The sequence below is a fragment of the Stigmatopora nigra genome, chromosome 6, assembly GCF_051989575.1.
Source record: "Stigmatopora nigra isolate UIUO_SnigA chromosome 6, RoL_Snig_1.1, whole genome shotgun sequence".
Taxonomy (NCBI): domain Eukaryota; kingdom Metazoa; phylum Chordata; class Actinopteri; order Syngnathiformes; family Syngnathidae; genus Stigmatopora; species Stigmatopora nigra.
This window is the reverse complement of record NC_135513.1, coordinates 13,350,912-13,472,807: the sequence shown is the minus strand read 5'-3', so window position 1 is coordinate 13,472,807 and position 121,896 is coordinate 13,350,912. Positions and strand designations below refer to the sequence as shown.

Here is a 121,896-nt window from a genome sequence, read left to right as displayed (position 1 = left end):
ATCAAACCCTGCGAGGCAAACATCCAAACCACTAGCGCAATGTGCCGCCCTCCTGCAACAACACAAAAATAGATGTGACATTCAAAAGGGTGGATGTCTTATGATGGAACGGGCGGTGGAATAACCAGTGCCATCTTGGGTCAGAGTACGTCTTTATAAAAGTGTGAATTCCTCCTCTAAAATATTCTCAACACGTTAAATTATCAGCATATATTTAAATAAAAGCGTAATAACATGATTATGTTTTTTTAATGTAATTAAATATGCCGAAAAATGAAGATATAACAAGTACCAGATAAATTCTATCCTTTTAAATTCGTCATATCTTTTGAGTTGACTGACAAGACAACGAGCCAATAGAAGCACAGAGGTCACCAATAGGCGGAGCTTCCGCCGTCCTTCTACTTCTTGTTTAAAATGTCTCCCTAACAACCGAGCGTGAGACTTAAACAGTGGAACTTTTCCAGCCGTCCAAACGCCTCCCGAGTAAGTCGTCGAACATTTTTCACTCCCCGTAATGTCCTCTAACTCGCTGACGAGCGTCCGATAAAAGACAATGTTTTAAATATTAATTCTGGGCTACAAAGCTACGAGCTAAGCTAAATGGGTAGCTCGCTAACACAGCTGCTCTAATTAGTTTATCAGGCCGTTTTGTCTTCCCACGTGTGTTCATTTGTTCTTTTGTTTAAAGAAATGAAATGTACAATTTTTAAGGTTAATTTGTTTTATTTTTTTAATTTATAGGAGACGGAATGGCAGGAACTGGCGAGGGAAAGAAAGAGGAGGCCGACTACAAGAGACTACACAGCTTTCCTCTAATTAGGGTAGGAATGGTGTTCCATTAATTAATAGGTTTCGTCACCGTACAATCCAATACAAACAAATAATAATACACTCGGTATTTAAGTGTGTAAACGTGTAACATATAGAAATATATGCTGTAAGGAACTGTCAAAATGATGTAAAGGTTTGACTTTGACTTCCAAAGTCACTTGGGAGATGACCCTAAATAGTATTGTAAAAAATTGATGAGTCATACGAGAGTGCTATCCGTTAGCCACATTCTGCTAGCTTAAAAGATGTAATTAATTTTGGTGGGAAAGTGGGAAAAAGATAATAGTATATGTATTTGTCCTCAGCACACGGACATGCCTGAGGAAATGAGGGTGGAGACGATGGAGTTGTGTGTTACTGCTTGTGAAAAATTTGCCACTAATAATGAGGTAAAGTGGGATATTAATGTGTTGTAATGACTCCATTTTAAGTCGTTACAGTGTGTAAAATATATCTTTATGCATGAAAAATATTTTGTTCACTGGACAGGACACTTAAGTTAGAGTTCAATCTTTTAAGAGTTTCAGAAAATGTATATTTATATGGATATATAAAGTTTTTTTTTTTTTTTTTTACAAATGGATTCATGTTATTATATATGTATAAATGTGTCGAATAAATCGCTAATGTTTAAGCAAAGTCACCTTCACCAGTGCTCTTGTAAGTATTTTCCCTTTAAGAATATTTTTTCTTAATTCTGAGATTAATATGTCTTATTACCTTATTTTTTTATTTGTAAGGACACAAAAAAAATCTCATTTGTGTAAAATGTACTTGTTTTATTCCCTTTCATATTCTGAATGACCATTTACTTTTGTTATTGTTTATCAGAGCGCCGCCAAGATGATCAAGGAATCCATGGACAAGAAATTCGGCAGCTCGTGGCACGTTGTGATCGGCGAGGGCTTCGGTTTCGAGGTCACGCACGAAGTCAAGAACTTGCTTTACATGTTTTTTGGTGGTAGTCTTGCCGTATGCGTGTGGAAATGCTCCTAGCATTCTCACGTACACACAATTTTTGGTGCAAAAAAAACAGCTGCCAATTGGCAACTGAAGCCACTTCAGGCAAAGGACTACTTGGACTTGTTTGGAACTCACTGAAACCTGAACTGAATGTCCTGCCTTATCTTACATTTCTTTTTTTTCAAGCAGTTTTCACAGTGTCGCGCTCAATTTGAGAACATTTCACAACCGGACAGGGTATCCTAACACCTTTGTCCTTTTTCCTCTGCAGGGAGCGTCTGGTGTGCGTTTGTTTGTGTGTGCTGGACACACCAAACAGGCACAATTTTATTTTTAATTTTTTTTAACTTACCCTAACAACACTATAATGTCCTTCCCATCAATCAAATTTTCTTACAATTTAACGCACTTGTCTTTACAATACAATGTTTTTATATTTTTGGAACGTGTATATAGTTTGATGCAACTTTGAACAAGTGTCATCTTCTTACAAATGACTTAATCTACCTTTTTTTCCCCTGCTCGGAGAGTTTTTTTTATAATAACTTGGCATGTTTTATCGCCTTAGTTCCATCAAAACGGCGCCGACGGAATATGTCGGCGAAGTGGACCCGGCAGGTTTCCGGCTCGGGCCATAAAAGAGGCGGAACTTGCCCATGTGAACAGTCAAGGAGAAAGAATTTAAAGAGTTAAGTGATATTAATACACAATGGTGAGAATAGTAATGTGTAATACACAATGAAGAGAATAAATAGAAATGTGAAACAGCAGATTTTTTTTAAATTTTGTTTGAACATAGTAAACATATCACTGGCATTAACAGCCAGTCCTTAAAATTTATATATGTTTGATACTTGGTATTACCTGATACTTTTATTTTTCAGGAAATTTTGGGAATGTAGACCTCATTGTCCCCCAAATTTAATCACGTTTACTTTCATATTACAAACATATTCTGCAAATTTGATAATACAGTGTTCCCTCGCTACTTTGCGGTTCAGCTACCGCGGACTCAGAGCTTTGTGGATTTTTTTTGGAGAAAAAAATACAAATATTACATTGAAATAACATATTTTACAGTTTTTTTTGTTATAACTTGAATTTCACTCTCTCTACGCGTATTCTATATGGTGTACTGTATACAGGAGGGTAAAAATAAATACATAAAAAAATAAAAAATAAATAAAAGTAAAAAAACAAAATTAAATTTTTTTTTTTTTAGGAATTAAATTCAAATTAAGCATTTTTGAAGGGGAATCAGTCCTCCCAAATTAATAAGCTTTTCTGTTTCTCTTATGACCCTTGCGACGATTAGCATGGAAAATGCATAAAAGATTAGTCACAAAAAAGTATAGTCCAATTAAGACTTAGCCTCGACATGTTTGGCCATCACATTTTGTGTATAAAATTTTATTTCTATCTGAAGTACACAATGTTTTAATATATAACCAAAAATAGACATTTTCCTTCCCTATTAAAAATTAAACACGACACCAAACATACTTTGAATCTTTTGTTGTCGTTGGATTTAAAACTGTTAAAAGCAAGCGCATGTACCACCAAGGAATACCGAGCTACGGCTAAAAGTATTAAAAAAAAAAAGATGAGTCCTTAAATACGGAGGAGGAAACTCAAAAAGATATCTCTGGAACTAAGTCAACAAAGTTGAAAAAGACCAGCACGTTGGCTTTTTTTAATCAGCAACTGGAGACAAACTTTGTTCTCACAGTTAGATTTGTGGCAACTGAAAAAGTCAGTAAAATACACAATAACAACATCAGTAATAAGCGCTATAAAAGTTTTTTGTTCTGTAGTTGAATGTTTCAGCATAACTTGTTTTTGTTTTATTAATCCTAACGTTCATTTGCCAACATTGACATTTGACCCAGTTGTACTCCAATGGAGAAATGACTATTAGCTCCCTATTAATGGTTCTAAAATATGATAATTCCAGTTTCCATGCTCGTCATTGAAATCTTTGCAGATATTTACTGAAAGAAACATTTTTCTCCAGGCTTATTTTTCTCTAGGATCCCATTATCCGCGACATAACGTCAAAAGGAAGGGCACTGTGACCCCACTGATGTTGACAGAGTGGGAAGAATGAACCCAAACACTTAGTCAGGTCATTTTGAACTAGGCAACGTGTACACTCACCTGGCAAATAAATAATAGTGTTCCAACATAAAAAAAGCTTATTATCTACCCTCCAACTATAAGATAGTTAAAATTTTGTATGTAAATAGAATTAACGTGGGAAATTGGTACTTTCAAACCACTCTCACAGTTCATAAAATGGTGAACTTACTCCCATTGTTGCTTGTCAACAAGTCTTTGAATATTTTTTGAATCAATCATGATCCAAATGCAGCTTAACTGTATCGTAGTATTCCTAATTATTGTGTTCACAATCTTAAGCATCTGTCAATATAGTTTCCGACATTAGACAAAAATATAGCAGCTAGCATCCTTGCTATAATTCCAGATAATTAGCGCTAGGCATATTAAAAACATTACTGACTGAATCCGATACTACAAAAATGGCCATTGTGGGACATCACTACTAAGAACTTTTGCCAATTACTCAGAAAACATAAAAATAATTAACAGTGCAATCCTACAACTACACAATCTTAAAGCTCAGGATTTCAAAAAACAAACGCAATGTAAAATCTGTGTCCCACCCATTTAAATATTGTCTTTTTCCCCAATAGCTGCATCAAAGTCTCCATCCCCAAAAACCTAAACACAATGTTTGGACTATATAAACACTTATGATTCCATTGGGTCCAGTCAAAAAAGTTTACCCCTCCTAACCCACTGCCAGTTTGACGCATATCATTTATTATTCATACCTGCCTCCTCTTTAAATATCTCCTCCCACCTCCTTTATCGCGTGGCTGTTAAATATTCATACTCTGAGTCACACACCCGGCGTACTGAAAGGTTCTCATCTCTGCCCTAAAGCTTACAGCTAAGGACACTTGCACTAGCGGTGTTAAATGTTATGCACACTCACACGTTAGCACATGGAAATGTTAATCTATTCCTACAGGGTGGCCCTGAAGATCTGAATTTGATTGTAACGTGTCAAAATGTTGGATTTTCCGACTGTTCAATGGATCGGTAGTTTTATTTATTGGTTTTGAAGATTCTCAATTGCTCAGAAATGGACATTGGACTCTGAAAATAACCTGTAGCATTGGTTTTGATTGCATTTCTGTTTGTATCCATTCAGTCATGCCACCTACTGTGTCCTCATTTCATGTTTCTTAAAAGTTTAAAAGCAGAGCACCGTATCTTAGCAACCTTTTCAGCACCTGAGAAAAGGTTGCTGCAGCTTCTGACAGTTCATGCGAGTGTGCGCGTCACAAGTGAAAAGACAGGTGGATCAAAAGAAAAATTCTAGCACACGATAGAAATGGAATTGCAGTTGAAATAAGCGGAAAGTTAGAAGATATGTACTTTTTTATTAGTTAGCTTCTTGTGATATGGAAAATCGAATTCAATGTTAAGCTAAAATTGTGCTTACAGGATTTTTTTTAAATCTAAACATCGCTAGTTAGCTTCTCTTGTCATGATATGGAAAACCTAATTCAATGTTAAGCTTAAAGTTGTATTTACAGGAAATTGTTCTGTTTACAACTTCCATTCTGTCCAATAGAAACCAAGATTTTTCATTGTAAAAATAAAATAACGACTAGCTACTCTCGCTAATATACACCATCAAGGCTTTAACTAGCTTGTTTACAATACACTAGCAAGTTGCTCCACAAAAAGACAGAAATAAACATAAGAAGCAGGGAATAAAGTGAGAGGGAAAACAAATCATTAATCATCAACATACTTCCCGCTACAATTCTCAAGACTGGGAAGCAAGACGCCATCTGAGTCAAATGTGACAACTAACACATGAAAGCCAGAATTAGGCCAAGTGGATCTTGACGATAGCTTGTAGGGTTCTTCATGTAAATGGGATTTTTAATTGGAGATCCAACATGGAGGCTCATGAAATAAGAATGCTTAGTTTACTACGATTCAATGGTAATTAGATAAGCATCTTGTGTTCAGAAATATGATTTAAAATGTTATACTAGGTTTCTAATGTGTGCTAAGTTCAATGTATAGGGTAGTGATTAAAATGTTATTACCGTATTTTCACGACTATAAGGCGCACCCTCAATTAATGACATTTTTCAATAAATAAGGTGCACTGTATTATAAGGCGCACAGTCTATTTTGGAGAAAATGTAAGACTTTTAAGTGCGCCTTATAGTGGTGAAAATACGGTAATTGCTATTGACTTCCAGGTATGAAGCACTCACTACTTTACAGTCACCTCTAGAGCCAGCCATTGTTGATGTTTTGGATTTTTTTGTATAAAATCTTGCAGTGGGGGAGGAGCTATATGATGGAAGATTTTGTAAACTAAGATGACATCTGCATATTTAACAGTATTGTTTCAGTTCAGGCGTTTGTGTTTTTTTAATATCCGACAGTGGTGGTTTTTGGTTTTCTGTTTTTTTTCCATATATAAGGCGCACTGTCTATTTTGGAGAAAATTTAAAACTTTTAAGTGCGCCTTATAGTCGTGAAAATACGGTAATAGGCTTCTAACTGCTAAATTTGAGTAACAGTTCAATGTCAGCTCCTGCCAAATCCGACAGTTCAAACCATTGAATGGTACAACGATCACTTTAACCTGGCAGTGCTATCCATTCTGGCACAGTGCAAACAACTGGGTAAAGAGCAACTTGCAGTTGAAAGAGGATTTCCATTCGACTGCAGCAGACTATAACAGTTCTTCTGAAAGAGTAAGTTCCCCTTTTCTTCATTAAATTGGAATATTTTCTCATTTATCACCGCCATTTCTGTTCAGGAGGATGTTGTGGCGAATGCGTCGTCGATCCAGGATAAATTGTCTGTCCTTGGCAATTGGCTCTATTTTCCTGCACCTTCTCCTGGCTTTTGTCTTTTTTTCGTTGTATGAGGAACCATGTGACCCGCCATTGGTCACCGGGACAATCTCTCCAAAACATCTGAACAGAAATTTCACTGGTTCAACCTTGGCGTCCATTGATATTTCACAAAGACAGTCTTTTGGTTTCCAGGGTCATGTCGGAGTACCGACAAAAACGTCTCAAGGTGGAAGGATTGGACCGGTGACCGAGCCTCTTGCGTCCAGTTTGGCGAAACTCAAGGCACTCTTTGACCATCCCCTTTACTCTGTGGCCACATCGACTGTTCACAAAGAGGATCGGTTGCTGAAGGTTAAACCAAAGTTGAAGTCTGAGAGGAGCTCCCAGATGTGGTCAGTAGCCTGGAGCTTGATTTACTTTGCAAGTTTTGCAAGGCCAGACATTTTTTTTCCTGTAATTTAAATTTAAAGCAGGTAAATTGGTGTAAAATAGACAACCATTGCATTTTATTCCAGAAGCCTGGTGCTCGTTGGTGTAGTATTTCTATTTGGTTAGTTTATGGAGGATTTGTGTTGACATCTGAGGACAATCAAATTGTATCTACTTTAGAATTGAATTCTAATTCTTTGTAGGTTTTTTTTAATTTTTTTTTTATATTCACCACTTTGGTGCTGGAGTTTAAGAAAAAATCTGATTTCAATATCTAGAATATCAACCACAAATACCCGTCTTTAGACCGTATCTTTACATTCCTGGTTTAGCCTCGGTCTTGTAACGTCAATGTTAGTCTCCAACTGGTCAGTCAAACTCTGGTGTCTTTTTCTCCTGATATTTATTCCAACTATGTTGCCAAAAGTAAAAACAAAACTACTTCAATCCCACAAAATTCTGATTCTTCTCTTCATTCTCCTAATATTATGCCTACTTTTGCATCCATAGGGTAAGCGAGAACCAGGAAGGCTACGACAGCATCCACTGGAACAGCAGTGGCGACAGCCACCCCCCTTGGCTACGCTTCCACCTCGCCATCTCTCGCTGGCAACTCTACCCCCAGCCAGACCCCAACATGGAGCCCGTGATGGAACAGCTCGCTTCTCACCGCATCGTTAGTGCAGGTATGACAAGAGGGCTTGATGTGGCGAATGCTAAAGGCGAGGACTCTTAAGTAAGGGAGGGTAATGTCTGTTTGAAGAGAGTTAGTTCCTCAAAGCTTTGATGAAACGCAGTGTTTGAGCCACCAACCGATGGGGAAGTCAAAGGGTGACAGGATAGATTGGAAGGAAGGCTTGTGTAGAATCGCTAACAGGTTCCTATGATTAAAGCACAAAGACTTTTAGAGGAAGAGGGACTCATTAATTTTACATTATGGGTCAAACTGACAGATCTGGCCCATCATTTTGTGTGGCCAGCGAAAATTATAAGTTGACTTAATGGCTTATGATACATTTCAAATGAAGATGATAGCTTTATAGAGTATATTTAGTTTTTTCCTTAAAAAAAAAAAGAAAAATTAATCCCCGCCAATGTCATATTTTGTAGGTTTTTTTTGGTCAAAAAGGCATTTTTATCACTAAAAATAAAAGTAGAATATTTCCTGTAGTCTACACTTATTCTTTCGCTAAAATAAACAATTGGATATCTCTTAAAATATATTTAGCCTTTTTTTCTTAATGGAAAAACTAATTATTAAAATATTTTACAATAGGAAAGTCCCCCTTTGTTTTAGTTTAGTAGTATAAATTTTTAGCACAGTTATAATGACATTTTAAACAGGGTTTGGAAAAAAAACAATTATTTGGTTTAGCAAAAACAATTTTGAGTTAGATGTGTTACTTGTACTGTAAGAATGAATAATAAGAGCACCTTGATCTTTGTTTTTCTAGTTCAAAAAAGTGGTGGAACACAACTAAAGCTGGTGATGTCATTCCCAAACTATGGTCAAGCCATGTTCAAGCCAATGAAGTAAGATGACAATGCTTTTGATACTACCAAAGAAAATTCATGATTTCTCAAACTCACCACTGCATACAATCTGGGAAGTGCAGTATTAAATGAACAGCATTTTGTTTTGTTTTTCTTTCTTGCAGGCGGGAGAGAGATGATGAAACAGACTACAATCTCTACTATTTCTCAGATTTTGAGCGACACAATGCAGAAATTGGGGCATTCCATCTTGACAGGTATGTAAATTTGGATACACACCAATAAAAACATCACACTTGATGCTTTTTCTCTCAGATGTGACATGCTCAAGAAGCCAGTTATTTTTTCATACATTATATTGATACAATAGTTGGAAGGATATTGGACAATTGGTCCCTTACTGAATTTGATCATTCAACCTGCTGATTGGTATCTGCATATCTTGCACCAGAAAATGACAAACATACAGTTGCACATCCGAGTTTAAATGTTACCGAATACCTCAACCTAATTTCATCACATATCGCTTTTCCATGCAGGATTCTGGGATACAGAAGGGTTCCCCCAGTGGTTGGGAGGCTCATCGATGTCATCAAAGAAATCAAAGACATCACAACAGATCAGAAGCTGGCCCGGACATTTTTTAACTCCCCAGGTAGTCCTCGCTTTTTTACTTTTTAACACAACATACTTTATTTCTATTTCATCTCTGCCCTCTATGTTCTTGTGGCTCCCTCCAGTGGGCAATGTGTGCTTCTACGGTCGGTGTTCCTACTACTGTAGTACAGAACATGCCGTATGTGGCCGGCCTAGGAACCTGGAGGCTTCTTTGGCCCTCATGTTGCCTGACATCTCCCTGGCTAACCGAAGGAGCTGGCGCTCACCGTGGAGACGTTCCTACAGCCGCAGCAAGCTGGCACAGTGAGCAGTATAGTTGGTATTCAGGGAGGTGTTTCCGATCAAAGGCTTGTCAGGTCAGTGCGAGTCAAGTGGGTTTTTTTGTTTTTTTTTCCAGGTGGGAGACTGAACCGGGCTACTGCACAACCATCAAAAAGACTGCACCCTATGACAAAGGCACAAGGCTGGTGGACTTCATTGACCTGGTCATACTGGACTTCCTAATGAGTAGGTTCATATTTATGATTAATGAATAATTCATTTGGTTATAATTGGTACTTTTGCAAAAAGAGGTTGGGTTAGATTTTGAGTGGAAAATATTTATTTGGCTTTTTTCCCGTCTTTGAAAAAACAAACAAAAAACTACTATGTCTCATGAGAATTAATGCAAGAATAACAGAATAGTAGAACTTAAAAATTAGTGTCCACAAGAACAACAACAACAACAACCGAAAAACAGGTAAGGTTGGGTTTACGAATAGGCGTTGATGAATTGTCATTGGGTAAGTACTAAATTCAAATGGTACATCTTTTCTGATGTGTTTTCTGTGTTGTTGACCTTGATGATTATCTTTAATTTATATTATATGACTATCTATTTACCACAAAACAGCATATTTAAAATATGTTGTCATCATTAATGGAATTGTCTTTTTTAAGTGTTTTTTTTAGTAGGATATAGTTCAATATTTAGAATGACTTACTTGCAGTTTTGCTTTGCAGATGGTTTTTATGAAGTATTATTTCCCTGTTTTTCATCGTGGTAAACAAATAGTAGTATATGAACAAAACGCATAACGCCTTGACGATATGGTGACGTTCAAGGTCAGGTGAAATGGTCCGGAACTCTGAGTTTCGCGTGTTGTCCTAGCAACTCTTATGCAGGTTAGGTTAAGAACTCGTCTTAAACTCCTTGCTCTTCGGACGACTTTCATGACGAGGAAAAGTGCACAAGCCACGAAATTATTCCATTCGACGTCCTGTTTGACAGCTTATGGCATGAAAGAACAGCTGTTACATGAAAGAGTTCACCAAAATGTAAGTTTCGCTTTTTACTGTACTCACTTGTGTTCTCAGATAATGACGCCATATATGTTCGTTAGCTTTCACGAGCTAGCAAACGAATCTTGGCTAGTTTTTATTAATGACATTTTTTATAGTTGAAAGCAAAGTTTTATTGTATTTTGAAATTAATTGCATTGTTTTTTTTTTTCACTCAGAGCACAGTATTCACAAATCACCGCTTCAATCAATAACAGTTTGAATCTGACTAAATTAAAATTGTTAATAAGTGCGTTGTACAGTTAAAACTACAGCAATGATAATTAAGCAGTTTAGTACAACTGCAAAAGTATCCAATACCATACAATATATTGTGACTATTCACTTTTCAAGTAGAAAGGATAGTTTGCCTCTGAATTATTGCCAACAATTGTTCCTATATATTATATTTACATTGATGCAAATGGGATTTGCACTTAACATTTTTCTGTTTCATTTAGGATCCAGGAAAATGCATAAAATTCGTCTTTGAGCTCTTCTGGTACAGCATGTTCGCTGTCCATTTGCAGGAAAAGGCCCCAAAATGCAATCCCTAAGGCAATCAACAAGCTGCGGAAAATCAAAGGCTAAGCCGAAGAAAGAAGAGCCCATTGCGGATAGCGGTGGTCAAGCTACTTTGCCACCACTGTGGCCTAAACCTTTCTCTAACTCCTCATCCTCGCTGCGCAAAAGTCTATTTAATCCGTCCTCCGTCACTCTTGGCACTCAAGCCGAACCAGTACGAGTCCTCACGGAGTCAAAATTGACGAAAAAACCTGGGAAAAAATTCACATCAAAAAGGTACTAATGCACATGTAGAAAAATTCATTCATATATATTTACATGTATATGTTCTTTTCAGTTTGATAGCTAAACATGAAGCCAGAGTCTTTATTAGGGAGCTATTCAGTCTTCCTGTCATCATCCCTGAGGGTCAAGACTCGAGTCTTCAAGAGTTATCACTAGATTCAAATGCGACATGCGCTGACATCACTGATAAGATTGTTGATGAAACGCCATACAGGTATGAATGTGGTAAATGTGTATTTTAATCCTTTAATTTCTACTACAATGACTGGAAAGTCATCAGTAATTGCTTTTCCTCAGTAAAAACTGAGAAACATTATTTACTTCTGTCATTTTTACAGTTTGTTGGAGAAAGGGGCACCAAGAATCATAAGAAGGGACTTATACAACTTTCCTGCCATCGTTCCCAATTTAACCCCTGGAACATCTCGTTTGGCATCACTCCAGAAAACTACAGCAGAGATTGGACGCAGAGAATGGACAGAAAAACTTCGACGGAAGGGACTTGTGTTATCCACTGACGTTGGGGCTTCCGTGACTGATGATGTGGCAGTAAAGAGGTACTTTACACTTACTTTGTTATTATTCACACTCAATGAGACTACGAACATTTTTTTCAGTTTCACAGACGAGTCAATAACAACAAGGAAAGTAATCCGGCCGAACCAAGTTGAAAAGGTTCCTATTACTGGCATGGACATAGTTCAGTTTTTCCTAAAGAATAACGATGTGGGAGATACAAAGGTTTTTTACTTGAAGGAACAACATGAACAAGAATACAGGTATTCCACAAAAACTGGTAGCAAACAAATATGGAGCATCAACTAAGTCTTTTTTTGTCTTTTCCACTTGAGACCCTACGACCTGCGAGTGGTCCCAGCCAGTGAGGCTGGTTCTGAGCACTATGTCTTCACCTCCGCTACGGTACTACATGTCACTCAGAAAGGTTATGGAGACCTGGTGTCTTTGGGAAATTGGTTCAAGGAGTCGGTGCTATGGAGAGCTTTGCAGGACATTCCCTTTTTTGGGAAATTCATTCTACGAAATGCCACCATTTTGTAAGTTTGTGAGTTTTCTTAAGCCTGAAATTAGAACTAAGAAATCTTCATATTTTCTCCTAGGTGGTATAAAAATACACGTGAGATTGTTTACCAAAGAAGGTTTAACCAGGTTCAGGAACACTTGCTTGCAAATATCCCCCAGTACAGAAATGGCCTTCTTCTATTATCCAAGTCAGTTTTTGTCTTTGTTTCAATGGCTCTCAAAATCAATATTAATTCGAATCTAACGGATTAAATTTCCACAGAGGGATTAAAGAACTAAAAGGAACACGCTTGCTACCTCTGGATGTGTCAAAAACATACACATTGATGGAATTTCAGAATACACTGGCAACCAGTATGCAAACCGCCTTGAACAGTCTGAGGCAATTCTCTCGATTTCGCACCCGGATCCTTCACAAGGTAGTTTCAGTTTATTCAAACAATATTTTTCTAAGGGGAATTTTAAGGCTCAAACTTAGGTGGATAAAAAAAGTAATGGAGTCTTTGTAAATCTTTCTTCTAGGCCAAAGAGGAGGGTTATACGGTCCATAAGGAGCTTCAGGAGCACCTCTCCTATGCCGAATTGCCACATCACTGTTGCAAGCCCATGCATCTCCACCAAGCCCACCTGGATGAGCTACAGGGTGACGTGGCACGTGCCAAAATAACTCTGCAGAAGCTTGGAAACTTTGCCACTCTTGTCAATTACATCATCATGCAGAATCTTGTCACTGTGGTCCAGAAAAGTGTCACCTTCTTCCTTAATGACTTTCTCAAGGTAGAGGTTTTTTTTCTATGGAATCGCAGTTCTAAATGCGAGACCTGTCCTTAACCCTGTTTTTGTTTGTTAGAGAGAAAGTTCTCTTGGACGATGTCTGTTCCAAACTCATCTGAGTTTTGGTGCTGGTCATTTGTGTCTCAACCCACCGTTTCGTCTTTTCCAAGAAACATTCACTCAGGCGATTCTGACTGCTGGTGACTCAATAAGTCAGGTGGGTTCCTTTTGGTTTCTAGCAATTACAAGCTTTATCAACTACAAGTTCATAATCATCTTTGTGTTGTCTACCTGGTAGATGTGTGAAACTTGTGGATATTTCTTGGAGGTCAGTAACACCCTTGATTGTCAGGGTGAAAAATTCAACCTCAACTGTGGACCACTTACTCTTGTTGTAGACTCTCGAGGTATTTTTTTTAAAGTTGCACTATCACCTCATGGGGGTATTTTACTGTATTTAAAGAGTTTTCAACAATGACCAGGGAACAGACACAACATTCGAATTTTGTAATACCGTCTTCATCACCAGTTTCCACTATGCAGAGGCAAACATGATTTACATTTTGTTGTACAATTTCAACAGTTATGGATTTATGTGAGTGTTGATAATTTGGGTTTTCAATTTTTTTTTGACAAAATGCTATCATTTCATTTGTGGGTAATAACTAAATATATAAATATTTCAGAAGCACATTTTTTTGTCAATTTACGGTTTTGGCAGGTGATTGTAAGGACAACGATGTAATTCCTCGTCTGGCAAACTATAGCTGTTGTCGTTGGATTAGAGAACAACGCCCCAGTTGGAAGTTAATGATGACTACACAGGGCCACACAATACCAATCTCATCATATCCTCTTTCCAAAGAACAGCTTTTGTGGTACATTACAATTAATGATGTTACAATAGCTATTAACAAAGAGCAGACGGAGCTGATGCAGGTGAGCCTTCTGCTTTGCTACAAATGCCAGTATGATAAAATATGCTTTTTAAAAAATCTATTTTGTTTGGATAGGAAACTGAGTCTGAGATCCAACAGTTGTTGGCGGAATACGCATGGGTGCTAGATATCCAAGTTTACATCAGCCAATGGAGTCCAGCTTATTTAGAAATCTTGCAAGGTGAACCCGCTTTACTGTATGAGGAATTGATTAAGAAGCTGCGCCAGTGGATTGAGCGAATACACGCTGCCCCCTCGTCCATGTCGACCTCCAACCAGCTGTTCATCATACACTGCACCAACGTGAAGGAGTATCTAGGTATGCAAATTGACAAGGATTCAGTTCAGTGCAGTTCATTTTCTCGGATATGGCGATTTGAACTACTATGTATAGTAAAAAAGAATAATTCTTAGGTGTTTACTTGCTCATATCACCCACTTTTAATTTCGTAATGCGACCCGTCTCATGATAAAGACAACAAGTATCTACTCCTGTTTTCCTTTGAGTCATATGCCAATCCTTGTCTTTGAGAGTCATTGGTTTCAACCATGCAGATGATTCCTAATTGCTGTCTGTCATTTTTTTGTCTCTTTTCCAGAGCAGCAGTTGAATTTGATAGAAAATGAAGTACAGGATGAGTTAGTCAAGCAAATGAAAATACTATCAGAGAGCTTCTTGCATGATTTGGAGGAAACCCTTACGACTCTCATGACCCAACCTAAAGACATGCATGACTTGCCAAAATATATTGATGTGGTATGGGAACAACATTTTTCCAAAACAGTTCCTAAAAGTGTTTGGTGATCATTTTTTTTTACAGGTATGGAATTCTGTGAACATATTGTCAAGAATGCAACAGCGTTTGGATTACATTCAAACCCTTCAGGACAGTATTTGCATTTATTTTAGAGAAATGACCATCCAGGAGCTGTGTTTGAGAAAACAGGTCCTTAAAGATACCACAATTGTTCATCATTTTTTCATTTAATTATTGTCTAAACACTATATGTGGTTAATTGTATGTATGTTGTCATATATTTAGATGCTGGACATGTGGGGTTGCTTTTATTCCCATTTGAGGGAAGCAGCTAGCTCCTTGCGTTCCCGTCTTCCCACAGCGGCTATTGCACTCTACACAATGCTCCCATGGATGTCCTGTGATTTAAGAAGCATACTAGAGAATGCTATATCTGGGCCATTCTTAGATCCAAAGCAAAATGCTGAACAGATAGCTTCCAAACTGAAATATATGCATCTTCGTGTGGAAACTGCTTCATCCAATCTGGAACAACTATCTAAGATTGGTCAAATTTTACCAGGTTAGATAATTCACATCTATTTAAATTCTTAAGTATCCAAAATTGTGCTAAAAATCTCACTTTTCATTAGAAAATCCAGTGGATTTAACCAATCTGGATGGTGTTCCAATGCTAACTGCCCGAAAGGAACTTTGGGAACTTATAGCTCATTACAGACGATGTTTCAATGAATGGAACTGCTCCCTGTTTATTGAGGTACATTTTTTGGAACCAATTCTCATTTTCTAGGAATCTGTAGTTCACTCTGAGTGAAAATATTCTCCATCTGGTAGCTTCCTCTGTTAGAAGCTCAAGAACAAATCAAACTCTGGCAGCAGAAAGTAGCAAACCTTTCCAGCATCATACCCACTCAAGATGCAGTGTTGCAGGAGATTTCAGAATCCATCAATGATGTAAGCTATCGGGTTCAACTCTTATCCAGGTTTCAGACCCGCATAATCAAACCCAAACACCGGAGCACTTTTTTCAGAGGTTAGTATCAAAAGTTTGTTGTTCAAATGCTCCATCATGAAAATTCTATGTACAAATGCTATCTATATCTTCTTCATTTGATAGGTCTTGGTTTATGGTATTCCTCTGATAAGAATGCAACTCTAGCCCAAATTATTTTTCATCCCTTTGACTTACACCAGGAACTCATTGACAAGGTAAGGGGATAATGTTGTTTTTTTCAAGATAAAGTATTTAAAGTGCCATGTAAATAGAAACCAAATATTCAATCAAAAAAGGTCAATAACAACATTTTTCAGGTATGTGAAGATGCACAAAAAGAAAATGTAATGGAACAGCGTTTTCAAATAATTCAACAAGCATGGCAGAACCGCATTTTCCAATTGTGTGTCTACACCTTTCCTGATGCTTCATGGGATGCAGAAATTATCACTGGTGAGTCTACAAAATGAATGATAAATCTTGGCCATTGACAAATGTTCTTACCACTAATTGAATGAAGAAAAGCACAAACAATGACTTCCCAAAGTACTGACAATTTCTTCCAAAATACTACACACACGCTTACACTTGTTTATCTTTTTATTTCTTATCGTCAGGCTTAGAATTCATCTTTTCTGACATAGAAAAAGATTTGAGGACTATGATTTATATGCATAGATCACGACACAGTGTCGACTTTAGGATGCAAGTCGAAGAGTGGATACACTTGCTACAAGAGCTTGGTAAATATTTAATAATATTAATGCATAATAAGACACATAAGAAACATCTTTAAAAAAAATGCCATTCTGTTCATACAGGTAGGTTGCTACATTTCTTTGAAATTTATCAGCAAAATTGGATCTTCCTGACCAATTTATTTCAAGAAGACACCTTGGGTGTTCAAAGATGGGACTTGGTATGAGCAACATGATTATGAGATCAAACTTAATTTCTTAGTTTCTCTCTGAACTTCAATCTTTTCATTTTTTTTTTTATAGCTGGCTCACTTTCGTACAATCGATGAACGTTTCAAGACCATAATGCATTGTAACTCAACTGACTCCAACGTGTTGAATCTTGCTCGTCCCAACAATGGGAACGTCAGTGTTGACGGCACAAACCTTTTCCAAATGATCCTTGACGATATATCCACGATGAATAGTATTTTCAACCAGATGGCAAATCGTCTTCATTCCTATGGCAAATCGTTTCCAAGACTCTACTTCTTAAGTAATAGGGAAATAGTGGAACTACTGTCTTTGCAACCGACACCAACCTCTTTGTTACCCTTTGTACGAAGGTTCTTTAAAGGTGTAAAATGGCTGCAAGTGGAAGAACTTCATTTAGAATCTGCAACACAGAAGAGAGTTCTTGGGATCTTTGGCAACTTCAAGGAAAACCTTAAATTTCTTTCTCCAGTGGAACAGAATCCCAATCCCTTGATCTGGCTCAGTTTATTCCAGGAACAACTCAATTCAACAATCAAACATCTAACAAGTCGTTGTGCTGATGAACGAAAACAACTCGAACCAACAAATCAAGAATTTATGCCTAACCCCGCCTGTGGAGATGTCTTAAATATGATATCCAAGTATCCTCTTCAATGTCTTCTTGTCGCAGAGGAGACAATGTTTTACAGCGTGCTACATGAAGCTTTCCAAGAATCAAGCACAGTTAAAATGAGTAGTCTCGAGGTTCTGATCAACGAACAACTAAAAAGGCTTTGCCAGTCCTTAGGGGTTGCCATTTCAAGGACTAAAGACGATAAACAACTCTCAAGATACACAGAGACATGTTTGCGTACGTTAGCTCTGCTTAGAATCAAACATGCACAGCAAATAACGCAACTCTCGCAGGTGCAATGTCAACCAATGTCATCTTTTGAGTGGCTGAGTTCTCTCAAGTACTACATCACCCCAGAAAGTCAAATTCTAGAAGAAACTAACAATCCAGAATGTTACGTGGACATTTTAGGCCATAGACTCCCATATGGTTACGAGTATTTTGGTCCAGAAAATTGGGGAATGGTAGATACTCCTTGCACAGATCGAGTAAAAATGGGAATCGTCCTTGCCCTGACCAGCTATAGAGCTGGAATTTTGAATGGACCTTGCTCTTCGGGAAAGACAAATACTGTGGTCCATTTAGGGAAAGCATTGGGTAGACATGTTGTGGTGCTTAACTGCTGCTCAACCATGACGGCGGATATTTTTCAGAAGATGCTACTGGGTGCACTGTTGACAGGTTCTTGGTTTGTACTGGACTCTGTAGACTTGCTCCCTCATAGAGTGCAAGCATCACTGGGGCAACAGCTTGAGGACATTTATCAGTTTTTCTCTGGGTTGTCAAGGAAGCCAGTAGGTCAGGGACTCACTCCTTCAGGTTGTGGAAGCACATTTGAGCCAGGAAAATTCATGCTATTTTCAGGGATTAAAATGATTCCGAACCTCAACTATGGCTGTGTTCTGATTTCCTCAAATAGGCGTGCCTCTGAGATTTCACAAAGTCTACGATTTTCAATCAGACCTGTGGCGTTAATCCGTCCCGATGAAAAAATCATTGTGGAGATAATGCTAACGCTCTTTGGTTTTAAAAAGGCAAACTCTTTAAGTCACCGTCTGGTATCCCTCATGAGCCTGAGTAAGAATTCTCTCAGTCTTCCTGTTTTTGTCACACAAAAGAATGATTGTCATCTTATCATCTTGCAAAACATTCTATCCGCCTCCAAAAAACTCTTAAAGCAAATGACTCGAGATGAAAGATTCTCCGGCAAGGCCAGACAGTCTTTTGTCATACGAGCTATTCTCAAACCTCCAGAAAACGAAAATATAGAAGATTTAAACGAACGTCAAGAACAGGCAATCTTCCCAGATTTATTGGAGGAAATCGCAGTTGTCAAAGCAATTCATGCAGTCTTATTCCCATTTCTTTACGCCTCAAAAAACCTTTCCCTCTTCAACTCCATTTTTAAAGAAATGTTTCCTATAGCAGGCCAGCTTCCCTTTATTCAACAATATACCCAAGATGAAGATAATAGCACACTTAAGGAAGCCCTGTCAGAAGAATTAGATCAGCTTCTGTTGCATTCTAACACAGAGACTATTTGCCAAGCTCTCAAGCTTTACAAGACCTTAATTTTCTCACATGCAGTTATACTTCTTGGACCCCCCGGGAGTGGAAAAACAACCTGTTACAATGTTCTGGCAGGCAGCCTCAACCGACTCGCAAAAACAACCGAGGAAACATTATTTCAAGAGAATACTACACAGATTTCCGCTTCTAAATGGAGCTCCGTCAACACTATGGTTCTATTCCCTAATGCCATGACTCACGAGGAATTATTTGGTGGGTTCTGTGACAAAATTGGTTGGAAAGACGGAGCCGTGGGCAAAGCCTTGAGGGATTCAGAAAGAGCAAATTTAGTAAGGCGCGAAATGGAGAATTCTCGATATAAGACTAAAGCAGTGAAGTGGCTGGTAATGGATGGAGAACCATTGGGAAAACCAACTTGGCTTGATCACTTGAGCACATTGAGCGATCTGGAGAAGCCATTTTTGTGCATGCCATCTGGTGAAACCCTCGTTTCTTCCAAATCACGTTTCAAGTTACTAGTGGAAACGACCGATTTAAACGAGGCAAGTCCCTCCGTTGTGACTCATTGTAGTCTTATTTATTTTGATGGCGTTGATGTTTGGAACGCTGTTTGGAAGAGCGAAATGGATTCTCTCCAGCTCGAGTTTATTGACCAACAAGAAATGCTGGAAATGTGGACTCATCTATCAGAAGATCTTTTCTCTCCTACTTTTGCTTTGCTGAAGAAAAATGACATTGCTAACAAAGGTCAATCGGCAATGTACGGTCTGACCGAAATCACGTCATTTGTTCGAATCCTGAGAGCACTCTTACAACATTTTGCCAAACAACTGAAAAACAAAGAAGCCACAGGACAAACTGATACAAAAGGTATAAGTATACTCACAATCTTCAAATATGTATAATTGTACGTTGAAAATATGTTGTTAATGATTTTCTCAACAGATATCCTTGGTAACGATTCCAATATAAGAAAAGATCTTTTTCTGTTGGCTTATATTTGGGGATTTGGTGGTCATCTCCATCCTCGGTAAATAAGAATTTTATATTCTGTGTTTCTCTACATTTAAAAAAACATAAAAATACAAGTATACATGTTTCTCCTCTCTTATTTCAACAGACTTTGGCCACAGTTCGACATCATTGCCCGCCAAGTACTGACTGATAGTCGAGCTCAAATTATTCTTCCACAAGAAGGAACTGTTTTTGAGTTCTTCTTTGATATCGACAACAAGATATATTCAGAAAACACCATGTTGACGAAATCCATCACTCCCAAGGTTTTTTCCTCATTTTTCCTTAGTTCTCAAACTGAATATTTTCCTAAAAAAACAAACCTGTATTTACACAGTATTGGAAATATACCTGCATACTCAAAGTCATGTTGGGAGCAATCCAGCCAGTATTGCTTGCAGGAGAGCCAGGTTCAGGAAAATCTACTGTATGTAACGCCCTACTATGTTTCGACAAGCCTCACATTAAAGTACCAGCCAGTTCAATCCGAGGACCAGCAGACCTACGCCATTTACTATGTGGAATTAGCTGCCATTTAAGCTCTCCAAAAACCAAAGATGTCCTAAAGAAACCACAAGGTCTATTACTCTTTGTAGATGACTTGCATGAAACACCATGCGGTAAGAAACACAACATTGCCATACAGTTTTTGCTTATTTTAACCTTTCTGTTCTACTTTGGGTTTGATAGATGTGACTGGAAAGACTTCCAAAATCTTAGAGACTCTCCGACAAAGTATTTCAAAAGAAAGGATTCTTGCAATTGATTCAGATCACTTCAAAATGCTCCGGTGTGGAACCATCGCATACTTGGCCACGTGTTGTGTTTTCGAACTGGACAATCCACGTGTCAGCATCATATCTCCCAGGCTATTGCGACTATTCTCAGTCTTTGCACTCCCAAACTTAACCGCAGATTTAATATTTTCCATGTATTCGCCTCAGCTTAAACTCTGGCTTAGGGATATTCCATTTATCCCAGAAGTGGCGGACACAGTACGCAATATCACCAACGCAACACGGGATTTATACGAACATGTTTGCCACCATTTCCAGCCCACCAGACAAAGCCCTTGTTTTCTCTTCTCTCATCATGACCTGAAGAAAGTATTTCAGGGCATGTGTCTTTGGCATCCAGTCTTTCCCAAAAAATGGTTGTTAGAGCCCAAATCCAAATCCAAAAGCTCCCTTTTACCTCCAAAATATTTAATCATAGAGCTCAAAATTGTCCATCTCTGGATACACGAGTGCCTGCGTGCTTTTGGCGATCGGATGAGCTCATTCGCCGAAACCGCTAAACTACAGTCGCTCATTACAACCACAGCTAAAGCACACTTTAGCCAGAAGTTAACAAACGAATCCAACATTGACACCATCATTGAAAATTTAAGCTTAATCAGGACCCGTGAAAGTAAAAGTTCAGCCCATAAATCCAGACCGTCTTCATCCACTGAAGCAAATTTCTTAAAACAGCAAGAAAAATTTCTTCAGCATCTCCAAGAAGTTGTAACTAAGCTCACTTTTGGGCCTGAGATTGCTGGGAATGACTTTCCCAGATTCAAAAACAGTTCTTATCAGCTTCAGGATATCAACGTACTCTTACAACATCTACTTACGCACAACGATGCCAAAGACAACGAACAACAAAATGTCAATACCCACTTTGGTTTTAAATACACCATTCATAGACAAAGAATGGGTCAACTACTACGTATTTTCCGGACTCTTCTGATCCCGGGAGGCCACGGACTCCTCATGTCCTCAGCTCCCGGCACAGGACGTAAAACCAACGTACGTATGGCCGCCTATCTCTCAGGCTTCCACCTAATAGAAGTCCACGCTGGTAACGAAAATCAACTACATACCATTCTAAAAAAAGCTGGGAATCAAACACGAGTTTATAAAGTCAATACCATCATACTAGTCCATGAGAATATCAGTTCCTCTGTCAGAGAAGACCTATTGGCTGCCCTCATGTCCTACCCGGGACTCTACACGGATCAGGAAGTGGCTAAACTGGTTTACCGGGCATCTGCTTTTGATAAAACAAGAAGATTCCTATTGGACAGCTGGATTTTTGACAAGTAAGACTACTTCTATTCTTAGATAAAGGAAAACTTACAACGGATCTTTGCTTTTTATAAACAGGTACTTATGCCAAAACCTCAGAGACGTGCACGTCTTTGTCCTGATGCCTACCGTTGCTTCTATCAAAATCGGAAATGACGAATGCAAGGTTCGTCTGCACTTGTTGTTAACTCATCCAATGACCTAGCATGGTTTTATTGACATATTTCTGCCACCTAGGCACAAATAACCAAGGCTCTAGGCCTCTGCTGTGTGGAAACATACCAGCCTTGGTTCGATCAGTCTTTGGTAGAAGTGGCTGCTTACCACCTGAAAAATATTTATCAAAACTGTAAGTGAAATCCCTCAAAAATTGGCTTTAAGTAGCTTGACCGAAAAATAGTAACAGCTTTTCTTGCTTAATTCAGTGAAAATTCAAGACTCACCAGTCGGTCTGGCTGCAGCAATGGCAGGAGTTCATCGGACTGCCATTCACTATGCATCTGTCTTTCTAACGAATCAGCCTTTCAGTCCTCATACATTTATGGTTTTCATTTTCCATTTTGGTCACATCTGCAAAATAATGTTCGAGGAGTTGGAGAGCCGTGCAAACAGGTACTGTTTTTTCTTTTTTTGAATATTGTGTTTGTTTTGAGGAAACAAGATCCAATAATGAGCCGATAATGCATAATTTGGATGCTGATCTGTTATGAATAATTTATTTGTATAGATTGAACGCTTGTCTTTCTCATTTGGATGCTCTGGATAACCTAGCAATGGAGGACAAAAAGGAATTGATTACAACGCAGACTATAGTTGCTGAGAAAAAGACGGTAAATTAAACGGTAAAGCCAACGGCAACTGGTTTCAAAGTTTTTAAGAGGATTTTTTTGTTGTCAGCGTGTGGATACGTTCAACGGAGCCATACATGAACAGAAAAGGTTGCTTGAAAAAGCTGAAAAGAAACTTGCTAGGCAGAAACTAAAGATACAAATAATAGGAGACCGCCTGGCTGAATCAGAAAATGAGGTGACCCATTTAATTATAGGTTTATAAATCCCAATTGTTACTATACTGATCATTTTCACTCTTCTCAGTTGAGACCTTATTTCAAAGAAGCCAATGACGTAATTCATATTCTGGATCCGCTAGACCTGGCCGAGGTAGGCCACTACAGAGATCCACCTGCTGGCGTGGTGCTCGTCATGGATGCTGTCCTTCTGCTTTTTGACCGTCCCTTTGGCTGGGAAAATGCAAAACAACTGTTCTTACAGTGTAACTTGTATAAGGTATCATTTTAATCTATTTCACTTTAAACTGACCATGGTGGTTACCATATTTTCTCGCGTATAAGCCGCACCCTTAAAATTGCCTTGAAATTGCCTTAAAATTACCTTGAAATTGCCTTAAAATTACCTTGAAATTGCCTTAAAATTGCCTTGAAATTGCCTTAAAATCATTGAAATATACAATTTTATCATAGACAAAGACCCCTGGTTAACAAATGTTCACCTACATATTCTCCATTTTGAAATAAATGACCATATTGGACGGATTGTCCTGCATTTTGGCGTTTTGTCGTTGTCACTATGCAGTTTTGTGTATGTCAAGTCTAATTTATGCACATATAAGCCGCACCCTCGATTCAATCATCATTGTTAATATTATTTTGCAACAAATACGACTCATATGTGAGAAAATATGGTATACTAACACAGCTAAAGCAAGACACAGTTTGAAGTTACCAATATGGTAGCAAATTGTGACCTTCTAATCTCCTTAATTCTTTATTTTTTTCACTCAGTGCCTGGAAAACTTTGACTTCTACTGCCTCCCGGACAGAAATTTGCTGGGACTTGCCGAGATCATTAAAAACCCAATTCTGGCGCCTGAGTTAATTCGCGACGTCAGCAAAGCCTGCGAGACTCTATGCCGGTGGTTAATGTCTATCCACAAATGCGGCAGTGTGTGCTATCATCTAGTGATCAAGACTCAGCTGGACTTGATGCTCAAGAGGATGAAAGCCGAACTTGAGGCCATCAAAAAGTATATCAGGGATATACACCGGCGCCTGGAAGAGCTCGATGCTGAGGTGAAGCCTGTGCAGGAATTTCTGGAAGAGCAAGTGGTGCTGCTACAAGAAGACGAATGCCATGAGAGAAAGGCTGCTAATGCTGCGGATATGTTGTTGAAACATGCAAAAGTATGGAGGGCTGATGCTCAGGTAATGTGGGATATACGCTAGTAACATTTTCTGTGGGTAGATCTGGCTTGGGAAATATCGGCAAGTGCAATGATGCTAAGTTCTAAAATTGTTTTTGAGTGAATTGTTTCAGTCTTAGGTCAAAAAGACGGTGCTTGGACGTTTGGTCGCCGGTCAAATGGTGACAGAATTTAAAGTTGAAACCAGCTCTCAAAATTATATTCATGAGAAAGAGTTTAATATGTAAGAGAGAGAGTTTAATATCTAAGTACTGTTTACTATCTAATTACATTTGACTGGCGACCAAAACGGACCAAACGTCCGGGCGACCAAACGTCCGGGCGACCAAACGTCCGGGCGACCAAACGTCCGGCGACCAAACGTCCGGTCACGAAAAAGACTCAACATTTTTTTTTGTGGCTCTGAAGCAATTCCTTTTGGGTTAGTTTTTGTCTTTTTGCTCAATAACAAATGCATTGGATTGATTTTCCATTTTCTTCAGGAGGCACAGTTACAAAGACAATGCCTACTAGCAGACGCCATGGTCCTGGCTGGTTTTATCACATATTTAGGTCCATTTGGAGATGACGTACGCGACGAATTGCTGAGCAAGTGGAGGCTGTTGTGTCAAACGGGACATATCGACATTAACCTGAAAGACCACAGAAGCTCTCTGTTGGCCTTCCCAGAATCTCCTCGGCCGACCTCAGGTTTTCCAATGGCCGTATCTGATACGCTGCAGCCTCTTTTGCGTCGAGTGTTGGACGTGAAAGACTGGCCCAGCTACGAGCCGGCGACCGCTCGATTAGTAGCCAAGTTGCTGATGTGGGGCTGCAATAGGAGTTGGGTCAAAAATTGGACTCTACTCGCTGATACCCAACATCATTCGGAGATCAACTTGAACAATGGGATCATAACAGGTTGGTTTTGTTGGTCCATTTTGAAATGCTACTGATAAAATATGGCATTTCTTTTTGACAGGCGAAATGGGGGACGATGACACTCTGGGGAAAGAATTTGAGTGTGATTTAGTGGTTTGTGCTGATGATCCAAAGCTAATGAGCCAGTTGGAACTGGCTACTGAGAAAGGTACAGTAAATGGAATCCTCCTCCTTTTTAATAACATTTTAATATTTCTTAATACATTCCTTTTTACTTGACTTTGTACTTTATACTTTTTACTTTAATGTTGAGTGATGAGTATGTTAATACTTTAGTCCTTTTTTCTGTTTTAGTTTCATATGTACTGTTAACGGATGCACTTTTTTATATGTATCGTATCTTGTGCTGACCCCGCCCATCCGTCAATTTTTTAAAGTCAATGTGGCCTTCGGGCCCAAAATTTTGCCCACCCCTGATCAAAATGCATTTAGTATGTTTGATACTATCATTTTTTTATTGACTTATCTGCACATTCTGTTCTTCCAGGCTTCAAAATCCTGATAACACATGTAGAACGAGCACCAGTCACTCCACAGTTTCTTGCTTCTTTGGTTCGACCCGTTGCAAATTGCCCCCTAGGGTCCACACAGACCACCCACCAGACCCACCCTGAGTTTTTCCTCTTGCTCAGTACTCACTGTCCCGTCCGACTCCTCAATAACGGTAGGAAACGGTCAGAATTTGACTCCACGTGTCTTTTCAAGCCATGCCTAATCGGGCTTTCTTCCTGCTCAGCCATCCATCCGTCCGTGCTGGCTCAGGTGGATGTGGTTGACCTCTCGCCAAGCTCGGCTCAGATCCAGGAACTTATGCTGACGCAGCTGCTGCAGTCAGAGTGTAAAGTGTTGCTGATTCAACACCTGCGGATGGAAAATGACAAGTTGGTGATGCACAGGAAGCTGCTCACGGAGGAGGTGAGGCAGTCATTTAGTGGGAAAACATATTCTCCTTCCAACTATAAATCATTTTCAACTCGATTAAAGGTCATCGTGACTTACATTTTCCGCTTCAGCAACAGCTGCTGCCATTTGGCACCTTATAGTTGAATCCATTTTTCTAAAATGATGTATTGGACAATCACAGGCTGATTTTCAAAGACGCTGCAGGTGGGCCAAAGTGTAAAAATACCCATGTTTAGTTCAAGGAGGCATTTAAGACTGATATATGTTGTATATGTCGCAAGAGAATGATGACTGAATCGAGGGTACAGCTTATATGCGCATAAATTAGACTTGACATGCATGAAACTACATGATGACAAAGACAAAATGCCATAAGGCAAGATAATTTGGCCATTTATTTCAAAATATAGAAAAGATAAACAGATAAAACGCTAAACAACATTAATTTTGACGTCTATGAATGGAATTCCAGAAAAAAATAATTATATCTTCCATAATTGTTGAATCAATGCTGAGGAAATCCTTGCACATTTCAATCTTTTCTTAGGACACTGTGCTGGACTTAGTTCTTCAGTCCGACATCGATCAAATCCAATCTCCCGAGTTCCTGGCCAAAGTATCCGATATCCAAGATTCCATGACTTTCACTCAGACTCAGCTGAGGCTGGTGGATGAGACTCAACAGTACAACGGACCCCTTCTGGCTGCCCCCGAGCAACTGACAAAATTGGCTGGTTTCTTCTACCAGGCTTTGCAAGAGTTGTCCCGACTTTCCCCCACCTATCACTTCCCATTATCTCACTTCATGGCAATCATGCAGGAGGTGTTTGCCGACAAGGCCGGCAAACTCATATCATACGGCACCGGGGCCATCATGGGTGGTGTAATACCAGAAATAAGAAACAAGATGGTGTCAAAGTTGATGATGTACTACAGACCCTTACTCTTTCGAGGCCACTACGCCATTTTGAGACAATTGGTGACTCTTGCCGTGATGCAGACCAATCAACTCTGTTCCCCGCCAGAGAGGAGTGCCTTCCTCATGGGATTGAAGGACATTCTGGCTCCAAATCAGGTGGACTCTGACCCCTGTTTGGATTTGGATTTGATTTCTGTTTTTAGAGGGATACAGCAATCTCTGAGCTCTTCACACAAGGAGTGGCAAGACTACCTTAGCTTGCCTACTTCCGTCACGGCAGGGCCGGTTCCCTCGGAATCTCACTCCCACTTGTCTTTGATTCAGAGGGCTCTCCTCTCGAAGACCCTGCGCCCGCATTCTTCGCAGGAGCTGGCCGAGGCTATGGCGGCCTGCCAGTTCCGCCAAGGCAGCCACTCTTCAGTGCCTCATTGCGGGAACCCTGGGGCTCTTTACCCATTTCTCCAGGAACACGAGGGACCGATCATCTTGACTTGGCCTCGTCCCTCCAAAGAGAAATGGATAAGCATTCAGCCTCTTCACCTAATCAAACTATTGGCGTTCAAGGCGGTAAAGCCGGTAAGTAGAGTCGTGACAGGACCAGTCTTTTGGTCCCTTTTGGTCGCCGGTCAAATGTACTTAGCTATTAAACAGTACTTAGATATTAAATCAGACTTGGATATTAAACAGTCCTTAGATATTAAATCGTACTTAGATATTAAACAGTCCTTAGATATTAAACAGTACTCGGATATTAAACAGTACTTAGATATTAAAATCGTACTTGGATATTAAACAGTACTTGGATATTAAACAGTACTTAGATATTAAACCGTACTTAGATATTAAACAGTACTTAGATAGTATACAGTACTTGGATATTAAACAGTACTTGGATATTAAACAGTACTTGGATATTAAACAGTACTTGGATATTAAACAGTACTTGGATATTAAAAAGTACTTGGATATTAACCAGTACTTGGATATTAAACAGTACTTGGATATTAAACAGTACTTGGATATAAAACAGTACTTAGATAATAGTAAACTCTCAGTCACCATTTGACTGGCGACCAAAAGGGACCAAAAGACCGGCGACCAAACGTCCAAGCACCAGTATAGTGGATGGTGGTGTATTTATGAGCATTCTCAGCTTTATTTTACATTTTTTTAAAGCTTTAAAAAAAAATAGTATTTATTTTTCATTTGTTTGATCCGTTTATCTCTAAATGTGTATTTGCTGTACAGGTGAATGTGATTTCCGTCGGCGGACTTAGCGACATGGATTCCATCATGGTTGCTTTGGAAAAAGCAGTCAAAGAGGGTCACTGGTTGGTATTTAATAACTGTCACCTACTAGAGGAATGGGATGGTAAACTAGTGGCACGTTTCAATCAGCTCTTTTCCCCTTTTGGAGGTAAGAATGTCTTGTTCGGCGTTGTGATGGGATTTAGATACAAATTTGCCATTGTTGTTGCATTGCTAAATGCATTACAATAATTAATTATATTTCCTAACTGTCCCACAGCAAAAACGCACCTGAATACTCCTCATTCAGACTTCCGACTATGGTTGCTAACGGAAGAAACGACTCGATCCTTCTTTCCAGGTGAGTTCTATAGAACATAGATAAAAATGAGTTTGACGCTGGTGTCAAATGTATCTTATTTAAAATTTTATCATAATAATGGTCCCCATGATGTCATTTATTCCAGCTATACTACGAATGCATGCACTACCTCTCATTTGTGACTCATCCTGGAACATAAAGGAAGAGCTTAGTTCCTCCCTGCAGTATTTGTCATTCCTCGCTAAGCGTCACCCACAAAACCTGTCCGACATCACGGAGCTCCTTTTCCGCTGTGCGACCTTTCACTCCATCTTGTTACAAAGAGAGGCTTACAAAGCCAAGGGCCAGTCCAGAATGTCAAGTTGGTGAGAATTGAAAACATGGTTTGATCATTAAATGACAATGTAAATGTTGTTTTTTTGCTTTTTCCTTTGCAAATTTCTACAGGAGCCAATCAGATCTCCTCGCTTTGGTGGACGCGGTCATTTCTTCCGTTCGTCTGTGCCACGATAAAACCAAAGCGCTACATTATATAGCAGGTAATAATATAACATGAGAAACCAGGTTCATGAATTTTTTTTGAGCTTGCTCTTGTGTTTTTCTTCAATTTGAAGTCAACCTCGTTCATGGGAGTCACATGACTGAGTGGTCAGATCTTGAAATCGTCCAGAACGCCGCAGAAATCTGCTTCTGCGCAGTACCACCCGAGGCCACTGGGCCACACGTCCTGACCAATATCATCAGCAGAACTGAGCATCGCGGTAAGCCGACACCACTCGCGAATTATCCACATTGGGGAATGAAATAATGTACTTAGTTACGATTTTCTATGTTTTTAGACCTCACCAAACTCCCACGATTATTAGCTCAACAGCTAATATGGTCCATCGAAATCAGCGAACCTCTTCTGCTCGGCTTCGGCTCCGACGTTGAAGCCGAAATACTCAAAATGAACAGTCACAATTTCAACAAGATGCTCAAGGCTTCCCAGATTCCTCCTCGGCGAGCACTACGTTACGCCAACGCGTCGGCGACCATGCCGGAACTCGGCCAAGCTCGAGAACGGCTCCTCTCCCTACAGCAATACCTCATGCACCAAAACGAAAGCAGATCCAGAAACGCAGGCCCTGTTTTCCAGAGTCCCCTTTATGATTTTCTCCTAACCGAGTGGCAAGAACTGAATGACTCTGTGTCTTCACTCCTTAGCCTTCTCCGACAGCCACTTCAATACCTGGCAGATACCTTCCCATCCCTCCCCACGCTTACCGCTTTGTGGCGTATGCGGAGGCGAGCGGAACTACTCAGCGCTTACCTGTGGCGAGACAACGAATCGGCGACTCGCGCCACCTACAGATTGTCTGCTTTCGCTAATGCCAAAGGCCTTCTTGTGGCTCTTATGAGAAAGGCAGCTCAGGCGAATCAAACATGCCTCGGAGAGATCGCTCTACATCTTGGGGTAACACTTCAGCTCATTTTCTGTTTACATCACCAAAAGTGGAAGGTTGCCAACCCTGAACAACTTAAAAATAAGCCACACCCAGGATTTAAACCATGTCATTTTACAACTACACTAGACTCTCCTATCATTATGCTAGGAATTGTGTTGTTTTGATACTTTACCAAAACTATCAGACCTTGAAACCCCAAAATATCAATTTTATGTAACATAGAAATCAGCAATAAGATTCTCCTACGATTACAATTAGAAATATTACAATGGATGACTTCATTCTCGTGATATACCGACTTTAATCTAAAATTTGGACAATTCTTCCAATTGACATTGACTTTGAAGGGAAATCAATTGCGTGATCCAAAAAAAAACATGACCAGTCTGATTGCACTGTATTATTATTATTGCCAAAGGCAGGAAACTAAAGTGGCACCATATTTTCATCACTTGAGAGAATAACCTTTGTTTTTATCCTTCCAGGTTCGTGACGATCCATTATTTACTCCACTTCCCAAGGAGGCAGTGTACTTGTGTGACCTGGATCTAAAAGGAGCCTCATGGAATGCGAAGAGAACAGCTTTAGAAAGCACTCTCTCACCTCAACCCTCCGCCATGCCTCTCATTTGCATCAGGGCACACGTAAAAGACGCAAAGTCACCACGTTCTCGAGTCCCCGATCAAGTTTACAATTGTCCGATTTATCTGGAGGACTTAAACACCGGCGAGGAGAACATAAACGACTTGAGTTTGGTCACCACTGTTCCACTGGCTAGCGACTTAGAGCCTTCTTTGTGTAGTTTACGAAAGGTTCGACTCGTTAGTCGGCTTTTTGGCCCATCTGAGCAGTCCATGTGTGATGGGAGTTTGGGTTTTAATTATGGCGGCAGTTTGAAAGGATGAGCGACATAGCCCATAAAAGTGAATGTACTATTTTTGCACTGTGTTTTTTCCTTTGAATTGGTAGGAAACCTGTTAAATGTTGTATAAAAGTAAGAAAGGAAAATCTTAAATATTTTTTCTATACTCCCTATTTGTGCTGTCAGCCCCCAAATATAATATATATATTTAAACACAATATACTGCATGTGTTGTTGTTTTTTCTTTCCTCAACTCATTATTTTACAGGCGATAGACCAAGCCAAGGGGCCTTGGCAGCGACCATTCGCTGAGAGGCCTCCCAGTTTGAATGCATTGAATGTCAATTGCCTTCAGTGGTGCTGATAAATGTCAATGAATGAGTCAAGTATTTATATTTTTTATTTTTTTTCAACCTTTAGGCAACATGGACAGACACCACTACGAGACTTTCGAGGAGTTCGGCAACAACACTTTCCTGCTTCACCTTGACAACGGACGAGCGTAAGTACGACCTCTCAATCACATCCCATCGAATTCTCTTGTAACAGTGTGTCCCACTCAGATTCGGACGTCACTCCAAAGACGAGCCTTCCATCCTGGTTCCATTGGAGCAGTGTTGCAGGTACAAATATGCATTTTTTATATTTTTTAGCCCTAATTCTTACCCTTATTATCATCTTCCAGAATCCGTCGTTCCACCTGGCTCCGCCTACGCCTCCTCTCCCAACCGCACTATCGCCTCAGCGACGTCATGCGGGCCTCACTTTCCCGGGACCCCCTCCACAGCGTGGCCCCGTTATTGACGGAACCCCACCTCGCCGCCCTCGATCGACGTTTAAAAACGTTGCTTGAGGCCGTGAGTCGTTGCGTGGAGAAGCACAGCCTGGAAGAAGTTGTGTATGACGATATTGGCCATTTACAGGACCTGTAAAGAAAATCCAGTGTCCACCTAACATGCTTTAATCATCTGATACTGGAAGTAATTATTGATTGAAAAACATATTTACCATTTTATAATCTTGCATTCTGTTTTTTCCCCCCCAAAAATGTTTTTTCCCCCAAAAAATCATTTTCCCCAAAAATGTATTCCCCAAAAAATGTATTCCCCCAAAAATGTTTTCCCCCAAAAATGTTTTCCCCCAAAAATGTTTTTCCCCCAAAAATGCCCCCCCCCAAAAAAAATGTTTTTCCCCCAAAAATGTTTTTCCCCAAAAATCCCCCCCCCCCCAAAAAAAAATGCCCCCCCCCCAATGTTCTCCCCCCCAAAAATGTTTTTTTCCCTAAAAAAATGTTTTTTTTCCACAAAAATGTTTTTTCCCCAAAAATGTTTTTTCACCCAACATTTTTTCCCCCAAAAAATGTTTTTTCCCCCAAAAATGTTTTTTATTTTTATTTTTAGCATGCTACCCAAAGAACTCCCACTCAATAAATAAACAGCCTTTTTTTACCCAAAAAGTAACATTTCAAAATACATTTACAACTATTAGTCAAATGATTGGTTATCTACAAGTAATTAACTTATGTAAATTTACATAGAAACCATGTAAAAAGCTACACAATTGGACATGTAACCCCGTCCTTTTTTACGCCCGCCTTTCCTTTCAGGCCAACTAATCAATAATTCACCTAGCAGCTCATATCGATGGCGCCCGCTCCCTTTTTCCTCTCTCGCCCTCCACCACTTGCCCTCTCTCTCTAATCCACAGGCTGAGCTGAATTTTCATTGCAGGAGGATTTTGCCAAGGGCAGCCAAAGGATTAAAAGAAATAAATAAAAAAAGTTGAGTGTGTCAGGCAGGTGTTTTTATTTTTTTTGCATAGTTCACAGGAAAATCAAATCTTAAAAAAGTTGACTTCGGATCAGTGATACCCTAAGTTTTCTCCACTCGGATATAATTTGAATTTCATATTTACTCTCCTGTTGCGCACCATGTCAGGAACCAGCAGTGACCAGCTGCACAAATCCACTTTATCTGTCTATTCTGTGAGTACCAAGCGTCTTATTCTGTCTTCAATTTTAGGGCAAAACTCATATTTGTTAACCTTTTTTTTTTTGCTTTTCTGCAGAATTTGATGGAACATTTCAACCCAGGCCTTCAGAAACTAGTTGCCTTAGGTAACAGTTATGTCAAAGCTTTCCAAGGTAACTATAATTCTATACTATTTTGTAGTTCTCAGTCAAGTTGTTTAAGTAAAAAACTAAATTATGTTTTGTTTTTTTGCAGAATTAGCTGTTTGCAGTGAATCTTATTTCAGTGCTGTGGCCAAAATGGGTGACCAGGCCATTCACACACTATCTTCTCGCTCTCTTGGTAAGTTGTGAATAACCCCATTTTTTTTTAACCCAAGTATTGAAATGATAAATGAAAAAAAAAAATGCTTTAACTCCATATATTTATTTAGTCATAAATCTCAGCTTATGTTTTTCATATGTTTTTAAGATCATTTCAAATTGTGTACGCCATATAACAACTTTTCACTATATAAATATAGCGCGTCAGCAAGCAATGTACCCAGACAGTCAAGCTGTCAGCGTCATACAGTGACATCTACAGGATCTTGAATTTAGTGCATACACAAGGCGCACTGAATGATTGGGCGCCCTGTCCATTTTGGAGAAAATTTATGACTTAAGTACACCCTATGTGAGTAAATATGTTCCATTTGTAAATATTTTTATTGCTTAATAAGGGGAATTACAATGATTAATAAAGGAAGCAATTGGTTGACAGGCTGAATAGGCATCTGTTAACAGTTTTTCAGATAATTATCGCCCCAAAAAAACCTACCAGGCAGTCAATGCATGAGTGCTTCAAATATTTTCCACTAGTGTCACTTTCACTTTGACCACCACGGCGACCCCTCGTTGTTCAGTCCCACACGGTCGGTTCCCTTCATTAGCGTCCACGTGCTTCTGGTGCTTTAGATAACTTGAGAAGGTCAGCCCAGCGTAGCATGACGATTGGTCCCATTGAGTGATGGCCGCTGAATAATTGATGGGAATAACCTTGCGTGCTCATTCGCTTTGTCATGATCTACTTGTTTCCTCACCTGGACAACACATGACCACCACTGTAGTTTTCCTACTATAAGCCGCACCAAATTATACACAAATTCAGACCTACAAGGCAACATATTAGTGTCTTACCGTATTTTCACGACTATAAGGCGCACTTAAAAGTCTTAAATTTTCTCCAAAATAGACAGTGCGCCTTATAATCCAGTGCGCCTTATGTATGGAAAAAACAGAAAACCAAAAACGAAAAACCATCACTGTGGGATATTAAAAAAAACGCAAATGCCTGAACTGAATACTCAATACTGTTAAATATGCAGATGCCATCTTAGTTTACAAAATCTTCCAACATATAGCTCCTCCCCCACTGCAAGATTTTATACACAAAAATCAAAACATCAACAATGGCAGGCTCTAGAGGTGACTGTGAAGTAGTGAGTGCTTCATACCTGGAAGTCAATAGCAATTACCATCTTTTCACCACTATAAGGCGCACTTAAAAGTCTTCAATTTTCTCCAAAATAGACAGTGCGCCTTATAATCCGGTGTGCCTTATGTATGGAAAAAGTTTTAAAATTTGTCATTCATTCAGGGTGCGCCTTATAATGCGGTGCGCCTTATAGTCGTGAAAATACGGTAATCTAAAAAAAGAAGAAAAACAATGAAGCTAGTGAGACCTTGAGCCCTCCCTCTGGGCAGTCTGAAATCTCACCATAGGATTTTTTGTTTGTTTTTGTTACATGGAACCACTATATGAACCTGTTTGCTTAAAAAAATATATATCTTAATTATATAACTGTTTTTTTAGGGGATGTCCTGATCCAGATATCTGAAACACAACGTAGACTCACTGCTGAGATGGAGGGAGTGGTCAGTACTTATAATAGTACATCTTCTTAAATACACAATGGTGACAACAAGAAACTATTTTACTGCAATTATGGTTGTCCTCGCCACAGTTCCGATGGTTCCAAGTGGAGGTGTTGCAAGCCATGGAGAAGAACGTCAAATTGGACGAGGAGTACATCGACGTGAGGGTGTTGGTGGATAGAGGCTTCTTTTTCAAAAATGTCTGGGTGTGAATTAGTTTTTTGTTGTTGTTGCAGGGTAGTCGGCGAGTATACGAAATGGAAGTGAGGAACCAGGCAGGAGCTTTGGAGAAGCAGCTAAGACGAGGAGCCTTCAGAGATTCTTTGGTAAATCTCATTTGTGTACTAATTAGTACAAATAAGACATTTAATCATGCATTCTTTTTTAGTATTTTGGATTTCTGGTCCCTTTTTTTTTTCAAAAATAGAATTTTTAGACATATTTTTAAATCTAAAAAGTACAAAAATCAATTAAACTGAGAATCTTTCCTCTTTTCCACTTACTATTTTTATATGTAAATACAACAAGTAGTTGAATAATTACACGTTTTCCTTTTTAATTAAAACAAATACAAGGTAAAAAGGAAAAATGTCATCTTTTTCCACTTTTTTTTCAACCAAAAAATCAATCAGGAAAGTTCCAGAAGCTAAAAAGTACAAGTAAAGTAGACCACATAGAAAAAAAAAAGTGTGTTTGTGTTAATAGGAAAGCAGCGACTACATGCACTACTTGAAACAAAGCCAGCAGGAGATCCTAAAAGAAGAGGAAAGACGCTATCGTTTCTTAGCCGAAAAACACTGCGGTCTGACCCAGTCACTTCTCTTCCTGGTTAACAAGGTAAACAAAAAAAAAAACACACACCACCCACGGGCTGCAACTTGGAAATGAGTTTGTAATCTTCTTACCTGTGATGGAGAGCTCATCTAATACACCCTGAGAAACTATTTGTCAAAGTCACAAACAAGCCAAGGCCAAAGCATGAATAAGCAACTCGGCTTTATTTTTTCTTATTGTTTTTATTGTTGTTTAATCAAGCCAGGATTTAATGAGGTGTTCACCTTTCTCATCTTTATTCAGACTGGCATGTCACTCCAGCAAAAAGCAGAGGGATGGAAGGAGAAAGTCAACGAAAGCAGAAGTTCTGGGTCACGAACGCCCACAAATTTGGACCAAGAAGCACAGGTAAGAATGATTTAGGGCAGGGGTGTCAAACATACGGCCCGCGGGCCGGATCCAGCCCATCCAGTGGTTTGGTACAGCTCGGGGAAGAAAGCTGCATTGTATAAAAAAAAAAGAATTTTCTTTAAAATGTGTAGTTCTTGTATTATCCGCTAGGGGCGCAGTGTTTTAGTACGTGCAGACAACATGAATTGACATTTATTTATGTTCTTATGTTGTTCTTTTGTTCATAATATATTGTTCATAATGTAAAAGGAAAATTCTTTTAATAAATATTTTGATAATTTACTCATTCTTTGCACTAATTATTAGTATTAGTGACTAATACAAAGGAAAAAAGAGGGCTTATTGTTAGTTCTATGTCATTTAGGACATTATTTGCTTAAAAAATCAATTCCTAAACTGATTTAGATGTGAGTGGGAGGGTGATGTTTTTTTGCTAATTGTCAGTTTGTACAATTTTGTCATATTTTTCATATCTGTGCAGCTACGAGGCTCCGTAAGCTCTCTACTACAAACAGTAGCCAGAGATGACGATGACATGTCGTGGGCTAGGAGGGAACAACTGGCTCTGGGCAAGGTTCCCTCACGAGGTGGGTGACCAATTTTTATTGTTTTGCCAGTAACACAAATGCTTAAATTGTGTTTAGTTATATTGGAATATATTACTTATGTTGGGGGGCACAGTGACCTCATCTTAGTCATCGCGGTTAATGGGGACCGGGACCACCCGCAATAAGTGAATTTCCGCGAAGTAGGGATTCCCCTTCAAAAATGCTTAATTTGAATTTAATTAAAAAAAATGTTTTTTAATTTTTAAATATATATTTTTTTATTTTCATTTTTTTACCCCCCTGTATACAGTACACCATATAGAATACGGGTAGAGAGAGTGAAATTCATGTTATAACAAAAGCAAAACTGTAAAATATGTTGTTTCAATGTAATATTTGTATTTTTTTCCCCCAAAAAAATCCGCTAAGCTCTGAGTCCGTGATAGCTGAACCGCAAAATAGCGAGGGAACACTGTACTTCAATTATTGCAGACACACAAAGTGTTTTGCTGCCTCCTGCTGGTCGGAGGTGGATGAAAACCTTACTTAAATCGTTCATGTTATTGTTGGTGATGTGAGCTGGCTTACCTGTAGTTGTCATGGCAACAGATGACTAGTCTCTTTGTTTTCTCCCTAAAATTCAGCCCCATCACCCCTGCCGAGTCGCTCTCGCTCCAGCTCGGTCGGAGAATCCTTAGGTCTGGGTGGAGGCCGTCCCATGAAGGCCTTGGTTTCCCATCCCGCTTCATCCAACCCGAAGCTACTGCCTTTCAACCGAGGGGAGACGCTTGTCGTGTTAGTGCAGGAACCGCGAAACGGCTGGTTATACGGGCGCACCGACAGTGGGTTAAGGTACGATACCTGTCCAGGAAAGGTCCATTTTGCGTTTATTTATCTATTTATTCGACCCTTTCCAGGCAGGGCTGGTTCCCCGCCGCTTATGTGGGCCCGATTGAAGATTTCGACAGGTTTGACAACAATTGTTCACTTTTATCGTTCTACATTCTAGACATTTAATATTCTTCCTACTTCTCAGCAGTGATTCTGTCCAAAGTAGCGGTACAAACAACTCGCTAGACCCCGGCGGCTTCCAAATCGACCAATCAGAGACCGGGAACTATGGCGACGTCGCTCCACCGGCTACGCCTAACCGCAGAGCATCCGCAGACTTGCGGGCAATATCGCCAGTCCCTGAAAAGAAAGCGGAACCTGTTCAAACAAAAACTTTACCAGAGGTACCGCCTCCACCCAAAAGTCTGAATCTCCAACCCGGATCTGTGGACCCGCGATCGCTTTCACCTGTTCCTGATGCGCAGGTACTCAATCGATCATTATTAGCATGAAAATAATAATCAAAAGTATTTTTCATTAAAAGGTGATTCATTTTTTTGGGTCTTTTTCAGAGTTTATCACCCAACGGCCCACCTGACAACCCCCTTTTCCCGAGGTAAATTTTGATATTGCATGAAAATGAGTGGGTTTGAATCCTTTGTAAGAAATGGCTTATTTTTAATGATCTTTTCCAAGTAGCTTATTAGTACATTGTATTTATTTTTAAATTTTTACTAGTATTTTGACAAATTTATATAGTATTTCTTTATTTCCCAAAGTTTGAGACCCCTACACTAATACAAAACACTTTAATTTTTCATTTTTAAATCATCTTAATCCTAGTATTTTGTGACCTTTGCCATCATCCTCTCATTTTAGAGGCACAAACCCATTTGCCACTGTGAAGCTCCGCCCCACCAAGACTGATGACAGATCCGCCCCTCGAATTCTATGATTGGCCAAGGGCAGTTTCAGCAACCGTTTTTCAGGGAGCAAACCATGACTTTAACTATTTCACTTAAATATTTATGCTTATTTTGAAGTAGACTCTTCACATGTTACTCATCTAACTGAATTCCTAACAAATAAAATGACATTGCTTTCACACTGAAACAATGAGTTCAAATATTGTTACCTTTTGGCCTCTAAATACTCAATTATGTCAAATCTATTTTGACTGGTAAGTTTAAATACATTTTTCCATTGTAGTTTAGCTTAGAATATTATCTAATTGGATATTTTAACTGTAATAAGCTAAGCCTTTTCTGTTATTCTGTGTTGCTAAATGCTAACATGATGCTATCTTTCTAGAGTTTATCTTCCCTACGTCACTTTGCTACAAAAGCACAGGTAAGTTGCACAATATTGTCATATTTAAATCATATTTTCTAAAAATGTGAAATTTAAATACTTTTATAGACTTTTATATTGTTTTTTTTAAGTATCCGCCAACTGTTGTAAAAATATGAATGTCTTTTTTAGACTTTCCCATTTCTCCACCAAAACAATGTTACACAAATATAATAAACACCCAATACTCAATCTTCTTTTATTATCTCACTTCATCATTGTCATTTTTTTTAGGTGGAATGCGTGGTAAAGAGGATTCTTACCGGCATGTGAACAAACCGTAAAATTAAAAGACATTAAAGGGGGTACTCTTTGAATTCAACAGCACTAGCACCAAGGTTTGTTTCTTTATGAACTTTTTAAGGACCAAAAAAAACAACCAAAAAAAACATTAAACCCAAATCTGGTGACAGATCCCGCAGGGTGCCGCCGCCTGTCGACCGGTTCGACTCCCGTGGGCGGTGAGTGGTGTCGGAATGGCGGCAGGTACGAAATATGAATGTGGGGAGATGGAGAAGGACTTGCCGATGCCTCCTACTCATGCACCATGGCTTCAAACTCTGGTGAGGAAGGAAATTGGAATGAGAGGATTTTTGGGATTTAAAAAAAAAAAAAAATTGGTGAAACCCAGCTCACCGTCAATGCCGATCTTGCCGTCGCCATCTTTGTCGGCGGCTTTGAGGAAAACTCTTGTTTCGTCGTCTGTCAAGTCTCTGCCGTCCTGGGAGAAGCCCTTCAGGACAAACCTGAAAAAAATGATTTTTTAATGTAAAAAAAGATTTTATGTAAAGAATGATTTTTTTGTGTGTAAAAAATGATTTTTTTGTGTAACATTTTTTTTTAAATGTAAAAAATGATATTTTATGTAGAAAAAGATTTTTTTTGTCTAAATAATGATTTTTTGTGTATTTTTTTTTTATGTAAAAAATGTTTTTTTTAATGTAGAAAATGTTTTTTTAATGTAGAAAATGTTTTTTTAATGTAGAAAATGTTTTTTTAATGTAGAAAATGTTTTTTAATGTAGAAAATGATTGTTTATTGTAGAAAATGATTTTTTGTGTAAAAAATGATTTTTTTGTGTAAAAAATGAATTTTTTGTGTAATTTTTTTTAAATGTGAAAAATGTTTTTTTAATGTAGAAAATGTTTTTTTAATGTAGAAAATGATTGTTTTATGTAGAAAATGATTTTGTGTGTAAAAATTATTTTTTTTGTGTAAAAATTGATTTTTTAATGTAAAAATATTTTTTTTATGTAAAAATGTCAAATTAATGTGGATTTTTAACTTACTTGAGTTCCTCTTCTTCTATGAAACCACTTCCATCCACATCCAAAACCCGGAAGACCTGTTTGACGCTCTCAGCCGACATGGCCGTCATTCCCACCAAGTCGAAGAACTTTTTGGGGTCAAATGTCTCTGCTGTTCGGCAAAACAAAAACCAGTAAGTGTAACCCCGCCTACCCCTTCCCAAAAACCAAATCCAATCCAACCTGCAAAGGCATCAAGAGCTTTCTTGATCTCCTCTGCTTTCAACAGGTCCGTCATCACCATCCTGTCAGCTAGAAGAAAAAGAAAAAAACAGAACACAAAAAAAAAACACCCTGAGAAAACACATCAGTTGCCATAAAAGCCTCCATCGCCATGGCGACAAGGAACAAGGTTAACTCAAGCTTATGTTCTGATCACTGTTTGTTGCTCGGCGAATTCGTGACTAAACGCCATCCATTCAACTTTTCTGAGTTTTGACCCTATTCAGTCAAGAGAAAGAAGAAAAAAAAAACACGCATTGACTTTGAGTCAGCTTGAGTGGGAGACGTCAGGCCCCCACCGTGTGCCAACGTCGGTATATTTAGCCAACCACGCTAAGGCTTTTTTGCATGTGAGGGCGGCCGTGGGTGCCTTTTTCAAAGGAATCCACCCAGTAGTTACTTGCTTGGCCTGTTATGTAGCCAAATTCTTATTATGTAATGACTCAGCAAGTCGTTTCATTTGGTAAGAAGCAACTAAATCACGAAAAATAGCGAAAAAGCGGTTTCAGTCGCAGATAATCAAGTTGGTCCGTAACAGTCCCTTTAGAATCCTGTTATTGTTTTAGGGTATTTTATGAATTGGGAAGGATTGATGTGCGACAATGATAAATACAATTAAAAATATATATATATTTTTAACGATAAATGTAAAAAAAATTTAACAAAAAAAATTTAAAAAATTGTTTTTCAATAAAAAATGTATTTTTTTATGTCAATTTAAAATTTTTACTCACTATTTTGGTTATAACCTTTTACTTAATAGGCTTCTTCTTATGAAAGTATACTTTTTAAAAAAGGATGAGTAAAAATATACCATTTTAATTCACATTCTCCATTTGCATGCTAGTTATGTTAGGTTATACCCAAATTCTGGTTGTCATAATTTGGAGGAATTGAATTATTAACAATTAGTAAAATGTGGCTCTCATTGACCGTGATAGGCGTCCAATCACTTTATTAATAATTTTCAGTATTAAAGGGTGTAGTTTTAGTTTATAACTGGCATATTAAAAATCACATTTATATATGTTTTGAATGACTTGTTGGTTGCCATTTGCCAGCTGCTCTCGGTTCCCTCCCTACTTGTTGTACATTGGAGATTTCAAAAGGGAACTCTCACTTCCTGATGCTTCTTTTTACCCTTCGCAGACTTTTGAAATCATTCTGTGTGCTTCTTAACTCGTCGGAGACTTTTGGCCATGTCGCTCCCACAGCAGCTACGCGGCAAAAGGTAAAATTTTGATTTTAGCTTTTTTTTAAATTATATTTTTCGATTTTACAAAAAGATTTTTGACCTAAAAACACAGAAAAATGGATTAAAAACTTACAATTATTGATTGAAAAGGGGGAAATCGGGAAATGTAATATACATCTATACTCTTCATTTTAATTTGATCCTAAAACAGAAAGTCAGCACTCATCATTTACTTTCCCGGGCCACACAAAATGATACGGTGGACCAGATTTGGCCCCCGGGCCACCACTTTGACACATATGCTCTAATGGATTAGTTATTATTGCATCTTTTTGTATTATTATTAACTTATTTGACCTTTTTAGACCCACCAGGTTTATAAAATACTACAAATAAACCCTGTCTTTGCTAATATTGCATTTTTCCTTCTAGTGATTTTGACCAACTTCCCGATAACATCCCCATCTCTGCCACCATTGCGGATATCGAAGAAAAAAAAGGTTTCATCGACTATTTTGTAAGTTGACATCTTTTGTAAAAAAAAAAAAAAAGTAATTACAAGGTGAGCGTTTCCAAGCTGAAAGAAAAAAATGTTTGTCCTTCATTCATTGTGCCAGAGATTTGTCATTGAGGTGAAAACCAAAGGTGGGAGCAAATATCTCATCTACAGGCGCTATCGAGAGTTTTTCAACCTGCACCAGATCTTGGAGTCTAGATACTCTCCAGAGGATCCAGATAGACCAGGTCCCAACACCTGTGCTCTGCCTACCCTGCCAGGTAGGGTTTTTTTTTTTTTTTTTTTACCGAAAATAGCTTTTCAAAGCGTTTATCTTTTGATTGCTCCACCTGCCTACGTTTGATTGCGCCACAGGAGGCCGTTTAAACGCTTTGTAACCAGTGTGGAGGCTCCATGGGGGGAAAAAGGCCTTTTAGAATGGTGGCAAGTGGTAGAATAATGGCGTGGGGGAGATTTAGATGTTGTCTTACATCAGTGGTTGTGGTTACGGAAGACAATAACTGCTGTGTTTTGCAATAACTGACTTTTGCTTTGCTCATAACATGAGTTTTAGGTAGTCTTGTGGTTTATTGGATCAGAGTGACACAATCTGGATTTGACACAATCTGGAATTGACACAATCTGGATTTGACACAATCTGGATTTGACACAATCTGGTATTGACACAATCTGGAATTGTCCCAATCTGGATTTGACACAATTATAGAATTGACACAAATATGGAATTGACACAAATAAGGAATTGACACAATCTGGAATTGACACAATCTGGATTTGACACAAATAAGGAATTGACACAATCTGGAATTGACACAATCTGGATTTGACACAATTATAGAATTGACACAAATAAGGAATTGACACAATCTGGAATTGACACAATCTGGAATTGACACAATCTGGAATTGACACAATAGGGATTTGACACAATATGGATTTGACACAATCTGGATTTGACACCATCTGGATTTGACACAATCTGGAATTGACACAATCTGGAATTGACACAATCTGGATTTGGCACAATCTGGTTTTGACACAATTATGAAAATTGACACAATCTGGAATTGACACAATGTGGATTTGATATATGAATTTATAAATGTACTGTCTTTTTCAACAGTGAAGATTTGAAATGAACAGAACTCATCTGTCATTTTATCCCACTTTTGGATGAATGATTTTGCACTCAGCATTTGATTGCTTTTCTTTTTTTTCTTTGAATGTAAGCCGGCCTATCACCATTTTATTTTTGAAGAAAACGGAATAGATGATGATTTCAATCAGTTTCAATCACTGAATAGCAGGAGGGGGGGAGGTTCAGCTTTTTACGCAAACTTTAGCGTCAGCCACCGAGGAGAGCTGATGGCTTTAATTGCAGAGCTCATCAAGATTGGAAAAGGGAAACCGAGGGAAAGACGTCAGAGGGCGGGACGGCAAGCGTCAAGGGGGGGTTTTGATCAAGTGAAATTTAATAACGCCATTAAATTGCCCGGGGAGTCATCAAGTTGACTGACAACTCATCTTTAATCAACTGGCCTCCACTTTTAGTCTTTTAATATCGCCCACATTTGCAGTTGAGCATTCTAAAACATTTCTATCCATGTGTCCTCAGGTAAAGTGTTCATCGGCAATTCCCGAGCTGAACACGTATATGAAGGTAACGCCGTCGTCGTCGGAGCGCTAGCAAAACTCTCAATGCGCCTTCAGGTGGGGCGAGCGCTCCCTCCCGTAGGTGGACCCCGCTGACGTTTATCCGAGCGTCGGTTTGCTCAACGTAGGCGTCTTCTTTGGCTTTTGCCCCGTGCCCACACCATGCCTGACTGACAGCAGTTGTGGGACTTTTGACACTTTGCGTGCAGCCAAAAAAACTAAACAAAAAACACAAGCTAGCAAGTTGTCTTCTCCCACTCGCTCGCCTCGCTTGTTTGGCCGCAACCTACGTGTTTTTTCTCTCTCCAGCTTCGTTAAACTCAAGGTTCCCTTCCCATACTATCTGTAAGATTCCATCTTTTTCGTACAGAGGCTTTTGAGTCTGCCAACATGGCTCCTGCTGGACGACGATCTCAGGATGTTTTTCTACCAAACCGAGCAGGACAGTCAACAACTGCCTCGAGCGCTAAGGCGTCTACGACCACCAACCCGAAAAGTGTAAGATCGTCACCCCCAAAGTATCCCCCAAACATAGTGCCCCCCCACCTCAATTTTACACACATTAATGCACGATAACTAACTAATGTCTAAACTAATAAGGCCACACCAAAAAAAATTCAGTTGGCAGACAATAAAACGGATTTTCTCACATATAAGTCGCACCTGCGTATAAGCCGCACCCTAAAAATTGCCTTTAAATCGTTGATTTTTACAATTTCTCTCGTATAAGCCGCACCCTGATTCAGATTTTTCACCTCCATATTCATGGATATAATAAGGGAGTACAAATTTGCTACTTTGAAGGCAAAATCTTTAAAAAAAATCATCATACATGGTATTTCTGAGAATCTGTTATAAATCAATTGCTGGATTGGACATTTCTAAAGGGTTTTATAGGGAAAAAAAAATCAAAAAAATAAGTCACTTGAGCAGTGAAAAATCTATTTAGTTTAGCGTTTTATCAGTTTATTTTTTCTCTTTTGAAATAACTGCATTGTTTTGCATTATGGCGTTTCGCCTTTGTCACCTAAGTCTAATTTGTGCGCATATAAGCTCTACCCTCGATTTAGTCATTTTACGACAAATACGGCGTAAAGGCAAAAAAATACAGTAGTGTCTACAAAAAAATCTCATTGAAGAATACTTAATACTATGAATAAATAACATCTGATAAAATAATAACAATTTTAGCCATTTATTAAGAAGCCCAAGAGTCATTCTTTTCCTTATTTGCAATAATCATTAGCGCATGACACATTTCACCAAGAAAACATGTCAAGGGGAACTCTCTCAAGAGGAAATGATGCAAAATTTCACTCATGACTTCCCCTTTTATCACACAGGTGCTTTTTTCCCAACCCCTTTTTTTGGCATTTTCTTCTTTATCACACCAAATTGTTCCTCTTTTTCAAACTGCTAATATATTTTTTTGTATCTTCTAGGAAGACGGTCAAAACCACAAATGACCTTTTCTCTTCTCCAAGAGCCGAGGTAAGTCTCTGTTTTATTTTTAAATTGTATTTATTTATTATTATTGCTATAACGACCACGCTGCTAACTCCCTTGCGCAAAACTTTGTTATAGCCAACGTTCGCCAGGGTTGACCATGCGGGGGTGTTGGAGCACAAACGCGCTTGCAGTAGAAATCAATACATGCTAATATGAGTTTGTTAAATAATTGGTTTGTTATGGTTGGATTGAACCAGTTTATTGTACATCTAAATGGGGAACCAATCCGATAATTTAGGCCCGATAGTCCTTTTTAAACCTTTGAAAATGTATTTTTGTTTATTATATTCGATTTAGGGCTAAAATATGTGGGCAAACTTTTCAGCCCGGGGGCTACATTGACTTTAAAAATGTGACAGATGGGCGGGGTCAACACAAGATATGATAACATATAAAAAAGTGCATCCGTTAACAGTACATATGAAACATAAACAGAAAAAAAGGAGTAAAGTATTAACATACTCATCACTCATCATTAAGGTAAAAAGTATAAAGTACTAAGTCAAGTAAAAATGTATTAAGAAATATTAAAATGTCATTTAAAAAAAGATAGAGGGGCTGTAAAACACAAAAAAAACAATGGACAGAGCTACTGCCACTGGCTTCCGCCTGACGGCGCCATCTTGGGAGGAAAAAAATAAAATAAAACATTATTTGGACAATGTCGGCGCCCGGATTAAAAAACCTGACGGGCCATATGTGGCCCGCGGGCCGTAGTTAGCCTATAAATGGGCTAAAATGACATCATCTCAGTCTTAAGAAATGAGTTGCCGATGCTGCTCAATATCTATTCTTGGTCTACCCGAGTTTTCCGAGTGTGGAAATGTGTGGCACACATGGCACAAAGTGATTTCACGTGTTGTTGCAGCTCTTGTTCGATTCGCACCTCCTGCCCTTTGCAGAACACTTAACTTAGCTGAAACTGCTCCCACACCGAAATGAGTTTTTTTTTAATACAAAAAAAAACCTCAGCAATACACACTATTGCCGCACTCTTATATATTATATTATATATTATTACTTGCTTCTCCCTCGATCTCTGTCTCCCACATACATATCCATGGCACGGGGTGTAATCTACCCACAGCTCTGCCAACCTACTCAACATTTTATTTTAACATGCTCTCGCTCAGAGGACCGAGTGCTTCTCAGCGCTCTTACCACGTCGTGTTTTCTGGATTCTAGAAAATATTTGCTGCTAAGATGACCATTTGTGTATCAATTTAACAATACTACATTTGGTCCCTCTGCCAAAAAACAAATCTGCATGACGCAATTGCGCACTATTCTCGTCTTCTCTGCGCAGCAGCAATCATATGGCGCGCAGTAAATAAAATCCAAACTTTGTGTTTTTAACTTTTTCCCCATGATGGCGCCGTTTACGCGGCAGCCAGTGGCAGTAGTTATTTCCACTCTTGTGTTTTATGTGTTTTAAAGCATGTTTTACATGAAAAATTAGATGGAACATTGACATGCACCTGCTTATGGAGGTTGTCTTTTTGCCTAGACAAATGAAAAATTAGAGGGAACATTATGAGCCGTTTAATCTTTCATAAAACTGAACAATGTCCCATTTGAATACTGGCGTCGTGGGATGTTCGATACTTGAATTACCGTATTTTCACAACTATAAGGCGCACTTAAAAGTCTTAAATTTCCTCCAAAATAGACGGTGCGCCTTATAATCCAGTGCGCCTTATATATGGAAAAATGTCATTCATTGAGGGTGCGCCTTATAATGCGGTGCACCTTATAGTCGTGAAAATACAGTATCTGCTCTTTTAATAAGTATTTTTAGGCTCACCAACTTTATCAACGACAACTACTAAAGATGCATAACATACGAGTATGTGACAGCTACTCATCAAGTGATTCATTGATCTTGGACAGACAAACACTTCAATCCAGCTAGTTTTGTGTCCATACAGATCTTCAGGTGTCAAAATAAAACCTCAAACCCCCTAACAGACCTTATAAACAAGGCATTCTTGAATTTGAGGGACCACAGATAGGCCAAGAACTTCATAAAATGACCCAAAAAGTCACGGACAGCATCTTATTCATAGCCATGTTATTTCTTATAGTATTCTCTGGAAACTTTCCGCCTGCTCATCCCTCGCCTCCCTTTCACCGTGCCAGAAACGACGGCAAGGATTCTCAGCTGTAACCATGGAAACATGGCTGGCTGGATGTTGCGTATTGGCCTGCAGGTAGTTGGGCTTGGCAATCCAGCAAGTCCAATCTGCCTCCAGTGCAGAGCAACTGGATGGTTTTTTTTCCTAAAGTATTCTTCTCATGGCTTTCTTCTTCTTCTTGTTACTACTAATAATGTCACCAAGGATTTTTATAAGCTTGTTAAGGTGGATGGGCGCACGTCTAATTGCGCAGGTTGATTACTCCTGCGTCGGCATCGACCCAGGCGTCATTTGCGCTCGTCCCCCAGCGTCACACAACGACACTAAGTTCCTAGTTACGTTGGAGCGTCATATTAATAGTCCTCGGCTCGGCTATTTTCTCACACAACCGTGAATGAGATGTGAGGGGATTAGAGAAATCCTAGCATAGATTTGCTATCTTTTGTAATGGTTACATCACTCTTTTGTGTTGGTTCAAATGGAAAAAAAAACGAAGGACATTTTTATTATCCAGTATTAGTGTTTTCATGCAAAATATATTTTTTTAAATCCATAAAAAATATTTAATTTTTTAAAAGTTTTTTGTGCATGGTGCATTAAAATAATGACCTGTTTTTTAAAAATAGTTATATATTTAAATTGTGTTATTATTTAGGGTTGACACTAAAAAAAAAAAAAATTAAGTATGTTTTCTATTGTAAAATACGGCAAAAAAATTGTGCACTTTTTTGGAGAATCATTTTTGGAGTAGTATGCACATTTTTTTGAAAATATAATGCTTTACACAAATAAATTATACAAAAAAAAATTAAAAAAAGGTAAGTTTGCTAAAGTAAAATATGGCTAAAAAATGTGCAGTTTTTGGAGAATAATTTTTGGAGTAGTAAGCACTTTTTTTATAATACAAGGCTATACACCAATAAATTACACAAAAAGATAAAAATAAGTTTGTTTGCTATAGTAAAACAAGGCTAAAATTGTGCACTTTTTGGCGTAATAACCAAATTTAAAATTACTTTACAAAAATATTTTTAAATAAAAAAATGACAAAATAACTTATTAAAACATCTACCCTTTTTAACAAACCAAATCCAAATTTTTTAAAAGAAACCTTAAATTCACCCCCATCCATAAACTCTCCATTCACAGAATCAAGATCTTAATCTTATTTCTCATGCAAGCGTGTCGGTGTCAGTAAGTAATCTGGCAACAGATCTCTAATCCAGATTCCCCTATTCTCCCTCCACGTGGATTAAAACCACACACTTCTCCTAAAACAACATTCAATGACAACTGAAAGACCCAAAAAACATCGAATACCCCATATAACTCCCAATAATGCATTAAACTGAATATAAAAACAACTTTCCCAACCAACCAATCCCCTTCCCCCAACACCAATTTCCCAACTTAATAGGCCCTATATCATCATCTTTCTATGGCATCTCCACCCCAACCAACCCAATTCTCACCTGTTGAACATAATTTCCCATTTCCAATGCACCCTTTGAATAATCAACTCACTTATTGACAACAACATACAAATACACACATTAGCAACAACACACAGACATAGAAATGGGATGCCATAATGTCCTCTCACCACACATGGTCCCGTGAAGTTGATCCCGATCTTTCTTTCTCGCTCGCTGCGAGCCAAGCGGACAGCAGAGGCAGCAAGTGATGTGTCAGCTGCTGCGCACCTCTGTTTAAATTTCACTATTCCAACCTCCTCCTCCTCCTCATCATCCTCCTCCTCATACTCCTCCTACTCCTCCTCTTCTTCTTCACCTCCCTCCTACTGCTCCACATTCTTTTTTTTTTTGGATGCCATTTCTCCTCATCTGGCCAGTTGTGGCTAGTGTTCTTGTCCAGTGGCTAAAAAGTTGTCCAGATGGAGCACTTTTTGGGAAACTTTACTTTATATGGCAAAATCTGTTGTATAGGATATGGAATTTAGACTTGAAATATTGGAGTTCTTTTGTTCTGAGGGATTGTGAGTTTGAAGTATATTTTATTTGGTGTTAATTAAAGGAAAATTATGGATATGAGAGTCATGTGATAGAAAAATATATTATGTCCATTTATAGGATGTTTATACTATGGAATTAAAAGAAATAGAGTTTAGAGCAAGGGTGTCAGACTCGGGTTGGTTCGCGGGCCGCTTTAATGTCAACTTGATTTCATGGGGCCATTTTAGATATAATATTTAGATTTTTTTTTAGTAAATAGACTAAAAGAACTAGATTAAAAGCCTTGAATATTCAGTTTTTTATTGATCTAAAACTGTTTATTTTAGATTTTTTTAAATATATTTTTAGATTTTGCAAAAGGATTTTTGAACTAAAAACACAGAAAAAATTGATTAAAAAATGACAAAATATTTAGATTTTTAAAAAATAAATAGATTAAAAGAACTGAATATTCAGTTTTTTTTATAGATGTTTATTTTTAGATTTTTTATATATTTTTAGATTTTATCAAAAGTGATTTCTTGTCTACTTTCAGGCCATTTCTGACTTTTGTGGCAGCAGCAAAGCAGAATTGAACCTTAAAGCAGGAGACTTGATCTTCCTACTTCATCGAGTCAACGGTGACTGGTTGGAGGTAAAAAAAAATGAGGATAAGAACCAGAAAAATGAATTTTAAAGTTCTTTTGGTGCAATTTGATGTCAGTATACCTCACTTAATAATAAACACACTTAATTTGTATATTACATTAGTTTTTTTGAAGACTTTACTTCCTTTTTCATTGATTCCGATGGGACAAAAACACTTGATGATAGCTTAATTTGCTTTTATTTCATTATTTAACACTACTTTGTTGTGATTTCCGAGTCAATTCACACAAAAACAAAGACATTAACGTCCTCATTGGTGTAAATTGGCTGCCAGCTAACACGTCTCCGGGTGTGAAGTTCTCACACTTATGCTTTTGCCATCATTTTTTTTTTTAAAGGGCACGGTCAACGATCAGACGGGGATTTTCCCAGAATCCTTTGTGAAAATCATCAAGCCCCTTCCGGAGAGTGAATCGGAAGACGAAGGAGAAGGCCCCAACTGCAGTTGCCTGCGATGCTACATGCTAACCCCCTCGGGAGTCCAAACCAGGTCTTGCATTTACACATTTGGGATTTTTATACATAACGTATTTTCTGGCATATAAGCCGCATCCGCGTATAAGTCGTACCCTTTTAAAATGGCCTTAAAATGGTTCAATTTGACCATTTTTCTTGTATAAGACGCCCTTTGATTCACAATTATCATCTCCATTTTAGATATAATATTTAGATATATTTTTTTATAAATGGATTAAAAGAACTGGATTAAAAGCCTTGAATATTCCATTTTTTTATTGATAAAACAATGTTTTAGCTTTTTATATATATTTTTAGAATTTACTAAATGATTTTTGAACAAAAAAAACAGAAAAAAATGATTTAAAAATGACAATTATTGATTTAAAAGGGGGAAAATCATGAAATGTAATATACATCTATATTTATTATTTTGATTTGATCCTAAAACAGAAAGTCAGCACTCATCATTTACTTTCCCGGGCCACACAAAATGATGCAGCAGGCCAAATTTGGCCCGCGGGCCGCCACTTTGAAACATGTGCTCTACATGATTAGCTGTTATTGGTATTTATTGGTATTTTTGAATGTGCTTTCAGAGACGTTTGCGTTCAAGAGGACCTGAACATCCGTCCAACGCACAAAGAACTGCTGTCTCGTATGAGGTGATTGTTTTTAAAAAAGACTAAAAGTCCACTACTTATCTCATCTTTGATAAAAAATCAGAAAATTGTGATAATTGACCAAAAAAATAATAATAATGGCCTTACTTAATGAGTGTCAAAAGGTCACCATTCCATCCTTGCTATACGTAATTCCATTCCGTGATGCATTCAATGACCGTGGGAATTTAGAAACTTTTGCCTGGCCATATTACCAATAGCTTTTCTTTTTGCCATGATTACTTAATTTACATTTATCAAATATACATCAAAAAGCATTGGTAGAAATAAATACATGGGAAAATAGATAGAAGAGAATATAGAAGAAAAAGTAGTGAGCTCACCTTGAGCTGGTAAACGGTGGCCCGCCAATCACAGGGTTCATCAAATGAGCCCCCGAGGGAGCTTCCTCGGCCCCCCAAGCGTGCTCTCATCATCTCACGCCCGCACGCAATATGCTTATTACAGCAGCGTATGCGCTCGTTAGCTATTCTGCCTCGCTAACGTGATTAGCTCGTAATCATTTCTACTTTCCTGCCGAGATTTGCATCGGATTATTTGGAGTTATTGGCAAATATATTGTTTGTCACACAAAAGAACTCAAGTGAAGGGGCTATTAGAATGTTAATTTTTATTTTTTATGGCATTATTTGCATATTAAAATAACATTTAATAAGGAAAAAAACTATAACATTCCAGAAAAATGCTCTTAAATATTATTTTTACAGGTTTAATGTAAAACTATCATTTTTCAACACTATTTATCAGTAATAAATGGCAATAATAATAATAAGTTATTTTATGTAATAAAAAATATTTCATCAAAGTAGTAATTATTCTTATTATACCATTTTTGTTAGGCTTATTTAAGTAAATAAACTATTATAATAATTTCTAAATATTAATATTGTTAACACCAAAGTACTACCGTAAGAACTAATTTAATAGTTGTTTTTTAAAATATTTTAATGTAATAAAAAATAAAAAATATGATTAACACTGATTATTTTCACGACGTCAATATTTAAATCATTTGAATAATAAATTTAGATTTTTTTTGTCATTAAAAACAAAAATATTGCTTCACATACTCATTTAATACTACTTTAATATCATTTAAAAAAAACTGCCTCGTGTACTTTTTACGTCAATAAGTCAAAAGTAACTGAATAATAAATGATAAGACTTGATTCATCAACTGTCTCATTGTTCATAAATAGTGGGTTATAGTCAAAAGATGGAAAAAATCTTCTTCATAAAAAATGTATTTCCAGACTAAAAATAAAAAGATCTGGCAACGAGCATCATTAATCCACTTGCTTATTTTTGGTCTCCATGGCAACCATCACATTCAAACATGTCTGTCTATCTTGTCAGGGACATTTTCAGCGTGGACGACATCGCGCTCAACTACCGCGACCACCAAGGCGATCTCATCCGCGTTCTGGACGACGAAGACGTCTTGTTGATGATCGACGCCGGGCGAGCTCGAGTGGCGGCGACCATTCCCAGGCCCGTCAATCAGTTTCCGTGGGAACTACACGTGACCCTGGCCTCCGACTTCTCTGTTTACAACACCGACGCCTAACAGGTTTTTACTCCTTAGCCATCGGCCGCCATTGACGGCGATCCCCGTCCAATTCAAACCGATTGGTCGCCGTCAGTGGCAGCCAAAGAGCTGCACTCGGAACATTTCATACATTTATTTGATAGTCAAATTGTCCTTTACGTTCATGTACCAATCGCTATGCATTTTCTACATCGTCACTCTTAAAGGGATTGTTAGGGGTGTTTGTGATTGGCTGCGAATGTTTCAAATAATTGGCACTAATTGGCTAATAAACTATTTTTCGATTTATTTTCTTGTTATTTTTTAGTTCTTTGTGGCTTTTATGATTTATTTTAAATATAATTTTCAACTTTAGGAGGAATTTTAACATTTTTTTATGCGTTTATGTAAGAATAATTGTTTTTTCTCATTGATATTAGCCAAAAAACGGTAGAGGCTGACGCGCGGAGGTGTAAATGGATGCTTTATCTCTATGTGTTAATGGTTTTCATCTCGGCGGCCGTGATGACGCCACTTGCGTTGGCCGCCAAAAGAAGCGTGAACACATTGGCAAAACGCGCGTTAATCAAAACAAGTCGGCGCTTCATTTTCACAAGAAAATGGGAAAGCACATGTACGACTGACTGGATATTTGTCATTGGTTAGCGTAGAAGAAATTTGGGGCCAATACATTAATTAATTTTACATTTATTGATAGGAGTAGGATTTTATTGACATTTTAGCAAAATGCGTTTCTTACAAAAATATCATTAAAAATTGCCATACAAGATAAAACCCTCAAAAGTCATTCACTATTACATACATAGTAATAAATTACTAACAACCCCCACACTAAGTAAAGTAAATTATTGTAAAATTAAATGTTACAAAAAATAAAAAAATAATATTGTCCTTAGTAATTATATTTCTATTAATATATTCCTATACCAGACAGTTGTGCTCATTTTAATAATGTAAAATTTAATAGGAAAAATATTATTATAATATTTTTTTTTGAATAGTTGATACACAAAAAAGACCAAATTTTATGTTTTTAGGAACGTTATATTTGAATGGAACTAAAAAAAATCAACTAAATATTCATAGTAAAGCCTGATTTTTAAATCTAATACTGATTTTTAACCGCATTATTTCACTATAAATCACCCCTACTTTATGCTTACTTTGTACTTATACCAAATGACCACAGTGCGTCGCTGTTGAACCACTTTTCAAATTCTTAATATCGAATATAGTATAATGTAATTTAGTCCTATTAGATATTATCTATACTACTTACCTCCACAAGGGTTGTTGGGGGTGCTGGAGCCTATCCCAGCCAACTATGGGCAGTAGGCGGAAGACATTATTGATATGATATTATTTGCTTCATTTTATTATCAGGAAAATTCCACCCAAAAAGTTTGCATTGCACACTTAGAGCAATTTTAACTTATTTAAATCCTAATTGGGGCTTCCCATTCAAATGACAAAAATATATGTCAAAAAGACAAAAAAAGTCCATCAAAAAACAGCTATATCAATCAATTCCAATGATTGGTGAATCCATCAATTCCAAAAAATGAAAAAAAATATGCGTCAATTCTAATGACGTACCTATTATTCATTTTGATGTATTGGACTAGATTATAGTTGATGTCATTTTTTTTGGAGCGATGTCTTCTCACCCCCAGAAAGACAAAGTACAGGTCTATTTTGCTCGCATAAACCACAAAAACCAATGGGCTTCTAACTCAGATGTGAAAAACACACACAAAAACGTAAAAAAAAAAGGCGGTTAGTTCAGAAAATGTGGAGGAGGCGCAAACCGCCGGCAGTCTGTCGTCTCCATCTTGGACTGGGACGACCGTGTTAGGGTTTGATTCCTTGAAATAAAGCACTCAGTTTGTAAGGGATTACTTCAAAGTGGACAAATATCGTGCTTAGATTAAGGCGAGCGACGGACTTTGTGATGTTTCGGTGACATTGAGGATTTAGGATGGGAAAAGAGTTTAGAGATAAAAAAAAAACAAAGTGATTGCATGCAGTTGTTTTTTTTTATGCCAAGTGTAGCAGATGAATTTTAAAGGTCAGCAAATTTGGGCTTCATTGTTTTTTTCTGAGCCGTTGTGACACTATTTTTCAACAGGGGCTGGCTCTAGAGGTGGCTGTGTAGTTCCCTTCAAAAAGGAGTGTCAAAGTGGTGGCCCAGGGGCCAAATGTGGCCCGCTGCATCATTTTGTATGGCCCGGGAAAGTAAATGATGAGTTCTGACTTTCTGTTTTAGGATGAAATTAAAATGAAGAGTATAGATGTATATTACATTTTCTGATTTCCCCCCTTTTAAATCAATAATTGTCATTTTTTAATCATTTTTTTCTGTGTTTTTAGTTCAAAAATCATTTAGTAAAATCTAAAAAAATATTTAAAAATAAACTTTGTTTTAGATCTATAAAAAAATGAATTTTCAGGGCTTTTAATCCAGTTCTTTTAATCCATTTATTTAAAAAAAAATCTACCCGAGTCTGAGAAAAAGGATAAAAAATGGGACAAAATGCAAGAACATTCCTTATTAATATTTATCTGGCAGCAAAAAGGAGAAATGTAGAAAAATATGGTAATTTGTAGTCATCTCTCTGTACATAAATTGGCATTTAGAGGAATTAAATGAAAGGATAAACTCTTGAAAATCTGATGATAGATTCAACAAGGTAAGGTTGAGCCATATTGGCATTATTATTACATATTAATGCTTCTGTTTTTTAATAATGTGAATCTAATGATAGATTAACTGTGGATTCCATCCAAATTGAGTATTTTATTTGTTGGTTTTAATGTTATTTGGCTGTGTACTATGATTTTGTTTGTTTTTTTTGTACCCCTTGACTCATTAAAGTTCAAGCAAGGCTGCGGTGGTCCGACATAGGCGTGGTCCTTGGTGTGTTGGAGCAAAGAATAGACCATTGTTATCCAGAGGTGAGACAGAAGAAAGGAAAACCATTTGGGAAAAGTCCCTCTAAAGGTCCAAAAACACACACAAATACACGTTAAGTATTGATAAAGTGTCCAAAAGAAGAAAATATAGAAATAATCTTCATGCGATTGTTCCCATCTGCCAAGCGGCGTCTGGGGTCTCCGCCCTTGACCTCCAGCACGCGCACGCCAGCCGTCATTTTTTGCTTATCGGGCTTCCATTTTTTTTTTTTTTCCATCTTTGTCTGTCTTTGTCAGCCGCCCGACATTCTTTTGCGCCCAACGCCGTTCGTCAATGTTATCTAGCGCGACGCTTCCTTCTGCTGCGTTGGCATCGGGGCGTCTTTGAGGGTGCCGGATCAGGGGATTTGAATGCTGGCGTAGAGGATTTTTTTTGGGGTCAAATTTCAAGTGTGAATTAGTCATTTTATCTATTTTTTTAACTTTTTATTGGCTTAAACAATGTTTAATATCATAATTAACAGTCATAATCTAATGATTATTTGATAAAACTAAGCATTCTATTTGTTTGGCTTTTAAAAAAAAATACTTTTAATTTTTTAAGTAAATGCTTTTATTTCAATTTCAACTAAGACGTGGAAGACCACTTCAATCCTTTTATTTTGGTGATAAATTTAGTACTTTTTCTCCAAAAAAGGCAAAATCCGGAAATAATTTTCTTTATTTTTACTCTTATTGATGATTTTTTTAGCTGAGTATCTATTTTAATTTTTAAAAGTCAACATTTCATCAATTTTCAATCTTAAATATATAAAGAAAACCACAAATTATGTGCGCAATTTCTACTTAAAATGCATATTTTGTAAAATTGAGTGCCGTATTTTCACAGCTACAAGGCGCACCACATTTAAAGGCGCACCCTCAATGAATGACACATTTTAATTTGTTTCCCATATATAAAGCACACTGAATTATAAGGCGCCCTGTCTATTTTGCAGAAAACTTAAAACTTTTAAGTGCGCCTTATAGTCCTGAAAATACAGTAAGTATATTTTAGATAGCTGGTCATCAAGGTTGTTTTTGGCAAATTTCCTCATATCATAATGACATTTACTAGCAAAAAAACTCATGTGAAATTGACTTTCATGTTGACATCCGGCAGCTAAACTGGATTTCTGTATGCCTTTACTTGAGTGATGTTTGGATCGAGTCCAGAAAATGACGTTTTCAAGTACGCCGCAGCTGTCGTAACGGTAAAAGAAGCCAGTTCGTTTGAATCGGCATGGACCGGCCACCATTCAAACGTTTGCTTCTCACTTTCTAAAAGGCAGCTGCGCCCGCATCACGTCTTCCTCTGCCAGGCGGCGACAAGTCGTGATGCTGGCGACCGCTTCGGTGTCATCGCCAAAGATGGCTTTCGCTTTCAAAACATCCTGCCGAGGGAAATTGATACACTTGTGCCGTTACACGTAGAAGGGTGGGTGAAGTTAGCCTTGGTTGGCTGTATCCACCCGTCAACACTTTGGCAGAAAAATGACGGATGACTTGGAGGCTTTGAAAGATAATCGAGGGACACTGTAGCGGAATTTTAATGCGTTTCAGTTGCAGCCATTTGAAATAACTTGGGGATTATTTTCATTCACTGCTAATAACTGTATTAACTTCATTTTTTCTGTTCTATTTTTATATTATTTAGTTTTAACCCTATAGTACTTTAGAATTTTGTTGTGAATGTATAAAATACTTGATTTGAAGGGCTTTTTGGGGAGGAAAAATGACATTGAGGTCATTTTGTCAATGTTTGTAACATTAGCATGACTTGTGTTATAGTATTATGCCAAAAAATACCCAATTTATGCTTTCCTTAGAGAAAAATCAATATATTGTGCTTTTTTAAAACCAATTTAGGAGTTAATAAGCTTTAATGTGAATGAAAAATAGTCAAGAATTTGAATTTAAGGCCTTTATTTGTCACAAAAGGTCACGACACAGCACAGGGGTCAAATTCTGTTTATTTTTGTGGCTAGTTATAATAATTTCTTGCTAAAATTAAATGTTTTTAGCCCATAATCAAATATGGAGAACACCAGAAAATAATTAATGGTATTTACCAACCTCCTCAATACTTGAAATGATTTAATAACCAATAACATTGACAATATTTACTATTGTTTGTATTGTTTTAACAACTGAGGTTAACAGGGTGAACAGAACAATGTCAAATGAATAATGCTGTCAAATTTAAAGCTGACTTGAGCTTTAAAGCTTCAACATTAAATAGCTTTAACTTTAACCCGATTCGGATCAGGATTAAAACTTCACGAGAATTTTTGGTCATTTGCCAATTACTTTCCTAACCTGTGCATTCATTTTCATATTTGTTAATAATTGTCTATTCATACTTTATTTTTATACTCTACAAACACAGTGGAATCTTACATAATATTGTAGAAATAATAATAATTTATGGGATAGAATAGTCTCAAACTGTCATTAAACATAGACTACACACCTGTTGGTAACAGCTGCTCTAATTTGTTTTAATTCCTTTTTGAATGATGGCCGTGAATTACGAACGCTGCTGTGGAAGAAAGCACTAACGTAAGACCTTTAAATATCTATAATTACTTAAATATTTATTTTGTAAGATGAAAAATAATCGTCAAATCGGCTCATTAAGTTGTCATAGTTCCGATGTTGGCGTTTATATGTACTTTAAATGGCGTAATAATGTCAAACGGTAATACCAGCTAAAGTCGATCTTTTTATGAACACTGACATTAACATGATTATGTATAAAGATGTTTATTTGGTTAAAAATTGTATATGATGTGCAGAGGTAGGCTAGCGAACTCATGTAACCTCTTAGCTAAGCTAACGCACTAATAGCATTGATGTCATTCATAAAACGGGCGAAAATAGGCTTGTGACGTCGTGTAGCCTACTAGCTAAAGTTAAAATAAGCTAACGTTCCATTAGAATTGATGTACCACTCATAATAAAGTGCTAAAGTAGGCTAGCGAACTCCCATAGCCTCCTAGTCAAAGTTAAGCTAGCTATGCAGCAGCTGCACATTTATTTCTCCTCACTTCACATTTTCTCCCCTATTTTGTTACAATTTGTTAATTCAGGGAGAATTTCATGAGTGGTGTTCTTCACTTTAACATGTTATCATGGCATTTTGTCCATTTTCATGCATAAGGTTGAGGGGGAACAGGGTTGGTGGTCACAATTGGTATGCTTGAATATATATAGTTAAATTCATCCAATGAGCAAAATACTATGATAAAATAGTGTGGTGTGATGTGTTTATTTGGTCATAACTGTAGTGTATTTCCTAATTTTGTTCATTTTCAATTTTGCTTATACTCATGATAGTTTTGGGGGTGCTGGAGCATAACTGCCGACAATTTAATTGAGTCAAATTGGATTGGACGTGACCATTCATAGCCCGTTTTGACCGTTTAAATGATTTTTATTATTATCTATACAGTTAAATGCTACTTAACCAGTGCATGTTTACGTTTTATTTTCAATATACTGATTTTGTGCAATACTGACCTCCTGTGGTCGAGTTCAGAGGAGCATAACAACCAACCCTGGTGACAATTAACTCCGTTTTCCCTTTTTAGTATGCGAGTTTGGAACATTCCAAAGCCCATGATCTTTCCCTCGCCAACTTCCTCAGGGCAGGCATTCATAATCAAGATCATTTTTTTTTTTTTTTTTTAGAGAAAAGCACTGTCTGTTCAGTTTTTGGGGGGTGGGGTGGGGGTGCTAGAGGGGGGGTTAGTGGAGGCAATTCTTTCATCTGTGTGTCCTTCATCCTTACAGCTGCAATGCGGGGTGATGCAATGCGACGGCCACCTGCGTAACCCCCGTGGGTTAGAAATCCTCTTAAAGAATTCCCGGCTGGGATGGTCCAAATCACATGACTTTTGGACATCAATGATGACCATGAAGATGACAAGTCTATTGCAAGTTAGTTTCACTCAAATGTGGATTCTTGTTTTTTTGATGAAAAGGTGAATGATGAAGTTTTTGTGGTGGTGAAAATGGATGATAAAAATGAATGGCATTTGTAATGCAATTAATCGCATTACAGTTTAAAAAAAGGGCTGCCAAAAAACATTGTTTTAATAGTCGACTAATCGCGGATTATTTTTTGGTGGTTACTTGACTAATCTCGGATGGAAATCATGTTAATTAATCTTATATTTTACAGTTGAGCTTTTAGGGATGTTATTTAAGTCGGATATGGTATGGCGAAGTAAATCAGATTAGGACAATAAAATAAAATGTATTAAAAAAATTGAAAATACTTTTCATTTTTGTTTTATAATTGAAAATACCTATATGACAAAAATACCTTTACAAAAAGTACAGTAAACCATGAACAAAATCCAACAAAACCAAAAAAATATTAGCAGTTTTTCTCTTTTTTAACTCATAAAAATGATTTAAAAAACTAAAAAATGTGTTTTATTCCACAAAAATGTCAAATAAATATTTTAAAATGAATACACAACATAAAAAATATAAATAAAACAGGGACTAAATTCTATTAACTCATTCACTGCCAATTTAGCACACATGTACTTGTGGTTGTTAGCAAAAAAAAGGAAATTAATCTTTAAAAAATGGAATGGACGTCATTTGCAAAAAAAGCAAAAAATTGACAACTATCAGATATTCAAGCCCCTCCTCCTTTTTTTTTAGCTCTACCGTATCTCTTCACAAATTTATTCGACAAATCCTCCACCCATTCTTCCCCTCACGTCCCGACGTAAAACTCGAGATAAAACTCACCGATCCCAAAAGTCTGCTTAATGGACTGCGCCATCTCTTCCGCCAGGGACTCGACACCCCCGCGCGCCCATTAATATTCTCCAACGACGATGGGATGGACAGATAATGGGAAGATAATGCCCACATGTATCTTGCTGTCAGACAGGGAACGGAACAGAGGACGCGGGTTTCTTTAATGGCCTACAAAATGGGGGAGGAGGGCATTATTAACATGGTCATAAATGTGGTTAGAATTTATTCTGTGGGTTTTTGTGTGGAAATTGTAAAGGAAGAAGTGAGGCAGGAGAGATAGATGCTTGTTTGTGTGTGTGCGTGCTCCCATTGTTCCCATTCTGGGGCTCTCGCTACGTCACTGGTGTAAAAGTTGGAATTTCAGGCATGTCCTGTGTTTTGCTCACTTTGCTAAGGTAGTGCTTCCTGTCTAAGAAGCTGGAAAATGCACTGGAAAAATAAAAAAGATTAGCTGAACTAGTCAGAGGCGACCTGGAGGAAAATGTCAGTTCAATTCAGTTACATTTTAATAAATTGGAGTGATTTTTTTAAGTATGTGGATGAAACTTAAGACATATTTGAAGTTGTTTTTTTTATCTAGCATCATGTAGCACAAGGGCCGCTTTAAGGTCAACTCGATTTTATGTGTCAGGACCATTTTAGATATAATATTTAGATTTTTTTTAATATAAATGGATTAAAAGAACTGGATTAAAAGCCTGTAATATTCAGTTTTTTATAGATCTAAAACAATGTTTATTTTAGCTTTTTTTATAGATACTTCTAGATTTTACAAAATGATTTTTGAACTAAAAACTGTCAATTATTGATTTAAAATGGGTAAAATCAGGAAATTTCATATACATCTATACTCTTCATTTTAATTTGATCCTAAAACAGAAAGTCGGCACTCATGATTTAATTTTTCGGGCCACACAAAATGATGGGCCGTTCTTTTTCTGCAAGTTCCAGCCTCTTCTGTCATAAAACAAGCGTACACCTGGCTCCTTACATAAGGTCACGCCCCCCCAAGGCCTCGACACACCTCCGCTGTCAAACTTTCCACTGGAGTGACCTCACTTTCTCGATATGCCGGCACACAGTCACACACACACACAGGTATGCCTGACATTCCGCAAGAATACTGAAAACGTTTGGTAGAATATCCAATTGTGGCTCATTAGCCGCATTCGGCCCATGGTCCGCTGGGATAAGCTAATTATATCAATAATATTTTAATTCTCCACTTATTGTTGCAAGGCTAGTTTGGAAAAGTAACTACAATCGTACTTAAACTCACAAAATTAATTGACTTATTTTGTATTTTGAAAATTTCGTAAGTAGAGGTGTACTTTATATGTAAATTCTCTATTGAAATTTTCGTAAGTAGAGGTGTACTTTATATGTAAATTCTTTATTGAAAATGTTGTAAGTGGAGGTGTACTTTATATGTAAATTCTCTATTTAATTCTACAATCCAATTAAAACCCTTAACCCAATTTTGTATGAAATGTCAGAAAACACACAAAAATGAGAGAAAATTATCAGTAAATAATTTCTTAATGTCTTAAAATAAATAAAGCATATGAAAATGTGCCCTATGCCTCTGAAATATCTCCCTCACTTGCCATTATAGATGTAATACCCATGTTTGTCCGCCAGATGGTGGGTGGCAAGAGCCTATTCTACCAGGGCTGAAAGCCGTCCATTTTGTAGTACATTTTAGACTTTTACGTCTGCCCTATATGTGTGTGCCACATTCCATTTGTAGTTTTTAATCGCTTAATAAGGGGAATTCAAATTAAAATAAGGAAATGCATTTACTTTTTGAGGCATTTCGTGACTTTTTTGTATCTCGAGTCACTCATTTGCATTTAAAAAATGTCCAAAAAAAGCCAAATTTCACTCCCACTTTTGTAAAAATTGTAAAATTTCTCAATCGTCTTCCACTTAATCTGAATTTGCGGCTTCAGTCCTCCTTTTAATCGACAACCCGCACTTGCTAATCCATAGGGGGCGCACACACACATAAAAACACACACAAATACACACACTCGTCGAGAAGTATTCGACTTGAGCGCAACGAGGATTAGAGAGTGACAGATCAGGGTCATTGCAGAGTGATGAGCTCACAGCACATGACATTTTTGACTGATTCCCATGTTCACAAAGCGCAACACGTTAAGAAACCATCAAATCGTGTCCTAATAAATAACAAAAAAGTGCATTTTGAAGAAGCGAGGGCAGGCCAGGCGTGTTTCGACACCACATTACGCCACTTTGAAAGAGACCAGTGTAGAGATTTTGGGGAAACTAAAAGACAGCGGCTTCCCTTTTCGGTCTAGCTCGGCGACGGAAAGAATGCGGGAAGGTCGGCAGGGACCCTTGCACTCATTTTCATTAATAGTGGAGGAAAAGAAAAGGACGCACTTCTTCTTTCGCTTCCGTAAATAACGACATGGAAACTAGCATGGGTTCGGTTAGCGTAGTAGACGCTAATAAAACCGGGTTTCGGAATATTTTTGGTTTAGAAGTTTGGGAGAACTTAATGACCATTTTTTTGGACTTTTACTATGTAACTCATTTATTTTGTTATTTTATTTTAGAGCAGGTGTCAAAGTGGCGGCTTGGGGGCCAAATGTGGCCCGCCGCATCATTTTGTGCGGCCCGGTAAAGTAAATGATGATTATTTTTTCAGGATCAAATTAAAATGAAGAGTATAGATGTATATTAAATTTCCTGATTTTCCCCCTTTTAAATCAATAATTGTCAATTTTTAATCCATTTTTTTCTGTGTTTTTAGTTCAAAAAACATTTGGTAAAATCAAAATATATATATAAAAATAAACATTGTTTTTGAATCTATAAAAAACTATATTCAGGCCCTTTAATCCAGTTCAGTTAATCCATTTATATAAACAAGAAGAAAGAAAAGATGATTTTTGAGCAATACTTTGCATTTTTTTAATTCATCTGATTAATATTAATCCAGATCAAACTCTCCAAACTGGCATAACTCAAACCTATATATTTACCAGCCCTTACTTATAATAATAATCCAAAAATTATGACTTCATCCTTCTTGCAAAATAATGAGAGGAAATTGTGTAGCACCATTTGCAGGAAGACCTACGGACAAACTATTGTTACAAAAAATGGAGCTTGAGCTAAAAAAAAAAACAAAAAAAAATCCTACACTATTGTTTTTAGTGTCTTTTGTGTGAACTTTAAGCAATTCCTGACCAGGGCAACAGAATCACAATCACAGCATTGACAGAAGAAGAAAAAAACCCTCTCTTTTTTTAGTACACTTTGAAACCGCGACTCGCCCACGGGTTGGGACGGCGTCCAGTCGGGTTGGCAACTTTGTGGGACTGGAGACGGAAGGTGGGCAAAGGACAAAGCCTATGGGGGGGGGGTTGGTCAAACTGTATTTGGAGACACAACTCCCACTCTGTAAATAACATGCAGACCAAACTACTGAGACAGGACTGGACAAACTATGTTAAGATGGACGCAGTTTATCATCTGTGAGGAGATAAAAATGTCCAACTAAAGTAGACGACTCCGTTTTTTTGATGGAGTATTCAATCCCTGGTAGGTTATGACTTTCCTATGTGGAGAGTAGACGTTCCCCTCTGTGACTGTGTGGGTATTCCCTGGGTGCTTCTCTCTAAATTTTACGTGTCAAAGTGGCGGTCCGGGGGCCGAATCTGGCCCGGCGCATTATTTTGTGCGGCCCGGGATAGTAAATGATGAGTGCTGACTTTCTGTTTTAGGATCAAATTAAAATGAAGGTTATAGATGTGTATTAGATTTCCTGATTTTCCACTTTTAAATCAATAATTGCCATTTTTTATCATTTTTTCTGTTTCTAGTTCAAAAATAATTTTGTAAAATCTAAAAAATATATTTAAAAAGCTAAAATAAACATTGTTTTAGATCTATAAAAAACTGAATATTCAGATCTAAAACAATGTATATTTTACCTTTTTTTAAATATATTTTTTGATTTTACAGAATGATTTTTGAACTTAAAACAGAAAAAATGATTAAAAAATGACAATCATTGATTTAAAAAGGGGGAAAATCAGGAATTTTAATATCCATCTATATCTTTTAATTTGATCCTAAAACAAAAAGTCGTACTTTCCAGGGCCACACAAAATGATGCAGCGGGCCAGATTTGGCCCCCGGGCCGCCACTTTCACACACTCTACTCTAAAAATCATGGGTATCCAATCCACAGCTCACTCCCCCGTTTTTTTTTAACTAAAAACCAAACAACTACATCCTAACTACCATAGGCTAAGAAGGTTTTACAGACTGTACGTCCATCGTCGTCTTTTGGGACACCCGACCATTAGACATGACCCCGGGCGAGAAGTTCACGCGGGTTCATGGAAGTCCCATCACGCACGCATTCGAGTGTTTCTTGTCAGTAGCGTGTCACACGTAGGTGGGCGCAGCGTGGCGTTTACACGGAGGCCGCAGACGCGCTCTCCCATTTGTTTCACAACACGCGGACATTCGCACACTCCCGCGCCGGGACGCACATAAAACACGCGGTGGTGCCGTGAACTCTCCTTCACCCGCAGCTCTTTACCGGTTCGCACCCGGGTGTCGTTTGGCCCAAGTAGCGGTGGCGGGTGATGACCTTCCACTGAGAAGGGGACGTAGAGGACGACTGAAAGTGAACTTTAGGACTGAAGAAGAAGTAAATAGACGCTGGCTTGCATTTTTATGGCTTTTTTTGATGACGGGGCTTTTGCTCTGATTTGCTGCGGGATGCAAAATTGACAGCCAGGCACGACGTCTGGGAAATTTGCTTGTGTTATGTCCCAGTAAGAGTTCTTTGGACGTTTAGTGGCGGGCATTGAATTCGTAGAAAAAGGGCTAAAAAAATTATTATTATTATTTTTTTAAAAGTATCCCAGTTTTTTCCAGAACAACCATTTATTCATCATTTTTAAACCGCTTATACTCAGAACAATTGTAAAGGGTGCTGGAGCCTATCCCAGCCAATTACAGGGCACAAGGAGACAAATAACCAATCACCCATAGCTACATTGCTAATTTCTTACAGTACTATTAGCCTAGCATGCTTATTTTTGAGATATGGGAGAAGTACCCAGAAAAAAATCGAAGCCCAGGGAGAATATGCAAATTCCATACAATAAGGTCCAAACCTGGAATCAAACCCTCGATCTCAGATCTGCGAAGCCATCATTTTAAACCACTTTAGCACCGAGCCATCCCGAAAATAGTTTAAAAAAAAAACCAATAATATTGCCTTAATGTTTTATTTACTTGTTTATAATCAAGGAACAAAATGAACAACCCGAATGTTGACTTAAATTTTATTTTTTTCAAATCCAGGGTCACATTTAAATGATATCCTCTTCCCATATTTCCTATTTCTGTCTTACTGTAGTCCAAAAAATATCATGTTATAGAATGTAATTTTTAAAGCAATTACTCTACTAATGGACAGATTGATTATATGGATAAAAACGATTATATCGTGTTTTCAAAGTAGTTGCCGAGTGACTGAAGCAGAATCTGCTGAGCCAGCGGCCTGACCGACTCTCGCCATAATTGCTCACGGTGTATTTTAGGGCCATTTATCTCTCATTTGATGCTTCATCACATAGCTGCACCCTCCTCTTCTTCATTCATCATCTGTCTTTCTCTCTTTTATGCATACGCACACACATTAATACTCCTCCGTCCGTCCCTGCCCTGGTCTCCCTTTCACCATCTGATATTCCTCTGTTGACATGTCCGCCGACCCGTCGCTACGGCAACCAGACATTTGCGCCGACCCCCACGCGGACTTGCGTGACAGCCCAGTGCAAAAAGTACACCGAGAGTACACAAGTCACCGACCAGTGGCGCATAGACTCGAATATTTTAATGACTTTTATAGTCTTTTTGTCCAAAATATCTTTGCACTTTCTACTCCAAATAAGTGTAATGATCTTGAGGTTCTTAAAATTGAACAAAATGCAATTTATCAAAGTTTTAAAATGGAGTTATGGTTCAAAAGATATCAAATCAGGCAATTTTTTAAAGCAAAATTGACAGAAATGCTCACATTTATTTGCATTTTTTTTTTGCTTTATGGCAAATGTTACCGTGGCTACTTCCGTTATTAATATATTAATTATGAATAGTATTTGTATTTTTGTACAGACGTGGAAACATAGTTTACTCAACTAATTTTCCATATTTTATTTCATTTTTTAAAGATTTTTTTTCATTATTGAAAATTTCCTTCAATCTGGCCCGCACAATAAGCTACATTTTCATCCTACAAATGCTCTCAATTCTCATTTCTAACACTAGGGGGAGCTAGTAGTTTTAACAATCCCTCTCTGACATCTCAGGGCTAAAAACTGCAACATTTTTTTCATCCAAATTGTATTAGAATTAAGTTTTTTCTTTTCTTTACCCCAAAAACTACATTTCTGGTCACGCCCCCCGACACAAAAATCCCGGGTTCGATTTCCCGAACTAGTTCAAGCCATAAAATCCATTTGAGCACCCATAGCATCACACACGTATCCGTTGAGCTTTATTATTTTCTAAGAAAAATAACATTCATGACAGTTACAGTGTGTACAACCAACCGACAGTTCCTTGGACCTGAAAATGGCAATAATATTAACAATAATAATAATCTTTTCTCCTCACTCATCCTCATAATTACACTTGAGAACCAAAGGACTTGATAATCCTCCTTTTTTGTTTTGAAATAAGTTAAGAAATCAAAGCCTTTTTTACATATTTGACATTGTTGTTGTTGTTCCACACGACCTTTCCACAACAAGCTTCGTCTTTAAGACTGTTTTTTTTAAACAAATGACGTCTTTTTGTCCACGTGAGGCTAGTTCAACGCCGGCGGGGTAGGCGGGGCTTCCTCCTCCACGAGTCCATCCAGTGTTTAGTGTGACTCACTTTTTTTAAGATTGCACTTTTTTTTTTAATGTCATTTTGGTCCACCCGCGTCCAGTGTTTATCCAGTGTTTTTGGGGTCCCCTTTGTCCGTTTTTGGGGGTCTCGCAGCCTTTGGTTTGCCTCCAAAAATCCCTTTGTGGAGGACAACAGAAATGTTGGTTAGAAAATGTACTGATTTTTGCTAACAATCATAACAAAAACTCATTCAAAGTGGTTTTTAGTCATGTTTTTTTAACCAATAATTTGATTGAAATGAAAGTGAATTGACTGTTTTTAACTCATTTGCTGGTATTGATAGGATAGACGTCCAATTAATTTCGCCTGGGAGAGCCGAGTAAATGTTGGTCAGTGACGTATAAAAAGTTAAATTTATTTTCCCAATTAATTTTTTAAAATTATATAGAATTTTTAAAGTACATGTAGAGATAATACTTTACCCTTACTTATTTTTAAAAATATTTAAACAAAAAATGTAAATGTGAATAATTATTAGAATATTTTAATATTTCATTTTTGTTTAATCAATTAATTTAATAAATATTATGCAAAACCTTTAAGAGTTAATAAATTGGGCATTCATCAATGACAGTCAGCAAGTATATAAAAAATGAGTAATAATAACAAAGGAATAATCTTTCATTCACCTTGTATTTTTTATTACCACTTTATCAATATATAATTGATTTTTTTTCATTAAAATCTAACATTTTAGAAAATCCAATAATAATTAATTCTAGTTAAGCCACCCTTGTCAAACCTTAATATTTCGACATGACATAATCCAAAATGGAATGATGATCTTTATAATCTTTTTACTAATATACTTTTTTAAAGCCATTTGCCTTGTAAACAACTTAAAAACTTAAAAGCAAGAGCCAATCAAATGATAATACAGTAATCCCTCAATTATCACATCTTCACTTATCACAAATCAACTACTTTTTTTCCACTATTAATTACTTTAAATTCCATAAAAATATGAAAATCCATGCTGAAACTCATTAGCAGAAACCACTCTTACTACAAGAACTCAGCCCTGAAGAAAAAATATATACGTAATAGAGGTGACCCTACTACATTAACCGCGATATTCGAGGGATTACTGTTAACATACACACACACACACACAACTAGAAAATACATACCTGCAACTCCACTACATGATCATGGCCCTCATCGCCTCCTTGCTGATTCGCTTTCGGTGTTTCCGCCGGCGTCGTGGCGATGCCGGCCTGAAGGGGGTCTGGCCTTTTGTGGGCGGGGCCAACGTCGCCGCCACTATCGAGACAAAACAAATTTTGTACATTTTAGCCAGTTGCAAATTGAAAATCTCCAAAAATAAGGCCACTAAAATCCCCAAATCCAAACTCTCAGTCAAAGGTTGTCTTAGCATTTCGCTGCCAAACGTTTACTATCTTAGCCACAATACAAAAGATACAAAGTAATACACAAATGTACTAGCCAGGACGTGCGTTTGTAGTCTCAACATTTGTTTAGAAACTTCCTGCCAAGGACGAATAGGGTGACTATGAAACTCTCCCAGAACTTGACTAGTCTCAAGGTTGCGTAATGACCTTGCATTTTAAAAAAAAAAACTACTTGGAAATGCTTGGGGGGGGGGGGGGGGGGGGTGCAAGAAGAATAGCAGGACACATTGTTGCAATGCTTCCTGTTCCTTGTTATCCGCAATGTGTGATGTCAATGTAGACCCGCCAGGCTTAACGGCAGTTCTCGCTGTAACTTGTTGTTCTCCAATAAGGACCAAATTCACCAGGAAGCCAATCCAGTTCAATTAAAAATGCCATTTAAACAGTCCTATTCATATTTTGGGCCAATCCAGTTCAATTAAAAATGCCATTTAAACAATCCTGATCATATTTTGGGCCAAGAAGACACCGAAGAACTATTCAGTTTTTTCCCATAGACATCAGGAATCAGAACTTGCGTTAGCATGTGGAATAACAATGTGGAATATTTTAGATTGTGTAGTATTTTGGGATTTACCTTGCCAGGTTGTGCCTTTTTATGTTTTTATATTACTTATTTTTGTATTTTTTACTTGGAAAACACACTTTGTGGAGTAGCACCACTAATTTTGTTATATGCAACTGTGTATGATGTCAATAAAGGCTTTAGTTTTGATTTTATTTGATTTAACTCATTCACTGCCATTGAAAATGGTTGAGGTCCGATTCAATGGAACTAGAAGGGAGTAAAGATGTCCAGAAATCAAGGTTCAAACTTTTGGGGAGTCAAGACCAAGACCAAGACCATCACTTGTACAAAACCCACAATAACAAGTACGCATCCCTACTTTACATTATAAAGTTCCATTCATTTCTGTTGTCCTGCATCTCAAACCGACTTAAAAGCCACCAAATCTCAACAACATCAAACTATTTTCAAGAGTTCCTTCTGCCTAGCAACAGAAACCAAATCTCAGTCATAGGCCAAAACCAAAAAAATCCTCTTTACCTGATTTGGCTCTTTGCTGAGGATGAAGAAGAGTAGGCCGACCCAGTTCTTTCTCAACCACCTCCAGAACCTTCTGCCTTCTCTCATCTTCCGTGAGTCGACCCACCCCATTGGCCAGTGTCGAGTCCACGGCTTTGTCCCGTTCGGACGAGTCCAGGTCCCGCCCACTTTGACGTTCCGAACCCTGCGTCGGCATGGCTTCCACATTCAGTCGCTTGCTTGCTAAGTCTTTGCCGACTATGGAAATGTCCAAAACTGGGGTGGATTCCAGATGGGGTGACTGAGTCGGACCGGGGGGGGAGGCGCCATCCGACTGAGGGGCGTGGAGGCCATATTGCGACCCGAGAGTTCGATCCCGGGAATCTTCCGCGTCGGATAAACGCCGAAACGGCGACTCTCGACGGGGAATTCCGTCCTCTCGGGCGCCATCGGTTCCACTTCCCTGGCTGAGCAGAGTAGCGGTTTCTCCTTGCCGGACTCCTTGCGCCGGATGCGTTCTAGATGGCGTCCAGCGCACCAGTTGCGTGTAGCCTCCCTGCGGCCACTGCCTGGACGCCGATTCCTGTTCCTCGCTGTTTTCCAGTCGCTGGTCGTCCAGGCGGCGAAGGTCGGGCCTGGGCGGGGCGGGGTCAGCTGACCGTGGAGGCTGGAATGGCGAGTCTGGTGAAGTAGATATGCATCTGCACGCCAGGTGGTCCTGAACCGAGATCACGGCTTTGTCGATGTGGGCCTTCATGTTGATGTACTGGATCTTGGTCACCTGACAACAAAAGGCGAGCGCGGTGAGAATGTGTTGCGCAAGTCGGCTCGCATCCACACGAAGACGTTTCCCGACAAGCTAATAAACTTGCGGGAAATGCCGTGGCTCCCGGCCAGGGATGATTCTTCCGAGACCGCTTTTATGCGGGTTTTTAAACGGGTGGCGTGCGCTAGGACGTGTCCGCTAAACGGCGACCCAGCTATCGTGGCGGGTTTAGCGCGAGTGGACTGGTGGTGGATTCGAGCCTGCGTATGCGCTAATGTGGAGCGAGGTGGCGGAAAAAGTTCCCGCCCGGAGGTTAGCAAATATTCCCGTAGCATCTGTTGGCATGCCCTATCTTGTTTGCATAATGGGAAGAAAAATGAGAGTCTAAAAATGTCAAGAAGTTGAATTCACCTGTTTGCCTTTCCAACCGGCCAACATTTTTTGACAAAATATTGCTTAGTCATAAGCACCAGCTGTGGATTTTATTTATGTTAGCAACGGACAAAGTCTAAGCTCAAAAAACGACATTAAACCAGAATTTTATGTGCTTTGACTACTTATCTATGTTGACTATTTATCTATGTTGACTACTTCTTTATTTCTTACATATTTATTGATTATTTAATTGTTGTTTGATCTTTTGTTTGTGCACTTTTCTACTTATTTATGTTGTTGACTACTTATTTATTTATCACGTTTTTTATTGATGATTTATTTATTATTCTTATTTATTGATGATTTATTTATTATTCTTATATTTTCATGATTTATTTATTATTCTTATTTATTAAGGATTTATTTGTTGCTCATGCATTTATTGATTATTTAATAGTTTTTGTGCACTTCTCTACTTATGTTTTTGACTTATTTATTCATCACATATTATTGATTATTTATTAATTATTCTTATTTATTGATAATTTGTTTCTTTTCTACTTAATATTAGTTTCTCAAGTATTTATTGAATTTTTACTTGTTTGTTGTTTTTATTTATGCACTTTTCTACTTATTAATGTTTTTTTCCTAATTTAATTATCACACTTTTATTGACAATTTATTTATGATTCTTATTTATTGATTATTTTTTGCTCACGCACATATTGATTAGTTAATTTTTTGTTTATTATTTTTATTTATGCATTTCTCTACTTATTAATGTTTTTTCCTAATTTATTTATCACGTTTTTATTGACAATTTATTATTCTTATTTATTGATTTGTTGCTCACACACATTGATTAGTTAATTTTATCTATTTATTTTATTTGTGCACTTCCCTACTTATCTATGTTATTGATAACTTATTTATTATTGATTTTTTTAATGATTTATTTGGATTTAGTTTGTTTGTTGTTATTTGTGCACTTAATAGTGAAGCTTTAAATCTCATTATAGTGGTAAAATGACATAAACATTCAATTCCATTCAATTCAATAGAAATAATTGTTTGTTAATTGCTGTTTCACCTGCAGGTATCTACTGGCGGTGACTGTGGGTACACACTGCATGAATCTGGTGTTACAGCACCCCGAACATCGTTGCACCTCCACACAGGGCGGCAACAACATGAAGTTGGCGTTGCGGCGGTCCAGCATGGAGCGGCTCACCTCCGCCACTTCGGTTCGAACCCTGCACACTGCCTGCTGGGCGATTTCCACCTCCACTAAGAGTCAAGAGAGAAACAGTCATGTGACCTTTTTGTCAAGGTGAGCCAGAGAATGGAATTGAGAATGTCAAAGGGGGCGGGACTTACCGATGCTTCTGATTCGTCGTCCGTGGGTTTGGTTGCTTAGAGGGACGGGATCGTCTTCTTTTTCTAAGGAAAAAGAGGAACATTATTTCATAATTTTGGATGGAAATGCTTTAAATCGGAATGGGATTTAACAAGAAAGTGAATTCAAAACTATAAAAAAAGGAAATACATCAAAAAAGACTTAAATAGAAGAAAAAATTGTGAATTATATCATTTATATCAGTAAAAAACATTCTAAATTTGATTTAAATGTGCAGATTAGTGAGTGTAAATGTTCCAAAAGCTACAATTTAATAAAAATCTAAGCAAAAAATATGTGCAAAGCAAAATGAATAAATTATAATAAAAATGAATAAAAAAATGAAGCAAAAAATACGTGCAAAGCTAAATAAATAAATTCAAATAGAAATTATTTAAAAAACAAGGCAAAAATATATGCAAAGCAAAATAAATAAATTCAAAGAAAAATGAATAAAAAAATGAAGCAAAAAATACGTGCAAAGCAAAATGAATAAATTCAAATAAAAATGTATAAGCAAAACAAATAAATTCAAGTAAAAAGATAATAAAAAACAAGGCAAAAATATGTGCAAAGCAAATTTGAATAAATTAAAATTAAAATAAATATGTGAAACACGAATAAATTCATATTGAAATAAATGAATGTAATAATGATGAATGAATAGCAATTTCAATGTTAAAAATCTGAAATAAATTTGAATAAATGTCCAAATTTATTTGTTCAAAATAAAACCAAATATAGAGTCCAATTCATCTGAATTAACAAGAAAAAAAATTGATTGGGGCAATTATTAATCAACCCAACTTTACTAGTAGGATTTTTTTAATAGCATTCTTCATTGGCTGCACAAAGTAAGCCATTTTTTTTCCTCTTCCTAAACCAATTTGAACAATTCAGCTATTTTCTGCTACCGTTAGTCCGCCAGACGTCAAGAAACTATTAAAGGGGAAATATGAGCTGTTAAATATAGCCCACATATGTCACCGTTTCATATATTTTTTGCCGGGGGCTTTAATTAGAAGCCCCGCTAAGCGAGGTTATCTCAGGATCTTTTTAAAAGGGGCGCTTAATGAACAACCTGATGCGTCCCCCCCCCCCCCCCCCCCCCCCCCCCAAAAAATGAAAGCACCTTCCCATTAATGTTTGTATCTTTGTCTGTGTTTTGCATGACTGATTCTTTTCTCCTTCTTTTCATTGCATTTGCTTAATTGCGTTAAAGTCGGCGCTTTTTTCGGCACCCTCGCACGCACGCAATCACGAGTTTGAATGCTCGTCACGCTTTAACACTTTAGATCGTCTGGTCTTTTTATCTTTGCTGTCATTTGGGAGGAAAGCGCATCCGGATAATTCTATGCCAGTGGAGTTTTAATGGGGATTCATAAAATGGAATATTTAAACACTCAAAAATCCAGTCGCTTGGGTGACTAATTTTTTGGGACAATTTTTAGGTGGCGTATTTTTTTGCAAATTTTTTTTGTGACTAATTTTTTGGGGACATTTTTATGTCACGTTTTCTTGCAAATTATTATTTTTTAACTATTTTTTGTGACTTTTTTTGCAATTTTTTTGCAAATGATTTTTTGTAACTAACTTTTTGGGGCAATTTCTAGGTCACATTTTCTTGCAAATTATTATTTTTGACTATTCTTTGTGGCATTTTTTTTTTGCAATTTTTATGTCATGTATTGTCTTGCAAATGATTATTTTTTGACTATTTTTTATTTTTTTTTAGCAATTTAATCTTGGCCTACTAATGTTTTTTTTTGCTGTGAATTTTAATGCTGAACAAATTCAGTGTTAGCATTTTGATGCTAAGAAAAACAAATGCTAATTCCATAAAAGCAGATATCATTTTTTGGCGTTTTCAAGGTTAAGATAGCTCAGATGCTAAATAACTTTCAAAGGGCAAAATATTGACCATAATCCGAATATAGATCACACATAGTCACGATTTTTTTTTACCGATTGCGTTGGCTTGGCGCTGCAAGAGTAGCTTCAGGTCGTCCACCGAGGAAACGGGAGAATTCCTCACCAAATCCACCAGTGACGCAGGGAGTGGATCGCCCTGCAAAAAACGACCAAAAAAAATACGACAACATTACATTTTTTTCATTTAAAATTCGAGCAGGACGAGATTGGATGATTATCTTTGCCACAGGCACTGAAACAGTAAATAAATATAGTCTTAAATTCAACATGGTTAACAACCATTGACAGCTAATGAGTCCTTATTTTTAATTGATTTGTTAGAATGGTTTAATTAAGAAAAGCAAAAATAACAGTACATGTCACTTTTAAAAGTATTATTAAGTCCAAATTGATTAGAAATCAACTTTTGGATTAATATAAAAAATATTTTAAAAATTTGGTGGAGTAGTGGTTTTGTTGCCCGACATAAAGGTCATGGGTTCGATTCCTCTCATTGACAGCAATAGACTTTAACTGTATTTGAACTTGGACAGCTAGGAAAGAACGGTACCATAAACGTCCAATCAGATTGGACTGCCAACCCTCACCGTCAAATCGGATTGGCCTTCTATAATGCCAGCCAAAGTACCAAAAAAAATCAGTTAAAAACCCCCAAAAACTCGCTCTTATTCTTGGTAAGAGCACCATTTTCATTTCAATGCTGTTTTTCGGCCTTGAAGGGAAATTTAGAACCAAAGCGAATGGCAAGCAACCCCGTTCTCCCCAACTCAGCCTTAAGCAAACCGATTGAATGGAAGCATTCTTTCTGGCAACGCAATTGGCACAGAGAGCGGACGACATTTTTTTGGATGAAAGGCCTCCTCCCGTCATGACGTAACCTGCCCGCCGCCGCCGCCGCTGCCGCGTTCGCGCCAATGTTGACACAGCTGCCGGGCTAGGAATTCTCCAATTCCAAATTGATAAGTAGCTTGTTTGTCGCGCTTTTGTGGAAATGTGATAAGACCAATCGCTATTTCCAACCAACGGTCACTTTTCCACGTCCAATCCAATTTCCGATAGATGTCGCAACTTCAAAAACATGTAAAATTTTTGACAGTAATCCCTCGATTATCGCAGTTTCATTTATCACAATTTCACTACTTTTCGATCTTTTTCAACTATTAATTTTTTCCTTTTTAAAGTTCATAAAATGTAAAAATACACTCAAACTCGTAAATGGAAGCCATTTTTTGCTTCTAGCACAAAAAAACAACCAAAAACTGAATTATAATGACCTTAAATTGCGATTTTTAAATATGATTGCGTCCGTTTCTGGTCTACATTAACCACAATATTCGAGGGATTACTGTAATTCTCCAGTAGAGGGCGTATTCATGACGTAAATCAAATGTAAGCCTTTGACCACACCCTCTTTTTATTGGGTAATCCAATGAGAAGCGGGCTTTCGTGGTGGTCCGATTGCTTTTGCGACAACGCAAAACAAATGTCCACATTGTGCTAGGCCAGCCCTTTTCGTACCACTGCCGCGTCTTGGAAGGAAGTGGCGGACGTCGGGCCGACTGGTCGCCCCGTCTCCGACGCCTTGGCGTTAGCGGACACAAGCCTCCATTGTTTGCCAAGAACGCTGTCCGTACGGACATCCATCCGTTTTCGATGCGCCTCTTTCCTGTTTCAGGAGGACTCGCTGTAATGCGGAAAAATTAACTGGGTTTCACTTCTTGTTGATCCAGTTTGTTTACATATCTTCATTAATGTGAATATAAATATATTCATTAATGTGGGCGGTTTCTTATGTTAAATAAATCAAACTAAATCACAGTTTGCTAGTTAGCAGCACTTAAAAAAATGGAATGTCTCTTAGTTTTATATAGACATTGCATTCACTATGGTGAAATAATTTAAAGAGAATTTTAATTTTATTTAATTTATAGAATTTTTCTATTTCATTTCTTTTCTTCAACTGATTTTCTGAATATTTTTTTAAATTAATTTGTTACAGAATAACAGAAAAATACTTTTTGTAAACAGTTTTTCCGATTATTTTTTCCCCTTATTTTTCAAAAATACTATTTTATGCTATTCTGAGTACTTCAATGTCCACCCACATAAAATCACAACAAAAACACCCATGCTAGGGTAAAAGTATGACTAAAGTGTCTCTTTGTGCCTTGTGATTGGCTGGCCACTCATTCAGGGTCCCCCTCGTTGGTTGGATTTGTCTCCAGCACCCCCGCAACCATGTAAAAGATCAAAATTCTTTGGAATAACTCAATCCAGAAATATAGGAAAAAAATACTTAAAAATTTGCAAACTAACCAAAGACCTAACCACTCTGTTTTGTCTTTTTTTGTCCCTTTTTTGTGTTTTTAGGGGAGGACAACCCACTTAACTTTGACAAGCCAATGGCGGACCCGTTTAAGCAATGTCACTCGCCAACGGCAACACGCTTTCGAGCAGACGTGATGTCGACCCGAATCCCAAATGAAGGTGAGTAGCCATAAAGCTAAAAATACACACCAATGAGCTTGTTTGGATGCTGTGGTTAAATTTGTGGTTCTCCTTTAAATCAGATACCAACACAGAAAATGGGCGGTCCACTTCAAGAAGCCCGCAAGGCAAAGGCAAAGGTCTTATGGAATGTTGCTGGAGAAAGGTAACACACACACACACACATACACACACCAATGCTATGAATGTTAGTCCTAATGTGATGCAAAAAATTGGAAATATTCAACGTAAATAAATACAATAAAATCTTAACCAAAAGAAATAAAATGACTATCATAACAGAAATAAATTTAGAAAAATAAAACATGCAAACTTGAAATGATAACATGAAAACTAAAATAAGTGTAAAATGTAAAAAAAATTAAAAAATGACACAAAAAATGAATAAAATGGAGTAAAAAAAGGCTAAAATTGACCCTAATCAAAGAAAAAAATAAAATAAAATCAATAAATGTGGACAGACATAAATTAATGTTTGAATAATGTAATGGGAAAACAATAAATAAAAATGTAATGCAAAATAAATGCAAAATTCTAAATGTATTAATTGACTCCTCCATTCTACATTCATCATCCAATTGGAATGCCAATAGGACGCCAATGGACATCAGCGATTGGCCAAAGCCGAATGAAAAGCCATCCCAGGCCCCCCTGTTTTGCATCCCCGCACCAAAGTGGGCTTAAAAATCAAATACTCTTAGCGGCCTTTGCGCTTTTTCCGACCCGCCCGCACGCAACGCACGCAGCGGCGACTGGGCGCGCAGCTGGACACGGCCGCCGATGCACCCGCGTGCAAATCCCCGGCAGATTAGTTGTTGTTCTTATGTAAAATGGATCAGCGACCGCCAATCACCCCATCTCAACCTAGGGGGGGGGGGGGTGTAAAAGCACCCTGGGAGAACCTGCAAACACTATATAGGGAAGGTTTGAACTTGAAATTGAACCCTCGATCCCAGGACTGCGAGGCAGATGCGCAAACCACTCAACCACTGAATTATTTTTTTATTTTTTTTCATTCTTCTCATCCTAATTATTCATTATTTATTTAATTTTATTAATTGAATCACACAGGCGGCTCGGTGGAAAAGTGGTTGATGCGTTCGCCTCGCAGTTCTTGGGTCGAGGGTTCAATCCCGGGTCGGTCCTCTTTGCATGCTAGGCTAGCTAATTTGCCCCTAGCTATGATTGGTTGTCCTTTTTTTGTCCTTGAGCCCTGTGATTGGCTGCCCACTGATTCAGTTTGTCCTTTGCCTGGTGAGCATAGTTGGCTGGGTTTTGCTCCAGCACCCCATGCACTCTTGGTCTGCAGGGTAGGTGCAAAATATGACATAAGCTCAGATTTGGATAGAGAAGAAAGACCTAAGATTTTCGGCACCTTTTGTAGTATACAGGGAAGTTAAGAGTTTTTTCATGGTGTTCCCAAGATCAAAGTTTAACGGGCCAGCCACGCCCACCTCTCTTAAGATTTATCGCTACCGCTAACAAAGCTTCTTCAGCCCTCCCTCAAAACACGTTACGCCAAATTTCAAGCTCCTGGGGTCAAATCGTTGGGAAATATTTCATCAAACACAACACCTGTGAAAATGGTGTTGTTTCTGTCGCCAGTTGAGGGCGCTGTGACCCATTTTCACACAATATAGTATATATGGATGTCTTCACACTTGGACCATAGGTTTTAAATCTGACCTGCATCTGGGAAAATTAAGTTAATACAAAAATATAATGCATAGAATGTCAAACAGGGCCGCAAAATACTGTCTCAAGGGCCACAATTGGCCCACGAACTGCTTGTTGGAGACCACTCTCCTACACGAATAGAAAAAAGAAGACCTCCGTCCTACAAAACCATTATATCACATTGAATGTCAAACAGGGCCGCAAAATACTGTCTCAAGGGCCACAATTGGCCCCCGAACCTCTTGTTGGAGACCACTCTCCTACACAAATATAAAAAAGGAGACTCCCGTCCTACAAAACAATTGACAAAACCATTATATCACATTGAATGTCAAACAGGGCCGCAAAATACTGTCTCAAGGGCCACAATTGGCCCCCGAACCTCTTGTTGGAGACCACTCTCCTACACGAATATAAAAAAGGAGACTCCCGTCCTACAAAACAATTGACAAAACCATTATATCACATTGAATGTCAAACAGGGCCGCAAAATATTTTCTCGGGGGCCACAATTGGCCCCCGAACCGCTTGTTGGAGACCACTCTCCTACACAAATGTAAAAAATGAGTATCCCATCCAAAAAAACTTTTAAATAGCATTAAAGTCTTTACATTCAAAAAAAAAAGACAAGCTGCAAATGTTGATTTTTTTGATGATGAAATGATGATGACAATATTAATGAGTGAAAAGAACGAAATAATCATGAAATATAATGTTTGTATTTCTTTTACCTCAGCGTTGGCGAGGCTGAGGCGCGCGGCCAGCAGCACCAGCGACACCAGTGACACCAGTGACAACACCAGTGACCTCCCCATCCGCGACCTCATGTTGCCGCCCAGCCCGGCCGGGCGGGCATCGAACACCCGGGTGTCCACGCTCCTTCACCTCGCCGCGTGTAATCCAACCACGCCGCGATGATGATGATGATGATGACTCACACTCAAGCCAGACGCACCACGATGACTCCCACCATGCTCCCTCCCGCCAGGTAAGTGCGCGGGGGTGCCGTCAAATAATGGATGAGGGGATAGTCAGGTGAAGAATTCCAAAAATGGAAAAAAATGTCAATCCAAATGATTAAGAGTCCTGTTAAAATAAAGTCCAGTCGGGGTCCGTCCGTGCGTAAAAGCGCTGCGTAAATGTCCCGTGTCCCTTTTTGGCGAAGAAGACCCCCTCGCTAGTGTGATTTCTCCCCCTTGCGCGTCTTCCCCCGACTGACTGCGTCCTGAAAAGCTCCGTGCGTCTTTTAACTCGCTCGCTCAAGTTCACAGCGTCAAGATGGGCAAGATTAAACAGGAAGTAGATTGACTAGGTTTCAAAATAAACTACAAATGAATGAAGCGGAGAAAGCCCCTTTTTTTTAGGACAAACTTATGATTTGATTTATTTTGAAAGGGGATTCCCTCCTGGCTTGGATTTTTTTGAGGTGGGGGTCATTATTATATTTAACAGTCATGTATGATTACATAGTGGTCAGAATTAACTACATGTGGAAATTAGACTATGAATAGAAGAAGAAGAAAAAAATGAGGTCATTTGGTCCTATAAGGAAATAAAATGGAGGAAAAAAAGTATTGATTTTTGTACATAAAGTGTAACTTTGTGTCCTTATACATTAGTCATTTAAGACTTGGATTATTGGTTTAGTCATGTTTGACTCTCTGCCATTGAAAATGAAGATTATACTATTACTATTTCAACTACTCTTATTTTGATAGTACTTAGGTTTAATTGTAAATTGCTGTTAATTGTCATTTGACTTTGGTAGGCAGAATTGAGCAATAAAATAGGTTTAAAGTTAGAGAAATAATACGTTGAAGTGGAAATTTTTAGGAGTGAATTGTCATATTTTAAGTTGTAAAAGTAGAAATTTTGAGTAGAATTGGTTATTTTTTATATTAGAGTAAATTTTTAAAAGTCGTGTATACTTACTGTATAAATACAACAATACTGTATACCATATTTTCACGACTATAAGGCGCACCGCATTATAAGGCGCACCCTCAATGAATGACATTTTTTCCATATATAAGGCGCACTGGATTATAAGGCGCACTGTCTATTTTGGAGAAAATTTCAGACTTTTAAGTGCGCCTTATAGTCGTGAAAATACGGTGCTAGTAAAATGGGAAAAGTCATGTGTATTAGGAATATAAAGTAAAAAGGTTGACTTTTACAAACCAAAAAACCCCCCAAAAATATCATTATTTCTTTTAAGATTGAGGCTCCATTCCTTTCAGTACGTGTGTTTTTTAGTGCCAAGTGAGACAACAAGTTCTCCACTTTCCCACATTATCCCGAGTGTTTTCCAGGAAACTGACTGTCTCATTTTGGGGGTCAGACAGTCCAGGTTAACCTAAAGGTCAAGGTTCATGAGGGATTCTTCCTCCTCTTCAGGAAGCAGGCCTCCATCTGTGCCTATTCCTGGATATGACACAAACTTGAAACCCTCAAGAAAATGGCAATTATTTTTTGCCTTTTATATATTTTCAGACACATTTTGCACAATTGCTGTCTGTGTTCTGGTTCTCACGAGACTGGCGTTTGTCAGCTTGTGACCCGGTGAGCAAAGTTTGTCTGGACAGTTAATTGTGAAGTCGTAAACTGGTCTCAGACGAGTCTCATTTCAATTACTAAGGCTTATATTGAGTTTTCTTATCACGATGCGTCAGTTCCGCCACCACGCTATTCCTAGCGTCTCATATCCCGCCCGAAATCACATTTTTTAGTCCCTACCTTTGCGACAAGCCCATCTAATTAACAATTATAGCACAAGTTCTTGTCTTCATCTTATCTGACAGTCCCGGCGGGGTTCAAACCGGAGTCACGGACTTATCATGCCGTCGTCGCTATATCGGGAAACTGCGCTCAGCACTTTTTCCAAGGAGTGCAGGTACATTTTTCAAAGTGAATATTCCCGGGAAAAGTTTTTAATGGAAGGACAAGATTCTTTTAATGTAATAGGGACAAATCCAATGTCTTTGTAAAGCCAAACTTTGGAAGGAATTCATTTTGTTTTCATGTATTTATGTATGTGTTATCCCATGGTAAGACAAAGGGAAATAGGGGAAGATCTGAATCATCATCACTGTGTATTGTTGTGGGTTTTCCCAACATTAAGATCAGAGGAAGTGGAACGCTGTGGATAAATGGTGTAGTATACAAAGGTCATGTTAAGGTTGCAACTGAAATGCAGCTTGTAAGTCAAGACAAGTCAAATCTTCTCAAAAGGAGAATATTTGGGTCATAGTTGGGTTGTAGGGATCCCTCCAGCAAAATATAGTGGTGGGACCTGATATAGGTGGTTAGGGGGTACCCAGAGTTGAATTGGGGACCTCTTGAGCTGCAGTCAAATGCTCTGCCACTGAGCTACACCCCCCCTTTGATAAGGTAGATTCTTGTGGGAATTGGACCTACATAATGGGGAAAAATTGCATTCCCAATTTTAGGACCCTGCTCCAAAAGACACCGTTGCGGATAACAGGGAAGGGGGCACCCAGAGTTGAAACTGGGGGACCTCTTGATCTGCAGTCAAATGCTCTACCACGGAGCTATACCCCCCTTGTCTTTGCCACTAATATTTGTGGGTATTGGACACAAATGTTTGGGAAATCTGGTTTAGCCCAATTTTAGGACCCTCCTCCAAAAGAGATGGCACTGTAGAGAACTGGGAAGGGGGCACCCAGAGTTGAACTGGGGACCTCTTGATCTGCAGTCAAATGCTCTACCACTGAGCTATACCTCCCTTGTACTAGCTATGAATCTTTGTGGGTATTGGACAGAAATATTTGGGAAATCCGGGTAAGCCCAATTTTAGGACCCTCCTGCAAAAGAGAAGTCCACAGATAACTGGGAAGGGGGCACCCAGAGTTGAACTGAGGACCTCTTGATCTGCAGTCAAATGCTCTACCGCTGAGCTACACCCCCCTTGTCATTACTAAATATCTTTGTGGATATTGGAAATAAATATTTGGGAAATCCATGTATTCCCAATTTTAGGACCCTCTGCAAAACATATGGCAATGCTTGAAAACTGGTAAGTGGGCACCCAGAGTTGAAATGGGGACATCTCAACCTGTGCTACCCCTCCTTCTCAATACCCAAATTCTGAATACACTTGACACACACTCTTACAGAACCAGACGTCAAGCCAATGCAAATAGACAGGAAAATACTTCATCTGGGGAATTTTGTGCTCTTTTTTGTATGTCTATATGCGAAGTCAGTCTCGGAAAAGTCCATATTAAGCAGTCAACAACCAAAGTCCGTCAGGAAGGAAATGCTTAACGTGAGCGAATCATCTATTCATTTACAAACACGGTATGTTTTTCCGACATCAAATTAAATCGTTGTCATATCCGCCATCCTCCTCATACCTTCCTGTTTACCCGAGACGACTTCCTCTCAAAACACACTGCGTTTTCTCACACTTCATCAACTCAGTTCGTAAACAATAACACGCATTTGCTAGATGAAACACTATAAATCTCTTAAGTAAGTGATCAAGGAAGTCGGAAGCTTAAATTCGTGCAACTCAGGTGTCTACGTTTTCTTTTCGTCTTTCGTCAATGTTTTTTTTTTTTAAGTAAACACAAACCGGTTCTTCTCAGTTCTCTAATATCCCGTCACACAGGTGTGTGTTAATCTTCTAAATCCCATAATAGTGCTTTTATCTTCAATAGAACAGCTGTATGTATAATACTACTGTCTCAAAGACATGTTTTGGAGTGTTCCTTTGTGAGACTTTGTATGGCAAAAAAACTCAATTTTTGGTAAAAAGGCCATGAAATTACAAATTTCGGAGTTTATGTTTTGATTCAAAAGCGTTAAAGAAAGTTTGTGTCTTAATTACAACACCACGGGTGTCAAAGTGGTGGCCCGGGGGCCAAATCTGGCACACCGCATCATTTTGTGTGGCCCGGAAAAGTAAATGATGATTTGTTTTAGAATTAATTAAACAAATTAAAATTAAGAGTATATATATATATTACATTTCCTGATTTTACCCCTTTTGAATAATTAATTGTAATTTTTTAATCCATTTTTTGTGTTTTTAGTTCAAAAATCATTTTGTAAAATCTAAAAATATATTTAAAAAAAGCTAAAATAAACATTGTTTTAAATCTTTAAAAAAACTGAATATTCAGACCATTTAATCCATTTAGAAAAAAAACTAAATATTATATCAAATGAAGAGTATGGGTGTATATTAAATGCCCTGATTTCCCCCCTTTTAAATCAATAATTGTAATTTTTTAATCCATTTTTTCTGTGTTTTTAGTTTAAAAATCATTTAGTAAAACCTAAAAATATATTTAAAAAAAAAGCTAAAATAAAAATTGTTTTAGATCTATAAAAAAACTGAATATTCAAGCCTTTTAATCCATTTATAAAAAAAAAAAAACAATCTAAATATTATATTTAAAATGATCCAGCCCACATGAAATCAAGGTAAAGCGACACATGCTAACGCTAACCATCAAGCGAATAGGAGAGTACATTGACATATGACAACAAGTCATCTGAAGCATCAGAACTGGTGACTAATTGCAGCGTCTGTTCCCCGTAACGCTGAGATTACGCAATCTCTATGAGGATAATCTCCTTGACTGTGTGTATTATATTTCTTTTGGCAGAATATTGACACGTCTAGATTACTTTCCCGTCTGTAAAGGCTTGACTGGCCTAATCCTTGACCTCTACTTTCTCCTTCTCCACTTTTTTTTCCCCTGTGCTCTTTAAGTACTGAATCCAAATCATAATCTGACACTTCTTGGAAAATTCCCATTTGGGTTTGTCATTTTTAAGCAGTTTTCCCTAAAAAAAATTAATCTGACCGGACTATTTATGCTATCTAGCCATGACAGAAGAGCTTTGGATAGGTTAAATCTGATTTTCAAATTAAAATGAAGAGTATAGATGTATAATAAATTTCCTGATTTTCCCCCTCTTTTAAATCAATACATTGTTTTAATTATATTATCTTATAAAGACGGATTGCTGCAGAGTATGTGGAAGGGAAGATTGGATGTTTTCCTGGGTGTCACTCAACAGTCAAATTCACTTGCGACCATTGTTTTGATGTGTCATTGAACGTGTGTTGTAATTCGAGGACTTGCCAAACAAAGCGTAACAAGTGAAAATCAAAACAAGAGCAGCTGGCCGTTCTTTAATGGATGTGTGTTAGGACCTACCATATGCATCTATGTACATCTATGTATATATGTGCTTATATGTATATGTATGTGTATATGTATGTGAATGTATATGTATGTGTATATGTATGTGTATGTATATGTGTATGTATGTATATATGTATGTATATGTATGTATATGTATGTGTATATGTATGTGTATGTATATGTGTATGTATATGTATGTGTATGTATGTATATATGTATGTATATGTATGTGTATGTATGTGTATGTATGTGTATGTATATGTACGTGTATCTGTATGTGTATGTGTATTTGTCTGTGTGTATGTGTATGTGTAAGTGTATGTATAGTATGTATATGTAAATGTATGTGTATGTATTTAAATGTATGTATATGTATGTGTATATGTATGTATATGTATGTGTATATGTATGTGCATATGTATGTATATATATATATATATATATATATATATATATATATATATATATATATATATATATATATATATATATATATATATATATATATATATATATATATATATATATATATATATATATATATATATATATATATATATATATATATATATATATAATTCATGTATTTATTTATTAACTTACTTATTACCTATCTATTTATGTCTACAATGTCTTTTTCTGTGTCTATATTCTCACCCTTTTGCTACTGTGACAACAAGTTGTCAATGAATATTGAAAGTTATCCAATCCAATTCAAACCAATTTTATGAATCATAAATCCTTGTGTTTTTTGTGTTTTTAATCAAAAAATTTACCAATCACTTGTCAAGATCAACTTAGAATATTTTAGAATAACCTTGCCCGGATGTGACTTTTTAAAATATTTAATTTTTTTTTTTTTTTTTTACTGGGTAAAATATCTTGTGGAGTAGCAAAATGACAATACAGGCTTTTGATTTGATTTTAATTTTGATTGGCAGCAATTATTCGGCCAGTAAAATTGACAAAGCACTTCTTTCCTACTAAAGTAGCAAGTTGAATTCTTTTCATTGTAAAGTAGTCAAAATGCCACTTAATGACGGCCGACTTGGCAAACAACCCAATGTTGATATATTATGAATCAGTCTTCCAGGCATTCATAACACGTCTAGTGTAGCGCCCTAATCATTTTATTGCTTTATTTCCAGACAGGACGTGCAACTAGCAAAACAGACGTGAGCTCATCTAAAGACGACCTGGCTTCTTCGACGACCTGAAAAATGTCAGGTGAGTGCAATTCACTCAAAAAAATCAAACCAACACAACACATTTATTTCCACACTGATAGGAACACATTGTTTTGTTTGTTATGGATGTGGGCGTGGCTACTGTCCCGTTATGTCACATGACTCATGTGGCTGAAAACACAGACAAAACAAAGGCGGAAAAAAACGCTAAGGTGGAAAATCCCATCATTTTTTGGGCGTTTTTCGGGGTATTTTGGTTATTATGTGATTTTACAAATGGATACTTTTAAATTGTTATGGTTGTAGTCAAGGGTGCTGGAATGTTAAGACTGATTGGCATGGGATTAGTAGTTCTTGCGGATTTTTGGTGATTTGGATTCATAAATCTTAGGGAAATTTGTCACGGAAAAATTTGGCTGTAAATTCATTTTATTTTTATTTTTTCCCAAGTATGTTTTTTTGTAAAACCCATTTTGGCCCAATTCGGATGCTAGAAGACAAAAAACGTCATTGTCAACTGCTAATATTGTCATACTTTAAATAGCATGATATATACAGGCTCATCTCTATATAAATATAGCATGTCAGCAAGCAATGCACCCAAACAGTCTTGAATTTAGTGCACTGACTGATTGGGCAGGGAAAAAATGCCTTTTAAGGGCTCATGTTTTTTTATCCGAAACTTACGAGTGTTTTTCGTACCTGTGATGTCACCGACAAAGAATTCCCCCATTGGAAGTTCGAGTTAATTATTGACAAAATGCGACAGAGAATTTGTCAGGGCAACGTTGACCGTGTCTGGATTGACTTTGCTGCCCATTATTTGCTCGCTACGCTTTGTTGTTATCGCCCGCCGTTTGAACTCTCGATTTAAAAAGGTTTGTCGCTGTGTGTTGTACAGCAAACTCAAAAAAAATATTCCAAATTGATAATATTTAGGGTTTTTTGGTAAAACAAGCAATTTCTTCAAAAAAAAAATAGAACTAAACGAACAAAGGAAAGTGTGTTTTGGTTCTTTTCACTTTTATTTTTAATTCAAATATTAAGGAAAATATATTTTTTCTAATGAAAAACAGGATTTAAACAATAAAAGAGCAATATTTAATATTTTCACATATTAGAGATAGGTTGAAATTAAAATAAAATCTTAAATCAGTGAATATTTAGGGATTTTTCTCACTTTTTTGTGCCAAAATATTTTTAAAAGTTTAAAATTTTAAAAAAATCTTTTTTTGGCCTATTTTGTATAAATAGGAGTCAAACAAAATGTACAAAAATAAAATTATCCAAAATTACAAGAGGATATTAAAGGATTAAAGCAGATTTGGACAAATATAATGAGATTTAAGCCAATTAATAAATTGATTAATTGGAGTATCCCAGTTAAAATAAAACAATAACCCCAACAAAAATTATTATATTCCTATACAATAATTAGTCAAGAGCTTGGAATGCTCATGAGCAAGTGCACGTACATCCCTTAGCATCAGACTTAGCATCCCCGCCTTAGCATCAAGCCCCGCCCCTCCCTTGTATATCCCTCCATTGCGAAGACTGTGACTCAGTGGGATGACATCATGGCAGTGAGCTCACAGTCTGGCGAGATGGAGACGGGATTAAATGGGCCACTGCCGCTGCCGCCGCTGTCACATGGGTCACCCGAGAGTTTAGGATTGACCACGAGGGGCTCAACAGATTAAGACGCGGGTCATGCTGTTGCTGCCACTCGCCTCCATTCCGCCGCTCGTGACCCAGATTGCGCGCCACTCCAAAAAAAAGAAAAAGGCATACATTCATTATTATGCTGGAAAATCTTGCAACATGCTTTAGGCCACTGGTGTCAAAGTGGCGGCCCGGGGGCCAAATCTGGCCCGACGAGTCGTTTTGTGCGGTCCGAGAAAGTAAATCGTGAAAGCCGACTTTTTGTTTTAGGATGAAAGGAAAATTATAGATGTATATTAATTATAGTTCCTGATTTTTCATCTTTTAAATCAATAATTGTAATTTTTAAGACATTTTTTTAGTTCAAAAAGCATTTTGTAAAATATAGAAATAAATATATACAAATATTTTCTAGTTTTACACTTTGTTATTGAACATAATTTTAAAAAATGGGTAAAAGATGTTCTCCATTACTAAAAAAAAGCTAAAATAAATTGTTTTAAATCTATTAAAAAATTGAGAATATTTAGGGCAGTTCTTTTAATATAATAAAAAAAATATAAATATTATAAAAGAAAACAAAAATGTTCTGGATATGTTAATTATGCATCTGATTAAAAGATTTAATTTTAATATTCATTTTTTTATGAAATATATAATGACAGTGAGATATAACTAAAATTTAAACTAAAGTAAAATCCCTCAAAAAAGTGAATTTTCAAAATAAGAGTAAAAATTATATCATTCAAATGCCAAAAATCAATCATAAAATAACTTTATTTCAGTTCTTAATATCTTTTGTGATAACATATCCAATAATACAATATAATCAATCAAATCCATTCAAAATAAACATGATTTAAACACAATGTGACAATACATCCAATAATACAATATAATCATTCAAATCTATTCAAAATAAACACGACTTAAACACAAAATATATCTTTCCTGCCAATTTTCTAATCAAAAAACCCCCAAAAAGTCCACATTTGTCCAAAGTTGCACACTATCTCTCCTTATTGTCTTTGTTTTGGTTAAGTTTTGTTCAATTTTGGCAGGCGTCCTGAAAGGATCCTGTTTATGCACATTCCACAACCTTAATATAGAGGTCATACTTAGTCATCTTCCGCCAAAACAAAAAAAAACGAAGAAAAAAACCACTCAAGGCTAGAAAAAGGCTTCATTTATTTCTCTATTTTTGAAGTGGCTGTACTTTCATCTGCGACCATAGCAACCATATCAACAGTTGCTAGGGAGTATCCGCCATTGGAGGAAAGCCCCATGACACTTAGTCACAACACCTCATTTACAATTTTAATCAAGTCTTTTCCAAAATTCTTTTATTCAAACATTTTATGTCGTTTTCCGCATGGCCGCGCCGTAAATTCCCAGGTCATGGTTGTACACGCGTCATCACACATTGCAAGATTTTTTGATTCATATTTGAAGAGTCTCAGCGGACAAAACGTCATAAAATATTCAGTTAATGTGACCTAGAAGAAAGAGTGGAACAAAGAAAGTGCAGATGGGGGATTTATGCAGAAATGTTGTTATTTGTTTGAGGCATTTTGAGGGAAAATGAGGATTTTTTTTGGGGGTGCTCGGACGTTTGGTCGCTGGTCTTTTGGTCCCTTTTTTGAGAGTTTACTGTTGAAACCAGCTCTCAAAATTATGTTCATAAGAGAGAGTTTAATATCTAAGTACTGTTTATTATCTAAATATATTTGACTGGCGACCAAACGTCCGGTGACCAAACGTCCGGTCACATTTTTTGAGGGGCTTTAAAAAAAATTTTTTTTTTAAAGCAGCTGTTGCATTATGGGTCATGAATGTCAATTTAGGGGACAATAAATGGCTTGAGATGAGAGACCAGGAAGTATTTAGTCATGGAGTTTGGGTATTTTGTAGTGGGTTTGTTATAAAAATTAATATTAATAATAATAATAACAGACAATACGGTGGATGAGTGGTTTGTGTATTGGTCTTGCAGTTTTGGGGTTCTGGGTTTGAATCCAGTTTGGTCTACCTGTGTGGAGTTTGCATGTTATTTTGTGTGGGTTTTTTTCAGGGTACACCAGTTTCATCCCACATTCTGAAAGTGTGCTTGATTGGCTGATTGGACACTCTAAAATTGCCCAGCTGGGATAGGCTCCAGCACCCCCAACGCAGTTCCCTTTTTCATTTTTTTTGCCTTTTAATGCTCGGCTCTGAGTTAAATTTGTTTTTTGCTTCTTAATAATACAAGCTAGATGCTATTTCACGTGTGTCTAAGTGGCGGCCCGGGGGCCAAATGTGGCCCGCTGCATCATTTTGTGCGGCCCGGGAAAGTAAATCATGAGTGCCGACTTTCTGTTTTAGGATCAAATTAAAATGATGAGTATAGATGTTTATTACATTTCCTTATTTCCCCCTTTTTAAATCAATAATTGTCATTTTTAATCCATTTTTCTGTGTTTTTAGTTCAAAAATAATTTTGGAAAATCTAAAAAATCTATTAAAAAAGCTAAAATAAACATTGTTTTAGATCTATAAAAAAAATGAATATTCAGGGCTATTAATCCAGTTCTTTTAATCCATTTATAACAAAAAAAATTAAATATTATATCTAAAATGATCCGGCCCACATGAAATCAAGTTGACGTTAAAGCGGCCCGCGAACCAACCCGAGTCTGACACCCTTGGTCTACGTGAAAGTCTATTTGCTTATGGGCGCTAGTGTCTGGGCCGCAGATAAGCAGGGGAGGACCAAGGAGTTGCCGCAAATGGCAAACATGAAAGAGAGCGTAAAAGTGATGAGCTTGTCGGGAGACCGCCCGCCACGTCGTCGACTGGCTCGGGTTCGCTTTTAGCGGAAACTGCTGCCAGACGATAACAAGGCGGAAGACAATGGCGTGGACGCGCGACAGCTCAGGGGTCGACTTGCCCGTAGTCGCCTGCCTGACCTTTTGGCTATTTTTTATTTCAAATACGAGACTTTCCGGAAATACCAGACGCATTTCATAGTGTTTTTTTTCCCTTATTTGGAAAAAGAGGAAATTTGGTCTATTTATGGAATTTGGGGACATATTGCGCAAGGTTGTTTTGGTTAGCTTGTTGCTAAAGGGTATCGGTTGCTAACCAAAAAAAAAAAAAATGAATACAAATAATTTTTTTGATTAAGTGTTTCATGCTAAAATTCAAATAAAATAAAAGGTATGTAGAGAATATTTATTTATATAAAAAACATATTTTTAACTTAAAAAAATTAAAAAGCACTTTTTTGTCTGGTTAAAACAAGCTTTTTTTTTAAAAAAAAATATGATAATACCTGAATAAGTAATGCAAAAAATATTTCCTCTTATAATGTTTATTTTTAGTTTAAATAATAAGTAAAATATATATATTTGTTCAAATGAAAAACATGATTAAATGCATTCAGATTTTAGAGGAAAATTTAAATTAAAATAAAATCTAACTATTTAGGTTTTATTGGACATCATTTTTGTACTCTTTGAATTCATATTTAATCTTCACAATATACAAGTTCAACATTTTTTCTCCTGACGTCACTTGAGGACTTCAATGTAATTGACGAGGGGCTAGCGCCCTCTTGTGTGTAATAATTGAACTACATTTGATCAGCAACGTTCTGTTTTGTTATGATGGCAGAAAGAGTGCGTCGAGTTCCATCTTAACTGTCACACACCGAAAATAGTGTCAAGCGCTTATGACGTTTTACACGTCGAGCGGGTTGTTCGACTGTATTAAACGACACCGTTGCTACAAACATTTGGCCTTGGATAAAATGAGCTACCATACGTCGGAGTTAACTACAAAAACTGACATTTAGCTTCCGTTTAGCTTTATTCTGAAGCACTTTACCGGAAGCAGTTGCCACGGCTATCTTTGCTGATCTTAACTCGGGTGCTGTCAAAATATTAATCTTATCCACAACTTGCATAAAACCACCACGCTTGTTGTAAGGTAATTTTTCGACAACGTTTACGTTTTATTAATTTTCCCCTAAATATTGGTGATATTTATTTTTCTTGTCACTTCCTTCTGTTGATTTCTTTCCCCCTTCTTTTTATTTTTGTTTTGTCTTATAGCAAGCGGACTACGGAGCTCGTTTTGTCTTAAGTATTAATCGATTTATTGAGACATGATATTTTTTGTTATTTAAAAAAAACTAAATTGAAGATAGAATTCCATTCCACTAATGTGCATTAAATAATAAAACGTTTTTATTTATTATTTTTAAATATATCTAGTAGTTGTTGACAACAAGGCGAGTGACGTCACAGCGTCAACAAGCTGGTTTACTCAAACTTTTTTTTAATTGTAGTAGATTCAAAATTACATTTATAATTTTAAGGGAATAAAATGTTGTCAGAGTTTAATATTACAAGAGTAAATGTATATATTTTTTAAAACTAATACTTTTTTGTGTCATAAGACATGTATTCCTGGTGCTAGTGTTTGTTTACTACTGCCTTATTGCATTGTCATTAATATCTTTTTTTGTGCAACATCTTTAAAATTATTTTTATATTTTGGATTTGAGTGCATTGGGCTGACCCCTTCTCTGTGCACTTGAAATGTGTTCAAGTGAGTTAATTATAGATAAATATATAAAGTGGGACACTTTAAATGCAAATGTAGAGGTGGGCTTTTTAGCTTCCATCATTTTGTGAAATGCAATATCTTTCATCTGTCAAATCGGTCTCTTACACACTTCCTGTCCCCGTTTGTGGGTGAAAATAGTACCGCAAACTTCCTTTCCTTATGTCTTCTTCTGCTACATTTTGTCAGTTTTTCTCAAGACATTAACCAGTCATTGTCTGTTGATTATCAGAATTATCGAGATTAGCAGTCAGTCTTCCATCCAAAGCGTTTAAAAAGCCATTTACGCGATTGTTTGGTTTCCTTATGTCGTTAAATAATTGAAATGTTGTTATTCTCAGTTATGACTCGTAGGAGCTGCCGCCTGGCGTCCACAGGCTACTACAACTCCGATGATGAATCCGACTCGAGTACCGTCACCAGCATTTCTTACCGTGAGCATCCCGTCAAGTGAGTAATATTTCTTTTATATATAGATATTTCATAACTGTTTCCATTTAATAATAATCATAATAGTCGGACATAGGCTTTGTTGTCATCATCCACAACAAAAGTCTAATTGTCATCACACCCAGAAACTGCGTATGACGAAATAACTTCACCCCAAAGTTATTACACAGAAGGGATGGTGTGTCGTGCTACTGAAAGTTTAGAGTCCTAATGGATGTGGGGAAAAAAACTGCCGACAATCTTCTGGGCAGTGTTAATCACTTTCTGCATGGTCTTGTTATCTCCTCCCCAGAGTTTTCAAGAAGAAAGCGGGGACCCGCAAAGCTAGTGCTCGTAGCACCAGAGCTAATAACAGCGTGGCTAGCTCCAGCAGTTTACAGTCTCCTTCCAGCACAGCAGGTGGGTGCATAAGGTCTCCCGTATGTGGCAAAAATAGGATTTTTTTGGGGCAAAAATAATTGTCAAAGAATTGTTTAAACTACAGGCGTCAAAGCGGCGGCCCGGGGGCCGAATCTGGCCCGTTGTGTATTTTTGTGTGGCCCAGGAAAGTAAATCATGAGTGCCAAATTTCTATTTTAGGATCAAATTCAAATTAAGATAATAGAAGTATTTTATATTTCCTGATTTTCCCCTTTTTAAATCAATAATTGTATTTTTTATCTATTTTTTTGGGTCAAAAATCATTTCATAAAATCTACAAATAAATAGATACAAATATGTTTGGTTTCCCACTTTATTATTGAACATATTTTAAAAAATAGTTTCCATTTGAGATAAACAAAATTATACTTAGCTGTTACTAAGAAAAAAAGTTCAAATAAAGTTTTATATCTATAAAAAAAACCTGAATATTTAAGGCTTTTGATCCAGTTCGTATAATCCAATAAAAAAAATCTAAATATTATATCTAAAATGGTCCGGCCCACATAAAATCGATGATTAATTTACCCCCCCCCCCCCCCCCCCCACCCCCGAACAAACCCAAGTATGACACCCTTATTTTAGAACTTAATACGCATTAATTCAACCAAAACTGACTTTTAGACTCCTGCCTTAAACCCAAACTCTTTCCAATCTCTTCCCCAAAGCACGCCGACCCTGCTTGAGCACCCAGACGGATGTGACCCTGGGGAGCATGACCTACGCTACCCCCAGGGTAACAGCGAGACCCTCCCTGACTGCAGCATCTTCTACCACCAGCCAAACCGCCGCCAGCCGCTGCCCACTACCGCCCCCTCCGGACAGGTTCCGCAGCAGCGGCCAGGCGGTGGTCTACCTTCGGCCGGACCACCAAAAGGGGCACGAGAAGAACAACATAGACAGTTCGGGGTACTCCTCCTCTGAGGGTATCAACCTTAAACCCCCAACTCCGACCACAACTAGCAAGGCCATGACGACGAGCAGTAGCATGAGTGTCGGGAAAGTGAAAAGTAGCGTCCCGGCTCCACGGATTGAATACACGCAGCGGATTAGAGGGACTCTCTGTGGTGTGAAGGGTAAGTGCCATTTTTGTATTGATAGTCTATTAATTGATGGTTATTTTTAATAATAGGATTTGGATGATTACAGGGGTGTCAGACTCGGGTTGGTTCAGGGGCCGCTTTGACGTCAAGTTGATTTTACATGGGCTGGACCATTTTAGATATAATATTTAGATTTTTTTTTTATAAATGGATTAAATGAACTTGATTAAAAGCCCTGAATATTCAGTTTTTTATAGATCTAAAACAATGTTTATTTGAGCTTTTTATATATATATTTTCTAGATTTGACAATTTTTTTTGAACTAAAACACAAAAAATGGATTAAAAAATGACAATTATTGATTTAAAAGGAGGAGAATCAGGAAATTTAATATATATCTACACTCTTCATTTTAATTTGTTGAAAATAAAAGATTTGTTACTGTTTTCCCCACTGCAAAAAATAACATTGTATTTTTTTGCCCCCTATAAAGGTTATTTCAATTTTAAAACTAAATAAAAATAGGAGAAAATACATTTCTCCCAGAAAAAAACAATCTTAAAAACAATAAAAAGAACACTTAAAAATATAAACATTAAGTAAAAATACTTACTATTGATAAAAAAATCTCAACAAATGGACTATCCAAATAATTGTCCTCTAATTTGATAATCCAATTGACAATTGAACCTTGGATTCCCTGAAATACTATTTCTTTAACTCATTTTTTGTGTATTTTCCCAGGGTCATTATCAACTTTGACTGAAAAGACCAAGCAGCTGACTGCTTTAGGTAGGACGTGTGTTTGATTCCCAGAAATGATGGCTCATCTTTCACACCATCAATTTGTCTTGTCTGACAGCCAACAGATCTTTAATCAGCGCTCAAACCAGAAAAACTTGCATCGTCATCCTCCTTCTCTCTCTTGTGGCCGCCTGTAAGTTGTTTTTGACAGAAAACGTCAGTAAAAGTGGCCGCCATTGACTAAAACTTTGCTCCTTTTGTTCTTCAGGTGTCAAGTTCCTCCCTCCCCTGTTGCCCCCCATGCTGACCCTTTCCGATTTCATGAAGGTCCATATTGTTCGTTTTTTGATTTGGCGAGCCGACATGGACCAAAAGACGCAATCCATGTGTGGGGGAAACATTGATGCAGATGGAAGTTGCTCCAAATTCAAGGTTTTTTTTAATATTTTTTGACAACAAAACCATCTTAGCTATGCTAATAAGGCTACCATATTTTATCGTATATAAGTCGCACCCATTAAATGGCCTTAAAATGGTTGATTTTTTTACAATTTCTCTCGTATTTGAAGGAAAAATACCATATTTTCACGACTATACGACGCATGGTATTTTTAGCCGCAGTGTCAATAACGAGTGCTATTTCTGTATTTTACATCATCACATTTATTTTATTGTGATAACAATTTTAGTATTGGTTTGTATATAAAGCGCACTGGATTATAAAGAGCCTTGTCTATTTTGAAGAAAATGTAAGACTTTTATGTGCGCCTTATAGTCGTGAAAATACGGTAATAAGAAAAATGTTTAAATTCATGGCTAAAAACGCAATTTTCTGATTTTCAGGACTCGGGCGCAACACTTTCTGATATGGATGCAAAAATGCAACATCTTTTAGTAAGTTATTGTTTTAAAAAACTAGGGCTGGACAATTCATCTTGAATCATGTTAACATAGAATGCGATACATTGAAATTTCCAATTAAGACTTTATGCTCTTTTTACAGGAAGATCTACAACAGAAGCAAGAGCTTCTCGAAAAGGTAAACTTGAAATTTTTATGTACTTTTCCTCCAATGAATGTGCGCTATTGTTTTTTTAGATCAAGGAACAATTCGAGGTGGACATGCAGACCATCAGAGATGACGTGAAGGAAGTACAGTCCAATAGTGGACAGCATCTGGACCATGAGGTCACTGTTATGGACAAGAAAATGGACGACCACAAACAAGATTTTCAAAAATCTTTCTCGGGTCTTGGCGGAAGAATGAAAACTATAGAGGCCCAAATTGCTGAGGTAACAGCAGAAATCAATTTTTATAGATTTAAAACAATGTTTATTTTAGCTTTTTAAATATTTTGAGATTCTACAAAATGATTTTTTCACTAAAAACATATAAAAATGATTAAAAAATGACAATTATTGATTTAAAAGGGGGGAAATCAGGAAATTTAATATACATCTATACTCATTTTAATTTGGGGTTGTATGCCATGCACTGGAATATTTTCATCCTGGTTGCAGTACCCCTTTTCGGCCACAATTTTAGGTATTTCTTTGCTAACGTACACCGGTTTTATATTTGCAGTTGTCCAAGGAGTTGTTGTCCATCCAGTCTCACCATAACCCAATGCCTTGTCCGGACATTTTGGCTCAAAAGCATCTGACGCCAGAACTCCAGCAGGCCATGGAGAAGTGGCTCAGTGACCGCATTCGGGTAAGTGTTAGGCTGACATCAAAATTGCGAGACCATCTGATATGACGCCCTCTTGTGGCGCATGGACAGAACACAGTCAACCAACGAAACAAGGAAGCGTCTTCTGCGTGTGCGCAGCCCATTGCTAACAAAATGGCCGATTTTGCACTAGAAACTCAAGGTAAAGACACATAAATTTTATTCATATAAAAGAGTATGTTTAGTAGTTTATACAGACCTTTTTATACGACATTTAGGTGCCAGTGTAGTCAGCACCCGCTGTTCTGAAACGTATCGCACCCGTTCGGCATGCCTGAGCTTGTTTGGATTTGCCTTGTGGTACCCGACGGAAAGCCCCCGCACCGTCATACGGGTAATCGTCTTTCCCCTATTCTTACTCTTGGAGAAGACCGCGGGAATATGAGAAGTTAGCATGTTTGTGCTAACTTCGTTTGCCGTCGAGTGAAGGTTTCTGAGGTGAGAGTTTATTCATAGGATTTGTCTTTCTTTCCCCCAAAGGGCGATTCAACTCTGCTTCCAGGCAAATGTTGGGCTTTTCACGGTGCCCACGGCACCCTCGTCATCGCGTTGTCGCACCCTATTAAGATGACCCACGTGACGCTGGACCATGTCCCGCGTCAGAATACCCCAACGGGCCGTATCGACTCTGCACCCAAGGACTTTGAGGTCTATGTAAGTCAACCGCTATTGGCTGAAAGTAGTCAAGTGATGATGTTTTTTTAGGTTTTAATTCCACTGCAACGTTGGTTCATTGTGAAACTTAACACAAAACATTTATCGTATTTTCACGACTATATGGCACATCGTATTTTTAGCCGCAGTGTCAGTAACAATTGCTATTTCTGTAATTTACACAATTTAGTTGCTAGCGTCCATGCTTTGTAAAGCTGTATTGATGCCAATCTCCAGGCCACAATTTATTGGGTGTATTGACAAAATGACTTAGTGTGCCAAAAAAAACAACAACAAAAACGTTAGCTTAAATGTAATAAAACGGAAGATGCCATTGACTAGTTTACAAAAAAATTAGCATTGCGTCACATAGTATGTATCTAAGTAATTATTAGCATTCTAAGCTAATTTTAACACAATTCCCCTAATACTTGACCTGATACCTTTAATATTCCTCAACAGTATTTTTAAGTGTGCACGCTAAAATTCCAGGCATGCTAATTGAATATTTTTGTGGTTTTGACCCAAATATCATTTATTTTTTTGCTTAGGGAATGAAGGACGAAGTAGAAGATGGAACTTTGTTGGGATCGTTCATGTACAACGAAGAAGGCGAGCCGACGCAGACATTTGAGCTACCCGTGAGTAGAAATGTATATTTATAATTTCATAAGTAATAGGTCATCTTAAATTTCATTGGTTGAAGCATTGTGGTGTCCAGAGTTGTCAAAATAGATGCTAATATTTTGAAATGCAATTTAGATGAAGTGAACATTTCTGAGGTAAGTTTTTTTGAAGTTATTTTTGAATTTTTGGGCGTTTTTTTTGTAGCCAAGTGAGGAGATCTACCGTGCGGTAGAGCTTCGTGTCTTAAGCAACTGGGGTCAAATGGAGTACACCTGCCTCTACCGTTTCAGAGTACATGGCACCATGGCAACGGAGACATGATTAATTGGTGAGTCCCACCATTTCAAGCCATGCTTTATGCTTCTTTAAAAATAATGAAAACAACAAAAAAACTATGACTATCCATTGAAAAAGCATGACATTTTTTTGTAAGAAAACCTCTACCTTAGCAACAATGATTCTTGGCAAATTATGTAAATAGTTAAAAATTATCCCTGGTACAAAGTCTGGAGAATAGCGTATTTATGTGAGAATATATTTTATTAAAGTGTTATCATGATGTTTTAAAGACAACTAGTAGCATTGTTTTGGACAAATTTTAACGATCTCAACAATATAAAATGAGTGAAAATGACTTTATTGTCAGCAAATACTATGTTTTTTACGATAAAATAGAAAGTTTAGTCTATTCAAGGTACGTTTTTTTTCTCTTAGAATTTTATTGTAGTTTGTAAAATATTTAGATTTTGCAAAGTAAATACTTTTCTCATTATGGTATGTATTTTTTTTCTTTAAAATATGCAGTAAGGCATGTTTATCTCGTTTGGATGACATTTTTTATAGCCCAGAAAGTGTTTTTTTCTGACAAAACACAGTTTAATCCTGCTGAGAAAACATTGTGTTGCAGCCATATAACGTTAAGACATTTTTTTTGCTCATTTTCATGCAGTTTGAAAAAAAAGTATCATATTTATAACATTTGATACAAAAAATTGAGTTTTCTTATGTGGAGTTAATGTATCTTGTGTGATAAACTGTTTGTAACAATGCTCTGAATATTGTTTTTAAACTATTTAATAAAAAAGATGCTCTTGCCCCAGAATTAGTAGAATATTTTAATGCCAAAATATATAGTACATACATTTTTGCATTTAAAAAAATGGGCCAAAAAATATATCTTCTCCTAAAGTCACTTTTTAAAAGAAATTGAACAAGATGAAGTTTTATAAGGCAATTTATTAAAGTGCTTTTCTGAAGTTATCCAACTTGGTCATTCAAAAAATGGAAAAAAATAGACAAATATCTGTTTTAAAACAAACATATCCATAAGAATGTAGGCCTATTTTCTTAAACAGTGAAATTTTAAGATTTTAAGCGACTTTTGGGAAAAAAATGCAGATTTTGTGACTTGTAAATTATTTGCTGATTTTAGCATGCATTTCCTCTAAACTTTCTCTGGACACTTCTGGTCCATCCTCCGAGGACACAAAACCAGGGTACGAGAAGAAGTATGCCGACCCTTGTGATGTCCCAAGATGGCCGTCCCCCGAAGACAACGCCCTCCGCAATGGAATCAACTTAGCATGGGCGTAATCGATCTCAAACCCTTCAAAGATAAGTCCCACTCCCCACGCCCCCAAACTCTTCTTCAGCAGATGAGAGACTTTCCTGGCGGCCATTACCAAACCCTCATAGTCGCTGTCCCCCAGCTTGAATATGTCGGAAGGCAAAGGACGCCGTGGCACTAGCACGGTGAACCCTGGCGAGTTTGGGAAGGGAGTCAGGAAAGAAACGTGGTTGTCATCCTCCCACAGCCGCCATTGTGACTCATCGCCACGGATGATGCGTGGGAAAAGACCAGGGTCGGATGGGTCGTCGCCTAGATAGGTCAAGTTGGGTGACGCGTCCGGCTCGGGGAGCTGTGCGCGGATCTTGGCCTTGATTTCGTTGAGGTGGGTGTCGCTCCACCGTGGCGCCGTCTTGGAGGTGCAGTACCCCGGATCGTGGCTGTGGTGTTCTTCATCTCCTGCGAGGTGAGGACGCCATTCTGCATCCAGGCCGTGTAGCGGGAGGATACGGATCTGCACAAAGCATTTTTTCTGTATGACGCGAGTTGTGGGTGCTCGGACGTTTGGTCGCCGGTCAAATGGTGACAGTTTACTTTTGAAACCAGCTCTCATAATTATATTCATGAGAGTTTAATATCTAAGTACTGTTTAATATCCAAGTACTGTCTAATATGCAAATACTGTCTAATATGCACATACTGTCTAATATCCAAGTACTGTTTAATATCCAAGTACTGTTTAATATCCAAGTACTGTTTAACATCCAAGTACGGTTTAATATCCAAGTACTGTTTAATATGCAAGTACTGTTCAATATCCAAGTACTGTTTAATATCCAAGTACTGTTTAATGTCTAAGTACATTTGACCGGCAACCAAAAGACAGGCGACCAAACGTCCGGTCACCAAGTTGTGTGTTCGAATGTTGAATGATGGGTGCACCTGAGCCGGTTTGTCCACATGGGGTCTGGCGATAAGGGCGCACCGTTGCACCTTGAGTCTGTCGCACAGGAGTTGTGCCACGGCCTTGGCCCCCAGCATCCAGGATAAATATTCTGCTTCTTCCAGGTGGAAGATGCTCTCAGCCACAGTTCCAGGAACACGGCGTTCCAGGATCACCGAACCGGGCGTCCAAGGCCGTGGGTGAAGGTGGGCAACCAGGTGCTTGGATTCCCAGATGACAAGGCGGGGTAGAGAAGCAGACATTCTGTGGGATGGACATGGAATTTTAATGGGAGGTTGGTTCAGTTGACTTCATTTTACTGTTAGGTTGCAGTTTTTCCTTCATGATTCACCAGTGCATTTTAGAGTTGTAATAATGCAGTTAAATGAATAGTTCTGTTTATTGTTAATGTTTATTGCTTTAGGGGGCATCCAATTGCACGTTTCGTTCCATAAATAACGTTTATAAACATGTTATTCAGACAAACTACCCACAGGAAACGTATTTTATTCTTGGAAAGTATTGTATTTAGAAATGGGAAGAAAACATTGGCGCATGACGATGACGTCAAGAATCTGTTTTTAGGAAAAATAGTGTAAACAAGCCTGGTTGACAGTTCGATTTAGTAAATCAGATGACCTAAACAATTTCATATTTTGATTTTACAAAAGAAAACCTACCTCTTAATAAGAAATCTTGCTAAAACCATGAACAATGTAGAGAAGATAAAGTAAAACCGACCTGCCTGATGTTACTTCAGAGTCGTGTCGGAGTATCACGTGAAATGCGCACAACGCAAAAAACACGTGACAACAAAGCAGTTTAGCCACTTTCGTCACATATCATAACAATTGGGAATTGAAACTGTTCATCCAAACAGTAAAATTGTGTTTCGATATTAACACTCCTAGACACCACCCTACTTTGTGGTTTGTACATGTAGCGCCCTCTTAAGGCATGCAGACCAGAAAAGCGCAAGATACGTTCTGCAATGATGTATTTTGTAACAAATATTCCAATTATATATTCACGGTATTTTTGATAATTTTTCGTCACTTAATTATGATATCATAATCATTCATTTAATTCCAAACCTCGTTTGTCATACTCCTTTGCAGCAGGTGTCGCTGTTAATTGCTTACAACAATCGACCCAACTTCCGGTTTCTTCTTCATTCCAAGAAAACGACTTGACGTCCTCCATGGTGTCATTGTAGCGCCGCTGAGGTTGACAACAGCGGGCAAACTCCACCAAAATGTCGGGCTACACCCCTGACGAAAAGCTCCGCAAGGAGCAGATTATCAAACTCCGAAGGCAGTGGCTGAAGGACCAGGAACTCAGTCCGAGGGAACCCGTCATTCAGGCCAAACCACTCGGCACCGTCGCCAAGTTCTGGGAAGGTTTTCTGCAGCCCAAGAGCCTGTGGAGGCTATATGTGAGTTATGCTAACATCAAAATTGCGAAAATTTAAGTAGTTTTCTTTCAAAATTTCAATATGGAGGAGAAAAATTCACGTACAGAACCACGCATTATCCCCCAGGACTGTTGTTTGTCTTTTACAGTGTTATCTATCAGATATACTACCTGTACTAACATATTTCTTCTTATAGACATACAAAGCCTACAGAGGGAGTGTTTTTACATTAAAACGGCTGTTGATACCTGCCTGGATCGTCCACTACTACGTCAAATACCACCTTGATGTAAGTTTAAAAATACCAGATTTTTTGTATTTTTTTTATAGAGATGTATGAATTAGGTCAGTGATATTTCTCGTTTAATTTTTGTCTTACAGAAAAGGCCATATGGCATTGTGGAGTTGAAACCCAAGCTTTTCCCAGTAAGTCTCAACTATTGATTCTCAGTTGATAAAAACATAACAAAATCCCTTTTAAGGCAACAATATTTTTAATGTATTTATTGAATAATCCTAATGCCAATGAACACTGCCAACCTTATCAGCCAACTGTTAAATGCTTTAAATGAGTACATTGAGCAGGCTATCAAGAGTTTTGGAAGAAATATAAGTGATTGCAATATTTACATATTTTTACAGTATATTTTTTGTAACTTGCACACATTTTGACGGAGTTAACTTGTTGTTTTTATAGGGTGACACTGTTCTTGAGACAGGGGAAGTTGTTCCAGACCTCCCTGAGAGCCACAGCCATCATTAATTGACCTATCCTGTTTCATAAGTGTCTGTGTATAAACTGTGAATACAATAAACATTTGAATCATGCTGTTTTTTAATGTCATGTTAAATAATGCAGTATAATTAGTTTTTCTTAATTGCTAAATGTTTGTTCAAATATTCTTAATTTATGTATTGACTGGTTTATTTTGCTGCATTACAAAAAACCATGTACTTTCTGCTTTCTAGCCCTATGTGCTTTTATTTTCCTATAACGGAAGTCATGCATTTTTATTGTGAAAACTGGAAGTTCAACATGGATTACGAAAGACAACAATGTACCGTTGAACATCTGACGTCATTCAAGCACATTTGGCGTTTTGGAAGAGTAGTGGAATTTCTCCAATGTAGCAACAAGTTCGATTCTAGAGGACATAGGAAGGCGAATTGGTGGTCAGACTACCCGTCTTGCTGCAAACTGGAGGTGAGTAGCTCTTATTTTACGTTGAACTCAACTACTCGCTGGCATTTAGCCTACCTAGCTTGTTAGCATTAGCACTAGCCTAGCCCTCGTTCTCAGCAAGTACACTGTGTATTTTCAGACCAACAGACACTTGCTTGTTTCATTTATGTGCTAGTAAATTTATTAAATATCCACTGTGAACTAACGTTATGTTTAACATTTTATTGCCATTTATATTCGACTAGGAAAGTACATAAGCTTTCGGTAGGTTAACCGGTTCCGCCTTCAAATGTCAGCTACGGAATAAAAATGTTGAATACGCATTCATTTTTAAAAATATTTTTTAACCCTCGGTACTAATTGAATTTTTTTTTCGACCCAAGGTACTAGTTTGGGAAAAAACACAAATTTGTCACCAAAAAGCGACGTTTTATGTTTCTATGTCGTTCTAACTTTGACTGTAACCCCCACAGCTGATTTGACCTCCTCCAAATCATGTCTGCAATCAAGCTGGCTTTGCAGCAGAACCAAAAAAGAGACCGAAGGAAAACCCCGGAAGCTGACGCGTCCCCTGACTCCAAATGTCCCATCTGCTTAGACGTCTTCAACAACATCGCTTACCTGGACATCTGCCTCCATAAATTCTGCTTCCGTTGCATCCACGAGTGGTCAAAAAACAAAGCCGAATGCCCACTCTGCAAGCAGCCATTTAACTCCATCTACCACAGCATCAAATCAGAACAAGACTTCAAACAATACGACCTAAAACCGGTAAGCAATGGCTCTTTCGGAACATTTGGCGGAGTACGATTTCGCTACCGCACCACGCTCACGGGAGTACAACGACAACAACAACAACAGCGTCTTCAGCGACAGTTTTGGGGGCGGACCTCTCCTCCTCCGGATAATGGCGTCCTATTCGAAGCCACGTCCGACCCCCCTCCCCGGCAACGTCAAACTCGTTATGTCCGCCGCATGATGACGAGAATGGAGGCCAAGAGGAGGGCGGCTACCGAAGGGCGGATCCCGCAAAACATCACGGAGCTGGAGATGGTTAACTTCCGGCGAGAGTTATACCGGCAGGGATTGCGAGTCCGCAACGTCCGAGATGGCGGCCGTTGTCGGGATTCCTCGGCTGAATTCTACCGCAAAAACCCGGCGTGCTTACATAGACTCATCCCTTGGCTCAAGAGAGAGTTGGTGGTTCTCTACGGCGCCCACGGTTCCCTCGTCAACATCGTCCAACACATCATCATGTCGCGCATCACCACCGTGGACATGGAAGCCGCCGCCATCCAAGAAGAGTTGCGTCCGTTCCTCCAAGGCCGCACAGAGCATTTCCTCCACGAATTCATCAGTTTCGCAAAGTCTCCTTTCAACATGGAAGCCTACGACCGACACGCCACCTACGAGGGCTCGACCAGATCGTCCGAATCCAACGTCAGCACTAACTCGTCCGTCATCGCCATTTCCGAAGACGAGGATTCGGATCACCCCGCCACGCCGGGGTACGCCGCGTCCAATCTGAGTCATTCGTTGTGGGACGACGAGACACCCGGGCCGTCGTACTCCACCACGACGGAGACCGGGGGGCGAACCGGACGGGAGTCGCTAAACCACTCCGACTCGGACAGCAGCGTCGAGGAAGGGGCGCCCGCCGTCCGGGTTTCGCCACCCGCGCGGGAGGACGCCGCCACGCACATCCAAATCGACGACGGTTCCTCTTCGGATAGCGACGACTGCGTCATCGTGGGTTTTGTCAAACCTAGCGCCGAGAGGACCCCCGAATTGGTGCAGCTCTCCTCCGACGAGTACTGGAGCGACGACGCCAAAGAAGCCCCGCCCTCGCCGCGCCACCTTCGCTTTAACAGTCCGGAAACCTCGCCGATGGACGCCGACGACTCGCCGCTTCCCGAAACCAAAGAACGAGTCGCCGTTCTCAAATCCAAAATAACAGCGGCGACCGATTCTTCCAAAAAAGACAAAAGCAGTCGCGAGCGATCCGGTCGGAAACACGGTTCAAAAGACCACAAAAAAAAACGCGAGCGACGTCGCCGCACCCCCACCCCGGAGACCGATCACGTCCGAGACCGAGACTGTTTTTACCTGGACTACCAAAACTGGAAATACGACAACAAACCCAGAAGAAAAGAACGGCAAAGCTACCGAAAGCTATCCGACCGACGTTCTCGCTCCAGGAGCAGCAGTCGGGAACCCAGACGGCGAGAATCCTTGAATTCCCGCTCCACTACGTGTTCCAGCTCGCCGTCAACCCGACGATCTCACCACGACAAGCCCGGCGGGAAGAGGAAATACAAAACACGACATTTGGAGAATCCTCCTTCCCCGAAAGACTACGAAGACCACGCCGTAAACGGCGAAGACGGCAAAGAGGAAAAAGAGGAAAGGAGTCCAAGCGTGCGGAGTAAACGCCACAAGAGGAAGAAGAAGAAACACAAGAAGAAGAGCCGAAGGCACAAAATGGAGGACAAATGCACCCCGACCCCAATCACCATCAATAGCGACAGCGCCGATGAAACCCGGATGGAAAACTCCATTAAGGACCCGCCCCCCGTTATCGACGCCACAGATGATTGCTGACCGCTAAAACGTGCCGCCATTTGCAGTATTTTTCATATTTTACTCCCACCTGATGGCATAGGAACTCAGTGGACCCCAAAACGAACTCTCTTATTTTGAAAGACATTTAATTTCTAGGGTGTTCTCAGGGACTGCTTTGTTTTTAAAATGTGATGACTCCGCCCCCAACAAAACATCTCGATTTGTGGGTTATGAGTCAGCATGAAAATTTGTATTAAAAAAAAATTGCAATATATGAACTTGACTTTTGGCTTATCAATCTCATGACAACATATGACCTTTAAAATGTTTTTAGACACATTAGACAATGTATTTAATTTGACATTGTATGGAATGCCCTTTACACTGAAAAAAATAACAACACTCAAAATTGTCCGTATTTTGAATGAATGTGGAATTTTTCCCGGCTTTTAATTTGAAGGACACGAAAACCAGGAAGACAAATGTCGGTTTTTCCTCGCTGCACGTACTACTGAAGCTTCAATTTTCCCCTCTAGCGTTTTCTTTAATATTTACGTTTTTAGGTGGTTTCAGCATGTCTTCTTCAGCACCCATTAAGGTAACAAAAAAAGAAAGTTATATAGTTTGTGTTTACATGTTAAAAGCATTCGAGTCAATTAAAAAACGTGCTTACACGCAGGTGTGCAGCAACGTATGTCACCACGAGGCTAAACGTAACGCAAAAATGTCTGCTAGTACAAAGTTAACAACAGTTTAGTTTAATTTTAACTATGCTAAATTGGTATTTTCTATATTTGAGAGCAATATTTCACGTTAATTATAGCATAGGGTTCACACGAGGGAAAGTCTGGTTCGGAAGTACGTCACGTTGACGTTTCAGAATAAAAGTGCGTCCAGTACCCCACGTGGAAATTAAATACTCCATTGTCTATATGCATTATTTTCATCCTTTTAGATTGGAATTATCGGCGGTTCCGGTCTTGACGACCCTGATATATTGGAAGGAAGAACTGAGCGTTATGTTGAAACTCCTTATGGAAAGGTTCGTTGTGCTTTTGTTTCCTTTTACATTAAAAATCCCCCCCTTTAACTCTTAATAACTTTTTATTATTTTATTTTTGCAGCCATCAGATGCCTTGATAATGGGAAAAATTAAAAATGTTGATTGCGTGCTCCTTGCAAGGTAAGATCAACGCCATCTAGTGGTTTCCTCTGGAACTTTCATGTTGCATTATTTTCCTGATTTAAAAATTAGGTAATTAAATACATGTTTAAATCTAAATTTAAAACTATATATTTTTTGTTTAGTTTGTAAAAATAGTAGAAAATTCAGTATTTTTTAATTTATTTTTCATTAATATTCCTGTTTTTTTTGTTTTAATCAGGCATGGAAGACAACATACCATAATGCCATCCAATGTCAACTACCAGGCCAATATTTGGGCGTTAAAGAAGGAGGGCTGCACACACGTATTGGTCACTACAGCTTGTGGGTCACTTCGAGAGGAGATCCAAGCTGGCGACATCGTCATCATCGATCAATTCATTGACCGGTAGGTTAGATTTTATTTATCCAGGTTCATTATCAGTCTTGTCAATTTTTAAATCAGGCAAAATAGAGTGATGGCATAAGAATAAAAACATATAGAGCAATTACTGTATATTTGGAACTAAAGGTCGAGCTAAAGAATTAACAACAAAAGGGAAAAATACATAATATATATAGCCTGTGTCAAAGTGGCGGCCCGGGGGCCAAATCTGGCCCGCTGCATCATTTTTTTGCGGCCCGGGAAAGTAAAGTGCCGACTTTTTGTTTTATATGAAATTAAAATGAAGAGTAAAGTTGTAAATTAAATTTCCTGATTTTTACCCTCTTTTTAAATCAATAATTGTCATTTTTAATCATTTTTTTAGTGTTTTTAGTTCAAAAATAATTTTGTAAAATCCAAAAATATATTAAAAAAAAGCTAAAATAAACATTGTTTTAAATCTATTAAAAACTGAATATTCAGGGATTTTAATCCAGTTCTTTTAACCCATTTATACAAATATATATTTTTTAAAAAACATGGTTACTCAAATTGAAAATTATATCTTTTAATTCAAACCTAAATCCAACCTGCAGACTAAAACAAAACAAAAATACCACCTTTAGAGTGAAAAAAAAGTCACTATGTCATCCAACTACCATGAGAAGAATGCAACAAAAACGTTCTCAAACATTTGTCAAAAAAACACTTCCATTGTTAAATTGCTGACATGTCATTTGGCCTGAGGTGGAAATGTCACCCAGGTTATTAAAAGACAATGACACTAAAAAAGCATCACATGACGTTAACTTCCCCGGTGTGAATTATACACAAATTACCGCAAAAAAACATGCCAAACACAACAAGTTCTTCCTGCACTAACTCGACACTTTTGGTCACACGGTAACATGAATCATGACAATGAGATGTGTGGGAACACGCTCAAATAATAGCGGACATCCGGCGATGTGATGACGGCTTCCGAGCAGCTCATTCCTGCTTTGTAAATTACTTTTTAATTGATTTTCCCAACTATAAGTCGCACGTTTATCATGTCACTTAAAAATAGGTATGATTGTGTTTTATGAATGACACTCTGACTGACAAAAGCTAGTCATGTTGTTTTTTTAGGGAATAGTTATCTTAAAAAAAACTTAATGTTAAAATTACCAGATGAAAAAATATATATTTGAGGGCCGCATTAATATCAACTTGATTTCATGCGGGCCGGATCATTTTAGATATAATATTTAGATTTTTTTTATATAAATGGATTAAAAAAACTGGATTAAAAGCCCTGAATATTCAGTTTTGGGTCTAAAACAATGTTTATTTTAGCTTTTTTAAAATATATTTTTAGATTTTAGAATGATTTTTGAACTAAAAACACTGGATTAAAAAATGACAACTATTGAGGGGGAAAATCAGGAAATGTAATATACATCTATATGGTTTTGAAAACCATTAAAGTAATTCCTATGAAACCGTTGCAAGGGTGTGGCTTTGGAATGAGTGGCAAGTACTACACGTTTTGTTTCTTCCGCCCACGTTGTAAAAACTAAAGCTTTGTGTGAATTACAGCTGAGCGATATAGTATTTCTCAGCCAAATGACAGTTGCTTAAAGATTGTCTGTCATTCTTCCCAGCATGAGTCATTCATGCTAGCGCTAAACTACACTCAGATGCTAAAACCGGCGAACAGCCTCTAAATGCCAATAGGTCGAGAAAATCATTGAATAAAACCATTTATAGAAATACATAATATACATGCATATATATGTGTGTATATGTGTATGTGTATACTATGTGTATGTGTATATGTGTATATGTATGTATGTATGTGTATATATACATGCATGTGTATTTGTATGTATAAATGTGTGCATGTGTATTTGTATGTATAAATGTGGACATGTGTATTTGTATGTGTAAATGTGTACATGTGTATTTGTACATGTGTAAATGTGTACATGTGTATGTGTACATGTGTACATGTGTATATGTATGTGTAAATGTGTACATGTGTATATGTATGTGTAAATGTGTACATGTGTATATGTATGTGTGTATATGCATGTGTATATATATGTATACGTGTGTATATGTATGTAGTATATACATGTGTATATGTATGTAGTATATACATGTGTATATGTATGTAGTATATACATGTGTATATGTATGTAGTATATACATGTGTATATGTATGTGTAAATGTGTACATGTGTATATGCATGTGTATATATATATATATGTATACGTGTGTATATGTATGTATATACATGTGTACGTGTGTATATGTATATATATAATGTACCAATGGTGTCTGTGTATATTATTGTGTATATATGTGTACTACTATATCTTCTGTATATTTCTATTGTTGTGTTGATCTATGTTTTCAAACACCATTTTTAAAATACAATCCAAAAGTGAACGTTTCTGAGGTGAGGGTCTATTTGTAAAATCCATCCCACTTCCAGGACCACCAAGAGGGCTCAAACGCTATACGACGGCCTGCCCAGCAGCCCCCCAGGCGTGTGTCACATCCCCATGGCCGAGCCTTTTTGCAACAGAACTCGCGAGGTGAGCGACCATTGTGCGACCAATCGCGGGTGTGGGCGCTCGTAGGGCGATGACATCATTTGCCAACTCCGCCGCCGCCGCTCAGGTACTGGTTGAGGTAGCGCGCACTCTGGGCATCAAGTGCCACGCCAAGGGCACCGTGCTGAGCATCGAGGGTCCCCGCTTCTCATCACGGGCCGAAAGTCTGATGTTTCGCCGCTGGGGCGCCGACGTCATCAACATGACCACCGTGCCTGAGGTGGTCCTCGCCAAGGAGGCGGGGTTGTGTTATGCCAGCATCGCCATGGCTACCGACTATGACTGCTGGAAGGAGCACGAGGAGGCGGTGAGTCCATGGCTTCTTTTATTGTCTCGGGTTAGGGAAGTTTTTGGAGTCGGTACTTTTAAGTGAGGTTATGCCGTCCATGTTTGGTGAAGGGAAATTATTTAAACTGCTCAGATTTCACTTTTATGTGTTTATTTTATTTGAGTGAGCGCAAAAGTTGTCGTCTTAGATTCAGTGTCAAAAAAAAAATCTATATGATTTAGAGGAGGGGTGTCTAAGGTTGGTTCGCGGGCCGCTTTAACGTCAATTTGATTTTATGTAGGACCATTTTAGATATAATATTTAGATGTTTTTTTTTATAAATGGATTAAAAGAACTGGATTAAAAATCCTGAATATTCCGTTTTTTATAGATCTAAAACAATTTTTATTTTAGATTTTTTTAAATATATTTTTAGGTTTTACAAAATGATTTTTGAACCAAAAACAAAGAAATGGATTAAAAAATGACAACTGTTGATTTAAAAAGGGGGAAAATCAGGAAATGTAATATACATCTATACTCTTCATTTTAATTTTATCCTAAAATAGAAAGTCGGCACTCATGATTTACTTTCTCGGACCGCACAAAATGATGCGACGGGCCAGATTTGGCCCCCGGGCTGCCACTTTGACACATGTGATTTAGAGCAAATAACGTCATCGGTTTTAAAGTAACAAGAAAATAAGGAAAGGGCGGAGTTAGGTGGAAACGTGAATTTTCTCCAGAAATACATTTTAAGACATGTATTTTTTTGTAGATACGAGTTCACCAGAACTAGCTTGGTATATTCCCCGAAATTTTGTTTTAAAAATTGGCAAATAATAAAAAAAATAATATTTGAAGATATCGAGGATTAGCAAAAAGACCATTTTTTAATTTTGACAGAAATGGTTAAACGTCATTTTTTTCTGTTACATCTGGATTTGTGATTAAAAAAATCCAGTTTTGACCTAAATTTACCCCTTCACAATGTTAATTTGTATCACCCACTGGACACGACTTGACCTTTTTTTTTTTTCTATCTCCGGATGAAGACAGACAATCTTATGAGTCACGGTGAGTCAGCCTCCTCAACACCGGACGGAGGCTGGCAGCGGAGAACATAGAGTTTGGGGGCGGTGGGGGTGCCGGAGGCAAGGTTAGGAGGTAGTTGTGAATCAGGGGTCAGCGGAAGGATGTGGCGAGTTCAGCGGATGGAACTCCTGAGCGGACAATCAATGAGGACTACTCTCGAGAATACTCAGCCCAAAAATATATATATATTTAAAGTATCTTTAGTTTGGCTGATGATTTGTAAACCAGAGTTTTTCTTTTTTACTTGGTAATACCCTTACTTCACTTTAGAAACTAATCATAGTAACACATAATTGGTTACATTAATTTTTTGTATTATTTTTATTGGTCTAAATATGAATCGGTATCACTAAAAGATCATTTTTTTTGGAAAAAAAATGGTATATGGACATAGTATGTACGTAGCTGGTTACATTATTTTTTTGTATTTTTTTTTGGTTCGAAAAGAAAGGAAACAAATCGGTATCACTAAAAAAATCATTTTTTGGAGAAAAACATTGGTTTTGAAGGGGAAAAAAAATGGTATTTGGACATTCCTATTTTTACTAGTACATGTACTTAACTGGTTATTGTATTAATTTAAATACTTTTTTTTGAAGCATTGTGGGGTTTTTAGACCCAAAATAATATCAATCCAACAGCTAGGAGTTGTATTAATTTTAAGATTTTTTTTTTTTTTTGCAGCATTGTGGGGTATTTAGACCCCCAAAAATATCAATCCGACAACTGGGAGTTGTATTAATTTAAAGAAAATATTTTTTTGAAGGATTGTTGAGTATGTAGACCCAAAATAATATCAATCCAACATCCGAGAGTTGTATTAATTCAACAAAAAAATGTTTTTGAAGCATTGTGGGGTATTTAGACCCCAAAAATATCAATCTCACAGATATGAGTTGTATTAATTTAAAGAAAATATTTTTTTGAAGGATTGTGGGGTATTTACACCCAAAATAATAACAATCCCATACCTGCGAGTTGTATTAATTTAAATATTTTTTGAAGCATTGTGGAGTATGTAGACCCAAAATAATATCAATTCAACAGCTGGGAGTTGTATTAATGTATTTTTTAAATTATTTTTTGAATGAATAACAACAGGTTTGTGTGGACAACGTGATGAAAACCATGAAGGAGAACGCCAACAAAGCCAGCAGCATCCTATTGACCGTCATACCTCAGATCAGCCAGATGGATTGGAGCCACACCATAACCTCCCTCAAAGTAAGACAATCATTTTTTGTCAATTATTTTCGTAAAATTAAGATATTTTCTCCTTTTAATTGATTTTAAATGAGTATAACTATTTTTTTATGACCATTCCCATTCAACAGCATTAAAAAAAGTCTTAGCAAAGCTTCATTTGTAATGTTATTTTGACCCAAAATGGCGCCTGTTGAGCCATAGCCGCATGACTGACATCCCATCATCTCATCCTAGTCAAAATGGGTCAGATTTTTACCCAAAAAGTCACGTTTACATGTCATAACATTTCAAAAAAAAGTAATTATTTGTTTTCTCTCCCGCAGGCTATGGCTCAGTCAGCAGTCATGTTACCCAAACATTGAAAATCCGCAAAAAAAACAGGATTTGACTGAAAATCTTGAGCTTGTCTTCGACAAATGAACTTTTTTACCGACAATGACGACAATAGACGTCGAATCCATTCTACTTCTGGAAAAGATTAGGCTTTCCTATCCTCTCAAGTAAGGACATTTTATGCTTTAAATTTGTTTTAGGTTCGATATTTTTGTCATTTCAAGATATTTTTTTTAGATTTAATGGTTTTTTAATGCACTTGATCAGGTTTTTTGCCATTTTTTTGACACTGTCATGATTTGGTGCTTCCTTGTACGTTAGCAAAAAAATAAATAAACACCAAAAAGTAGAAAAAAACATTGAAGCAAACCAAGAGTGTTTAAATCAAGCCTTTTTAGCCAAAAAAAAGCAATTTGACCTAAAAACAAAATGACTTCACCCTAAAAAAATGTGTCAAATAAGTAAAAAATCCAAATGCAGTATTTCAACTTTACCCAATTTTTGTATGTATGTTAAGCTATATCGTTCTAGCTATATCTTTAACTATACTAGTGTTTCAATAATTCATTTTTTTAATCTTTGGCTGAAGTGAAATGACAGCTTTTTGGTTTTTATTCAATTTTTGAACATAGTTGGAAAATTAACACATGATAAATAAAACAAAAAAATATTCAATTGGAGCTGTATTTTAGTTTTAATATCCTTTAAATCTTTTCATAGCAAGGCTGCCATGACCATTTTTTTTATCATCAAGCCATTATTTATAGACATTTGTTGACCTTAAAACAGTCCATTATTCAATCAAAAAGAACAACAAAAATTCAATTTTAAACAATTCAAAAGCAAACAAAAAAAAAACCTAAATATTCTCTGGTTTAAATATTTTTCTTGTAATTAAATCATCCAAAAAGTAATTAAAAAAACAAGACATTTGTTGACCTTAAAACCGTCAAATATTTAATTAAAAAAACAGTGAGAATACAATTTTAAACAATTCAAAAGCAAACAAAAAAATTATATATCCTCTGATTTAAATTATATTTTCTTCTCATTAAAACATTCAAAAAGTAAATTTAAAAAAGTGTTTATGCATGCGAAAATATAATATTCAATATAACATCCTATCTAAATTTGTTTTACTGGTTAGTGTTAATTTTTCCTGCATCTCAAAACACATGACCATCTCTAACACAAAAACCCAAAATAATTAATATAAATACCACATAATAATCTCTCAAATATTTACTGATTACCATAATAATTGTATCATTTTTTTAAAAAGCACATCAAACAACATACCCGAGTCCACTTCATAGACTGGAAATACTTCATTTTTTTTTTACATTTCTGGCACGCACACACAAAAAAAGCTTTGGCAGCCAAAAGTGATTAAATACAATTTAAATAAAAACGTTTAAAGGGCGTAATCTGTGCAACAACAACAAAAAAAGTGCTTCATTTCCTCCTTAATGAACTTCGTGCTGTTTTCTTTCAATTTTCATGTCTAAAATCACCAAAAAAAACGCAAAATATTGCCTTGACTTGTTCGAGACGCTCTTTAAACGTCATTTTTTTTAAAAAAAAAACATCATTAGTCCATTTAATTGCGACGTACGGACAAAAATATTCAAGAATCCAGTTCAAATTCCGATCATTTCCGGATTGGCTCCCAAAAATAATTAATTTAAAGGTCGAAAAAGCTGAAATCAAGTCCCAAAAATTCCTCCTAAAGTCCCAAAAATTCCTCCAAGCGTCAATCACAGCGATTCCAAGAACGCCACCACGTCGTCATGACCATTTTTCCGGGCTACGTCCACGGGTTGACAATTGTCGGCGTCCAGGGCCCTCGGGCGAGCGGCGAAGCGCACCAGAAGCCGTACGGTATCCCCGAAGCCGGTCCGAGCGGCGTCGTGTAGCGGCGTGCTCCCGCTACACGCGTCGGCCACGTTGGGGTCGCCGCCCTTGGACAAGAGCAGCTCGGCAACCCGCGGGCTGCCCATCATCATCACCTGTCGACGGGGAAAAAGGGCGATCCGGGTCGAGGAATGGTTACAAAAAAGGACAAAAAAACAAAAACAACAACAAAAAAATATGCCCCCAACAATTTTAGCCTGTTTTTTGCTTTAATATGGTTACTAAAAAAATGTCAAAAAATTACTTTATGGTGGAATTGTCCCTTATTCTGCTGTTTTATTTTTTCCAGAGGTAACTGGCTGCCATTGACGATGCTAGATGTCCAATTTTTTTTAACTGGGACGGTGGCAGCGCCGAAAAATGACTTTTAGTTATTTAAATTTGCTACTAAAGGATGAAAAACATTGAAAGAATTGATTTTAGAGATAGTTTTGATCAATTTAATGGATTATCTTTTGAAATCTTACACAAATTGATCTTTAAAATTTTTGTGGTTGTCAACAACATGTTAATTATTATGTTAAAAAAAGTCAACTTTACACTGTTTCTCGGGGCCTTAAAAAGTGTTTTTCCCTCATTTAAATTTCAGTTAGCATTGTATTGTTTAATTTCTTTGATTATTTAAAAATACTAAATTTCCTTATTTATTACTAATATTACATTTTTTTTCCACTTTCCCTAATATGACTTTAATGTATTAACAGTTTTTATTTATTACATTCATATAAGAAAAAGTACATTTAGAATAACATTTTAAATAATATGTATTTGTTTATTTATTTACTATAATTTCACTTTCATTTTTAATGTTATACTCTACTTTAATAACTAATACAAAATAACTTAATGGGTAAAAAACCTCCATACATATATGTAAATTTAGATTTTTTATTTATTTTCCTCGTTATTACAGCATAACAACATTCCTATCAACCAATAATAATATATATTAACAATCAAATTTAGTAAGACGTTTATGACTTTAACCATTTTCTCTCCATTTTTATGATTGTATAATAACATAATGACTCCTGACCTGCAGAGCTGTATATCCAAAGCGGTTGGCCCCATTGACGTCTGCCCCAGCCCGGAGAAGTCGCTCCACTTGGGCCGCATTCCCCGTGGCAGCCGCCGACGTCAGTTCATCCTCCAGAGTCCTCATCGTCCGGTGGTCGGCGCTCCACGCCCCCCCCGTGCCAGGTGCACACAACAGGTACTCCTTGATAATGCCTTGCCCAATTAAAAGTCCGCCGGCTATTGTTGCTAACGTTCTAAAATGCCGGTATTTAATGTGGGAATCGTGTCCGCGAGAGAGGCGACATAAATGCTAAATGCAGTAATGTGTCCGGGCTTGTCTTTTCTAAGAGGCGGCTTTTAAACGGGTGACGTCAGTGGTTGTGTCGGGCGCATGCGCAGTGTCTTTGTTGTCCTTCCGTGTTGACGACCGCGTGACGGGAGGAGCTTTGCGTTGTCGTTATTGTTATGAAATACTCTTTCGATTTTGAACGTAACTTGCCATTTAAAGCAAGAGCGCTGGTAGTTAGCGATGTGTTATAATTTGCCCCTGCCCAAAACGCTGATAGACGTAAAAAAAGCCATTTCAAATCATTTAAATTGTTATTATATGTTCACTAAACATCCTATTTAGGATCATTTTGTGCAACGTCACGCCCCCCTCCCCCGACGAATCACTAATCTATTTTATAATCATAAATTGATTAAAAATGTAATTTGATATTTTAAAAATTGTTCTAAGTGATTATTATGCACCCCAAATTAAGATTTTGACTTTTCTGTTAATTCTAGTGGTTTGATTTAAAAAAATACTACTATAATACTATATTCTTAACACTCAGTTTAAAATAGATATTAACAAATTAAAAAGAATTTTAAAAAATATTTTTATTACTTGACTTTACAGACATGGATCCTAATTTTTGTGGTCTACCTTCAGATGTGTAGTTTTTATGTTCCGTCTGTGTCTGCGTGGGTTTTCTATGGGTTCTATTTCTTCCCCACAAATCCCCAAAGCATTAGTAATCGGCTTAGCAAACACTAAAAAATTCCCCATTGCTGTTATTGTGACTGAAAATACCTGGCAACCCATTCAGAGTTCCCTACATCCTCCCCATAGAGAGCTAAGATCAGCTCCAGCACCCCCACAACCCCCGTGTTGGCTCTTAAAATGTATTTGTATCCAAAAATCATCCGAATGACTGATAGTGGACGACACGAATACGTTTTATAACCCGGACGTATTGCTTGTAACCTAAACGCATGAATTAACATAAATTGCGAGATTATATATATAATCTAGCAGGAATGTGCACGCGTGGTGGATTTGATAGGTTAGCGCTTTGCCCCTTTTAGTAAAGGAAAACATCTAATAATCATTTGTTTTTTGTTCATTTCGAATGTAAACTACCTTTTTAAAAATTATATTCAATATTAAAGTGGAAAATTTAAAATATTGTTTATATATTTATTTTTAGATTTTACCAAATGCCTTTTTGACCTAAAAACACCAAAAGACAAAAAAATGGATAAAAAAATTCAATTATCGATTTAAAAAGGGGAAAATCAGGAAATATAATATACATCTATATTCTTAATTTGAATTTGATCCTAAAACAGAAAGTCAGCACTCATAATTTACTTACTCGGACCGCACAAAATAATACTACGGGCCAGATTTGGCCCCCGTCCCACCACTTTGACACATGTGCACTGGGCGCCATTCGAGATTAAATCTCCAATTCAACTTGGACTTTAGCAGGTGAACATAAAATAATAAAACTGGTTTCGTTTTTGCCAAAGTCGTAGAAACAAAACTATGAAAGAATGTCTTGAGGAAATATTTGGAATTTTTATTCGTGCCCACGTTTTGACAAAAAACAATGATGTGTCTGTGTGAATAACAATAGCGTATACAAGTCAAGCTAATAAATTAGCATGTTTCAGTGCCATTGACAGAAATAAACGTCTTATTTATTTAAACTGGGAGACATATTTAACCGTCAATGGTGGCTACGGATCCGGAATTTAAAAAAATAATAATAACTGTCACGTGAACGGCCCTTGTGAGGAATTTAAAAATCACATTTATAGCCTGAAGGAGTTTGAACGTGTGCCACTTTCCAGTCTGGAAATCCCCACCCTTAAAAAAAAGGGCATAAGTAGCCCTTAAGTCTTATTTAAACTTGCCAGTGAGGGAGATAAAATATAGATAAATATAATCCATTTGATTAGGCGTTTTATTATGGCAGTGTAAAAAAAAAAAAAAAACGAATGTAGTGACGGATGTCTTTCTTGGTCGATGATTAATCGGAGGTGACATCATTACCGGTGGCGGCCATGATACGCGCCCACGCATTTTAAACAGGTGGCGTTGAATAGGATTATGAATGGTGAGGGAGGGGAAAAATGGTTACATGATTGTAGTAGTTGATTTTATTTGGGTGGAATTTAAGGTTTGGGAAGATATATAGTTATGTATATATGTATATATGTATATAGTTTGAAGTATTGGTTACTGTAGATTGGCATGTGTTGTGGTAGTTGGTAAGAGAGGGGAATAGGTTGTAAAATGGATTGGATGGCTATTGAGTTAAGTTAAGTTATGTGAGGTTTAGCAAACAAAGTAAAGTATGGATACATTTTTTATAGCAGGATTATACAGACGCTTATGAACGAGTTGAAAGTGTTCATAAGTTGAAATTGTTCATAAGTTGGAATTGTTCATAAGTTGAAATTGTTCATAAGTTGGAATTGTTCATAAGTTGAAATTGTTCATAAGTTGAAATTGTTTATAAGTTGAAATTGTTCATAAGTTGAAATTGTTCATAAGTTGAAATTGTTCATAAGTTGAAATTGTCCATAAGTTGAAATGTTCCATAAGTTGAAATTGTCCATAAGTTGAAATTGTTCATAAGTTGAAATTGTTCATAAGTTGAAATTGTTCATAAGTTGAAATTGTTCATAAGTTGAAATTGTTCATAAGTTGAAATTGTTCATAAGTTGAAATTGTTCATAAGTTGAAATGGTTCATAAGTAGAAATGTTTCATAAGTTGAAATGGTTCATAAGTTGAAATGGTTCATAAGTTGAAATTGTCCATAAGTTGAAATGGTCCATAAGTTGAAATTGTCCATAGGTTGAAATTGTCCATAGGTTGAAATTGTCCACAGGTTGAAATTGTCCACAAGTTGAAATTGTCCACAAGTTGAAATTGTCCACAAGTTGAAATTGTCCACAAGTTGAAATTGTCCATAAATTGAAATAGTTCAAATTGAAGTTGATTCAGTGCTATATTTTGTATGATAATTTATATTCAAGGCCTATATAAGTATATTGAAGGTTTATATAAATGCATTTGTGTGTTTAAGGCTTGTATAAGTAACCAGCATTGGTTTGTACTAAAAAAAAACCCACAAAAAATGGCATTTAACATTTTTTTCCCCCCATAACTAGGACGTAAAGTTACAAATATTGAATATTATAGCCTCTATTTTCAGGGACACCAAACTTATTTAGCAACACAAATTAAAATACAGAAAAAAAATCTACTTTGGTGCTCCAGTTCAAATAATTTAGACAATAATGTTCATATGCCACCCAATTATCTTCATTCTTATTTAACTAGTCCGTCTTTCCGGGTAATTATGATGCCACACCTCATCGAAAAACATAATAACGCAACTAAATAAACCAGTTTAACAGCATCAATAAAGTTGCCAAGACTTTCGTATTCCATTATATTGCCCTTCTCCTACAGTACAAAGTGACCAAAAATTCCTCATTTTTTAATCCCAAATAATTTTAAAACCCTTTTTTTTCCAAAAACTGAGAAATACATTTAAATAATATGTATTTTTAAACCCCAAAAATTTGAATATTTACTTTTTTTACTCTTCTAAATAAAATTAAAAAAATAAATAAACCCATTCAAAAATGAATTTATCAGCCCTGTCTTATAGGAAGATGGATTGAACTGTAGGGGGCGCTGCAGGAACGACTGGTGAGCCACCAGCTGTTCACTCATGCAGCCCCCCATTGCTTATGTTATTGGGTGACGTCAGAGTCCATTTTGTAAAGAAATACTTGATTGACTTCAAAAAAATGTGCACATTTCTTTATCAAAACATCACAATATCAATCAAAAAGCGACTATAAACATTAAAATCCACAAATTTTATTATAATGCATTTATGGCATCTAAATTGTGATATAATAATGTTTCATATACATAAAATTGTGCTGAAAATGATTTAAAAACCCCTGTAGCAGCAAATATCTCCTAAAATCCGTTATAAATTTCTGTTATATTGATATAATATATCCGTTTTAACAAAAATCCAATTCTAAATACATTAAAAAGACACAGCTCCAATTTACTTAAAGTACAAAAACTCCAAAAAAACAGTTTTTAGGTTTAAATGAATGTATTTTTAGGGTGGCATTTGCCCCCCAAAGCCACCCTGGTAGATCCGCCCCTGGATGGATACAGGTACATGTAACAACGTGTTAGCATCGTAAACTTTTACGAGACGGGGATGATCGTTTATTTGTTTACGAGTGGCTTCCTTCCATGTGATCAAAAGTCTTCCTATGATCCGACCACCTGTCATCAGGAAAAGGAAGGAACTTTCCATCTTAAATTAAGCGCTTGGGAATTGCCACAACTGTGAATTTTTACAACCTGTAAATACAAGGTACAACTAGAAGAACTACATTGAAAATATGACCAAAAAAATCACTATTTTTAACCCATAGGGTGCCATTATAAGCATATTTGTTCATTTGTTTCTTACAGTCAAAATGAATTGGACGCTTAGTACTGTCAATGTCACTCAAACTCAAATTAGCATTTTTTTATACTGAGTATTTTCTATTCAAAAAGTCAGATAAACATTAATATTTCTTTTTATAGTCTGGATCATTTTCGATATAATATTTAGTTTTTTTTATATAAATTGATTAAATGAGCTGGATTAAAAGCCCTAAATATTGGCACTCATGATTCACTTTCTCGGGCCACACAAAATGATGCGGCGGACCAGATTTGGCCCGCGAGCCGCCACTTTGACACCAGTGATTTAAAGTATTTTGAAAATTCTGCATATGTATATATAGTTAATAAAAAATGTTCACTAAACGACCTAAAATTTAATTTCAATCTTTCTAATGACCCATAAAAAGTCACTTGCCCTTATAAAGCAACCATTTTAAAAAACAAAAATCCATTAAAAACAAACAAAAACTACCACCGAGCAAAAACATAGTCTGTCACTTTAACCTGCTTAAGCCCTATTTTTTTCCTACACATACTTCCATATTTCCAAATATTTAAAATCCCCCGACTAGGTTGACGGCGCGTTACAAATACAAATGTCCTATTTTAAAAATGAGGGATTCCACAAAATATTTCATGAATCATTATTAGCGCCTCATTTGATTACAATACCCCCCCCTACCCCTTCACCCACCACCACCCCTGCCCACTAGATGGCACTGCGCTCGCATCATTACCTTCCTCCCCCCTTTGGACTCCCCCCTCGGCACACACTAACCTTATTCCCTATCTATCTAATTACACATTAGAGCTGTAATATGCCATTCCACATCCATGGGTCTCAGATGAATGGTCCCCCTCCCCTCCCCCCAAAACACCTCCCCCCCTTCCGACCCCCCTCCGTCGCTCTTCTCATCTACCGCCTTCCATCCTATCCTCCCTCCCTCCCCTCCATCTTGTTCCGGCCAGCTTCCCTCAATTACTGTCACAGGCGGCCCACAACATTGCGTTGTGGGGGGGTTTGGGGGGTGCTATGGCGTGGATGCGTTGAGAGACGCTAGCTGACATAGCAGGGTGCGTATTTTACAGGTGTGGAAGCACGTAGTGTACTTGGGAGGGTCGTCCAAAACACTTTTAGGGAGAAAAATGACCAAGTTTGGGCTGTTTTGATGAATTTGATTATCTATGTGCATGCTTTATGGCAGCACGGTGGAAAAGTGGGCAAACTTTTGGCCCCGGGGGCCACATTGACTTTAAAAATGGGACAGACGGGCGGGGTCAGCACAAGATATGATACAAATAAAAAAGTGCATCCGTTAACAGTACATAAGGAAACATAAACAGAAAAAAAAGACTAAAGTATTAATATACTCATTACTCATTATTAAAGTAAAAAGTATAAAGTACAAAGTAAAAAGGAATGTATTAAGAAATATTAAAATGTCATTTAAAATTGATAGAAGGGCTGTAAAACATGAAAAACAAATAAGAGTTGACTGGTTTGACTCCTCCTTGGTTCCGACCATCCCTTGTGGAGGTTGTATGTTTTCCCTGGGCTTGCGTGGGTTTTTTCAACCTTTTTAGATAAAATATTTGGATATTTTTTTATTATAAATAGATTAAAAGAACTGGATTAAAAGCCCCGAATATTCATTTTTTAAAGATCTAAAACAATGTTGATTTTAGCTTTTTTTAAAAATATTTTTACATTTTACAGAATGATTTTTGAACTAAAAACACAGAAAAAAAGATTTAAAAAATTCCAATTATCTATTTAAAAATGGGAAAATCATGAAATCTAATATACATCTATACTCTTCATTTTAATTTAATCCTAAA

The 121,896-nt window shown here is 37.5% G+C and overlaps 13 protein-coding genes, 1 long non-coding RNA gene and 3 other non-coding genes across 21 annotated transcripts; 10 read left to right on the top strand and 7 right to left on the bottom strand.

The window, feature by feature from the left end:
• The first annotated feature begins 351 nt into the window (after positions 1 to 351).
• Positions 352 to 2,567, top strand: LOC144198754 (dynein axonemal light chain 4). 3 transcript variants are annotated; one of them, XM_077719943.1, is made up of 5 exons: positions 352 to 486; positions 745 to 824; positions 1,140 to 1,223; positions 1,666 to 1,752; positions 2,366 to 2,567. In XM_077719943.1, the coding sequence occupies exons 2-5, from the start codon at positions 753 to 755 to the stop codon at positions 2,480 to 2,482; spliced, it is 360 nt and encodes a 119-aa protein (XP_077576069.1). In that variant the 5' UTR covers positions 352 to 486; positions 745 to 752; the 3' UTR covers positions 2,483 to 2,567. The 3 variants fall into 3 exon arrangements, with proteins under 3 accessions (XP_077576069.1, XP_077576071.1, XP_077576070.1); XM_077719945.1 differs by lacking the exon at positions 1,140 to 1,223; XM_077719944.1 differs by having other exon boundaries at positions 1,666 to 2,567.
• Positions 2,568 to 6,463: 3,896 nt separating this feature from the next.
• LOC144198615 (extracellular serine/threonine protein kinase FAM20C-like) lies at positions 6,464 to 31,985 on the top strand. The gene is made up of 11 exons (XM_077719736.1): positions 6,464 to 6,611; positions 6,677 to 7,108; positions 7,656 to 7,831; positions 8,600 to 8,678; positions 8,804 to 8,896; positions 9,179 to 9,294; positions 9,380 to 9,560; positions 9,655 to 9,764; positions 31,335 to 31,416; positions 31,478 to 31,537; positions 31,600 to 31,985. The coding sequence occupies exons 2-11, from the start codon at positions 6,681 to 6,683 to the stop codon at positions 31,844 to 31,846; spliced, it is 1,572 nt and encodes a 523-aa protein (XP_077575862.1). The 5' UTR covers positions 6,464 to 6,611; positions 6,677 to 6,680; the 3' UTR covers positions 31,847 to 31,985.
• On the top strand, positions 11,385 to 31,136 carry dnhd1 (dynein heavy chain domain 1). The gene is made up of 45 exons (XM_077718282.1): positions 11,385 to 11,392; positions 11,440 to 11,601; positions 11,726 to 11,944; positions 12,005 to 12,166; positions 12,239 to 12,442; positions 12,506 to 12,616; positions 12,691 to 12,847; positions 12,951 to 13,205; positions 13,279 to 13,419; positions 13,501 to 13,609; positions 13,924 to 14,141; positions 14,216 to 14,459; positions 14,740 to 14,897; positions 14,962 to 15,087; positions 15,184 to 15,460; positions 15,531 to 15,655; positions 15,733 to 15,931; positions 16,016 to 16,107; positions 16,210 to 16,345; positions 16,510 to 16,635; positions 16,714 to 16,811; positions 16,894 to 19,858; positions 19,934 to 20,018; positions 20,109 to 20,268; positions 20,340 to 20,622; positions 20,693 to 22,085; positions 22,150 to 22,237; positions 22,309 to 22,420; positions 22,497 to 22,683; positions 22,799 to 22,901; positions 22,969 to 23,097; positions 23,166 to 23,357; positions 23,873 to 24,292; positions 24,774 to 25,191; positions 25,253 to 25,360; positions 25,700 to 25,876; positions 25,949 to 26,127; positions 26,663 to 27,610; positions 28,283 to 28,451; positions 28,563 to 28,643; positions 28,750 to 28,969; positions 29,052 to 29,143; positions 29,219 to 29,365; positions 29,444 to 30,060; positions 30,538 to 31,136. Exons 1-45 carry the CDS (start codon positions 11,385 to 11,387, stop codon positions 30,955 to 30,957), a joined length of 13,020 nt encoding a protein of 4,339 aa, XP_077574408.1. The 3' UTR covers positions 30,958 to 31,136.
• Positions 31,986 to 32,306: 321 nt separating the features above from the next.
• Positions 32,307 to 38,867, top strand: baiap2l2b (BAR/IMD domain containing adaptor protein 2 like 2b). Its single transcript, XM_077719739.1, has 14 exons — positions 32,307 to 32,898; positions 32,982 to 33,057; positions 33,140 to 33,226; positions 34,739 to 34,800; positions 34,890 to 34,961; positions 35,037 to 35,126; positions 35,506 to 35,637; positions 35,878 to 35,982; positions 36,467 to 36,572; positions 37,178 to 37,385; positions 37,451 to 37,528; positions 37,573 to 37,849; positions 37,937 to 37,980; positions 38,244 to 38,867. The coding sequence occupies exons 1-14, from the start codon at positions 32,845 to 32,847 to the stop codon at positions 38,317 to 38,319; spliced, it is 1,467 nt and encodes a 488-aa protein (XP_077575865.1). The 5' UTR covers positions 32,307 to 32,844; the 3' UTR covers positions 38,320 to 38,867.
• Positions 38,868 to 38,899: 32 nt separating this feature from the next.
• pvalb7 (parvalbumin 7) lies at positions 38,900 to 48,994 on the bottom strand. The gene is made up of 5 exons (XM_077719737.1): positions 48,856 to 48,994; positions 40,205 to 40,273; positions 40,004 to 40,133; positions 39,351 to 39,460; positions 38,900 to 39,274 (listed from the first exon to the last, which is right to left on the bottom strand). The coding sequence occupies exons 1-5, from the start codon at positions 48,860 to 48,862 to the stop codon at positions 39,249 to 39,251; spliced, it is 342 nt and encodes a 113-aa protein (XP_077575863.1). The 5' UTR covers positions 48,863 to 48,994; the 3' UTR covers positions 38,900 to 39,248.
• On the top strand, positions 41,355 to 52,849 carry ncf4 (neutrophil cytosolic factor 4). Its single transcript, XM_077719740.1, has 10 exons — positions 41,355 to 41,474; positions 41,871 to 41,955; positions 42,056 to 42,262; positions 43,571 to 43,615; positions 43,979 to 44,106; positions 45,051 to 45,099; positions 49,761 to 49,859; positions 50,212 to 50,363; positions 50,929 to 50,994; positions 52,369 to 52,849. The coding sequence occupies exons 1-10, from the start codon at positions 41,443 to 41,445 to the stop codon at positions 52,577 to 52,579; spliced, it is 1,074 nt and encodes a 357-aa protein (XP_077575866.1). The 5' UTR covers positions 41,355 to 41,442; the 3' UTR covers positions 52,580 to 52,849.
• Positions 52,850 to 57,961: 5,112 nt separating this feature from the next.
• Positions 57,962 to 72,176, top strand: LOC144198694 (uncharacterized). Its single transcript, XR_013326770.1, has 3 exons — positions 57,962 to 58,075; positions 59,309 to 59,455; positions 71,926 to 72,176. It is a non-coding gene; the product is annotated as an uncharacterized LOC144198694 (long non-coding RNA).
• On the bottom strand, positions 66,825 to 79,549 carry LOC144198693 (uncharacterized). Its single transcript, XM_077719839.1, has 7 exons — positions 79,074 to 79,549; positions 74,191 to 74,293; positions 72,207 to 72,269; positions 71,920 to 72,116; positions 69,710 to 70,469; positions 68,380 to 68,512; positions 66,825 to 67,366 (listed from the first exon to the last, which is right to left on the bottom strand). The coding sequence occupies exons 1-6, from the start codon at positions 79,167 to 79,169 to the stop codon at positions 68,391 to 68,393; spliced, it is 1,341 nt and encodes a 446-aa protein (XP_077575965.1). The 5' UTR covers positions 79,170 to 79,549; the 3' UTR covers positions 66,825 to 67,366; positions 68,380 to 68,390.
• Positions 79,550 to 81,649: 2,100 nt separating this feature from the next.
• trnac-gca (transfer RNA cysteine (anticodon GCA)) lies at positions 81,650 to 81,721 on the bottom strand. Its single transcript has one exon. It is a non-coding gene; the product is annotated as a tRNA-Cys (tRNA).
• A 294-nt stretch (positions 81,722 to 82,015) lies between these two features.
• On the bottom strand, positions 82,016 to 82,087 carry trnac-gca (transfer RNA cysteine (anticodon GCA)). The gene has a single exon. It is a non-coding gene; the product is annotated as a tRNA-Cys (tRNA).
• A 110-nt stretch (positions 82,088 to 82,197) lies between these two features.
• On the bottom strand, positions 82,198 to 82,269 carry trnac-gca (transfer RNA cysteine (anticodon GCA)). Its single transcript has one exon. It is a non-coding gene; the product is annotated as a tRNA-Cys (tRNA).
• Positions 82,270 to 82,622: 353 nt separating this feature from the next.
• sun2 (Sad1 and UNC84 domain containing 2) lies at positions 82,623 to 98,712 on the top strand. Of its 2 annotated transcripts, XM_077719546.1 has the most exons (17): positions 82,623 to 82,662; positions 85,673 to 85,751; positions 92,320 to 92,428; positions 92,721 to 92,827; positions 93,517 to 93,924; positions 94,637 to 94,684; positions 94,755 to 94,829; positions 94,905 to 95,068; positions 95,480 to 95,530; positions 95,640 to 95,675; positions 95,735 to 95,929; positions 96,222 to 96,350; positions 96,420 to 96,510; positions 96,587 to 96,702; positions 96,849 to 97,022; positions 97,574 to 97,663; positions 97,854 to 98,712. In XM_077719546.1, the coding sequence occupies exons 2-17, from the start codon at positions 85,745 to 85,747 to the stop codon at positions 97,968 to 97,970; spliced, it is 1,917 nt and encodes a 638-aa protein (XP_077575672.1). In that variant the 5' UTR covers positions 82,623 to 82,662; positions 85,673 to 85,744; the 3' UTR covers positions 97,971 to 98,712. The 2 variants fall into 2 exon arrangements, with proteins under 2 accessions (XP_077575672.1, XP_077575673.1); XM_077719547.1 differs by lacking the exons at positions 82,623 to 82,662; positions 85,673 to 85,751 and adding an exon at positions 91,151 to 91,339 and having other exon boundaries at positions 97,854 to 98,711.
• Positions 98,713 to 98,865: 153 nt separating this feature from the next.
• LOC144198498 (uncharacterized) lies at positions 98,866 to 101,121 on the bottom strand. 2 transcript variants are annotated; one of them, XM_077719548.1, is made up of 3 exons: positions 100,840 to 101,121; positions 100,159 to 100,423; positions 98,866 to 99,730 (listed from the first exon to the last, which is right to left on the bottom strand). In XM_077719548.1, the coding sequence occupies exons 1-3, from the start codon at positions 100,866 to 100,868 to the stop codon at positions 99,065 to 99,067; spliced, it is 960 nt and encodes a 319-aa protein (XP_077575674.1). In that variant the 5' UTR covers positions 100,869 to 101,121; the 3' UTR covers positions 98,866 to 99,064. The 2 variants fall into 2 exon arrangements, with proteins under 2 accessions (XP_077575674.1, XP_077575675.1); XM_077719549.1 differs by having other exon boundaries at positions 100,901 to 101,120.
• Positions 101,122 to 101,306: 185 nt separating this feature from the next.
• On the top strand, positions 101,307 to 102,401 carry ndufb6 (NADH:ubiquinone oxidoreductase subunit B). Its single transcript, XM_077719550.1, has 4 exons — positions 101,307 to 101,594; positions 101,770 to 101,862; positions 101,955 to 101,999; positions 102,271 to 102,401. Exons 1-4 carry the CDS (start codon positions 101,415 to 101,417, stop codon positions 102,334 to 102,336), a joined length of 384 nt encoding a protein of 127 aa, XP_077575676.1. The 5' UTR covers positions 101,307 to 101,414; the 3' UTR covers positions 102,337 to 102,401.
• A 198-nt stretch (positions 102,402 to 102,599) lies between these two features.
• On the top strand, positions 102,600 to 105,592 carry toporsa (topoisomerase I binding, arginine/serine-rich a). Its single transcript, XM_077719005.1, has 2 exons — positions 102,600 to 102,777; positions 103,230 to 105,592. The coding sequence occupies exon 2, from the start codon at positions 103,252 to 103,254 to the stop codon at positions 105,355 to 105,357; it is 2,106 nt and encodes a 701-aa protein (XP_077575131.1). The 5' UTR covers positions 102,600 to 102,777; positions 103,230 to 103,251; the 3' UTR covers positions 105,358 to 105,592.
• A 170-nt stretch (positions 105,593 to 105,762) lies between these two features.
• Positions 105,763 to 115,599, top strand: mtap (methylthioadenosine phosphorylase). Its single transcript, XM_077719006.1, has 9 exons — positions 105,763 to 105,916; positions 106,274 to 106,360; positions 106,443 to 106,501; positions 106,704 to 106,871; positions 109,331 to 109,433; positions 109,519 to 109,758; positions 111,916 to 112,038; positions 112,344 to 112,520; positions 115,310 to 115,599. The coding sequence occupies exons 1-8, from the start codon at positions 105,893 to 105,895 to the stop codon at positions 112,380 to 112,382; spliced, it is 843 nt and encodes a 280-aa protein (XP_077575132.1). The 5' UTR covers positions 105,763 to 105,892; the 3' UTR covers positions 112,383 to 112,520; positions 115,310 to 115,599.
• Positions 113,029 to 115,665, bottom strand: cdkn2a/b (cyclin-dependent kinase inhibitor 2A/B (p15, inhibits CDK4)). Its single transcript, XM_077719007.1, has 2 exons — positions 115,304 to 115,665; positions 113,029 to 114,362 (listed from the first exon to the last, which is right to left on the bottom strand). Exons 1-2 carry the CDS (start codon positions 115,427 to 115,429, stop codon positions 114,111 to 114,113), a joined length of 378 nt encoding a protein of 125 aa, XP_077575133.1. The 5' UTR covers positions 115,430 to 115,665; the 3' UTR covers positions 113,029 to 114,110.
• Positions 115,666 to 121,896: the final 6,231 nt, after the last annotated feature.

Coding starts and splice junctions, on each gene's coding strand:
- LOC144198754 (XM_077719943.1), top strand. CDS start 753: ATGGCAGGAACTGGCGAGGGAAAGAAAGAGGAGGCCGACTACAAGAGA. Junction 825..1,139: donor ACAGCTTTCCTCTAATTAGG/GTAGGAATGGTG, acceptor ATTTGTCCTCAG/CACACGGACATGCCTGAGGA. Junction 1,753..2,365: donor GCGAGGGCTTCGGTTTCGAG/GTCACGCACGAA, acceptor TTATCGCCTTAG/TTCCATCAAAACGGCGCCGA.
- LOC144198615 (XM_077719736.1), top strand. CDS start 6,681: ATGTTGTGGCGAATGCGTCGTCGATCCAGGATAAATTGTCTGTCCTTG. Junction 7,832..8,599: donor TCACCGCATCGTTAGTGCAG/GTATGACAAGAG, acceptor TTGTTTTTCTAG/TTCAAAAAAGTGGTGGAACA. Junction 9,561..9,654: donor AGCCGCAGCAAGCTGGCACA/GTGAGCAGTATA, acceptor TTTTTTTTCCAG/GTGGGAGACTGAACCGGGCT.
- dnhd1 (XM_077718282.1), top strand. Junction 13,420..13,500: donor CTGGTGACTCAATAAGTCAG/GTGGGTTCCTTT, acceptor TCTACCTGGTAG/ATGTGTGAAACTTGTGGATA. Junction 20,269..20,339: donor CGAAATCCATCACTCCCAAG/GTTTTTTCCTCA, acceptor GTATTTACACAG/TATTGGAAATATACCTGCAT.
- baiap2l2b (XM_077719739.1), top strand. CDS start 32,845: ATGTCAGGAACCAGCAGTGACCAGCTGCACAAATCCACTTTATCTGTC. Junction 35,127..35,505: donor GAGCCTTCAGAGATTCTTTG/GTAAATCTCATT, acceptor TTGTGTTAATAG/GAAAGCAGCGACTACATGCA. Junction 37,981..38,243: donor GACAACCCCCTTTTCCCGAG/GTAAATTTTGAT, acceptor CTCTCATTTTAG/AGGCACAAACCCATTTGCCA.
- ncf4 (XM_077719740.1), top strand. CDS start 41,443: ATGTCGCTCCCACAGCAGCTACGCGGCAAAAG. Junction 50,364..50,928: donor CCCTCGGGAGTCCAAACCAG/GTCTTGCATTTA, acceptor ATGTGCTTTCAG/AGACGTTTGCGTTCAAGAGG. Junction 50,995..52,368: donor GAACTGCTGTCTCGTATGAG/GTGATTGTTTTT, acceptor CTATCTTGTCAG/GGACATTTTCAGCGTGGACG.
- pvalb7 (XM_077719737.1), bottom strand. Junction 40,134..40,204: donor AGCTCTTGATGCCTTTGCAG/GTTGGATTGGAT, acceptor TTTGCCGAACAG/CAGAGACATTTGACCCCAAA. Junction 39,461..40,003: donor ATAGAAGAAGAGGAACTCAA/GTAAGTTAAAAA, acceptor CATTTTTTTCAG/GTTTGTCCTGAAGGGCTTCT.
- LOC144198693 (XM_077719839.1), bottom strand. CDS start 79,169: ATGAGGTCGCGGATGGGGAGGTCACTGGTGTTGTCACTGGTGTCACTG. Junction 72,270..74,190: donor GCGCCAAGCCAACGCAATCG/GTAAAAAAAAAT, acceptor CTTTTTCCTTAG/AAAAAGAAGACGATCCCGTC. Junction 72,117..72,206: donor ACGACGAATCAGAAGCATCG/GTAAGTCCCGCC, acceptor CTTGACTCTTAG/TGGAGGTGGAAATCGCCCAG.
- sun2 (XM_077719546.1), top strand. Junction 92,828..93,516: donor GTCTCCTTCCAGCACAGCAG/GTGGGTGCATAA, acceptor TCTTCCCCAAAG/CACGCCGACCCTGCTTGAGC. Junction 96,511..96,586: donor TTTTGCACTAGAAACTCAAG/GTAAAGACACAT, acceptor TACGACATTTAG/GTGCCAGTGTAGTCAGCACC.
- LOC144198498 (XM_077719548.1), bottom strand. CDS start 100,868: ATGGTTTTAGCAAGATTTCTTATTAAGAG. Junction 100,424..100,839: donor GCAAGATTTCTTATTAAGAG/GTAGGTTTTCTT, acceptor TCCATCCCACAG/AATGTCTGCTTCTCTACCCC. Junction 99,731..100,158: donor ATGTGGACAAACCGGCTCAG/GTGCACCCATCA, acceptor TGCTTTGTGCAG/ATCCGTATCCTCCCGCTACA.
- ndufb6 (XM_077719550.1), top strand. CDS start 101,415: ATGTCGGGCTACACCCCTGACGAAAAGCTCCGCAAGGAGCAGATTATC. Junction 101,863..101,954: donor ACGTCAAATACCACCTTGAT/GTAAGTTTAAAA, acceptor TTTGTCTTACAG/AAAAGGCCATATGGCATTGT. Junction 102,000..102,270: donor TGAAACCCAAGCTTTTCCCA/GTAAGTCTCAAC, acceptor TTGTTTTTATAG/GGTGACACTGTTCTTGAGAC.
- toporsa (XM_077719005.1), top strand. CDS start 103,252: ATGTCTGCAATCAAGCTGGCTTTGCAGCAGAACCAAAAAAGAGACCGA.
- mtap (XM_077719006.1), top strand. CDS start 105,893: ATGTCTTCTTCAGCACCCATTAAG. Junction 106,361..106,442: donor TTGAAACTCCTTATGGAAAG/GTTCGTTGTGCT, acceptor TTATTTTTGCAG/CCATCAGATGCCTTGATAAT. Junction 109,759..111,915: donor GGAAGGAGCACGAGGAGGCG/GTGAGTCCATGG, acceptor GAATAACAACAG/GTTTGTGTGGACAACGTGAT.
- cdkn2a/b (XM_077719007.1), bottom strand. CDS start 115,429: ATGAGGACTCTGGAGGATGAACTGACGTCGGCGGCTGCCACGGGGAAT. Junction 114,363..115,303: donor TTGGATATACAGCTCTGCAG/GTCAGGAGTCAT, acceptor CCCCGTCGACAG/GTGATGATGATGGGCAGCCC.